The sequence below is a fragment of the Jaculus jaculus genome, chromosome 15 (assembly GCF_020740685.1).
Source record: "Jaculus jaculus isolate mJacJac1 chromosome 15, mJacJac1.mat.Y.cur, whole genome shotgun sequence".
Classification (NCBI taxonomy): domain Eukaryota; kingdom Metazoa; phylum Chordata; class Mammalia; order Rodentia; family Dipodidae; genus Jaculus; species Jaculus jaculus.
In genome coordinates this window covers 75760585-75899077 of record NC_059116.1, presented here as the reverse complement: position 1 = coordinate 75899077, position 138493 = coordinate 75760585, and the positions used below count along the sequence as shown (strand labels likewise).

The window sequence follows — 138493 nt, the reverse complement described above, 5'->3', positions numbered from 1 at the left end:
TTGATGATATCAACCATTTCTGGAGTAGGCAGAGTTCTCATTCCCTAGGGAACTAGCAGTAATCAGGTACTGATCAGCCAGTGTCTCCCCAGCACTTTAAGGAACAAGGTAGCACAGTGCATGGGGTTGAGCAGATGGACAGCATAGGAGGGTGACCAGGAGTCCCAAACCTTCTCTCAGCAGCTCAAGGATCAGACCAAAAGGTGCACCTCTTTCAATCACAACCCCATTACCATAGAGAAGTCTAACTGATGGGAGAGTAAGGTGTGGGAGAAGAGAAGTACTCTACATCCATTTGTTAATTATTAGTCTTCTAATGAGTATGGGCCTGGAGGCTGTGACCACACCATTTCACACTTTAGGCAAGGAGAACAATGGGGGCTTGTTGTTGTACCGTTCCTTTCCCTCCTGTGGGAAAGGTAGAGTAATCTGAGGCTGCTTTTTTCCCATCTGCTAGGTATGATAAACTCTGGAAATCCCAGTTTGCATTGGTTCTGGAAAGTTTTTCTTAAGGACAAGTCTTGGCTAGAAAGAACACAACACTCTGCCTGAAAGAGGAGCACCTGTCATTCTCTATTTAAGAGAATATTCTCCAAGTCAAAGCCAATAGGAGAAATAGACGAAAAAGAAGAAGAGGAGTTTTTAACCTCTTACATTTCCAGATGCAGTAACCAAACACACAGACTAACTCCTAGCAGGATACTTAGAACCACCATAAAGGAATGTTTGCTTCAGTTAACTTTATATAATTAATGTCTTGTTTCTACAAGTGTGACAAGGCAAAGTGAGAAAAAAGGGTCAAAAGCATCTGAAATAAATGCAGGTATGATAGAGGTGTTGAATTATGAGAATGAGAAATTGCCCTGAATAATTTGCTCTGTCCTGTGATGTTAAATGGACAGTGTGTGCACAAGCAGAAGCAAGGTAATTAGAAATGAATAAGCCTTAGTGGTGAATCAAGAGAACATTCAAAAATTAAAAAGCAAAAACCTTAACAGAATGAAAGAATCCCTTTGATACGCTTACAATAGAATGGACATATCTAAAAAGAGAAGATATGATCTGAATAAAGACAAATTCAAAGAAAGAAATTAAATCAACAATTGGCATTCCAAAACAGGATCAGCCTTCAATAATTCACAGATTAATTGTACCAGGCATCCTGGAGAAACATTATGCTAGTTCTGTACTATGGCTTTAAAATAATAGAAGCAAATTTCTTCTTAACTTACACTAAAACCAGACAAAGCCATTTGAAAAAAGAAATACTGTCACTTTTGAGCAAAAGTTCTCAAAATATTAGTAAAACAAATTCTTCAGTATAAATAAGAACTATTAGCAAGAGGGATTTATTGATTTATTCTTTTGTTTTGTTTTGTTTTTCAAGGTAGGGTCTCACTCTAGCCCAGGATGACCTGGAATTCACTATGTAATCTCAGGGTGGCCTTGAATTTATGGCCACCCTCCTACCTCTGCCTGCCTAGTGCTGGGATTAAAGGTGTGCACCACCACTCCCAGCATGAAGGATTTATTCTGAGTATTCAAATCTAGTTCAACACATTCCCAAACTGGTACATCCCATCAAATAACATTCAAAAGAAGAAAAATAAAGTAATAAACTAATAGATAGATAAAAGTGTTGTATATTTTTTGTTTTTATTAAAAGGGCAATTTGCCTCAGCTTGCTGATAAATATAAAATAACTATAGTCAACATTTTATTTAATCATGAAAAATTAGATGTAATCTAATTGTAATCAAAAAACAAGATGTTGCTTCCTCCTCTCCTATGTAACAATATACTGGAAGTCCAATAAAGTCAAGAAAATGGGAAATTGAAGCAAAATGCATACCAATTAAGAAGGAAAATAATTATGCCAAAGTAATTATAAATGACTAGCTATTATACTTTGTATTGTGAATGTAAAATATTATTCCTTTTTGTGTCTTCAGTTTTTCTAATGGAAAATTAGTTGAATATCTGTTAAGCTTTGTCAACTTGATCAGATCAGAAATCAAGTAAGAAACATCCTTTAGATGGATCTGTGAGGGTGTCTGTGGAAAGGGTTACCCCAGAGTGGGCAGCCCGCTCCAGCGGCCTGCACACACACAGGCTCCAGGAAAAGGCAGTGCTTCTGCTTTGCTCCTTTGCTATGTGCTGGATATGGCAGCTCCCTTCAGCTGTCTTCAAGGACATTGCATCCCAGATCTTCAGCTTGCCAACATGAGCTGGCAACAGACGGTGCTGCAGAAGTACTTCCTCCAGGACTCCACACCGGAATGTGATTGCTGAGTCAATCGATGGCGATGGACTGAGTAGCTACTGAGTTCTCAGACTCACCAACCTAAAGACAGCCATTGTTTGGCTCTCCAGCCATGCCAAGACAATGTAATACATTTTCAAGTTCCCTTTTATGCATTTATACCTGTATCTAACATATACCCTAGCCATGTACATATGTATGTATGTATATATCCATGTTATTTTTCCATTCTTTGAGTGAATATGGACTAATATAATACCTTCTTAACATGAAGCCACAAATTTACCAACATGGCTAGTTAAACTATATTTTCAATTTCTGTATATTGCTGATTTTACATCTACAAAAAATGCCACCAGCTTGTTTCCAAGTGAACTCTAGCTTACTCAAATCTCTTGGAGACTTTATGAACCTTAAGTCACTCAGGACAATAATCACAGTAAACATCAAGTTTGTGAGTATATCATAAACATACATACCAATCCTAAATATGTTTGCCCTGCCTTATGCATTCCTTCTCATGTAAAGCACAGAAAAGGTAGTTTCTTTTACAGAGTGAGTTTCTTTCTCAAACTGATGACACACTACAGTTCTTCCTTGAGCGTGCCCTGTCTGTGTCCTGTCCGGAGATCTCTGAGTATAAAGCTTACAAACTTCCCATCTTTCACTTTTGATCTGTACCTGATCTTGTACCTCATGGAAATGCTAAGGCACTATTGACACAGTGACTGAGTGGTTTGCAGTTAGTCAGGAGAGATGCTGATAGAGCACTGTTAGATTTCCACTTAGGCTTTCCAAATTGGGTGTGTGTGGTGGAGGTCCGGCGGCTGCCTGGCCTGTCAGTGCATTGCCGCCACGTGTGCTACCACTTTCAGATTCTGCCGTCACGTCCTGCACTACAGTGTGGGACTCACAACCTGAATCCAAATGAACCTTCAGCTGTGATCTCTGGACATCACAGATGCCGAAGCTCACAGGGGATAGGATTTACAATGGCTACCTTGTTCTCAAACAGCTCCTTAGAGGGGACAGAATAGGGCTAATTTCCTTGTGCATCGACTAAGACTATTCAGTTAGCCAGGAGAACATTTCAGTAAAATCCCTTCTTATTTCTCAGGCTTAGTGAAACAAGAGATAATCTACTAACAGCCAGGAATGTCAGCATGGTGTATGGAATTTACAGAAGACCACCCACTTCTTATGATTCCATATGTGGTCTTCTGTGTTTCCAGGATTTAGCAGGTGCTAAACAATCTCTGTCCCTAGACGTAGTAGGTTAACAGGACATACAACAGTGGAGACCAGTAGCTCCACAGCTAACAACACTAGAAAAGTAGGAAAGAACATTTAACATGTTCTTTCATCTAAGACTCCAGAGGTACTCTCCAAGATCCTAGGAGGATGTAAAACTCTAGGGCAGTGTGACCAAACCCTTCTTCCTGCTGAGGCCTATCAGTGCTCTATTGGCTTGAAGAAGGAGTTCAAGGCCTTGGGGCACACCTGGAGGCAAAGCCAGATTTCCTTAGTGTTCTTGTCCAAGGCTCCCAATCTAGACCACTTACAAGGGACAGACAAGTGTCTTGATGCTGGCAGACTAGAGGCCTAGGTGCTTTTCCTATAATGTGTGCACAGTTACACTTTTACAATTTTCCAGTTTTCCTTAGGGTTCTCGTCCAAAGCCCACAATCTAAACCACTTACAAAGGACCAACAAGTGTCTTGATATTGGCAGAGTAGAGACCTAGGTGCTTTTCCTATAATGTGCACAGTTACTCTTGTACAATTTTTGTGTTCACTCCCTGACATCCTTCCCCCCAAAACCAGATTTTTAATGTCCTTTTAGATGTTTCCTCAGTCATAACCACTGCAGGGGAAACTTTGATTGCTCAAATGTGGAGTTCCTTTTAAGTTAAAATCACAGGGCACAAGCCACAACTGGAGATTGAATACCCTTTTGTCACAGTAAGAAGACTTATGCTCAGCAAGCTCCCTTGCTGATGGTCCTTTGACATGCACCTTTGTCTGTGAAGATAAAGTGTCATAGTTGAATGTATTCTCAGGTGAAATAAAGTACAACTGTTGGCATGATTGATTGGTCATGAAACAATGAACCTGTGGACTTGTCTATGCTAGTAAATATTCTTAGTACAGTCAGAGACCTGATGATAAGACTATGACCCAATATTAAAGACTTCTTAAGTGAGGGTTCACAATTCAGTTTTTCTATTCAGTAAGCACCTGACTCAGTTGAGGCCACTTCTAAAGTTGAATAAAAGGAATCATGATGCACATTTAACTATTATAATTTAAAAGATCATTCTTCAACTAAAGAATACTGCCAAATGTTCTTGAGTTTGTTGGATTCTAGTGACTAGTATCACCTGACATATATCATACTCAAAACTTGCATGCAATTGTCCCAGATCAAGTAGGTCTTACCTTTGACAGTATTCCATATTCATCTATCTAGCTTCTGATTAGTAACCACTATAGTCTTATTGTGGTATACAATTTTTGCTCACAGCACTTAAATGCACTCTTTTTGAATAATACTAAATGTTCTTACTATGTAGTTACCATTTTTGTAGAGCCCAACTTTTCATATATTCTATGATTTTAATTTCCTTATATGTCATTTATTAAATAGGCCTAGGCCATAGTCTCTAGAGAAACTTATGAACCTATGAAGCCATTCAAATATTTTGTGCGCTGAGCTTCCCAACAACATTGGCATTCCCTAGGCTACTGAGAGGGAAATTACATCACACATTAGCCCTGATATCTGCAGCAACTGCCCCAGAGCTTGTATTGCACACATGCACATGGCGTCCAAGCCCAGCCCCTTCAGGACACTGCACCCATGTATGTTGGCTTCTTATTCAGCCCCAGACACATATTAAAAAGCCCCTTGGAGCCCACAAGGGACTTCTGTCTTCTCTCCTGCTCCTGTGCTCTGTGTCTCCCAGCACCTGAGGTTTTCACCACCAGTAAGGTTTTGTCTTTCCGGCTCCGGACTAGTGACTAGTGACGTAGAACATTTTTTTTACATGCTTATATGCCATCCGAATTTCTTCTCTTGAGAACTCTCTATTCAACTCCATAGCCCATTTTTTAATTGGCTTGTTTGATTTCTTATTATTTAACTTTTTGAGCTCTTTGTATATCCTAGATATTAATCCTCTATCAGATATATAGCTGGCAAAGATTTTTTCCCATTCTGTAGGTTACCTCTTTGCTTTATTCACAGTGTCCTTTGCAGGGCAAAATCTTTGTAATTTCATAAGGTCTCAGTGGTTAATCTGTGGTTTTATTGCCTGAGCAATTGGGGTTATATTCAGAAAGTCTCTGCCAAGACCAATATGTTGAAGGGTTTCCCCTACTTTTTCCTCTAGCAATTTCAGAGTATCAGGTCTGATGTTAAGGTCTTTAGTCCATTTGGATTTAATTTTTGTGTATGGAGAGAGAGAAGAATCTATTTTCATCCTTCTACAGATACATATCCAGTTTTCCCAGCACCATTTGCTGAAGAGGCTGTCTTTTCTCCAATGAGTATTTTTAGCATTTTTATCAAATATCACATGGCTTAGCTACCTGGATTTATATCTGGGTCCTCTATTCAGTTCCACTGATCTACATGTCTGCTTTTGTGCCAGTACCATGCTATTTATGTTACTATGGTTCTGTAGTATAGGTTAAATTCAGGTATGGTGATACCTCCCACCTTATTTTTGTTGCTCAGTATTATTTTACATATTCTAGGTTTTTTGTGATTCCAAATGAAGTTTTGGATTGTTTTTTGTATTTCTGTGAAAAATACCTTTGGAATGTTGATGGGGATTGCATTATATATGTAGATTGGTTTTGGTAAGATTGCCATTTTCACAATATTGATTCTTCCAATCCAGGAACAAAGGATGGTTTTCTATTTCCTAGGGTCTTCTGCCATTTCTCACTTGAGTGTTTTATAGTTTTCATTGTAGAGATCCTTTACTTCCTTGGTTAGGTTTATTCCAAGGTACTTTATTTATTTATTTTTTTTTGATCAATTGTGAATGGGAGTGATTCTCTGATTTCACACTCTGTATGTTTGTTGTTAGCATATAGGAATGCTACTGATTTCTGCCTATTTATTTTGTATCCTGCTACATGGCTGTAGGTGTTTATCAGCTCTGACAGTTTGCTGCTGGAGTCTTTAGGGTCCTTTATATGTAGAATCATGACATCTGCTAATAATGATAACTTGATTTCTTCCTTTCCAATTTGTATCCCTTTTATGTGTGTCACTTGCCTTATTGCCATGGCTAAAACTTCCAGGACTATATTAAATAAAAGTGGGGACAGTGGACAACCTAGTCTTGTTCCTGATTTTAGTGGAAAAGCTTCCAGTTTTTCCCCATTTAGTGATATGTTGGCTGTAGGCTTGTCATAAATAGCCTTTATTATACTGAGATATGTTCCTTCTATTCCCAGTCTCTCTAGGACTTTTATCATGAAGGGCTACTGGATTTTGTCAAATGCTTTCTCTGCGTCTAAAGAGATGATCATATGATTTTTGTCCTTCAGTCCACTTATATAATGTATTACATTTATCAATTTCTATATGTTGAACCATCCCTGCATCTCTGGGATAAAGCCTACTTGGTCAGGGTGAATGATCTTTCTGATATATTCTTATATTCTGTTTGCCAATATTTTGTTGAGAATTTTTGCATCTATGTTCATGAGGGAGATTGGTCTGTAATTTTCTTTTTTTGTTCTATCTTTGCTTGGTTTTGGTATCAGGGTGATGCTGGCTTCATAGAAGGAATTTTGTAGGATTACTTTTTTTTCTATTTTATGGAAAAGCTTAAGAAGCAATGGCATTAGTTCTTCCCTGAAGGCCTGGTAAAATTCAGCAGTGAATCCATCTGGGCCTGGGCTTTTATTAGTTGGGAGATTTTTGATAACTGTTTAGATCTCCATGCTTGTTAAAGGTCTATTTAAGTGATTAATATCATCTTGAATTAATTCAGGTAGGTCATATAAATCAAGGAAATCATCCATTTCTTATAGATTTTCATACTTTGTGGAGTATATGCTTTTATAGTATGTCCCTATAATTTTTTGAATTTCTCTGATATCAATTGTGATGTTACCTTTTTCATCTCTAATTTTATTAATTTGTGTCTCTTCTCTGTTTCTTTTGGTTAGATTTGCTAAGGGTTTATCAATCTTGTTTATCCCTTAAAAGAACAAACTCTTTGTTTCATTAATTCTTTGGATTGTTTTTTGTTTCCATTTCATTAATTTCTGCCCTAATCTTTATTATTTCTTCCCATCTACTGATTTTTCATTTGCCTTGTTCTTCTTTTTCTGAAGCTTTATGGTGAAGCAATAGGTCATTTACTTGCAGGTTTTGTAATTTCTTAATATAGGCAATTAAAGCTATACATTTACCTCTTAGGACTGCCTTCATTGTGTCCCGGAGATTTTGGTATGTTTTGTTCTCATTATCGCTTGATTCTATAAATTTTTTGATTTCCTTCTTCATTTCTTCTTTGGCCCATTCATCATTTAGTAGTGTGTTGTTTAATTTCCATGATTTTGTGTATGCTGTATAGCCTTTCTTGCTATTGATTTGTAGTTTGATTCCATTGTGGCCAGATAGAATGCAAGGAATTATTTCAATTTTCCAGTATTTGTTAAGATTTGCTTTGTGTCCTAATATATGGTCTAGTTTAGAGAATGTTCTATGTGCTGCTGAAAAGAATGTATATTCTGCAGTATTTGGATGAAATGACCTGTATATTTCTGTTAGGTCCATTTCTTCTAAGACCTCATTTAGTCCAGTTGCTTCTCTGTTTATTTTTTCCCATCATGACCTGTCAATTGATGGGAGTGGAGTTTTAAAGTCACCCACTACCACTGAGTTTGGTGTTATCTGTGACCTTAGTTCTAATAGCATCTGTTTGATGAATTTGGGGGCCCCCATGTTAGGTGCATATGTGTTTAGGATTGTAATGTCCCCTGTTGGTGGGTGCCTTTAATCAAAATAAAGTGACCTTCCTTATGTTTCTTAACTAATGTTGGACTTAAGCTTACCTTGTCAGATATTAGGATAGCAACTCCTGTTTGTTTCCTAGGTCCATTTGCTTGGAAGACCATTTTCCAACCTTTCACCCTAAGGTAATGTTCATCCTTTGTAGAACAATGGGTTTCTTGGAGGCAACAAATTGAAGGATCCTGATTTTTAACCCAGTCTGTGAACCTATGCCTATTGGTTGGGGCATTGAGGCTCTTGATATTAAGAGATAGTATTGAAAGATGTGTATTCATTTTTGCCATTTTTTGTAGTTCTTCCAGTCTTACCTTTGCTGTCTTGTGTTTACTACTATTTGAGTATTGTTTGTTTTTTCCCAGTTCCTTATATGCGTCCTTTTCTTTTTCTTCAGCATGGAGGATTCTATCAAATATTTTATGTAGAGCTGGTTTTATCTTCAAATACCCCTTTAGCTTGCTTTTGTCATGGAATGTCCTTATTTCTCTGTCTATTTGAATGGATAGTTTTGTAGGATATAGTAACCTTGGCTGACAGTTGTTATCTTTCAGGACTTGGAATACATCACTCCATGCCCTTCTGGCTTTTAAAATTTGTGTTGAGTAATCTGTTGTAATCCTGATAGGCTTGCCTTTGTAGATAACTTGATTTTTCTCTCTGACTGATTTCAATATTTTTTCTTTGGTTTCTGTGTTCGGTAGTTTGATTATAATATGGCGAGAAGAGGTTTTTTCCAGGTTTTATCTGGCTGGGGTTCTAAAGGATTCCTGTATCTGCATTGGCACCTCTTTCTTCTATGATTTCTTTTTCTTCTATGATTTTGTTGAAGATTCCTACTATGCCTTTCGAGTAAAATTCTTCTCCTTCTACTATGCCCTGAATTCTTATGTTTGATCTTTTCATAGTGTCCCAAATATCTTGAAATTCCCATTCATACTTTTCTATAAGTTTGTCTTTCTCTTTGTTGGACTGTATTAGATCTGCCACCTGGTCTTCTAGCTTAGATATTCTGTCCTCTCCTTCATCCATTCTACTGGTGAGATTTTCTACAGAGTTTTTTATTTCATTTACTGTGTTCTTCATTGCTATTAATTCTGACTGGTTTTTCTTTATTATTTCTATTTCCTTATTTATGTCTAGTATTGACCTCTTTGTTTCATTGAATTGGTGTCCTGTGTTTTCTTTGATTTCCTCTTTCATTCCTTTGATTTCTTCTTTGACTTCTTTGAACATATTTATAATCATTCTTTTGAAATCTTTCTCAGGCATTTCCTCTGACTTGTTTTCACTGGACGTCATTTCTGATTTATTAATACTTTATGGTGGATTTATATTGTCTCTATTTTTTGTGTTTCTTGTGTTATAATATTATCTAATGATTGGATTTTCTAGTTATCTGGGTATTATTAGATGTATCAGATAATCTGATGTTATATAACTTCAGGGCAGGAGTTTAAGGCATTAGGTGTGGCTCTCAATATTCTCAGAGTATCTACAAAAGTGACCCTAGGTGTTCGGTTTGCCTGCTATGAGAGTATTCAAGTAGGCTGAGTGGAACATAATACAGGCAGATTCTAAAATATAACTAAACAATGTAAACTTTCAAGGAAAAACAGCTCAGAGTATTTATCCAAGAATAGGTATTATCACAACCAGATCCTCTAACTGTCCCTTAGGGTGTGTGGCGCCCCACCCACACCCTTAATCCTGACAACAAGGAGGTTAAGATTTCTGATCTGTTGAGGGTTCCAAGTCAGCTTGTGACCAGGTGAGACCCTTCCCTGGTGTAATCCCAATTACCTCTGGTCCTGCTTGGGTCCTGCTGTTGGTTCAAGTTGGCATGGCCAGGTCCCTGGACCACTGCTCTGTTTGCTGGAGCTGGGCACTGGTCGGAGGGGGGGAGGGGAGGCTGCCAATGTTGCTCTAATTCTCTCGCTGTTCTTCTACCTTCTGATCTGCTCCTCCGTTGTTCACTGCCGCTCTCCCTTCACGTTTCTTGAGTTTGTGGAGAGCTCCAGTGTGAGTGGAAGCTCCCCTCACCTGGCTTTTCCTGCAGCTCAAGCAGAGTCTGGTGGCTTTCTGGTGCACTGCGGCCACCACTGTGGTTGGCAGACCTGCCTGAGCTGCTTCTGCCGGCCTGTGTGGGCTCTGGATGCTCTGGATCTCTCCTAATTCTCTTCTGCCATTTCAATTTCCTATACACCTCACTTTTTAGTAAAAGTGTGTATTTTGCTGAGATGTTTTTTGGTTTTTCTCCCCCCAGGCTACTTTGGCATGGTACCTATGCCACCATCTTAATCGGAAGTCCCACATTATATCTGTTAATGAACTCAGCAAGAAGTAGTTTTCAGTATGACTTATTCATAATGTCTTCCGTTTTATGTATGCTTTCCCTTCTCCTCTCCTCCCTCCCTTTACCAGCCGTCCTTAGACCTTTCTCCCACTGTACTGTCTCTGTACTTGCTCGTGTGTTGTGCGCTTTCACTCTCCTAGCCACGCTCCACTTCTCCTTCTAGGCATTACTTTAGCTTCCTGTCCTTGAGTACTGACTTCTTCCACAACTTCAAACAAATCCAAATATTGAAATCTAGGATTTGCCTATGAGAAAGGGCATGCATTTTCCTTTATGAGCCTGGGTTACCTCACTTAGTATGTTTTACCATATCCATCCACTTCCCACAAGTGCCGTAGTTTTATTCTTCATAACAGCTGACTAAAACTCCATCGTGTATATGCCCCACACCTTGATTATCCATTCCTCAGTTGATGAGTACAGAGGATGATTTCATTTCTTAGTCATTGTGAATACAGCAGCAACAAACAGGACTGCTAAGTATCTTTGTAAAAAAGTGTAGAGTCTCTAGGATGGTATGCTCAAGAGTGCTGTAGACCATATGGTGGATCTATTTTTAGGCAGTATATTGAGAATTGACATTAGAATTGAGATGGGAGCTATCATCACACTGGCTAGCTGCCATAGTGCTGGAAAGCACTATTCTGTCTATTAGGGGAGCGAAGTCTTCAACAGTCTTGACTGGCAGTGCATTCTTCATGGATAACCAGCCAGGGAAGATGGGCTCATGGGCCTGAGTGTCACATAAGCTATGTGGGTATACAACTACTCTCTGGGTAGTTGTATAGCATGTTCAATGGGTAGGAACTCACGCCTGGTACTGAAAACTGAATCAACAGTCTATGGCTTGGGAGGACATGGACACTAGAAGGAATATCACTGTTCTTTGGCTAAATGGAGACTTTATGCCTGTCACAAAGCCTTTTAAATGTATATGTTTATACCCATTATTTAATGCTTTTCTGGTTCTTGGTCAGAGGAAGGTGATTTAACAGATGATGATTAATGTTGGACTCAAAATTCATCAAGATGACAAGAAGAAAAATCCCAGTACTAAGCACTAGATGATTCATCTCTACCATACCTACCATGACATAGGGCCCGGGAACATTGCCTAGTTTCTTAATTACTTAATAAAATAAATCTTGCTTATGATAATCCTCTGTGGTAACTATGACTTTTTTATTTAAATTTAATTTTATCATTATTTATTGATTTTTTAAAATTCAAAGGTTGAACTCTCAGGCTCCTTTTCTCCCACCCCAACTCTGCTGAAGGTCTTCTTTGGTGGGGTTATTGGTATTCATTGTGGGGACCAAGAGGCCTCAGTCAGTATCTTCAGGTTGGGGGAGCCATGGTACCTCAGGCTATTCCCACCACCCTGGGGCTCTTACAATCTATCTACCTCCCTGCTTTGCAATGTTCCTTGGTGGGAAGATAGGGATCTGATTTAGTGTTGCTTTCTCTCTAGCCTCTGTATCTCTGTTTTGATGAAGTTCGAGTGATCAAGGTATCTGTCACCATTTCCTTGGAACTTGTTTTCAGTCTAGCTATGAAAGCAGTATTTGTGTCACTGCTCCTCTGTTATGACATATGGGCTCAGGCAGACGAGGTGGAGGTGACCCATCTCATAGTAGACAGTCGGCTCTCTCTCTTCTTATGTATTGATGTATTCTGATTCTCACCAGCATCCTCCTCCATCTGTAAGGTAGATCAGATTCTGCATCCAAAGGTGAGAACAGTTTGAATCAAAGAGGTTAAGCTTAGATATTAGGGAGACACACTGACGTGCATGTCCACTCTTCTTAAAGAGCATTAGAAGTTTTCTCTAGAACCTATTGGTTTCCTGTCTTAGGGAATCTGGCTTGGTTCCCCAAACAAGATATGAGTTTTTTCCCCACTGAGCAGGTTTCATGTCTAATCTGTGAGCAGCTGGTTACCTGCATAGGTGGTGTGCCACTTTTTCACAGGTGTGTACTTCCTGGGTGATTTTGTAACTGGCAGGATCTCCTGCTTATTTAGTCTGTTGGCAACAGTTGTTCTCCAGCCACACTCATAGCAATTTCCAGCACTATGAGTGCTCGCTGGGAGGGAACTGGATTCCCTCTCAGTTCCAGCATGGTCACTTGATGTTCTGTGGCCACAGGCTGTGGTATCTTTAGCAAAAGAGAGATTCCTTTTAGCACATGAAGGTAACCAAGTGTTTTGGCAATGGCAGTTTGCTCTGAATCAAATCAACAAGACCTTCAACCAGAAGATAGCCAATATCAAGGGAAGTCATATTGTCACCAAGCTTCTGTCACTGCTTGAGTGTGTTGCCTCTCAATCAGAGAGGATGGGGGGAGGGGAGAAGAAGGCCAAGCAAGAAGCAGTTTATTGAAAAGTGAAAGTAAAAATCAATAGTAGTGGGTGGGGGACCGTAACAGGTTTTTGTCCAATACACTGTATTAGGACGTCACATGCTCTGAGGACGACCAGATGGTGTGTGTGGTGTTACCATAAGCCTGACACATTGAGCTAACATGTGTTTTCGGAATGGAAATTAGATATGAAGCTGGGATGAGTCTGACAGGTTTTTAAGGAAACTAATATGTTTTTCTAAATTTTTGTTTGTTTGTTTCTGGCTGAAGTTTGTGTGCAAATGGTCCCCAGGACATTTTTGGATAAGAGTGTCTGGAAGCACAAAGTTAGTATGCGACGTGACAGTGGTTATTTGTTTAGCTTACAGCCATCCCCATTTAGGGCCTTGTTAAACGGAAGGGCCCATTACTATGGGAAATTCATCTCATGTGAGAGTTGTGAAGGGAGAAAGAGAAAACCAGGCTGGTGTATAGAATCCTTCTGTTATGAATCAGGAATTCTTCATTTTACTTTTCAAACTTGAGTCTTTCTGCGGTAATTTTATGCTTATTTGTCCGGTATCCCTAAATATATATATATATAAAACTACCTTGCTCCTAATCTCTGTCAAGATGAATGTCTAAAGATAAAGAGATTGAAAAACATAACATTCATAATCTAGACCAACCTTGGTCACAAGATTTTTTTATGCTAAATACCATTTTCCACCATGAAGAGACAATGTCAAATTCCAGATTAGGAAAGGGAATGCATGTTTGGATATTGAAGGATAACCTGAAGACAGGACTTGCTCAAGTACTCATGAGGTAAAATCTAAAGAACAAAATCATTTTATTAGAAAAAAAAACACTAATGGACTACAGGAGTCCACAAGTATATCTGAAGGGTATGGAGTACATAACTAGATTATAATATAAAGCAATGAAAATGCCATAACCCCATAGCAATGGACTGACAGTCAAAAATGGAGACAGGATATAAAAAAGAAAATAAAAAACATCTTATTGTTTATGATAATTATAGTATTCACATACAAAAGAAATTTTATTTCTTCTTTAGAAATACAGTAAATGAAAACATCAATAAATTCTCAAATATTGCACTAAAATTGGTTAACAAGCATGAAATCCTAAGATTAGCTTGTTATTAAGTAGGTTATTTTGTAACTCTGATGTAAGAATTTTTCCTTTGCAAATAAGAGGTCTGTCTAAGACTAAGTGCACATGCCAACAGATCTCAAGTGACCTTACCAAAGTGGCAGACCTTGTCATTACATGAAGCATAGTTGGGTACAATTTGAAGGTCATTGCATTCAAGGGACATTTTCTTAACAAAATTTATTAACATGAATCAATAAAGCATTCAGACCTAATTTACAATCTATATAAATAAAAATCTCATAAATTCAGAACACATGAAAAATGATTTCTGGTGAGTGCTCTATGTTCAAAGATTTTAAGAAACTTGAGCAAAAGTTATATGTAACCATTCCGGTTTAAAAAGAAATGCAGGGCTGGAGAGATGGCTTAGCGGTTAAGCGCTTGCCTGTGAAGCCTAAGGACCCCGGTTCGAGGCTCGGTTCCCCAGGTCCCACATTAGCCAGATGCACAAGGGGGCGCACGCGTCTGGAGTTCATTTGCAGAGGCTGGAAGCCCTGGCGTGACCATTCTCTCTCTCCCTCTATCTGTCTTTCTCTCTGTGTCTGTTGCTCTCAAATAAATAAATAAATAATTTAAAAAAATAAAAAATAAAAAGAAATGCATGTAATGTTGTTGAAAAACAGAAGAAAACTGCTTACCAACTGGATGTTAAATTATAGGAGGGAACAATTTTTATCTTCCCAGGATTTAGTTATGCAATCATGACTGTGGAGAATAATCTTCAGTAGTGGATTATCATGCCTAACTCTAATTTGGAAAAGTGTCTGTAAATTCTGTCATATGGCTATGTAGACATAATCATACACTATTCACATCTGGTGACAAGAATGCTTTGTATTCTTTCAGTGTTCTAAGTTCTTGAAAATGGTTTGATAAATGCCATAAATAAATACTTGGACCATACTATTTTAATATTCATGTTTCAAAATACATTGCAATGTCATTATACACTTAATGTGTAAGTTACTTAAACAACATTTTACAATACAGGACTCTTCAATCTTGAGTATAAGCTGTAAATTATTAATGTCTTAAGAAATGATGGAGCAAACAGATGTTATTAATCAGTTAATGTGATGTCAGACAATGGGAAGGAATAAAAGAGTAAGATATGGCCAGTTCTGTGTTTTAGTTAAGGTTTTTAAAAGATAATTAAGTCTCCACATATCATGTAAGTTCGTGAGTCCAATGTTACCATCAGCATCATCCTAGAGGTGACATCTTCCATCAAAACTGGATAATTTTCATAGACTTCAGTACCTCTCGACAAGAACTGTGAAACCAAAGCTAGCAAAAGTCAATTATTAAAACTCCAAACGAATCTTCAGAAGGATCTTCTCTCATTTTTACACTGTCTGTATTTACTGCTCTTTAAATGGTTTACACTATTTTGTCCAATACAGCTCTTCTTCCACAGTACCTTCCAATATCCAGTCATCATTTCTAGTTTACAGATAAGAGCATCTTCTCTTGGAGGTGTGATTGATGTCTATAGTGAACACTAATTGTTCTTCTTACCACAAATTCTAATAAGCTATGCAGTGTTATGGTATCCCTTGCTGTGGCTAGCCTGGCAGGGTCCAGGTCCTAGAAGGGAGACAACAAAGAAACTCCTAACACTCAGTTAGACATACAGAGGCTGTGGAACCAAGAAACACTCTGTCCCAACTGTGATCAGAGGTACCCAATCTTAACCTACTGTGGTTTTATTCTTAAGCTTACACATGTATCACAAATAATTACATATGCCTCACAGGTAATGGCTTTGAAAAAATACAGACTGTCTTGAGAGATTTTCCTTGATTGTATGGCCCGTGGTTTGAAGATAACAGGTTTGTTTGCTAGGAAGGTATCTGTCTATGGTAAACAGAGCAGGGGCCTGTGGTTAGGATTTCACTTATTTTATCTAATTTGAGGTAGGAGGAGCTGCATTCCTCAACTCTCATTGGCATACAGGTCTACATTTGTACAATTATGCTGTCAGTAACACTGAAATATTATAGTGGTCTCCAACATTACCCCCCCCCCCCGCCGCTTTATTTTCGGTTTTTCGGGGTAGAGTCTTGCTCTAGCCCAGGCTGACCTGGAATTCACTATGTAGTCTCAGGGTGGCCTCAAACTCACGGCGATCCTCCTACCTCTGCCTCCCGAGTGCTGGGATTAAAGGCATGCGCCACCATGCCTGGAACTTTTTTATTTTTATTTTTTTGCTTTCTCACATATAAAATTAAGATTACCCCATGTTATCTTGTACAAAGATTTCACTTTTACCACCTTTGGAGATGCAAAAGGAAGATGAACCGGTGTGCGGGGGCGGCATACGGGCACTCAGCAGTGCTATGGGAGGAAAGGACAAGCAGCAGAAGAGACGGGACCTCTCCTGGAGCTGTGTTCAGGATTGTCTCCAGTTGCCTGTGGTTAAAGTTGGACACCTCAGTGCACTTGCTTAGTCCTGCGTCCTTACACTTCTCCTGGAGAAGAAAGGAGTGGTAAAGAACAATTTATAGAGCTGCCTGAAGATCAAGATAAGTGTAATATAGTAGTGTTAATATGACTATCATGAAACAGTCAAAATGAAAATAACCAGTCAATCATGTTGGAAATAAAATTCCATAAAGGCAATAGTGGAAAAGGATAATGTCAGGAAGAAAAAGCATTCAAAATATGAATCTGTGATTGACATTCAAGCCATGAGAGCTTGTTTATGATTGTTCTGACTCTCTGTGGTGGGAGCACCTGAAATGGTATTTTTTAGTAACTAAGAATCAGAGTGGTTTTATTTTATTTCTCAGACAATGAAGAGAAAAGCAGACAAAGCCATAAAGGCAAAGGGGGCACTTTACAGGTCAGACTCAGGAGTGGAGAGTGCTCTGCTCAGAATCAGAGGCAAACTTTGGGGACTCAAAAGGAGTCTAAGCAGAAACAGGAAGTCTCCCTCCACAAAATAGGGGGGATTCTCAAATAAAACAAAGAGTGCGTATAGAAGCTGTGTGTCTAGACATTACAAAAGGCACCTTCTAGCAGACAGCCAGAGCCAGGAATCACAGATTTGAATGCATTTCAAACTAGACTGCACCTCTATGACCCTTCCTGCTGAAAGCCTCTGCTCCCTTTCATCTGTACAGCAGCCATAAGAGACCCCCTACCAACCACCCCAGCTCCTCTCCTTGCTCCTTCTTTCTTGATCACAGGATCACAGGATGCAGCCAAAGAATCAAGTTCTGAGTTCTTTCCTCTGACCCAGCCTTTCTGATGGCTCAATCTAGCTGCCTCTCTGCTGAGATCCAAATTCACAATCCAGAAGGAATATGCTCCCGAGGGCTCAACTACTATCCAGAAACTCTGCCTGATGCAGTTGCCTTGCCACCGCTGAGACAAAGCACCCAACCAAAAGCAGCTGAGAGGAGGAAAGTCTTTATTTTGGCTTAGGTCTCAAGGTGATGCTTCATGATGGCAGCAGACAGCATGGCGTGAGCACAGCCTGGACATCACCTCTGCCACAGCAAGTGGAAAATGATGCCAGAAAGTGAACTGAGTTCTGGCAAGGGCTGGGGAGCTATGTAAAACACCCCTAAGCCTGCCTCCAGCAGCACACCTCCTCCAGCAAGGCTCCCCTTCCAAAATTACCATCAGCTGGGGATAAGCATTCTGAAAACATGAGTTTATAGGGAACATCAGATTCAAACCACCCACTGTCCATTCATTCAGTCTGCTTTTGTCTCACCCAGGAGCTGAGAGCAGACCACATAAGCAGCTGAACTTTCTTAATGATCTCTGTGATGGTCCATCTTGCTGGTCAAATTGAGAAATGCCTAAGAGTTCAGTGAAGCACATCTTTGTGTGTATCTGTCTATGATGGCATCTCCAGATGTCACTAGATCAGTGGTGCTCTGGTGTAATGAATGTTTTGATGCTCTGATGGACACATGGCATTATGGCATTGGGAAGTGGTAGAGGCAGGAGGTGAAACTTGGTTGCAGGAACTGTCTCCGTAGATATAGACCTGGAGGCAACATTTTGCCCAAATCTCTTTCTATATTTCCTTCTCTGTTCTTCCTTTCAGTCATGATGTAAACTGCTGTGCTCTGCTCTGCCCTGCCTTCTCTGACGTGGTTGACTGCTATTTGTGAAACCAGAAGCTAAAATAAATATTTCTTCCCTCAGGTATGTTACTCACAGCTACGCACAAGCCACTAATTCCGTTTGTGTTGGGAGAGGAACTCTGTCCTTACCATGCTCAGCAGACCAGAGCTAGCACTCCTCAAGACAGAAACCGAGAGAGACAGATGCTGTGAAAGCATCAGACAATGTGTCCCATTTTCAGCATCCTTGCCTTCTAAGTTAACTGAGTTATGAAGGAGAGACCTGATGGAAACCTGTATCTGGCAAGTTATAAGAACCCAGACCCTGAGAAACAAAATTGAATTGAAATTTAATACTCCAGGTGACACTCTTATCTTCACTAATCAGAGAAATGTAATATACGCTTATATGAATAGCAGAGCCTTTCAGCCCTGATATACATTATATATGAGATATTTCACATAGGGTCTAAGGCCAGTCTTGCCCTGTTCAAGATCTACTGGACCAAGGCTTTGGGCTGTGAATGAAGCAGGCACTGTCCTGTGTCATGGGGCTGCAGAACCTGGGAACAGCCCGTGTCTATGGGTCTGCCCAGCCAGGCTCACGGAGAAGAAAGTGCTCAAAACCCGCTGGTGCTGAACCAAGCCAAGAGCTCGTGGCCGGGGGTGCGCGGCAAAGGAACCTCAGAGCTGGGCCCGGCTTTCTGAGGCACTTTGTTCTCAGCATTGACCTTGCTGGTCCTGGGGTGGGGGCAAGAGCAAGGGCAGGGTCAGCGTCGCCCCAGGCCAGGGTCTTTTGTGCTCTGCTTAGATGAAGACCCCTGTTAAACAAAGCTACAAATTGTCCACGGTGGGCGCGTGATAGTTACTACAGCAGGACGTTCAACCATGACTTGGTGGTCTGCGTAACGCTCCACGTTAACTCCGGGCACAGCGAGCGTGGGCACTAAAGCGCCACGGTGGACACAGGCCGCCCGGCCCTCCCCGGGACCGGGGCCTCGACGGACGGAGCAGACCCACGAGGACCGAGCGGTCACAGAGCCAGCCCGCCGTCCGCTCCGGCTCCTTCCCGGCCTGGGCGGCGGCCCCGCCAGGCGACCCGCACCTCGAGCGGCCCTGGCCCGGCCCCGCAGCACGGGCGCTCCGCTGCGCCTGGCCCGCGCCCCCGGCCCGCCGAGGCCCGGGGACCCTCCCTCAGCCGCACTTGCCCGTAGCAGTGCCCCGGCTACTTTAGGCGGTTGGGAGAGCTCTGCGTAAAGGCAGCCGCCTTCTGGGTTGTTCATGACGGCAAAGCCCATTTTCACCGCAGCGCTGCGGCCCGAGAGCCCCGGAAGCCTCGCCGCGCTCCCCGGCGCCGGTGGGTGCTCGCCGCAGCTGCCCGGCTTTCTCGCGCGTCCGTGGCCCGCGCGCCCTCTACTGGCGGATGGGGGCGTAGCAACTGGCGGTTTCATTTTGGTGTCTGGTGTCTTGATGGGGCGTTTGCGCTTACAGTCAGAAAGTTCACCCTATTCCACACACTAATTGGAAGATTCTGTGCCATACACAGTAAATTATGCAACCACTTAAAGGAAGAAGGGCAATGACTCAGCAGTAAGTTGGAAAGAGAGCAGATGAAGTCTAGGGTTTTGAACCAGATGAGATGTGAACAAAACAAAACAAAACAAAGTGTGAGAAGGCCCGGACGACACGGTGGGTGGAAGTAGGTTCGGGTTCAAAGCCCACAGATAGGGCCGTGGGCTCAGCCTCGTCTTTGCAGGTTCAAAGCCCCTCTAGATGATGCCTCTCAGGCATAGTTGCATCAATGTTCCACCCAAAGAAACGCGTTTGGAAAGCTGAGAAGCCACCACGACCATGGGCCACTCAGGACCACCCAGCGTTCTAGATTCCATGTTGGTTAGTTTTCAGTCCTTCAGTGAACACACGTAATCACACTAGTGCTGACCAAAAATGCCCTACAGTTATGGAAATGACCATGTCGGTGCTGTGCAGTAAGTGAGGCACTAGAAATATAGCTAGTATGAGAAAGTAAAGTTTTACTTTTTTATTTTTAAAATTTTTATTTATTTATGAGAGAGACAGAGAGGGGGAGGAAGGAAGAGAGAGAGAGAATGGGCACACCAGTGCCTCCAGCCACTGCAAACGAAGTCCAGATGCATGCACCACCTTGTGCATCTGACTTACATGGGTCCTGCGGAATCAAACCTGGGTCCTTTGGCTTTGCAGGCAAGTGCCTTTAGTGCTAAGGCATCTCTCCAGCCTTAAATCTTTATTTTTACGTTTATCCAGCACCATGCCATATCTTCACTGTGTAATATGGTCAACATTATCACTAAGCCAATCATATTGCTCAAGGTTGGGAAACATCTGTCCTACAGCCACTGCTTCAAGCTGAGGAGGAATGAATAATAGGTGGTTATCTAGAAACCTCTCTAGATTCTACTTCATGTTAGGTGATACAGAATGCACCTAGAGGTGAACTGGGAAGACCTCCAGAACCTAGAACCACAAAATTCCAAGTAGATTCTAGAATTAGGGACAGATGACATTGTGGCCTTGTGTTCATGATGCCTCATGTCTATGGTCTTCCGAACAAGTACTTGTGGGTGAGAGACTCAGCTGTGCTCGCTTATGCAAAATTAAAGGTCAGACTCCTGGAGCCCATGAATGCTGCCACGCTGTCCTCTCCACACTGTGTCTCACCTTGAGCCAGAGCAGCAGAAAACAGATGGGCAGAGCTCTGTGTCCTGGAGCCAGTGCTGGCCTCATCAGGTTGGCTCTGGCCCAGAGACAAAGACCATCTGTGCGCAGGGCTTGGGGGTCAGGCAGAGGCCTGGAGCAGCAGTCTGAGAGGCTCAAGCTGGGCTGTCAGCTTCCGAACAGCGGGTGCCCGTGCCCGGTGTCACGAGTGTGTCCTGGGATGCTATGATGAAATATAATGACAAGTTTTTACCCTGATGAAATAAATTTTTCCAGATTGTATCTTTTTTTTTTAGTTGTTGTTGTTTTTTGTTTTTTTTTTGGTTTTTTTTTTTGTTTTTTTTAGTTTTTATGGGCATGCCAGGGTCTCTGCAAACTCCTGACACATGTACTCCCTCGTGTATCTGGCTTACATGGGTTCCAGGGAATCAACCCTGGGCCCTTCGGCTTCCTCGGCAGGTATCTTAACCACGAAGTCATCTCTCTAGCCTATATCTGTTCTTTCTATTGTAGATGTCTTCTGTTTTTTTAAAAATATTTTACTTATTTGAAAGGGGGCCAGATAATGGGCACACTAGGGCCTCTGTTCACTGCAGACATACTCGAGACACATATGCCACTTTGTGCATCAGGTTTTACATGGGTTCTAGGGAATCGAACCTGGATCCTTTGGCTTTGCCTTAACCACTAATCCATCTCTATAGCCCCTGTCTTCTATACTGTTTAAGCTTTAAAAATAATTTTAAAATAATATGAAGCCATATCTGAAATATTCTGGTAATTACACTTCTTGGAATTGTTCTTTTAGTGTTTAAAGTTAGTTGTCAGGCATGTGGCCAAGTGAGAATACACAATCTACCCCATATCCTCACTGGTCTCCTTAGTTTCACATCTACATAGAGTATTTCTAAGTGCATTTTTGTCATTATTTATCTTGTAATTTTAGAAATTACTCTCATCAGATTTATTGATCCAGGTTTCTGTGCCTAATGTCACTTGCTGGAATAGCATCATGTGTCATCTTCTATCAATATGTACTTAGTCATTCATGAAGGCTTTATCTTGCTTTTGGAAATTTACATTATGTTAAAAGTTGATGATGAGGGGCTGGAGAGATGGCTTAGCAGTTAAGCGCTTGCCTGTGAAGCCTAAGGACCCCGGTTCGAGGCTCGGTTCCCCAGGTCCCACGTTAGCCAGATGCACAAGGGGGTGCACGCGTCTGGAGTTCGTTTGCAGAGGCTGGAAGCCCTGGCACACCCATTCTCTCTCTCTCCCTCTATCTGTCTTTCTCTCTGTGTCTGTCACTCTCAAATAAATAAATAAGAAATTTTTTTAAAAAGTTGATGATGAGAAGCTATCTTTATTATTGTTGTTAGAAAAATATCATCCATTTCACTCAATTCAAAGGAAATACATAATTTCAGAGTTTAAAAAATGCTGATGCTCTTGGTTTCCCACTAAAATTAGGTGGTAAGAATCTATCACTGAATGCATGGCATGTTTCGGTTGCAGAACACTGAGAAATCCATCTGCAATGGAGCTGGAAGCCTTCTTGCTGGCTGTGTCAGTGTGGGGAACCCTCTGCCACCTTCTAGGGGAGAAAAGTCATCAGTTAGGAATGGGTCCAATAAACTACAAAATTGGTCATCCAGGCAAGATGGATGTGCCCCAGTGCAATAGTGGCATGACTGTTATGCAGGGTAGCATAATATCTCATCAGATTTGAGGCCTGTCCATGGGACAGAATTTAGACCTTGTACTGAAAAGCTAGTTAAAAGCCTACCACTGTGAAGGACACATGCTGTGGGGTGGGTGGGGAGTGGGTACAGGGAGAAAGCCACTGTGGTTTGGATAAATGGATACACAGTACTCACCAAATTGTTCTTAACTGTTCATGTTTATGCCCTTAAATTAGTGCTGCTCATAATTTTGGTAAGAGAAGCTGCTCTTTTGCTGATGTTGACGTCTAGTGGGAAGACTCAAAACTCAAGAAAGTGCTGAGAGTAAGTGGCAGGCAAGTGTTCAGTACTAAGGGAGACATCTCTGTCGCATCCAACAAGGTCCAGGGAACACTGCAGAGCAGGCACTGGGAAGAAAGTAAGAGTCAAATAAAGGGACAGCGTGCTTTGGGATCCAGTCTTCCAGATGTGACATGTCTATTGAGCTCATGACTGCACATTGGCTGCCATTACCTGATGCATGAGTTACTTTGTTAGGACAAAATACCTGACCGGAAGCAGAATAGGGAGAGAAAGGGCTCACTTCACCTGAAATACTTGAGGAGGAAGTTTAATCACAGTAGAGAAAGCAGATATCAGGAAAGCAGGTGTCAGGAGCAGATGGCCACATCTTCCTGTCAGTTGTAAGGATGTGGCAGGAAATATCAAGTATGGGGGGCTACAGCACCTCTAGACCCACCCTGGTGATCAACTGCTGCAAACGAGGTTCCACCTCCCAAGGGCTCCATACCTTTCTGAAAAGTGTCTCCAGCTGGGGATAAAACATCTACACACTGAGGCTGGGGTTGGACGGTGGCATTTTACATTCAAGCCACAAGATTTTGCACCTGACCCCAAAGGTGCATGACCATTTCATGAAGTATAATGCATCCAGTCAAAATGTAAAAGACTCACAGTCTTTACTAAACCCAGCACTCTTCAAGAGTCCAAAGTCTAAAGTTTCATCTGAGACTCCACGTCGTCTCATGAGCCCTATAAAATCAAAACACAAGTAACATGTTTCCAACATATAGTGACATAGAATAAGGATTTCTATTTTAAAAGGGAGGAATGAGGAGACATAACAAGGAAAGATTTGATCAACTTAAAACCAAAACCAAGCAGGGCAACCACCAAATCTCTTTTTTCAAAATATTTCATTTATTTATGAGAGAGAGATGGATAGAGAGGATGAGCATGCCATGACATCTAGCCACTACATATTAACTCCAGACACATGTGCCCCCTTGTGTATCTGGCTTATGTGTATCCTGGGGAATCAAACCCAGGTCCTTAGGTTTTGCAGGCAATGCCATAACTGCTAAGCCATTTCCCCAGTCCAACCACCAAATCTTGATATTCCACATTTTATACTTGCAGTTTCTCAGGACATCATCTCCAAAAGGATTAGGTAGGCTTGCCAACTTAGCAAATTCAAGTAAGCCAATCACATTTTGATTTGAAGAATGGTAATTGATATGTCTATAAGGGGAACAAAGGTTTAAGATACGTGGTACAAGGGATTTTCAGTGGATCATGTTATAAGCCTGTAGCTAATATGCACATGGGTGAGAAGTGTGCACATTTGAAAGTTAAGTGTCCTGGAGACACTGAGACAGTAACTTTACAACAACCTAGTGCACTGCCCAAAGAAAAGGTGAAATGTTCTCAAAGGACAATCGCATTTTACAATGGTACACTGGTGATTGAGAAAAGGGCACTTGGGTATTATTAGAATGTGGAACACTTTCTGTCCCAGTGGCCCAATTTCTTAAACATAATGGAGTTACAATGCACATAAATTCATTCTGAGGCACATGCTTGTAAGCCTATGGAATCTGAAATGACTGGTAGATTATAATAATCACCACTGTCGTAAGGATACCGTAATACAGCTATGGGAGTCAGCACCAGCAGTCCGTGGGGGACAGGGAAGGAGCAACACCTCTGCGTACACCGTCCCGCCCTGGGACTCTTACATTCTCTCTGCTCCTTCTTTAGCAAGGTTCCCTGAGCCACGCAGGGCATATGATAAGTCACTGCTAGTGTTGAGCTCTCGGTGGCCTCTGATTTCGTGCTTTGACATGTGAGTCTCCTCAGTGTCCGCCATCATCACCCTAGAGGAAATCCTCAAGCTGTCCTTGGGAACACCGCTCATGCGATCCACCATGTGCTGTGTGGAAGTTCGTAGGCCCTGGTGGCCGGGATGGAGATGGTCATCTCATGTTGGGCAGTCAGCTTTCTTTACTGTCATTCCGACGGGTCTGGATTGGACTATATCAAATACAGAAGTTCAAAACTTTTATAATTTTAATACCAACATAAATAAGATAGTAATCTAAACAGGAATAGTAACTTTTCATTACAGAAGAGGGATCAAAGGATACTGGTAATATCTTCTCACTTTTTCTGATCTGTGGACATGTTTGGAGTCATTAATGGGTTAGAGTATGCACATGATGAGGCTCAAAGTGGAGGTGAGGGGTGGGACAAGACAACTGCAATGTTCTCCACAGCCTCAAGTCTTCTCCCTTGCGGCCACTGGCATTTTCATTAGGTGTCTTAACATTAATGGTAGAATGTCATCAGTCAGTTATAGCAAGGGCTTTGGAACTGTAGGAGACAGTGAGCTCAAGTGCTTGGCTACAGCAGGACTCTCCTCACAGTTATGAAGCTGTGCTGTGGGTAAGTGTAAGCTTTGAGGGTCTAAGCACTGACAGGCCTGTGGGTGGTCTCATAGAGCAAGTGTGTCCCCCCCCCATGACTGCACCCAATAACAATGAAGCAAACATCCAACAGCTGCAGTTCAAGTATGATATCATAACCAGCAACTAGTGAGGAGTCTCTGGATTTCCCAATTCTGCCCCACTGAGCTGGGCTAAATAGCAAGGGAAAACTTCCATCCCCAGCCCATAGTACTCCATGATAGCCCTTGAACAGTCCTGGTATATCCAAAATGTCTTTGGGTCTCCACGATAAACCACAGTCTACCTTCCGATGCCTTTGCTGGCCTATCAGGGCCATGATGCCCTGCCTCATGCCGCAGCTCAGCAGCAGCTCCTGGAACCATGTGCACCTCATGACTCGCTCCGCACATTGTTCATGCTTCCAAAACCAGTACCAGGTATGCAGGTTTTGCGGCTTTGGGTTTTGTGTATTTATAGTTGGCTATGTGTATCCTGTTTACATTACATCATTTGTATTATTTTGGTTACATAATTGGTCTTAACAAATATTAATTCCATACTCAAAAGGACTAAGAAAGACTCACAAGCAAAATGGACCCCGATAGTGTCTGAGAGATTTAGAGGTCCTGTAAATAAGGTTTGGGGAAAGTAAACATCCTTTAAATAAGAAAGGAATTGTCATTTGTAAATGAAAGGAGGAAATCCTGGTTCAAGTCTTTGTCAAGGGCCTTGAAAACACATGGTGTAGCGGGCAGGTTAAGCTACTGGGAATCAGGAAGGTGACCAGTCATCAAACATGGTCAAGAGTCCTTGGCTAGTCCACTCATGCTTGGATTGATGTTTATCTTTTATATCATATGTGTGTAGTTATTTCAGATACAAACTTGGTTGTAGAGATTTTTAATATAAAAAATTTCATGGCAGATACACTGTCTAGCTATTCACATTTTCCCCCATAGGAATGTAGGATTTTGCTACAGGATTTCTCGTAACTTTAAGGTTTCCAGTAACTTCATGGTCAAATATAGGTTGAACATTTTTTTAAGCAAGAAAGATCCTGTATTTATTTATTTATTCATTTATGAGAAAGAGAGACAGAGAGGGGGAGAAATAGGAAGAGAGAGAGAGAGAGAATGGGCACGCCAGGGCCTCCAGCCGCTGCAGACAAACTCCAGATGCATGCGCCACTTTGTGCATCTGGCTTACGTAAGTCTTGGGGAATTGAACCTGGGTCCTTTGGCTTTGCAGGCAAGTGCCTTAACTGCTAAGCCATCCCTCAAGCCCAAACATTACTTGTTTAAATAAAAAAATTAATGTTCCCAAACACAAAGTATTTGATGACGTGAATTTTGCATATTTGACCTCATGTGACACCAAAATGCAGGCATTCTACTGATACTGTATAAAATTACCTTCATAGCATTTTCAAATTAACTTAGAAAGAAGCCAGGCATGGTGACATGCTCTTGAAATCTCAGCTGGGGGAGGTGTCATCAGCGGATCCCTGCGGCCCTCTGTGAGCTCCAGACCTGTGAGCATCACTGTATCAGAAAAGGGTGTCCAACACCTGACAAAGCTACCTGCATGGCTATGCTGTGTCACCACCGCGCGGATGCACACACATGCCCATGCACCTGCACCAGGGGCACACACATTTTTACATGTACACACGTGAAAGAAAGCTTGCCAAATGGCATGTATGCTGTCTGCAAGGTTTATAAGGCAGGTGGAGCACATCACCGTGTCTAAGTCACCGGGCTGGAGACGTCAAATTCACAGTCACCCTGGCGGTTCTCACACATCTTGTTTGACGGTAGTGAGCGCCAAGTCTCCGTTGCAGGCACCCGCTATGCAAGGCGCACTGGGCAGCGTCCCTTGCCACCGCGGGTCCGGGCTGCTCTCCATCTCGGGCGGGCACAGTGACCTCGCACCAGGCCCCACCGAGGTGGTTCTGCGGAGGCTGGTGGTGGCTGACAACTCCAGCATCAGCCTCACCTGCTGCAGCTCCACCAACTCAGCTTCCCCCTTTCAGACTTCTTGCAGCGAAGCGCCAAGGGGAACCACGGCTTTTAACGGGCGAGGGTTTCCAACCTTCTATTTCCTGCTGCTGCAAGCTAGTACAAGTCTCAGCATGGCACGTAAGATTAGCTTTGGGATGTTGGGGAGACAGTGCTGAAAAATGTGGGGGAATCTCAAGTGATACCCACTGGGAGCTCGCTCAACCTTTATAGACCGTGAAAAGCTGAGGATCTGTAGACAGGCTGCTAGAGCTGCACTGGGCAGAGCTGGCCATGTCTTCCTTAGAAAGCTTTCAGTCGTCACAGTGCCGAACAAGAAATGTCTGACGTGAACCTGTGTATGAGCCAGGCTGAACACGTGAGGCGGGCCAGGCAGCAGGGAGGCCTAACGGGTCAGCAGGGCGGCACCATGCCCAGCAAGCTCACCAGCTGCAGGGAGGCCTAACGGGTCAGCAGGGCGGCACCATGCCCAGCAAGCTCACCAGCTGCAGGGAGGCCTAACGGGTCAGCAGGGCGGCACCATGCCCAGCAAGCTCACCAGCTGCAGGGAGGCCTAACGGGTCAGCGGGGCGGCACCATGCCCAGCAAGCTCACCAGCTGCAGGGAGGCCTAACGGGTCAGCGGGGCTGCACCATGCCCAGCAAGCTAGCTCACAGGCAGCAGGGAGGCCTAAGGAGTCAGCGGGGTGGCACCATGCCCACGAAGCTGCACTGGCGCCCCTGGCGCACCAGCTCGAGCTGAGCCCGTGGCGGCGGCTGTTGCAAGCGGCCCGCGGACAGTCGCAGGTGGCCACCAGAATGAAGTACCCCACTCAGCCCTGCGCCAGCCCCGTCTTCCAGAGGCCCTCACTTGCTCCCACATCTGTCGGCTTCTGGAAGCTTCGTGCGGGCTGCACTAGCGACATCCCTGCCCAGGAGGCAGAAGGGTAAGGCCGCCCCTCCCCTTCCAGGAGCCAGGACGTGATGGGGCGAGGAGGGCGCACTCCACTCCTCAGCTGCTGGGGCCCTCGTGTCTGCAGCCGTGGAGGGCAGAGAGGGACCCCAACCGGGTGGGCTAAGCTCGTGCCAGCATGCCCTGCTGCACGCAGGAGTTCCAAGTCCTCGCGGATCTGGCTCAGGTGGGGACCTGGCGCAGCACCTCAGAGACAAAGCGGCCATGGCGCACGACGCCCGTCCCAGGCCCCACTTCACCCAGGAGGGCCTCGGGCAGCAGAGAGGTGGCCGGAAGCTCTCTGGAGCCAGTGTGGCCCGGACCCCCAGCCCCAGGACTGCGCTGCCTTGCCGGCGTGCACTCTGGTGGCTGTATCCATGTATCCATGCACATGTCCTGTATGTTGCTCTTCAGAAAGCGCTTTGTTTTATGGTGCAGCCAGATTTTGCATGTTAGTGTGAACCCCCAGTCCCTTTCCCCGGGGCTCTACTTCACCCCACTTCCTTGACTAGCAGCATTACTATTCCCTGCAGAGAGGAGGGTAAGGGAAAACTCCAGGACTAGTTTACCCATCCCCCTGTGCCTGCCTACTAAGAACTGCACATGCCCCTCAGTGCCCAAGGGTACCCGATCCCCAGTTCCTTTTCTCCTTTAAAGGAAAGAAAAGAAAGTTACAAAATAAAATATAAAAATGATTTCACAGATTTCAGCCCGTGCCCTTGGCTCTGTTACTTAGAGCTGACAGTAGTATATGGCCGAAGAGAGTCCTCGAGGGCCTCAGTGCGGCCACGACAGGAAGAGGAAGGATGGAGTTTCAGAAACTGAGCAAGGGCATGCCCTCAATGACCGGACTTCCAACAGAAACTTAGTAACAGTCCTTCAATAATAATTACAATAATGAAAACCTCATCTGACCACTCATGTCTTGAAGGGTCTTGGTCTCCCGCATGAAATGCTATTGGGAGTGGAAAAGTGAGAGAAGGAGATTCAGAAAAGTCCCGCTATAGTAATTTTTCTCTTTAAAACCCTACATGCATTATTTAAGTTATTACTTTACTGATCACTTACTAATATTTTCTGGACTAGAAAACTTGGTCCTCGTTTTCTTATGTTTTGTCATGTTGGAGCACTTTTTCATTCATAAATTATTTGAATCAATGAGCTATCTTACACAAATCACATGAACACATATATAAACTTCAAAAATGACTAATAAGCATTTTTGAAATTTTGACGCACATTAAGTAATCCAAAATCAACACTGAAGAAAAGTTATTTTTTATTTTATTTATTTGACACAGAAAGAAGAATGAGTGGGAGAGAGAGAGAGAGAGAGACAGAGAGTGAGTGAGTGCACCAGGGCTTCTGGCCACCGCAAATAAGTACAGGAACATGTGCCACCTGGTGCGTCAGGCTTGAGAGGACACTGGGAAACCAAACCTGTGTCCTCAGGCTTCCTAGGCAAGAGCCTCACTTGCTAAGCCATCTCGCCAGCTCACAGCTAGAGTTTTTAGCTCTCCCATTGGTAAACATTCTCAATGTGTTTTCTCTGCATTCCATTCACCGTGGGGAGCAGGACATGACAAGTGCACAGTGAGAGGGCGGTGCGGCCCACTGCTTCCTGTAGGATAAATGGACTTCGGTTCCTGTAGATGTCAGAGCACAAAGTGTCCTCTATTGCTTCATGCTTGTTGCTCTTGTATGTAGTTTGTCCTAACAGCTGCTTCTTTTTTTTAAATTTTTTATTTATTTATTTGAGAGCAACAGACAGAAAGAGGCAGAGAGAGAGAGAGAGAGAGAGAGGGAGGGAGGGAGAGAGAGAGGGAAAGAATGGGTGCGCCAGGGCCTCCAGCCACTGCAAACGAACTCCAGATGCGTGCGCCCCCTTGTGCATCTGGCTAACGTGGGTCCTGGGAAATCAAGCCTCGAACCGGGGTCCTTAGGCTTCACAGGCAAGGGCTTAAACACTAAGCCATCTCTCCAGCCCTAACAGCTGCTTCTTAAGTAGGGACAGCAACAGGAAGCTCTTTCAGACACAGCTGTCATCTGTCACTTAGGACTCTGTTGATGTGGAACTGAAGCATGAGGAGGAGGAAGCGATCGACAGCCTCAGGTCAGCTGCTGAGCAATGTGACCTTCACCTCTACCTCTTAATAGCCTCCCACCCAAGTGCTCAGTTCAGGAGGCTAGTGGGGAGAAGGCTGGGGATAGAAAAGGCGGAGGGATTACAGGCTGCGACTTTCTCTGCCCTCTAGAGAGTCCAGCAGGCTCTGGAGATGACAGGGGGATCTGGTTGTTACAATAGCTTTTCTCCTTTGGAGTGCTGTTTGGATATAGAAAACAGAATACTCAGTGTACCCCGAGTGATGCTTTGTCCTGGAGCCTTAAGTTTCTGGTCTCAGGTCTGAGCTGTCAGCTGTTTTCTGAGGGAGCCAAAAAGAGTTGTATGTTTTCACTTTTTCACCTTCTTCCTAGCTGTAAGGTTCAAAACGACAACTTTTCATTTCTCACCCTGGTCAGACCTATAAGCATTATCAAGATTTTGGTCCTTTCTTGTGAATAGTTGGAATGAGAAAACATATTTTCAGATTTTTGAATGTTAGGCTTAATCTCTTACTGCCTCAGTCAGGCCTCTAGAGCTTGTGAGGCTGACTTTGATCCAGTAAACTGATTTGACATGGAGAAGATATTCTTTAAAATAGGTTTCAATATATTGACCAAAAAAAAATCTGAAAAGATGTTAGAAAATACTAAATAAATATACAAGCACAGTAAAAAGACCTACTACCTAAAACTCTGCTGTTGTTGCCAGGCATATCTTTGTGTTTTACGCCTGAAACACACTGCTAGGTGCAAAGTGTCCTTTTGTCAATGGAATATACTGTGTTTAAAAAAATATTGACTTATTTATTTATTTGAGAGCCAGACAGAATAGGTGTACCAGGGCCTTCAGACACTGTAAACACATTCCAGACTCATGCTCTGCTTTGTGCATTTGACTTATATGGGTGCTGGAGAATCGAACCTGAGTCTTAGGTTTTGCAGGCAAATGCCTTAACCATTAAACCATCTCTCCAGCCCCAGCTGAATATACTTTCAAAGGAATATTTATCAGTATTTTCCCAGGCAGAGACATGCTCGGCATGCCCATCCTCACACTCCCCATTTCTGAGCCCTCTTAACCCTTGCAAGCTGGTTTTCCCTCACACCCCTGGCTGAGCCTCCCACAGGGAGACCTCAGTGTCCCATTTCCTGAAGCTCTGACTCAACCTGCTGGAAGGGAGCCCTGGATCTCTTGATCACCCTTCCCATATATATGTCTCTTGGGCTGCGTGTTCTTGTTCCTTCTAAGTGCTACCTCCACATAGGATGAGAATCCTACCCATGCCAGAGATGTCTGCGGAATGACATTATTGTCTACCCTCCCCATGCAAACAGACCTGGAGGCAAATCATATTGAGTTCCTAATGAGTCAAGAGAAGACCAAATAGTCAGGTAATGCAGACTGCCCTTGACAAACATTTAGAGAAAGCATATTTATTTTTCTAGACTGAGGCAAATATTTGGTACTTTTGCTTCTCCACTTGTGGATGCAGCTTCAGCAGGTGTGGCTTGCAAACAGCATGGATTAAAGGTGAGTGAGTGTCTGCTCTTCAGCTCCAAGAACCCTCCGTTGCTCTGTCCACCTACAGAGTTCCCAGCAGACGGCATAGAACAGGCCTCCATGTTAGTATTCATCAGAGAATGGAAAATTAGGGTGACCATCAAAACTGAAACACAGAGCAAAGCAAAACGCATTTGATATTTCAGTTTGTACCATGAGTGGTTACTATAAAGTTGCTTTTAGGGTGAAGTTTAAATTTTTTTTTTTCTAGAAAGCCTATATCCTGCCTGTGTGACTTCTATAAACATTCTTTTATTGCAGATTAAACTAATAAGCAATAAATTATTCAAATTATATTCCCTTTCTTGATATGCAACACAGAGAAAATGAAGACAAATGTTCACACATATATCTATCAAAACACCAAATAGGCAATTAATTCTGTTTGTTATTTAAATGTGTTTGTGTGCATATTCATGTGTGTGTATGAGACTGTATGTGTGCAGGTGTGTGTGCCTGGATGTGCCTGGGTATGCCTGTGTGTGCAAGTGCACAGGGACCTCACAGGAAAACATCAAGTGTCATTCCTCATGGCTACAACCTACCTTTTTTTGTTTGTTTGTTTGTTTTATTTATTTATTTGAGAGCAACAGAGAGAGACAGAATGGGAGCGCAAGGGCCTCCAGCCACTGCAAACGTACTCCAGATGCATGCACCCCCTTGTGCATCTGGCTAACATGGGTCCTGGGGAATCAAGCCTGGAACAGGGGTCCTTAGGCTTCACAGGCAAGCACTTAACCGCTAAGCCATCTCTCCAGCCCACAAGCTACCTTTTAAGAGGCAGAGTCTCATTGGACTGGAGCTTGCATATCAGCCTAGTGAGGTTAGGGAGGCCACACTTCATGGAGCCACCTGTCTCTGCTTCACCCTCAGCAGTGGTCAAAGAGGTGCCACAATGCGTGGCATTTTTAGGTGGGCTCTGAAAATCAAGTTACATCCTTGTGCATGCAAAGCAGAGACTTTATTGGCTGAGTTACCGCTCAAGCCCCATAACCAATCCTTTCATATTACACATTTTCATTGAAAGCAGTAACTAGTGGCATTGTTTCAAAAGAACAAGCCCAAGCAAATATTCTGAAATAACAAATATTTCTGAGAAGTAGAGATTAATGAAAGCAACTTAATTTAAATTCTATTAATTAAACACTTCATAACTATTTACCATATACTGTATTTTATCCTGAAATATAATTTTATGTATAACATGAAACCCCTATCTGAGGAAATAACTATAGAAGATCTCTGTACAATAATATTCACTAACATGATTAAAGGATTAAAGTGTTTCTGTGAGTGCATAAGGCCAGATGTTCTCAACATAAATACAGTTTACACCCTGGACAACTGTGCAAGGGAAGGAAGGAAAGACTGGAGGAGTGTTGGTGGCCATGCATTAAACACGATCAGGAATCAAGAAGGTATTGAGGAAAAGAAACATAAAATTGATTTTTAGAATTGTTTCAATAGGCTCATTAAAATAGTGAAAGTATATATCCATAAGGCATTCGGATTCAGAAGCCTTCAGTGAGCATGAAGATTCAGCAATGATATAGACTGTTCCAGAACATTCCATGAAACAGGTGCAGAGGTGCAGGTGCAGCAGGTCACACTGGCCCTGGGTCCACTAACCTACTGCTGCTGTGACAAAGAGCAGAACTCTGAGGAGTCAGAAAGGCTTCCAGAAATCTCCTTTCTCATTCATGATTTAAAGTGATCTCTGTATTTCTTATGTTTATTGAAGTAACTTTTAACAAGCATGTTATATTTCAGAAGATAAGTTGAGTAAAACATGTTTACCAAAGTAACTTACATTTTAGCAGACAAATACCGAAGATTTTTGTCCAAGCCATCAATGACCTTCATGTCTTCTGTAGTCAACTGGAATTCAAAAACCTATCAAATAGGAAACCATTTATCATATTTAGATTGCATATTTGCCAATCCGTATATTTTAAATGAATCAGACTGGGTGGTATAGACAAAATATTTGAAACATCTGAGAAGGCTCAAAATTAAAGAGAGATTCAGGAAAAACACATGATGAAAACCAGGGGTAAAATATCTGGAAATCCGTCCCTATATTAAAACAGTTCAGCTTTGCAGATAAAACATATTAGACCAAGAGACTAATTAACAAATCCACCATGACTCAAACAAGATGACTCAATGTACTTATATTATACAAAACAAATCAAGCAGTTCTTTAAATGTGTAACATGATTCAGTAATTATCACTAATAGTTTTATTTCTGTGTTCCGAAAATAAGTAATTGGAATATGAAAATGTATTTTTATACCACAATTTAAAACAAGTATTCTATAAACAGGAGTGATATCTTATTCAAATGAACCAAGAGGAGGCTTTAAGATCATCTTGTATAAGTGTTTGCTAATTTAATGAATTAGATGATCTTTTTAAGATGTTGAAACAAATGGCCCAAGAATCTATAGTATTAGTAGTTCAAATAGCAATAAGGAAAAAAAGTGAAAGAGGTAAATGGTAGCACCCATATGACAACTAATGATTTTGAGTAACGGATATTTATTACAATATTATATACTCTTTTCTGGATATATGGAATTCATCAAAAAAGATGAAGAAAATATCACCAATTAAACAAATTTATCTGCTTTCATGAATAATCAAAGTAAGTATATTCAATTTTCTTAGTGTGAAAAAATCATTTAGTCTAGTTTAATTTGTAAAAGGCAAGCTAAATAATTGGAACTTTTTGTCATGACCATAAATTGAAAACCATAAAGAATAATCAAAATGTGCTTCGGTAAGACTGAGGGTTTGGAGAATGTTATTCAGGGTGGTAAAACACACTTTCAGATAAGAAAACAGACAAAAGCAAGATTAAATATACAAAATTAAATATATGTATTAATGATGGCAGAATATAGACGTTTTCTGAGTGATGGGAAAATTTGTTATTTATTTTGAAATTGTTTTTTGGTCCAAATTTGAAATTGTATTACCAACAATTCAGGTGGAACTTCAAGGCCAAACACTAAAGGAAAGACAATAATATTTTGGAAGGAAAATAGAGAATGATATTATGTTCATGTACAGCAGTGCAATCAGCTTCTCATGCTGCTTACAAAGCAGCTGACCAGAAGCAGCTGGTGGGAGGAACAGATTTTGCTTTGCCTTATGGGCTTACGGGGAAGCTTCATGGTGGCAGGTGGAAGCATGGCATGAGCAGATGCAGGACACCTCCTCTGCCAAAGCAAGCGGAAAACAGTAGTAGGTGAAAGGCCGAGTTCTGGTAAGGGTGAGCTAGCTGTAACACCCCTAAGTGCACCCCTAACAACACTCCTCCACCAGCAAGGTGCCACCTCCCAAATGCCCATCAGCAGTGGGCCAAGCATTCAGAACACGTGAGTTTATGGAGGTCATTTGATTCAAACCACTACAGGAAGCATGAGTTCCATCAGTCACAAAGGAGATCCATGAAGAAGAATTTTAATATATTAAGTGGAGGAATTCATTTTAGTAACAGTATTTAATATGTAAAGGGAGAACAAAAGGAGAATTTGAGAGAAAACACTTCAACAAACATTAAAACCCCAGAATACAAAATACAAAGATGAATACGAAATATGGATAGAATACAAAAACTGGAATAGAAAGACTGTAAGAATGTATTCTCTGCTTCACATACCCCATTGTACATGCTCCTTTGTGAATGTAGAGCTACTTGCATTAGCAGGTAGGAGAAGCTGTTTCCACGTGTCTTGAGACTTCCCTGGTCCCCAGTAAACACTCACCAATTTAATTTTACAGAAAAAAATCATGTGATGTGCTAATCTGAGATTGGACACGAAACCACTTTCCAAACAGTCAGAAATACACTGGGAATCTGATGAAGTGAAACCAGGGGTAGTTGGCTGGAGTATGAAGAGCTGTAGAAAAGGGGAGTCAGAACTCCCCCGACAACCACCCAGCCCATGTCTCTTTGAGGAGCTAATGGACTACACTGTCCTTCAAATGCATGAGACCCCACTGCAGATACAAAACAGAAGCCAGTCTAGAAAAAGAATAACATGACTGAGGTGAGCCATGGGAAATTCTAACCATAGGATTATGTGAGACATACATACTTGATTTGAATTTATACGTTGGGGTGGACTGGTTTTACCACAACTATTACTAATGGTCAAAATGACTTCCTGTTTAAGGTGTAAAGGCTATCAATCTTTAAATGATCAAGATTTGAAAGGATACTCAATATAACAAGAAATTCAAAGGGATTAAATTAAATTAATTAAAATAAATAAAATAAAATAAATTAATTTAATTAAAGGCTATTAAAATGTATGTGTATGCCAGAAAAATGTAAAATAAAACACAAGTAATTATAAGGCTAAATTTTACCCAGTTCCTCTCCCTCATTTCAGAAACTAGAGGAAAGACATGTCACCTGCTCAATTAGAGGTACATTGACAATGCAATGCTGAAACCAAAATTTCTTTTCAACCCAATCCAAATTCTACCCATCAATGCAAACAGCACAGTTGTTTTAGGAATGAGAAGTAGAAAGTAAACAACTAGGCTCATAGATGTTTGCCACCTGGCAAAAGACTTTTGTTGACTTAGTGTAGAAACCTCCCCTCCATAACCTTACCCAATACCTGCACATTCTCTTTGATCCGTTCCTCAGTGAAGCTCTTGGCCAGGACCACAGCCCCACGCTGCAGATGGTAACGGAGGGCAAGCAGGGCAGGACTGCGTTTGTATTTTTTTGCCAAGGAACCAAGAACTGGATCCGCCAACATAAATGGGGAGTTCTGGTCTACCCTGGAGGGAAAGACAGAAATGCTGAATGGAATGTTTCTTCCTACCTAATTGATGTCCAGTACCTATGATGGTGGCCACACAGACCAGGGCTTTCCAAATGTGCTCCCTTGACCTTCAAAACCATTATCACTTTTTATCCTTTCCAAAGCACCAAATTGTCCCTGCTTCTAGCTATTTCAGAACAAACTCCAGAAAACTTAGAATTGAAGGATAGAAATATTTAATCAACAATTGTCTTTAGTTTTGATTCCCATGACCACATTACCATAGTTTTTCTCGATGGCTTCCCAGTGCACTGTAGGCAACCAGAACAATGTCCTTTGACTTGCAGAAATTCAGGAGTTTGCTCTGGTTGAAATAGGGATGGCATTCTACCTATAGATGGATGAAATTGAAAGATATCAAATTACATGGGTTCTCATATTACATAAAAAATATTAAAAAGCAAGATAAACTAAATTAGGAAAATGTGTGCGGTGTGAAAATTGAATTAAATATGGAACATCAAGCCTGGGGTGGTCACTCATGACTATATCCCCAGCACTTATGAAAGCAAGGCAAAAGAATCATTAAGAATTCAAGGCCACCTTGGTTACATAATGAGTTCTAGACCAGTCTTGGCTACAAAGACTCTATTCAAAAATAAATATATAAATAAAAACCGAGGAGCCACGAAATTGGGGTTTTGTGAGTAAAGCTCTTTTGTTGAGGTGGACTATTGCTGTGCAAATGTGAATACACCTACATTTGGATACTAGACCCTCTGTAAAAGTTGGAAGCTAGGGCAGGCCTCTGTAATCCCAAAGTGCCTACAGGGAGATGAGAGGTGAAGACAGGAGAACGTCCCCAAACCTCAAAGGCCAACTAGCCCAGTCAGTGGAGGAATGAACTATGAGAGACCCTGCTTCAAATCATTTGGAGGGCCTGGACTGACAGGTGCATATTGTCCTCCTTGAGAGTTTGAATGTGTGTCTCCCAATAGACTCAGGTGTTTTTATTAAAAAGCTTATCTCCAGCTGTCTGGCTACAGGAGGTGTCACTGGGGGTGGATCCTGGGGTCCAGCACAGGTCTAAATTCAGCTTAAGGCATGCAAACTGAGTTCTGCCTGGGTCTCCAGGGTTTGTTCCCATCTTGTACTTGCTTGTTTGTGATGCTGGCTAGCTCGTGGTGGCTTTTTCTCTCTGTGTGGATCTGTGAAAGGAAGCCAGCATCTTCTGTCATTATGGAACTTCTCCTGAATCTGTAAGCTTCAGTAAATCCCTTCCTCCCATAAACTGTGTCTGGTTTGGAAGTTCGTCCCAGCAGCGTGGGGCTGACTACAACATCCACTAACCTCCACACTCATGCTAGGACAAATGTGCCTGCACTCCCACATATGAAAACACATACAATGCAAAAGATGCTCCCAAAGCAAGAAAAGCTAAAAAAGAAATATCAGGATTAAGTTATGATTTTATACATTTGATCAGTACATATGCATTATAGATAGTGATAGATTTCACAAAGATGTATTGTAATATATTTTGAGTATTTTGGCCATATCAAGTCCTATCTTCCCCTCCTTCACCCATGTTCCAATTCATTATCTCATATATGTGCGTGTATGTAGGCATGTGTGCATATGTTCAAGTATATGAGAGTTCACATATGGAGGATGCACGTGCATATGTGTGTGCATGCATACATGCATGTGGAATCCAGAGAGGACCGCCTCAAGGATCATTACTCAGGGACACAGTCCATCTCCTTTTTAGACAGAGCCTGTCATTAGCTTGGAGGTCACCTAGTAGGCTAGACTAGCTGGGTGTCTCTCCTCCTCAGCTCTAGATCACGTGCATATGTGTGTGTACGCCGCCACATCCAGAATTGTTACCTGGTGTTTGAGCTCATGTCCTCATGCCTACAAGGTAAGTACTTTGCTGACTGACATAGCCCCACCCTGATTTACATTTTTAAAAATAATATTTATTTAGCTGCAAACATTTGAGAAAACATTTCTGATATGAAAAACACTTAGTCTAAAATGAAAATAACTGTGTCCACTATGCAGAGCTGTGACTGACTGTAGATACAGAGCAGAAAATGAATTTTACAAGCTTTGACTAATAGAGTGCAATGAAACAATAGTTTGGTCAAATATTCATGAGAGAAAGCTGGAAGGAGTAAAGTAGCAGTTTGTAGAAATCTCAGTAGTAACCTTCAGGTAGATTTCAACATCAAAAAGAAAAGTTATTTGAATCAATCCTGTTACAATAAACAAAAATCAACGAAATCACATAAGAAAGAAAGAGAAGCCCAAAGAGAACTGTTGCGGTCAGGTTCACATTGCTGGTAGAAATCACCCAACTAAGAGCAGCTTGTAAGAAAAAGAGGTTTATTTTGGCTTACAAACTCGAGGGGAAGCTGCATGATGGCAAGGGAACATGAGCAGAGGGTGGATATCACCCCCTGGCCAACATAGGGTGGACCAGAGAAACAGGAGGATGTGCCAAACACTGGCAAGGGGAAACTGGCTATAATACCCATAAGCTCACCCCCAACTATACATCACCACCAGGAGGCTTTAATTTTCAATTGCCATCAGCTGGGGTGACTAACATTCAGAATACCTAAGTTTATGGGGACACCTGAATCAAACAACCACATTCTGCCCCTGGACCCCATAAACTAATAACCACATGTGATTAAAATGTAATACATTCATACAATTTAAAAAGTCCCCATAGTTTTTATTCAATTCCAATGATATTCATACATCCCCATGGTCCAAGGTATTTTAACTGAGACATAATACCAAAAAAACCTCAAAAAACCCATAATGACACAGAATAATCATTCATACTATTATAGATGACATGGGTCAGAGCAAAGAAATATTCAACCAATACAAGTTTTAAAATAATCAGGGGAAACATCAAACTCTGTAGCTTCAAGTCCAACAACTCTAGTCAGTGACAAATCCCCAAGTCTGGTAATTCTAACCAACAACAAGTCTCTGGTATTCCAATTCTGCCCCTCCAGCTAGGCTACACACAGTCCTGGAAAAAATCATCTGGGGCTGGAAGCTCTCCAGGGCAGCCATCTTGTGGTCCCAGCATCTCCACTGGGTCTCCACTGCAAGCCACAATTCATCCTCATGGCCCCATGGGGTCTCCATGCAGGCATTCGGCAAACGTGCTTAACGCTGTCCATGGCCATTTCCAAAACACAAGACCATGTTGAAAAGTCAATGACCCTCTCTTTCCTGTATTTCTTAAACTCCACAATACCAGGTAGGGTCCCTACTTGTTAATCCAGATGGAAATAAAGCAGACTTTGAAGAATAGGACACTCCTTGAGAACTCAGGCCCCTTCAAAAGAGTCTACATTTTTCCTCTTGCCCCAGTGCAGATCAGCTGCCCCAATCTCAAACGTTGTAATCTCTCAATTTCAGCTGAACTGGGAAGTTCACCCAAAGATTTTTTTTTCTATGCCATATCCCTCTGTTTACATGAGTTCATTTCTACACAAAGCAACCCTGAGCAACTTCTCAGGACACAGGCATAACAGCAAGCCTAACACAAACTACTAGCCCAGTCCAAGCAAAGTTCTTTCTCACCCTCATAAGCCAAACCTCACAGTCCATAGTTCTTATTGCATTCAGGCCTTTCACCTCTGAACAGAGTAGTCCATCAAGCTGTACTTACAGCACTGCAAGGCATCTTAAGCCAAGGTTTCAAATCCTCCCACATTCCTCTTGAAAATCAGCTCCACAAAAGGCCAAAGCCACACAGTCAGGTGTCCAGTAGCAACGCCACTCCTCAATACCACTTCACTGTTGCAATCAGGTTTGCATTGCTGACAGAAATCACCCAACTAAGAAAGCTTGTGGGAACAGGGGGTTTATGTTGGCTTATAGGCTCAAGGGGAAGCTCCATGACAGCAGTAAAAATGGTAGCATGAACAGAGGGTGGACATCACCCCCGGACAATATAAGGTGGACCATAGAAACAGGAGAGTATGCCAAATACTGGAAAGGGGAAACTGGCTATAACACCTATAAGCCTGCCTCCAACAATATACTACCTCCAGGAGGCTTTAATTTCTGATTGTCATCAGCTGGGGAACCTACCATCCAGCACACCTAAGTTTATGGGAGACACCTGAATCAAACCACCGCAAGAACAAAAGAGTGAGGGAGAGAACAAATCTATGTAACACTGTTGATAATAACTTCATTTCTTCAAACATTGGTAAAAAAATGTTATTAATGTATCCTATATCTTATATAAATAATTGAAGTTTACCTAAACTCTATAAATGGGTCTTTGCAGTAAACAATCAGGTAATAAAAGTAAACAGGATAGCTAAAAGTGAAAACCATTAATTTCAAACCACTCAAAAAAACTAATTGAGGCAAAATTATTAATGGTTTCTCAAATATTATGTGAAAATTGGCCAGAAAACGGATTCCTCTTTTAACAATTGACCATACATCACCATCCTAGTAAGTGCAGTAGAAGAAAGCAGGTGCTTACGGCAGATCTCTTCGCTGTAACATGTCATGTCATGGGACTTAGCTGGGTAAACTTGAGTATTACAATGTTCTAAAGACATATTCTTGACAAAATCTTTATCACTAACTCAGTGAATCATTCAGAACATTTAGCATCCACAACCTTGCAATGGTGAAGCAGCTGTGTTCCATTAAAGTAAGTGACTGCTGATCAGCCCACAGTGCTTGAAACATTCTTCCTAGATAGAAGGTACAACACAATGATAGTAAAGTCTAGATTAAAAGACCTAGAGAGACTTCTGGGTAAAATGGCTGCATAGGAGTCACACCAATCCAGCCTAGGGAGGGATTTAAGAAAAACCACAGCAAAATCCACTCTTCATCCAAAAAGAGAAGGTGTATATGTTTATAGCAGCTATAGCAGAGAAGCATGAGAGACTAAGATCTGTCAGAAAGGAGGAAACTATACAGAATCCCACTGAGGTGCTTGTGGACCCAGACACAATCTGGAAGAACCACACATATCCGCCTGCCCACTGGCACCCAGCTGCAGGAGCAGAGACCAAACAAGGGGATTCTCCACCCTCATCCACCTCCTTGCAAAGTCAAGAAGCCTGAGGGCGGGGAGGGCAGCAGAGATAGCAGAGGAGCTGCTGAAGGAGGCATGGGCAGGACCAGGTGAGCAGTTCCAGTACAACTCCAGGCTTCCTGCACTCTCCCATCCCCAACCAACAGCACCAAGACCCTCTAGAGAACATACTCAGCTCCAAGCAGCAAGGTATTGAGCACAGCTGATCAGAACACCAAGCCCAAATGGATTCACTGGAAAAACGCCACTGCTTTTCTAACTTTTCCATGAAATAGAAAAGGAAGGAATTCTACCAAACTCCTTCTATGAAGCCAGCATCACCTTGATACCAAAACCAGACAAAGACAGAACAAAAAACAACAAAAAAAGAAAATTACAGACCAATAGTAGTAAATGGAGAAAAACTTGAAGGTTTTCCACTAAATTCAGGAATAAGACAAGGGTGTCCACTGCTCCACTTTTATGTAATATAGTACTGGAAGTCCTAGCTATGGCAATAAGGCAAGAGACACTCATAAAAGGGATACAAATAGGAAAGGAAGAGATCAAATTATCATTATTTGCAAACGATATGATTCTATATATAAAGGACCCTAAAGACTCTACTAGGAAACTGTTAGAGCTGATAAACACTTTTAGGAACAAAACAGGACGCAAAACAAACATGCAGAAATCAGTTGCTTTCCTATATTCTAACAACAAACATATGGAGGTTGAATTCAGAGAATTGGTCCCATTCACAATTACCTCAAATAAATAAATAAATAAATAAATAAATAAATAAATAAAGTTCCTTGGAATAAGCCTACCCATGGAAGTGAAGGATCTCTACAATGAGAACTTTAAAACACTCAAGCAAGAAATTGCAGAAGACACTAGGAAATGGAAAGACATCCCTTGTTCTTAGATTGGAAGAATCAATATTGTGAAAATGTCAATGTTACCAAAACTATCTATATATGAAATGTGATCTCCATTAAAATTCCAATGGCATTTTTCACAGAAATAGAAAAAACAATATTAAAATTCATTTGGAAGCACAAAAAAATCCTTGAATAGCCAAAACAACTTGGAGCAACAAAATAATGTTAGTAGTATCCTCATACCTGATTTTAAGGTATATTATAAAGCCATAGTAACAAAAAGCAGCATGGGACTAGCAAAAAGCCAGACACATAGACAACAGAACAGAGGACCCAGATGTTAATCCAGGAAGCTATGGCCATCTGATTTTTGACAAAAATGCCAAAGGAAAAAAAAAAACATTAATTGGAGAAAAGACAGCCCCTTCAACAAGTGCTGCTGGGAAAATTAGATATCTATCTATATATAGAAGGATAAAACTATATCCTTGTCTTTCACCATGCAGAAGAATCAAGCCCAAATGTGTCTGGAACCTTAATATCAGAGCTGAAACTCTGCAAATGCTAGAGGAAAAAGCAGAGGAAATCCTTCAACATATTGACTTAGACAATGATATTCTGCATATAAACCAATTGCTCAGAAAATAAAACCATTAATCAACTACTGGGATCTCATAAAATTAAAATGCTTTTGTACATCAAAAGACACTGTGAATAGAACAAAAAGACAACCTACAGAAAGGGGGAAAATCTTTGCCAGCTGTACATCCGACAGAGGATTGATATCCAGAATATACAAAGAGCTCAAAAAACAAAACAATAAGAAATCAAACAACCCAATTAAAAAAGATAAGCTATGGAACTAAATAGAGAGTTTTCATCAGAAGAAATACAGATGGCATATAAACATCTAAAAGAGTGTTCTACATCTTTAGATATCAGGGAAATGCAAATTAAAACTACTTTGGGATTCCATCTCATTCCTGTCAGAATGGCTACCATCAAGAAAACAAATGACAATAAATGTTGGCAAGGATGCAGAAAAAGGGGAACCCTTTTTCACGTTGGTGGGAAGTAATCTGGTACAGCCATTGTGGAAATCAGTGTGAAGGTTCTTGAGACAGCTAAAAATAGATTTACCATATGATCCAGCTATACCATTCCTAGGCATATATCCTAATGACTCTTCTCACTACCTTAGAGATACTTGCACAAACATGTTTATTGCTGCTCTATTCACAACACCTAGGAAATGGAAGCAGCCTAGATGTCCCTCAGCAGATGAATGGATAATAAAGATGTGGTACATTTACAAAATGGAGTTCTATTTACTGGTAAAGAAAAATGAAATTTGTAGGGAAATAAATGGATCCTGAAAGGATTGTACTAAGTGAGGCAACCTTAGGAGGAGTACGTGAATCAAAGGGCCCTGGAGAGGGTGAGATTAAGGCTAACTTTAAATTTTGTCTGTTTCTCTTTCTTTTGTCTTTTTCTTTCTTTTACCTTGATGCTGGCCTGTAGTTCCCTGTACCAGGAAGTGGTTAACATCCACAACAATCTGTTGAGCTGTTGATTGGAGAAAACTACTAGCTCTCCCAAAACAAGCAAGCAGACTTCTGTCAGAGCACTTGATTACCCAACTGAGGTTAATGGTAAGACGTTACTGCTGAAGACACCATATGCTGTGGGCACAGACTATGGAGAGACCAGGCTGGAATCCATAAGACAGCCAGTCCCCAGTTAGCCCATCTAGTGCTGTAAGGGACTACATGAGCTACTAGGGGAAAAGTGGCCAACATCTGTCTGAGCAACTCAAAGTCTAAGCTACTCAGAAGCAAACAACCTGACATGATGCTCATATAAGTGCAATAGTGGCACACAGCCATGGTGGGCAACCAACTGCTCTTGGATTGGCTAACTGATCTACTCAATGGAAAGGAAACCATATCTGGAATTCAGAAACAAATCAGAATCATATCCAGATAATCATTTTGCTTTCCAATGTCAAGCTCCAACTAATCTTGGGCTATAAGAGAGTCTATGCCATTTGAATTTTCTCTAAATTAATAATGGTTATCCTATTTAACCCATGCTAACTTCACTCTCCATTGGAGATTCTGCTTCTCTTTTACAGATGGTGGCTGGACCTGAGGAGATAAATGACCCAGCACATTTCACCCAGCTCCAACTGAAGCCACACAGGAATTTGGGAAATGAGCAAGAATGCTGATTTCTAGGTGAACCTGATATCAGCATGAGGGTGAAGGAGATAGACACTGAGGACACCTACCAAAGCAGAGATCCAGAGGCTCTGAAGAGCCCATCACTGAAGTAGAATGAAAATGCACCCAACATGGCTCAGGGGATTTTTCAGAAGAGGGGGTAGAAAGATTGTTAAAGCCACAGTTGGGACATTATGCACAGAGACATTGCCTCTCTTCCATAACTGATGGCTGCCCCACAGTGCATGACCCACAATCCTCATGGGGTTGACATGCATCCCCAAGGAGGAGGGCCACTTCAGGAAAGAGGCAGGGAAGAAGGAAAGGATGGCACTAACATGTGTTGTTTACATACTAAGTATGTTCATATCTATTAAAAAATTTAGAAAATCTAATTTAGAAAAAGATATTCATATCAACAAATAACTGTGAATAATTCAGCAAAATACTACTTGCACATATGTATGTATGTATAATCACAAACACACACATAGATTTGACAACATGTAAGATGTCAACAACTTTGGAATGCTAGTTATACTTTCAGATATTATGAGTGCCTTAAATTTGTTATCTTGAAGTTCCAGTAGATGAATTATTAATACCACATTGTTTTTCAACTTTATGTTTCAAAAAATAGGGCTATGTTGTTATGTACTAAATACATGTATAATAAAATATGGTATATTTCCATGTTATTAACATTAATTCAGAGAATGGAGCTGTGGAAACAATTAGATGTTCTTTCATAATTTATTTGAGAGGGAAATTTGCGATGTGATCAGGAATAAGGTTAGGTGGAGGTTCTGCTCCAAGTTCCTAAGTGTTAATTTAGTCCCTATATATTATCACCGTCAACAGAAACCCCCACCCTCTCACTAGCATACCCTTCATAGTCTTCTATTATGTGTAATGTAGCTAAGCCCTGGCCAACAGGCCAGAAATGATAAAAGATGACCCAAAGAATAACTGAAGAATCTGAACACCCACTAACTCTGACCATCCATAGTCCACTATTTTCACAGCATCCTTGTTTGCTGTCAATTATACATTTTTTAGTCTTCATAACTTTGCATTTTTCCTCCCACAGTGGATTTGACCACCCAAACTCGGTTCATTCTTCATAGTTCACACATAAGAGCATTTTAAGACACTTTGAGGTATGACTGTAGTCCAATGATCATTCTTACCTTCCTAACTTCACACAACCTAAAAAGGGGTTTATAAACATTTTCCACTAAGACTTTGCCAAGAAAAATACAATTAAGAGTCCTATATGTTCCAAAAATAAACACTGCTATCAGCACCTCCAACTTCACAGACACAGATGTTACAAGGAGTACATATAGACATCCATCAGAAGAAGAATAAGAACAGGAGGCTGGGCATTCCCACCTGGTTGCACACAGGCTTGTGCTTAAGCCCTGGTTTGTTCAGGATCATCTCCAACTGCCGGCGATTAAAGTTGGACACCCCAATGGACTTGGCCAATCCTGCGTCCTTGCACTTCTCCATGGCCTTGGGAAGATAAAGACTGTGAGCAAGTAACTTACACAGTGGGTTACAAATTGATATAAATGAAAATTTGTGCTATTAGTGAGAATATTGTTATGGCCTAAAAATGAACCTAATTGGTGTTGGTTCTTCAGAAGAAAATATATTAAACAAAATAAACAAAATGGTAGGGTTACACAGGGGGTGGGAAAAGATGCTGTGCTCTCATATAGAAAATCATAATATTTTTGGTATCATCATTTTCCCCAAATCTTTTCCCTCACTTTTATTACGTTACTATCACATGTTTACCTCCAGCAGTTAAAGCAAAAGAGCCCTTACAAAGAAAGAGCCCACAGCTCACACTTCCTCTCGGGACTTCCTCTGTACCTATCATCAAGGTACTCACCTCCCAGGTGGCACAGATATCCACATAGTCAAATATTAATTTTCCATGTTCATCTGTTGGAAAATAATCCTCTCCTGCCTGGAATAGAAGTAAATATTGAACTAATCATGCAGCAAATACAGTTTTGAAACAATGTTGACAGACACAAGTATATAGAGAGCAGGGAACTAAATCTCTTTAAGATCAATCAGTCATATTTCATATAATTATACTTGCCAAGTGTGATAAGAGTTGTATGACTTTGGGTAACAGGGATACATTTTCTTATATCTATCATGTTTTAATAAGTTAGTCATTACTGGATTATTGTAGAGTGTATGAATGAATTGATTTATAGGTAAATGGCATTTTCTCAATTAGGAAGTTGGCAAAGACATGGCCAAGGTCTCCGGCAACCATTATACCCTTATAGACCCAAGTCAACAATCAACATCCGTATTGTCCCATTGCTTGAGAATGGCTTAGGCCAGGTAAGTAAGAGATGACCAAACAAAGTTGTTTTAAAGATTAAGTTTAACACTGTAAAACAAAGAGAGCTACCACATGTTAATGATTTAGAACTTGAACTACCTGAAGGCCAAATCCATGAAACAAAAACTAAATTACTCTATAATAATACCTAGCTAATAGATGGATAAACAGAGACAGTTCTCAAACTCCTCATTTATATAATACAATCAACTATTTGAATAAAATAGTTGTTGTATTTTCTCTAATTAAACTATGTTGTTATAAATTTATAGATGCTGAACTCATCTAATAAGAACAATAGATCACCATACTGACAGCAGAGATGAAATATATTTAATGATGCAAATTGTCTACCTTCAGGGACACTGGGAAATGAATGAGATAAAGGTCTACATAGTCAAATTGAAGTTTCTTCAGTGACCTTTCCAAACAAGTTTGGACCAGCTCTGGACGATGAAAAGTAGACCAAAGCTGCAGGGGTGAAAGAATGGCATACATGCTAATTAGTAAATTATTATAATTTACTAATTACTAATAGTATAGCTCTACTGATTGGAAATTAGTAATTGAAGGGAAAAATATTCCACTCATCCTGAATTTTCTTTAATTTGTCCATGTAAATTCTCACTACTTATTTATTACCAGTCACATTTTTGTGAGTTGATGTCAAGGAAATAGACATTCAATTCACAAATTTAAGGATAGTAAGTCAGATGTGGTGATACACACCTTTAATCCCAGCACTTGGGACGTGGAGGTAGGGGGATTGCTGTGAATTTGAGGCCAATTTGAAACTACATAGTGTATTACATGTCAGCCTGGGCTAGAGTGAGACCCCACCTCGAAAAATTAAGTAAAATTTTAAAAAGAAAGAGCAATGATGAAAAAACACATTGTCTATTTTTATGTTTAACACTGTAAGCGGTATTCATAAAAGAAAGATAGAACCATTTCGATTCATTAACAATTACTATCTAATCATATAAACATACCCCAAGACAACATTTTTCATAATTTGCACTCCATATGTTCAATACCTTTGAAGTATAGAATATATCTTCTCTTCTCACAGTGCCATCTGCAATCTTGCTTCGGATGGCCAGTCCTACTTCCTCTTCATTTTGATACATATATGCAGAATCAATATGGCGGAACCCAGCATCTATAGCTATTTTGGTAGCCTCCGTAGCCTTACTTTTGGGTACCTAGAAGAAACACAAGAAGTAGAGATTAACATGTTTAACAACTTGTTCATGAACAAGAATAAAGATACCTTCTTAAGTATCAATGTTTTCCATGTCATGGATGAGTTGTCCATTGCAGTAAAGAATGAATCACATTTGCAGTAAAGAATGCATCCACTTTTGCAGTAAAGAATGCATCCACATTTGCTAATTTCTTTCCTACTGAGGTCCAGGCAACCACAGGTTCGTCAGTGGAAATGAAGGTCTGTACTAACACCTCAGGATCAGTGATTTGATTCATACAGATATTAAAAGATAAAAATTACAGAAGAAAAGGTACATGAGGTGTCATAAAAAAGAAAGTGTATAATTTTCTGTCAGTCTTCTCTCAGGAGAGTCTGCAGAACATACTAATTTCTCCAAACACTAAATTTAAAGAAAATATTCTATTTTTTTTAACTGGAAGATGTTTACAGACTGCATTCTTAACACTTTATTTGCAGTTTGCTACACAAACCCCAAATCAGGATTTAATAGATTCCCAAATTCCAGGTTGCATCATGGAAACCAAGTACACATTGGCCTATCATTTGTCTATAGATTTCAGAGACACCTGTCATCCTTACATAACATGAAAGAGAAAAATCAATGTTTTCAAGTGTCATCTAAAGTTCAGTTTGCTAATAGGAGCTTCAGTAGAGAGACATGTGTGATGCTAACCCCTTTCACAACATCATTTTACTTGCATAACAGAAGTAAACAAAATACTAGCAATAAATAATTTACTGAAAGGATATAGAACTATGCACAGGAAATTATGCTATTATTAAAGAAAACATCAGCCTTTAAGTAAAAACATTTTATGAAGATTATAGTTAGAATAAAATTTATAATTATTGTTTAGTAAATATGGATAAAAATATGTACTGTTTTACTTAAAGAATAAAAAGGTAAATCAATCATTACATTCTATTTAGTTTAGGATTTATGTTTTTAAAAATAAATATTTTCATTTACCTATCTATAAGCAGAGAGAAGAGGGAAAGAGAGTGTGTGTGTGTGTGTGTGTGTGTGTGTGTGTGTGTGTGTGTGCAAGAGGCTGTGGGCATACCAGGGCCTTCAGCCACTGTAAACTCTAGACTTTGTGTATCTGGCTTTATGTGGGTACAGGAGAATCAAACCTGGGTCATTAGGCTTTGCAGGCAACCACTTCATCACTGAGCCATCTCTCCATCCTTATTTTAGGATTTCTTTTTTTAAATATTTTATTTTTATAAATATATTATTTTTAGTTATTTATTTGACAGAGAGGAAGAGGGAGAAAGAGAGAGAGAGAGAGAGAGAGAGAATGGGCATGTCAGGGCCCCAGCCACTGCAAATGAATTCCAGACACATGCACCCCCTTGTGCATCTGGCTTACGTGGGTCCTGGGGAATCAAACCAGGATTCTTTGGTTTTGCAGACCAACACCTTTACTGCTAAGCTATCCTTCCAGCCCCTAGGATTTCTGAATCATAGGTTGTTGTTCTGTGAAATTACAGCACACAAGATTTTGGATCCTACTGCTCTTTCCTGATATCAGCTTTCATTTTTCTAAGATGAAATGCATTCATTTACTAAAGGTAATTCTTCAGTGGTCTCTGATGTTTTTCTGCCCTCCACTCTACCAGCTTCTGTTATAGAACTTCACAATTGTTCTTTTGATACTTCTAAAATATATAGAAAAATAATTAGTCCAAAACCACATAGTTAAGTGGTCACAGTACAATACTAAAGTTCAAAATTCATTTCAGCAAGTGAATTTTACAATTCTCCACATTCATTTCAGAGGACCATTTGTACCATTGTACTTTAAATTAAACCAGCAATAACATATATGCCAATTCCATACACATACCATCCTTAGGGTCCCATTTTCTCTTAACTCAGGGTCATGTTGCCTTTCCAGTAATTTCCTTGGTTTTAGGAGTAGTACGTGGAGTCGTGTGGATGACAAAAGCTAGTAAAGCCAGCACCCAGAAGGCTGAAGCCAGAGGATGGCAAGTTCAAGGCCAGCTTGGGTCACATAGTCAGACATCATTCAAAACAGTAGAAACAACAAAAAATAATGCATTGGAAGGTCCACCACACTCACACACACTGTGTACTATGGAGATTAAAGACAAGCTAGATCAGAGTATTTATACTAATTGTTTCATAAATCTCATTCTAGAAACTTTCTCACAGTGATATCTCTACAAATTAGCTTGAATAAAAGAGAAAGTATCCTTAATTTTGGAAATAAAGAAACTACTCTAGTTGCTATCAACATCAAATCAAGGAAACTCACAGCCAATATAACATATATGTACATAGATAAATTGATGATACATAGATAGATTAATAATAAAAGTAAGGAAGAATAAACACATCAACATGTTTTATTTCCTTTAAAACTAGAATGTTTTCAAAATTCTGTTTTGATGAACATACATTGTGTACTAATGAGATTCAGTGGCATATTTTGACAGCAGGTATGACATGTCCACGAAACAAATCAAAGTAATTAGCATTCCTATCTCCTTATCATTTCTTTATATTTTGATTCCTATTCAGATGTTATGAAATATGATAGGTTATTGAGACCTATACTCTCCTTTGCCTTTGCCCAGTGTTGAGAATCACAAGAATTAATTCTTTCTAACTAGATAACTATCAGTTTCAGCTTCTGGTCATATCTATTCACTATTCAAGTCAACTTGATTTGACTTTCAATTCTGGGAGAGAACAGGTGGCTTCTGTTTTCTGATGTAAGACTCACTTCACAAAACACACCCAGGAGTGATATCCTTTTTTTTTTTTTTTTTACAGCAAATGCAAGGATTTCATTCTCCATTATGAATGAATAATGAGACATAGTGTATATATAACACATTTTCTTAATCTATTCATTGATTCATGGGTACCTAAACTGATTCCACAAATTACTGCTTATAATGCTACAGTAAACATAGGCATGCAGAAATCTCTTATTAGCTGATTTCATTCTTTTTAAATATGTACATAAAGTGAGATAATTGTCAACTCTACTTTCAGTTTTTTAACAACTTAAGGGTTTTAAATCACAGTCCTAACAAAAATGGACAGGCATTCCCTTTTCCTACAACCCAACTAGCATTAATGATTTATGAATGTTGATAACTGATATCTCATTTCACTTCTGATTTTCATTGCATAACACAGGGCTAAAAGAAACAAGTCAGGTGTTTTCACTCCAGCCTGAGCTAGAGTGGAACCATACCTCGAAAAAAAAAAAATCCAAAAAAAAAAAAAAAAATCACAGTGCTGATATAAAACCACAGAGACCATTAGAACAAAAGAGTTATAACAGAAATGAACCTATATATCTACAGTCAGCTGATCTTCTGCAGTGTCCCCAAAACCATCCATTTAAAAATGACATCACCTTCAATAAACAATGCATGGAAATTTGGATACGCATATGAAGACACTCAGGCTTAATCCTAAACTCTTTGCTTGCATAAACATTAACACAAAATAGAAGAATTTTAAAATGGGCAAATACTTAAGTAAGCACATCTGAAGAGAAAAAGACACAAATGGACAACAAATATGTTTTTATAACATGCTCAGTAGCATTACATTCCCAGCAGTGATGTTCACTGCTAACTCCCACCTTTTCTTACTGACTGGAAAACACACAGAAACAGAAGTGAAAATAGTGCCCAAAATATCCGTGGCTGAGCTCATGATCATGATCAGCCCTGAAATTGAATACAGTCTGCCTCTTTCCTGCACCTGGACTGGCTATAGTCGGCTAAAACAAGGAACCAGATTTGCATCAGAGTTACACAAGAACTCAAGAGATGCCACATCCTAGGTAAACTCCACTCATCCTCGGTCTATGTGCTTTTTAAGATCTTTCAACCCCAACACCACTAACATTACCTCTTGAGGTGCATAGGTGCCAAAGCCCAGGACAGGGATGAAGTGTCCATCACTTAGTTGCACACACCGATCCTTAGAATTCATGACTTGTCCCTCTTCTAATGAAGTATCTTCTTTCTGCCTCTTCCCTCACAGTGAAGGATGAAGTGATTGTCCGAGCCCCAGCTGTCTCTGTAATGATTAACCAGGGCAGTAGGAGGAGAGAGATTAAGGCAATGTTGCACAAGCGAGCAAACACTTCAATCTATTTATTTTACATGAATGATAATTCTAAGAAAATCAAAGGGCTTGGGGTGTAGAACAAAAACAGAGCTTCTGGTTTCAGCACAAGGGTGATGGAGATCAATACAGAAAACAATCAACTCCTACCAAGTCAGATATCTAGAGAAACAGAGGATCCAAAGACCTCATCACTGAAGCAGACCTAAAATAAACCCAACATGGCTCAGGGAAATTTGCAGAAGAAGAGGCGGAAAGAATGTCAAAACCGCACATTGGGTCATGATACACAGAGACATTTCCTCCTGCCCATAACTGATGGCTGACCCCACAATGCATGACCCATATATCACAATAAGGAGGGTCCAGGTGGAGGGGGGAGGACAGGGAGGAGACTAACAATGGTTCCAACTTGACTGTATTCACTAGGTACAAAACTAATTTTTAAAAAAAGTATAGTAGGAGAAAAAATAGAAAAGTAGGAGAAATAAATAAGTTAAATATCATTTGCAGAATAAAATAATTGGTATACTCCTGCATAGGATTATTTTCAATGAATAAAATGGTCTAAGATATAAAAAATTAGAGAGTTTGACTGATGTGTGTATGACCCTATGTTTATTCCCAGTACAACACAGGAAAGGGGAAAAAATGGGAAAGGGGTTGATGAAGGAAAAAGAAGGAGAAAATGCAAAGGGTAGGGGAAGAGAAGGGAAGGGAGTGGTCCTTCTAGGAGAGAGTAAGAGAGGGAAGGGGTAGGGAAGAGAAGGAACAAAAAAGGCTACATAATGTTTAAGACACAACTAGCTTTTATTAAACTTTCTTTTCAGAATCTTCTATATACCATTTCATAGTGTTACAGGAGATTAAACTATTATTGACCTTTTCTAGGCTATGCATCTACAGATACCTATTTTCTCATTATTTTTGTTGTCATTGTGATGAAGGTCCTGTGTCAATACATTACTTCAAACAAGAGCTATCTTATGCAAAACATTTGAGTATATACATACAATTTAAAAGTAACTATTAATCAGTTTTAAAATTTTGATCCTAATTAAAGTTTTAAAAGTTAAAATTGAAGAAAAATTAGAGTATTTAACTATCTAATTTGTAATGAAGTCTCTATTTTCTTCTATGTTAATTAAAATACCCATTGCTAACTCTGGTACAGTCCTGACAAATGTACACTTAACAATCTCAGATTAACAAAACACATTTTTTGTCCAAAATACCAGTATTTACCAGAATAATCCTATTTATGTTTCACCAAGAGCAATTCATTATGTCCATGGAAAGATCCCTATGCTGGGATGGAGAGATGGCTCAGCATTTAAAGGTGCTTGCAAAGTCTGCCCATCCATGTTTATTTCCCCAGTACCCACATAAAGCCAGATACACAAAGTAGCACGTAAGTTTTCAGTTTTGCAGTGGCAAGAGGCTCTTGTAATCCTATTTCTCTCTTTCTCTTTCTCTCATTTCTCTCCTTGCATATAAACCAATAAAAGTATTTTTAAAAAAGAAATACCCCTAAGGTATTAAATCTGAGTGACAAAGAATTCATCCTTATATTAAGCAAATTCCAACCATATATTCACAAGGATCAAATGTGAGCGCATTCTAGTCCTTACTGACTCAAAAGCCATATACTTGTTAATTTTGGAAATTATTAGGATAGAAACCTATTTCTCACCATTTATACGTAAGGCTTTGGGTGGCCCTTCTCTTCTCCAATGAGTTTTGATTGTGACACCCATGGACACAAATTGTTTGGTCCATGCAGATCCACTTGCTCAGCCTACATAGGATGGTCAGTCCTTTACATGGGCAAGTGTTATGGCCCTTGCTTGGAAATCTCAATATCTAAATGCCGGTAGATGGTGAAATAAATTGAAAAGGACTTGTCTTAACTGGCTAAAACATGAAGAATGGATGGACTGTGCATTGTAATTGTCCTGGGGAAAATGTCCCTACCATAAAAATACCCCTTTTTTAGTCTCCAGATGGAAAATTTTTCTCTCAGCATCTTGAAGTTATCCTAACACAAACACAAATATTGGCATTACTGAAACAAGTATGGAAGAAAAAATACCTAACTGTCCTGAAGCTTCAGAGTTATTTATCTTGCCTTATATCATCACAAACTTTTGAAGTTATTCTAGAAAGTCTGGTCATCTGAATAGAGCTATGACAAGACAAGTGACAAAGTCCAGAATCAAACACTTCCCAATGTGGAACATCGAGAACCAGAAATTCACAGGCCAAACAGCCTTTTTGTTTTGCTGTTGCTGTTTTGAGACAAGCCAACCTAAAATCTTTTGGCAATCATATTGCCTTGGCCTCCCCAGTACTGGGATTATAGCCATGTGTAACTGCACCCATCTTTTTTTAGTAAACTCTAACAAACATTTAAAGAATTTGGATCAATGCTTGCCAATGTCTTGCAGAATATCAAAGAGCAAGTGATCCTACCATTCTACAAAGTGAAGGTTATCCTGATTAACAGAACCAGATATACAGTCTGTAAAAGCAGACAAAACTTACATTATAATATACTTATGAATACTGATGTGAAATCCTGAACAAAATATGAGAGAAGAGAATTAGAGATTCTATAAGTAGCAATTCTCAGATTTTAAATATAACTCAGAATTCAAAGTCCAATCATTGTACCATATCATATTAATAGGCTGAGGGGAAAATAACATGATGCATTCTGATTAAATACAGAAAAAAGAATTATACTTAAAGGCTTGACTAATAAACATAAATGTTTGGTTTATAAACTTTCTAAGGGGTAGAGAAAACTACAAAGGAGTTTGGTGCAACTGAGCTACTGGCATAACAGCTGGCTGTATTCTGCACAGGCCCAGAGAGTTTGATCAAGGTTGAATTTGGAATGGACTGGTATGCTTGGTTAAAGTTGTTGGACTGAGAGATTTAAAAAAAAAAAAATTAGAAAAACTCAAGCAAGTTAAAATTATAGGCATTAAGACTGGGTTTAGGTTACTGCAGCTACTATTGTCAAACACATTAGCAATCTTGAGGAAAATGGCCCAACTACTTACATTAAAATAACAGAAAAGACACCTGAGAAAAGACTATGAAGGAAATGCAAATTATTTTGGAAAGAGTTATTTGGAGAAGACATCTGGTTTTCAAAGTTACAATTTATTTTGTCCCTAAATTAAGAATATGACTGTGTCCTGAACACCTGGTATTGGTTGTGAAAGCATGAAAATGCATCATGAACTACACATGGTTTTAGGAGCCTCTGCTGAGACAGGACACATAGGCAGGGCATGATAACACTGAGGTAGGCAAAGCCTTTGAAGACATACCATGGTTTACAAGGGGACCTGGAGATTTATTTACCAGGACTATATAAGGGCTACTATGGAGGCTGTTGGCTAGGGATGAAAGTTTTTTCTGGCTAGTTAGCCCAGTTAGAGGGTCAAAATTGCAAATCTGGAGATTGTAAGTCACTGGTTATATCAGATTTAAATTATGAAAGTTTGATAGTTGCTTGATGTTTGTTGAGTTTGTATTATTCCAGTTTTTCCCTGTTATGCCTTATAGCAATTGGAAAGGTTTATGTTGTGACTTTAGATGTTAAAAGGATACAGCTTGGGCTAGGAGAGATGGCTTAGCGGTTAAGTGCTTGCCTGTGAAGCCTAAGGACCCCGGTTCGAGGCTCGGCTCCCCAGGTCCCACGTTAGCCAGATGCACAAGGGGGTGCACGTGTCTGGAGTTCGTTTGCAGAGGCTGGAAGCCCTGGCGCGCCCATTCTCTCTCTCTCCCTCTATCTGTCTTTCTCTCTGTGTCTGTCGCTCTCAAATAAATAAATAAATAAATAATGACCAAAAAAAAAATTTAAAAAAGAAAGGACACAGCTTGCTTGATTTTACAGGTCTAACTACTTAGAGATAATCTTAAATTTCAGATGAGATTTAGGCAAAGATAGGAAAAAAATAGAAAATTGCAGACCAATCTCCCTCATGAATATAAACGCAAAAATTCTAAACAACATATTGGCAAACAGAATACAAGAATATATCAGAAAGATAATTCACCCTGACCAAGTAGGCTTTATCCCAGAGATGCAGGGATGGTTCAACATATGGAAATCAATAAATGTACATTATATAAATAGACTGAAGGATAAAAGTTACATGATCATCTCATTAGATGCAGAGAAAATTCAACACCCCTTCATGATAAAAGTCCTACGAAGACTTGGAATAGAAGGAACACATCTCAATATAATAAAGGCTATTTATGACAAACCTACAGCCAACATCTTACTAAATGGGGAAAAACTGGAAGCTTTTTCACTAAAATCAGGAACAAGACAAAGGTGTCCACTGTTCCCACTTTTATTTGATATAGTACTGGAAGTCTTAGCCATATCAATAAGGCAAGAGACACACATAAAAGGGACACAAATAGGAAAGGAAGAAATCAAATTATCATTATTTTCAAATGACATGATTCTATATATAAAGGACACTAAAGACTCTACCAGCAAACTGTTAGAGCTGATAAACACCTACAGTCAAGTAGAAGGATACAAAATAAATACACAGAAATCAGTAGCTTTCCTATATGCTAACAACAAACACACAGAGGATGAAATCAGAGAATCACTCCCATTCACAATTGCATCAAAGAGAATAAATAAATAAATAAAGTACCTTGGAATAAACCTAACCAAGGAAGTAAAGGATCTCTACAATGAAAACTATAAAACACTCAAGCGAGAAATTGCAGAAGACACTAGGAAATAGAAAAACATCCCTTGTTCCTGGACCAGAAGAATCAATATTGTGAAAATGGCAATTTAACCTAAAGCAATCTACAAATTTAATGCAATCCCCATCAAAATTGCAATGGCATTCCTCACGGAACTAGAAAAATAACCCAAAAATTCATTAGGAATCACAAAACACCTTGAATATCTAAAATAATACTGAGCAACAAAAATAAGGCTGCTGGTATCACCATACCTGATTTTAACCTATACTACAGAGCCATAGTAACAAAAACAGTATGGTACTGGCACAAAAGCAGACATGTAGATCAATGGAACAAAATAGAGGACTCAGATCTAAGTCCAGGTAGCTATAGCCACCTGATATTCAATAAAAATGCCAAAAATACTCATTGGAGAAAAGACAGCCTCTTTGGCAAATGGTACTGGGAAAACTGGATATGCATCTTTGCAATGGCCTATAATGTTTTGGGGGCATTGGGGACCTCCCTAGCCAACAACTCACTGGAAGGTATCCCATCCCTAAAACTGAAAATTATCTAGCAATGATCTACGGCTCCTGAGTATCCCATCTTCCCAAATCAGAGGATTCAATATGATTTACTTGCATCCTTTTAGATTTTGATTAGCCCTCCCTCCACCTTTCCTTTACTCAAACTCTTCAGCAGACCTTACTTTAATGAAAATAGATTCTTCTCTCTCTCCATGCACAAGAATTAAGTCCAAATGGGTTAAAGACATTAACATCAGACCGGAAAGTCTAAAACTGGTAGAGGAAAAAGTAGGGGAAACCCTTCAACATATTGGCCTTAGCAAAGACTTTGTGAATATAACCCCACTTGCTCAGGCAATAAAACCACAGATTAACCACTGGGGCCTCATAAAATTACAAAGATTTTGCCCTGAAAAGGACACCGTGAATAAAGCAAAGAGGCAACCTACAGAATGGGAAAAAAATCTTTGCCAGCTATATATCTGATAGAGGATTAATATCTAGGATATACAAAGAACTCAAAAATTTAAATAATAAGAAATCAAACAATCCAATTAAAACATGGGCTATGGAGCTAAATAGAGAGTTCTCAAAAGAAGAAATAAGGATAGTGTATAAGCATCTAAAAAAATGTTCTACATCCCTAGTCATCAGGGAAATGCAGATTAAAACTACATTGAGATTCCATCTCACTCCTGTCAGATTGGCTACCATCATGAAAACATATGATCATAAATGCTGGCATGGATGTGGAAAAAGAGGAACCCTTGTACACTGTTGGTGGGAATGCAATCTGGTCCAGCCATTGTTGAAATAAGTGTGGAGGTTCCTAAGACAGGTAAAATTGATCTACCATATGACCCAGCTATAGCACTCCTAGGCATATATCCTAAGGACTCATCTCATTTCCTTAGAAGTATGTGCTCAACCATGTTTATTGCTGCTCAATTTATAATAGCTGGGAAATGGAACCAGCCTAGATGTCCCTCAGCTGATGAGTGGATAATGAAGATATGGCACATTTATACTATGGAGTTCTACTCAGTGGTAAAGAAAAATAAAGTTATGAAATTTGCAGAAAAATGGATGGACCTGGAAAGGATTATGCTAAGTGAGGTAACCCAGGCCCAGAAAGCCAAGCACCGCATGTTCTCTCTCATATGTGGATGCTAGCTACAGATGACTGGGCTTCTGTGTGAGAAGGGAAAAACTCAGTAGCAGAGGCCAGTAAGTTAAAAAAGATATAAAGGGAAGAGAAAGGAAGGGAGGAAGGTACTTAATACATTGGTATTGTATATATGTAAGTGGAAGAATAGATTAATGGGGGTGAAAAGGCCCAAAGTGAGGTCTGCTGAAGAGTTTGAGTAAAGGAAAGGTAGAGGGAGGGCTAATCAAAATCTAAAAGGATGCAAATAAATCATATGGAATCCTCTGATTTGGGAAAATGGAATGCTCAGGAGAAGTAGATCATTGCTAGAATATTTTCAGTGCCAGGGATGGGATACCTTCCAGTGAGTTGTTGGCCAGGAAAGTCCCTGATGCCCCCAAAACATTATAGGCCATTGCAAAGGCCCTTGGTTTCCCACAAGGAATAGATGGTAAGACCCTATTGCTGAAGACTCCACATACTTGGGCTGCAAGGCCCCTGAGAAATCCTGCTAGAACTGAGCTGATAACCTCCTCCATGTAGACCAGCTGACAGAAAGCTGAAAGAAGCCATTCTACATGCAGTTCAATGGGAGAAAGAGATACCACCAGTGAAGATACTCAACAAAGGACAGTACAAGCCTTATAATTGGCCAGCCAGGCCAAATGAGCCAGTGGGTGCTATAGTGGCACATCTGTCATGGTGGAAACCAACTGCCCTCTAATTGGACTGGGGGCCCTCTCCATGGGAGGGAATACATCCCTGATACTGAAAACTTAAAACAGGGTCAGTCTGAGCCCTAGGGGTGTAACATCTGCTGATGTTTGGCTAAATGTATATACTATGCTTATCAAACTACCCAGTAAGCACTTTTCTTAATATTCTTACCCTTATATTAATGCTACTCTTACTTTGGGTAGAGAATCTTCTCTTTGCAGATGGCAGTGACCTTGGGACGACTCAGAAGGTATCATAGAAAGGAGTGACTGGAGTACTGAGTAACATCTCGATCACACCTTCCAAGGCTCAGGATCTAATGTGGAAGAGATGGCAGAAAGAATGTAAGAGCCACTTTCTTTTCTTGCAAGTACATAAAAATACTCTTTTTAAAAGTTGCATAGAAAAAAAAAAAAGAATGTAAGAGCCAAAGGAAGGGTAGGACTCCTTACAACATGCTCCCTCCAGACATAAAATGGTCTGGATATCCATGACCTCACAGTGCCTGACACTACCTACACAAGACCATAATAAAAGGAGGAAAATATCATGACATCAAAATAAAAGAGAGACTGATTGAGATGGGGAGAGGATATGTTGGAGAATGGAATTTCAAAGGGGAAAGTGCGGGGGGGATGGTATTACCATGGGATATTTTTTTATAATCATGGAAAATGTTAATAAAAATTGAGAGAAAAAAAGAAGAACCAGTAAACAACAACAACAACAGCAAAAAAAAAAACTTCATTGTTTTGAGATGGGGAGGGGATATGATGGAGAATGGAGTTTCAAAGGGAAAGTGGGGGGAGGAAGGGTGTTATCATGGGGTATTTTTTATAATGATGGAAGTTGTTAATAAATATTTGGAAGGAGAAAAGAACATATAAAAACTTCCATCAATGTAATAAGTGAATCACTCCAGTTTGATCACTAATAGCAGAGCTACTGGCAGGGTTTTGAAGAGTGAGCCAAATTCACAGACACAAGAAAAAAATGCCCCACTTCCCTGCACTGGCAAATGGAAACCAAAACACACTAAGATGCCACTTAGCATTGTTTGTATAACGACGATGCAAAAATAAATCATAGGAAAAGAAAAGGGATCTCAATAAGCATGTGAACACAATCCAACCCTTGTGAAATGACAGTGAATCTACCTATGAAATGAGGGCAATGCAACACACACGGTGGCCCATCCTTTGCAGTTTGCGGTCTACAGTTTCAATTACATAAGGTCACCAAGTGGCTCCGGAAGTAGCTCAGTGGTACAGTACTTACCGCCTATGCATAAAGCCCTGAGTTCAAACGCCGGCACCAAAATAACAAACAACAATGGTGAAAATATTAATTATTAAATGCCAGGGAAAGCATTTATGTCACTCTATTATTGCTGTCAGCAGAGCGATGATGTCTTGCGCCTTCTCACTCCGCTGTACGCTGCCCGCACTCGGCAACAATGCACGACAGCCTTTCTTCCAGCCTGTGCCCCGGTGCCGACGCCGCGCGCTGTACTTCCCCTGCTAACAGAGCCTTTGTATCAACTCACACCAGTGGCCTGGGAAAACTCTAGTTGCAGTTACTTAAGACTCCTTTGGTGTTGGAGAGATGGCTTAGCGGTTAAGCACTTGCCTGTGAAGCCAAAGAACCCCAGTTTGAGGCTCTATTCCCCAGGACCCACATAAGCCAGATGCACCAGATGATGTATGCATCTGGAGTTCATGTGCAGCGGCTGGAGGCCCGGGTGTGCTCATTTTTTTTTCTCTCTCTCTCTCTGTCTTTTACTCTCCTTCTGTATTTGACTCTCAAATAAGGAAAAAATTTTAAAAAATTTAAAACTCCTTTTATTTAAAACTGTTTACTTGCTGTCTAAACAAGAATTCCTGGGTTAGATCCTCAGCACCAGAAATAAATAAATAAAGTGAATAGAGAAAAACAAAGTAAACATAACTTATTGCAGCATATAGTTTTATCATTCCATTTTAATAAAATATTTCTCTTGAAAACAAAGGTCGTCTTGAACCCTCAAGCAGTGAGATTGTGCACTATGTGCACGTAGTGTCCCAACGGTCTCAAGCTACAAGATGCCTAACTGAGCCTGGCTGCTTGGTGTATGGGGAAAGTGCCACATACACGTCTGGTGCCAGTGCTGATTGTGACGTGAGGATAGAAGAAGAGTATTACTTTGTCCCATACAGACAACTGCCAAATGTCAAAATTCACCTATAACTCTAGGGACATTTCATTGTTCCTGCAGACAACTTAGCTTTTTCTGAATTTGTTCTGCTTTTTTGTGACATCTTCAATTTCTTGGTTAATATTCATACCTGGAACAAACTCAGCTATTTATCCATGTTTTGATCTCCAGTTTTTCTCCTTACTACTAAGAAATCTTATTTTTACTAAACAGTTTTCTTGCTCTCTGGTTTCTACTATACCCCCATTCATCAACATCATCATTTCTGACCTTTGTGGTCAAGGGGTCTCTCTCTCTGTAAGTCAAGTCGTTCCCACACAAGTTTAAGTATTCAAATGAGGTGAAATAATAAACTAAGTGCAAGTTGTTCAAATTCCATCCATTCTCTATAATTCACTCTTAAAAACATGTGCTTCCTGTAAAAGGCTTGTATTTTCAATTGCTGCTCTGGCCTTCTATAAATGTCATATAAGAAGTATGTCTATAATGAGAACAGTTCTGAGGCTATTAATGAACCCTTTTATTACTGCTGTTTGCTTGAATCTCATTCATTTACCTTGTAGAAAAGTCGATATTAGGAGGCTTCTTGAGTTTTCCAAGCAACTCATTGTCTAGGCAAGATTGGAGACCTCTTAGCTCAAGAAAATCATCATTTTCTAATTCAGTATATGGTAACACTCCTTTTATCTCCAAATTATTTACTTCAGTCACTGGTATTAATTTTGCACATGTTAGCACATGTTCCATGGAAAAAGGACCACAATTCAGACCTCGACAAGACCCTCTGAGATGGAACTCTGCTGGGGCGTAGCCCACTTTGTAAGAGGGCGTTTGTAGGGGGCGCTCTTCTTCCACTGCACATTCTGCACTGATGCTGGAAGGTCTCCATCGTCCAGGCAGCATTTGCCTCAACTAGACATGAGATCAGCACACTACTGAGAAAGGGCAAGGGAAGGTGGAAGAAATCAGACTTGGTAGAAAGCGTCCAGAGACTATTCTTTCTCTGGTTTTCTTTTATTTTTATTTACTGATTGACTTGAAAGAAAGAGAGAAATGAGCAGAGAAAGAGGAAGAATGGGCATGCCAGGGCCTCCTGCTGTTACAAACCATCTCCAAATGAATGAACCACTATGTGCATCTGGCTTTACGTGGGTACTGTGTAATCAAACACAAGCCATTAGGCTTTGCAAGCAAGAGCCTTTAACCAATGAGCAATCTCTCCAATCCTATGATTTTCTTGTTATGAGAGTTCATAAAAACAGTATCATATTCTAAAGACTGCTACCAAATTTCAACTACTGCCTATGAAAGCAGGGTACATCCCAGGCCAGTTGGACAAATCCAACTATTTTAGAGAAATAACTTGTTAGGATGCTACTTCAAAAATTTGGGACCAATAAGATAAGTTGTAGCTTTTGGATAATCATTCTGTTTTAGAAAAGAAATTCCTAACAGACTAAGATCACACTATGCTAGGCAACATTTGGAATGGGTGGGTTAAAATGCAGTAAAATTGCCTACCACTTTAAATTCTGTTTATCTAATCTGTTTGTCTTATTGCTGGACACACTGGGTTGCATATGAGTGCCTGTACAACGTTAAATAACCAGTGTCAAGTAGAGTCTTGATGTTTCCGTTAGAGAACTTGGAGTTTGCTTATGCATCAGGCTGATATTACTCTGTATGCTACGTTTTCAGTGGATGCATGAAATATCACTCAATTCATGCATCAATAATTGCCCTGAGACTTTTCAAACATATTTTGATTAAAACTAATTCCAAGTTTTTAATAATTTTATAAATTATACTAGCTGCACTCTCAGCTCTGCTCACTGGGGAAGCTCTTTTTCAGCTACAGTGTATACTTATTAAAAGGACACTTGACAACATTTCTCAAGCAAAGATGTGCTTGAGTTGACTCCCTCACCCTGCTCTTTCCATGCCTCACTCTCAACAATTCTTCCAGAATAGTCCCCTGTTGTTTCCTGGTAAACTTTCCAGAACTCTGATGTTGATCTTCTGGAAGGGAACCCTGGCTCTGTTAACCATCCTTATAGTATATGACTCACCTTCCAGGTTGAGAACCAGGGACCACGTGCAGTGTGTTTTCTTACCGACTGAAGTGCATCAGGAATACTGACTCATAAGTACCTGCTCATTGCCATATCCAGGAGCCCAAGAACCCCACTCACTCTCATGCCTGAAACGTCTATAAAAATGAGAATCATGCCCACCAAAATCTTGCCCATAGATTTCCACTCAAACCAGCTTTGGGCCACAATGAATCTAAAAATAAATTCAACATACAAGTAACAGAGACAATAGGAAGGAAAAATCTTTAGGGACAATAACATATTTATTCCAAAACATGATGAAAATTTAATGCCATCTTTTCCTGACTGGTAGATGTACTTCCAACTGAGAGTAGGTGCTAAGCAGCTTGGTACTGAACAGAGCGGCCTGACCCAACCAGTAGCAGCTGAGACATCCCTCACATGGCAGTCCACATACGGGAACTTCTGGTCAGAGTTAAGACGAAGATCCCATCTTAATATGCTTCAGAAAATGGATAATCAGGATGGTCAGCAGCACTAAAATAGGAAAGAAAATACCCAACATTATCTCTTTGATCCATTTCTGAGCTAGTCAGGAATCTATGTAGGTACCATGAGGGGATATTAATCACTTTATTCCTTGAGTAGTTGCAGAATCCACTAACTATCCTTACTTACATGAACTTGACTTAAAGAGAAATGTCTTTAAAATATTACAAATAAGTGTTACAAACTACCATTGCATAGAACATAACACACAGAAAACAGACATCCATACATAGTCACTTCCCTCAGCTTCATCTGTCAGTTTAAAGAAGCAACCATATGCCATGTTTATTATCAACACAAAAATAATTTTGACTGCATAGTTTAAAGACACAAATTGCACTTTCATGTAACTATTTTTTAATTATGTACTCAGTGCTCCTCACATATAACATGTTTCATAAAATTGAGATAGGGAAAGAATGTCATTATTCTTTTTTAAAAAAATTTTTTTTGTTCATTTTTTATTTATTTATTTGAGAGCGACAGACACAGGGAGAAAGACAGATAGAGGGAGAGAGATAGAATGGGCGCGCCAGGGCTTCCAGCCTCTGCAAACGAACTCCAGACGCGTGCGCCCCCTTGTGCATCTGGCTAACGTGGGACCTGGGGAACCGAGCCTTGAACCGGGGTCCTTAGGCTTCAGAGGCAAGCGCTTAACTGCTAAGCCATCTCTACAGCCCATCATTATTCTTTTTATTTTAACATCAGCACAAGATATAAAGTGGAAAAATCACTCATTAACATATTTTAGCAGTAGTAATAATTACTAAATTCTTGGCCCTCTCCAACTTGTATTATGCCCCTTCTGTATTACTATGTTTACGTATTTACAAGCAGAGCGAGAAGACAAACAGAGAATGGGCAAGCCAGGTTAAACAAACCAGATGCATGCACCACTTTGTGCATCTGGCTTTACATGAATACTGGGTGATCAAACCTGGCTTGTTAGGCTTTGCAGGCCAATGTCTTAACAAGTGAGCAATATTTCCAGCCCCAATAGTCCCTCTTTATCCTTTAATTCTCTATTAATAAAAATACTAGCAAGGGTAATACATGTGGCAATTTGTGGCATAGTATTGGGGACTGTCTTCTATCTTCTTTCAAATACTGTCACGCTTATTTCTACGACCACTTCAAAATGGACTATGTATGTTTTGTGCCTTCATTTGTGACATAGGTTACAGTGTGAACCTCTACAACCTCAGAACATGAGGGAAGACTATAGATCTTTGAATGTCTGTAAGTTCCTTCAATAAAGCAGCATTTCCCTGAATATACCTTCCTTGATTTTGAACTCTTTCCACATAAAATTTATCTTCAGCATTGAGATATCTACAATGCACAAACTCAAAACATGTTATATTAATGATTTTAATGACAGCTTTCAAAAGACTAAGGTTATGTTTTGTTTCCGAACATTCTCTGAAAAAAAAGTTACTTGAAACTAACAAAAACCAGGCAAAAGGGTTACAAAAGTTACTTACAAGTCAAGAGAAGCATATCTGAAATTTCTGTTCAGGCCATCCAGGACATCCATGTCTTCTGAAGGCAACTGGAATTCAAACACCTATCAGGCAACCAGAAAGGTTTCAGCATATTTAAACTGTATATTTGCAAATCTTTCTGAAAATATTTTATTTATTCATGAGACAGAGAATGGGTATGGTAGGACCTCTAGCCCTACAACAGATGCATATGCTACCTTGTGCATCTAGCTTTAGGTGGGTACTGGGGAACTGAACCAGGGTCCTCAGGCTTTGCAGGCAAGTTCCTTGACCACTACATAATCTCTCCAGCCCCGTATCTGCAAATCTTAAAACAACTAAATGAATTGGATGTAATGGTGTAAGGCATTTCTTTTTTTAAATATGAAAAGTTTCTGGAAAACATTTAAGACATCCAGCAGAATACTGAAGCGGTCTGTGGATGACGAAAACAATAATAGGAAGTTAAAGGGTGCCATTCTGGAGAAGCCAGAGGCAGCACAGTACAGAGCAGGTCTCAACAGAAGCTTCGGAGAGACAACGCCCGCGCTATCCGTGGGGGAACAGGTGGCACCGCGTGCACCAAGGTTCCAAAAGTGCCCTGGAGCACAGTTCTAAACGTGCAGCTTTGAAAAAGTTACTGAAACATGGTAAAGGACCAGGAACTGATAATTCCCATTAACATTGTAGATTGGAATCCTTCATATTTTAACCTTGGTAGACACTAATAAGTGATCAAACTTTTATGTATCAGAAATTCTGCCAAGAACAGACACAATATTTTTAAATAGCAAAAGCAGGAATGGAAATAATTATAATATTGAACACCAAGACTAGCATAACTCAAGGAGTGGGGCAGAGTAAATAAGAAAATGGAAAAGAGAAATCACGAACATAATTACCTAACTGGAAACCCTGCAAAGTTATTTATGAAATTATCTTAGGTGTATTTGTATTTTTATGTGTCATGATGGCAAAAATTGCTCTTCAGTGAAAGTTCAGTTGGAAAAGAGCACTGTAAAGCTTTTATAAAATGAGGCACATGTATTGCTCTGTTCTCAACAGGAGAAAAGGCATTACAGGCCACCACAAGCAAATGCATGAAAACAACATTGCGAGACCTTTGACACAAAAGTAAAACAAAGATGAAATGAAAATGGAAAATCTGGGAAAAGAGAGACAAATAAATACACCTCAATTTTCAAAATAATTAACATGGAGAATTGTGTACATGTGACAAACTGATTATAATCCACATTTCCCAGTCTCTTCAAGTTTTAGGTAATGTGTCTCCTTCTTGGATGGTTGTTAACTTGCATTAACCACAGAGATTCTGAAGAGTCTAGAATTTACCAGAAAAGAAATGGTGTTCCAATTATTTACCTAGGCTTAAAGGATTTCTGAATGCCTCTAGAGTGCCATGGTGTGAGGTTATGTGAGGAGGTGAAGCCTGGGGCAGTTGGCTGGTGGATGGAAGATATTTGAAAGTAAGGAACTTTGGGCTTAATATCCTGATGCAAAGAGGCCTCATTTTTCTAAAACATACATAATAGTTCTATATATATACTTGAATGAATTCAGCATGGATGGATGACTCAGAATAGTTCAGGCTAAGCTGTGGAAAAATTTCAAATCAAAAAAATCATAAGCTAACTGAATACTTTTTACACTAAACCTCTACAGTGGAGCTGGTTTATTTTGTAAGTACTATATATAGGGATATGATAAATGTCTCCTAGCTGAAAATGAAAGATTATCAGTTGTGGAAATAGGCAAAATTGGAATATGCAAATAACCAGTGAAGAATCTCATATGGACAAGTATAGTGATACTAAAATGTGACTGGGCTGGAGAAATGGTTTAGTGGTTAAGGCACTTGCCCCTGAAGCCAAAGGACCCAGGTTGCACGAGGTGCCATATGTATTTGGAGTCCATTTTCAGTGGCTGAAGACCTTGGTGCACTCATATCGTCTCTCTCCCTCTCTCTCTTTCCAAATAAATAAACAGATAAACACAAATTTTAATGTGACTATGCAAACAAAATGTAAAATGAAATGAAAATAACTTTTACATTAAAAATGACAATATCCCAAACTGTCACGTTAGAAAATAAAGAAGAGGTTTTTTTCAAAGTAATACGTAATCCATGGCTGACTCTAACCTCTGTGCTCTCTCGAAATCTCATTCTTCAAATTATGCTGCTCCTTAGGCTACAGAGGAGGACGGTCATTCCTGAAGTACAGGAACGCTCATATGCAAGGGAAACGCTGGAGGTACTGACTTGACTCAAAAATACCCTAAGAAGTTTCAAAGCAGCAGGTGAGGGACAGCCCCTAACATCACCTGCGTGTTCTCCTTGATCTCCTTCTCCTTGTAACTCTGCGCCAGGACCACAACGCCACGCTGGAGCTGGTAGCGAAGGGCGATCTGGGCAGGACTTCGCTTGTGCATTTTGGCCATAGCACCCAGAACTGGATCTTCCAAGAGGACCGGGGAGCTTGGATCCACCCTGCAGAGAAACGCAGAAAGACTCAAGTGCAAAGACTGATTCTGGTTTGTGAGGAGGCTTCCCAACCAATGAGATCAGGGATCCTCAGAAGTTGTCCCTGGACCAGAAACTTCTGCATCTCAGGGATCTCAGACAAGAAAATTCTTTCCTTTCACCGGTCAGTTCACAGGGAATTTCTGAGACTGACTTTACAGTGCTGAAAGCATGTCATCAACATTGGGGCTTGAGGTAAAACCCCTCCAGAGGAGATTACCATCGCTTAGGTCGCTGAGATCCCAGTGCAGAGTAGGCAACCAGAACAATGTCTCTGGACTTGCAGTAATCCAGCAGTTTGCTCTGGTTCAGGTAGAGATGACATTCTACCTGTAGATGGACAACACAGAGACAGATAGGAGAAAAATTGTAGTTAACATTAAGCAAAATGTTTAAAGTAGGAACCACAAAGATAAATATGGATATTATACCTAAATTGACAAGATTCATGTAATGTAATTTTGTCTTAAAAATAATTTCACATCTTTGTAACAAGTATTGGCTAAAAGATAATTTTTTTCTGAGATAAACCAATTCTAGGAGCCCAATCCCAATGGCAAATTCTAACTTGCAGTACAAATAGAGATGACCAATCCTAGTTTTGGAGTAAAACTATAGTCATAGTTTGTTGTTAGTAAATTTTCTCTTAAGCTGGGTGTGGTGATACATGCCTTTACTTGGGAGACAGAGGTAGGAGGATCCCTATGAGTTCAAGGCCACCCTGAGACTACATAGAGAATTCCAGGTCATCCTGGGCTACAGCCAGAACCTACCTCAAAAAGCAAACAAACAAACATGTAAATTTTCTCTTTACAGCCTCTCCAATGATTATTGTAAAATATTATGAGAGGGTAATTGATCAAATGCTGCTCATATATTAGATTGAAAGGTTTAGATACCTATTCTCAAATCTCCTCTGGTCTCAACTTCAACAATAGTCTCAGTTCTTGTTCTCCTTAAAGAGAAAAATACAAGAGTCACAGGTCTAGAGCAGCAATCAAGAGCTTAACTTTAGCCCGCTGTGAAACAAGAGCGCACTTCCAAGACCAGCAGGCCATGCTGAAGAGCAGACCTGCAGCCTTATATTGGCTGTTGTGTTTCTACTAGCGTGCTCCTTTCCCATGATGACCATTTCCAAGAAAGGAGGGCCCATTTCTCCAAAGCCCATTTTATCCAGACTTCAGTGTCGGTCAGTGCATAAGATGTCAACGGTCTCAGCACCCCTAAAGTTGGAAAAGTTCTCCAGGAGGAAGGGAAAGAGCACTGTGCTCATTTGATCTGACCCAATAAGATGAGAAATTACGACCACCTCATTCTTTAAGTCTCATTCTCAGGACTCCGAGTAGGCCCAGCTAAAGCCAACTACCACCAACTCTCTTTATGTCATGTATTCTTTTTCAGAGCCAAGGGTTTGCCCAGTTGTAGGAACCATCACCTGTTGTTTCTTTTGTTGTTGAGGGCCTATTAGTCAGTCCTTCCCAGAATTAGCCTACTGCCTAACATTCACCTATCTATGAAGTAGAGCCCAGGAATTTTCAGGCAATCAGGGCAAAGACTCCTCCGGATACCTCCTGCTGAGTGACAGTGTTGACCCCATATCTGGGCCCACAGGTTTCTTCAGGGAAGGCTAAGCCAGGGGTCCACTACAGAAGGACATGGTCACAGTGGTCAAGGATTGGCATTCTTTGGTTCGTATCATTTGAAGCTTTGGAGCCTGGAGTCTGGAAGTCACCAGGAAATTAAGTGAGCAAAGTCCAAAAACACAAGGCACAATTAAAGCAGGGGGCTCTGGGGGCCCTGAGAGCTTTTTTTTGAAAATATGAAGCAGCCAATTTTGTTGGCTGGAAAGCCGCATAGAACATCTGTCTTGGTTGATCCAATGTGGGTCACGCTTCCTCAGGATCAGGTTTAGGAGCAATTACTTGCCTTCAATCCTCCACTTTTGTTTTAACACCATTAACGTCAGTAGAGTGCCCTCATTTGTTACTGCAAAAGCTTTGGGGGATAAACTTGACTCTTAATCTTTCTCTACTAGACTCAGGGAATGGGTCAGCATCTTCCTGACCATGTGACTTTCCTTGAGAATACAAGGAACACGTCCCTCTCCGTTGACTGCCCTCTCCCCAAGTGGTTAGCTATTAAAGTGCAGCGTCTGGAGACTGTGTGGCCTCTGAGTGCTGGCTAATTGTGGAAGGCAGGGAGCTGAGCACTAGCTGTCCTGTTTAGCCTTGCCAACCTCCTTGGCTTAGGCCTCTAAGCTCTAGTTGCTTTCAACACCTAGAATTAAAGTTTCATTAGTCGTATAGAGCAATTAATAGATTTTAGTATTAACTTTTGTGCAACATTAAAACAAACTTGGAACAAAAACGGCTTTTAAAAAAGTTAGCAGAAAATATAAGTGATTTTCTTGAGTAAATGTAAATTTTTCCTTAGGCTGGTTCGTGTAAATGTTACCAAGAGCAAATCTACATTTTCAAGGGATCCTTATTAACTTAAACAAAGGTTTCTATTGTTGTAAGAAATGTTGATTTGAGGTTTTGTAATCTTTAATCATTATACATATGCCACCTATCAGTTAAATCACCCACACACTTTTGTGATGTTTTTGTTTTACTAATTTGTTCCTTTTGTGTCTCATTTCCTTCCTTAATATCATGAAACACAACAACAAAAAAATTAAGAACCCATGAAAGAGAATCCTGTGGCACAGTGTAGACTGATGTCACCCATGATGCACTGTTAGTAACAAGGATCTTCATTGCAAGTCCTTGCAGGCTTCACTGCTGCTGAGATTTTTAAGACTGACATATTTTTTCTTCATTGTACATGAGTCTGAGAGTTATAGAATGCTTCACTTCAGAAAATCCAGGCCAAGAGAACAGAGTTGCCAAGAACCTTGGACAGTGAATTATTTGACAGGCAATAAAAGGCAGGGGAGAAAATACAAAGAAAGCCAAAAATGATTATGAGTTAACATTGGGCTTAAAGTTCAAGACACAAAAGATATCTGTTTCCCTAAGTAGCTGGGAGAGATAGTAAATGTTACTTTCACCTGGAAGACCAAGTAGGAAATCAAAGAAAGCCTGTGGCTCTTGCTGGAGAGGGGACAAACTGTGCAGTCTCGTGATGCACGCCTGAACTCAGAACACTGCTCCTCCTGTAACGTGCAAGGACTACCCAGATTAGATGTGATTAAATGCAGTGGCGATAGGGTTTAAAAAAAACAAACAGAAAACAGCCATTGCTCCCCTCACCCTTGCATCATAAGTAAAGAGAGTGAACGATTGGTTTGAAGGGTTGCTCTCAGACATTTTTAAACATCAAATTGTCTAATACTGTCCATGTTATGATAAAAACCACAGAAGTTTGAGTCAAGGCAAGTATGTAAGTGCTAAAGCAGACTATTACATTTGAATAAGTTCACAGAACTGATGTCCAATGTGCAACTTTTACAGAAGTTGGGAATGTCCTGAAGGAGAAGAAAATTGAACAAAGAAAACTTACTCCCAAATAGTAGATTGGTCTGGGGCATGGAACGTTAGCATAGAAGTCTTGAACACATAGTATCTCTTTTCATTACATTTTTTAAAAATTCCTGACAAAACAGGTTTACTTGTAGTATTGTGTTCAGACTTAGCTACATCAAGAGGCCAAGTTTCTCCATACCCAGCTCATGGTAGGGCCATGCTACCTTGCAAAATAATATAAATCTTCTTTATTGATAATGCCTGGGTCAACTTAACCCAAATTCTTTATGATGCAGTACAAGATGGGGCCTGAGGAGATGGAAGCAGACCTGATTTCCAAGTGGCATAAGTAGGAAATGACTCAGGTAGGCAGCACCTTAGCTAAGGCATCTCTTGACCCTCTCAACCTAACCCTTGACATTGGTAGGGCAAGCATACAACCTGAGAATCTCTGCAAAGAGGAGAATATAAATGGGAACTAGTGACCAAACAGCCCTCCTAGTATCTCTTCTGATTTGTGATACTTGTGAACCAACAGAAGTTGGTCTCTTTGAGTCACCCTTGCTGAATGCATGCCATTTCCTCATGCTGGAACACTCACCAGCGCAATTTCAAGACAAGGTTTGAGAGCCAGGGAATTTCCCCTGGCATTTATGGTCCCTTTTCCAGATGATATGAACCAGATGCTGGAGAGTGCTGGAGACCTGATGATCTGGGCCCCACCCAGTCATACAACAACAGGTAAAGTGCTAGACAGGAGACAGCATTTATAAGGTAATGAATATTGTGCCTGGAATTCACATAGATTCTTTAAACAATTCATATCCATTTGGCTGTGAGGGAGAAAGTCTATTAAGGGCTGTTACCTATCAGTGATATGCAAGATCAACCCTTGAGACATGTTTGAGTTTCATAATATAGAGGAGGATCCCAGATTAAGGGGGACAGTTCCCATTTTGCAGACTACAGGAGAGGGGTAATCAAAATCTCATCCTGTGAGGTCTTCAGACCTTCCCAGGCAGCCAAGGCCATCGGCAGAATACTTAGCTCAGAGCATTCAGACTGCCTTTTCAGACATGAGTGAGGAAGCGCCCGGGTTCCATCTGGGGGTAAGCCATAGGAAACAGAAGAGAACAAGGCCTTTGGTGGTTCTAGGTTCTCAGTGAAGGGTCACACAGGCACAAGGAGACAGCTGTCCTTAACCTCTCTGGTCACAGGAAGAAATGAACCAAACATGCTAGGCAGCAGTGCAGATTAAACCAGGGGCTGCAGGCAGAGGCAGCGAAGGATGCCAGAGAGACAGGTGCACTCACGCCAGAGGAGAGGTTAGCAAACATCCCACAGTAGACAAAGCAGCCAAAAGAAAAACCCTCGGGGCACTTACATGACAGGTAGTGAGAAGATGCAGGAGGCAGGTGGAGTCCTTGCCCAGGACAGCTGGCGGAGGGAAGCAGAGGCGTGATGGACTCAAGCAAAGGGGCAGTCCTCCTCACTTTACCTTGTCTTTACAGAAGAGTGATCCAAAACTGGGCCCAGAGGCTATGAGGAGGTCCTCACATCTCAGCTCCAGCTGCAGTGTCAATTGTGCTCCCCAAAGAGGAGAGGACAACTGGGACCCAATAACCAAACAGGCAATGAACAGTTTAATTTTAACAAACAAGGAAGCAAGAATATACTTCAAAATAAGAGCAGACGTGCTGAGCTGGATGCTGGCAGGCAGGCTCTGACACTTTCCTATCTCACCTCCTCTCCTGTGCCTCCCACAGGCTGTGGACTTCCAGAAAAGGAGTGAGCTTTCTGCAAAAGCCCGTTGTCTCCAGAATTCTGTCTAAGTCAATGGATGAGATGTGAGAATATTTACAGGGGTTTGAGGCCCCTGAAGTTGACAAGCTCACTAGGAGCGAGGGTCACCACGCTTTGCTCACGCTCTGAGAAACAAAGGGGCTGAAACTAGTTTGAGCTGACCCAGACACCACTACCTTTATTCTTATGTTATTTGGGGGATTATTGGTCAGTTCCCCCAAAATTACAATCTTGCCTAACATTGTGTGGGGGGAGGTGTTCACTTTTTAAACTATTTCCCGGGTAAGCAAGCCCTACCTGATCCCATGAGGCAATGAGCCACCATGTAACATAAGAAGATGCGCAATGCTCCATGACACAGGCTCGTGAACACTGCCTTCGTTCTCCTACATTCCACAAGCAGTCAGAAAATAGAAACTGGGGAAAAGAAATGGATTAAAGTCATGGCCAAACTGGGAGAAATAAAAAGTTTTCCGCTTCTCTTCAGCCCTGTTGCCGTAGTTATCCCTCACGATACAAAGAAGGCGAAACAAAAGGTAAGAACTATGTGAAGGCTGACGAAGCTATGAGTCAGTTTATCAGAACTGTGAGACTCTTCTGCTAAAAGGAAGGCCTGTTCTTGAAGCCAACACGTCAGGATCTGAGCCTAAGAAATCCTGGAGTAACCCCAATTCCTCTTTCCCTGGGGCTCAGTTACACTATTACAATAACTCCTCTTCCTTCTTGTTTCTACCTCCTTGAGTCATTTGGCATGTTTTGTATATGTTGTTGGACTGACGTGCAGATTCTTGAGGTGTGCCTGTGTCTGAAAGAAATGCCATGGGAAGAGCACCAGTAGGAGCCCAAGTTAGAAGACATTTAGTTACCTTGAGGGAACCACGCGTGAAAACCATTTGTGACGGCCTCTCTGTGTTGGTTATATCGAGAGCAGCTAGCCTAAGTAACTTTATTTATTTATCTTTGTGTTCTGTCACACAAGTTCAACTGACTTCTGTACATTCATGACAATTTCTTCCATGTCTCTGGAAAAACAATTAAAACATCACTGCTCCACTATCCCTTGCTTCTGGGATGATGAATTTTTTTCTCTCTCAAATTTTATCTGATATGAGCCACCTCCACCTCAGGGAAGAAGTGTCAATGGGAATAATGCCCAAAGCACCCATTTTAGGGAGGCAGATGTTAGCAAAGGGAAGTTTTGTTTTATTTTCAGTAAGGAAAACTCTTAAACTGAGATTGCCTATGAAATATTAATTAAGATTTTTAGACTATTGAATCTTTGTGGTCAAAAATCACATTTCCTTCATTTCTATATTTCTTTGTCTTCCAGATCAGTAAACATTTTGGCATGTTTTAGGGCACAAGTTACTCCTTATCTTTGTCTTTGAAGGTTACCTTTATGTTGTGGAGTCGGAGCACAGAAGCTTTGTTCTTATTTGTCTTCTTGAAGGTCAGCTTTACGTTTGTCTCCTGTAGCTTCTGGTAAACACACAAACAGTATTTGAAAGAGGAGAACTTTCTGTTTTTGTGACAAAATGATGTTCTATGAGGAAGCCACAAAACAAAAGCAAGGTTTACCAATTAATAAAATTCAGGATACAAAGGATTTTTAAAAAGGCAAAATTATGGGTGTATGGGAACAAAAAATGTCCCTACTGTCAGAATCTGTTGAGTACAATCAACAGATTAATTAATAGGTGAAGATTGCTAACACCGAGACAATATTTCTTTCAAGAGTGTTAAAATAATAATAAGCAAGGCTTAAATATATACCAACTATGGTAGGGCCTCACTTTTCTTCCAATATTTTCTGGGTATGTTAAAAGCAATTATCAATTTTGTTTACAGTGAAGCTATCCTCACTTTCTGTATCCCTGTAATTTATTGGATTTTTTCCTTGTCATTTATCATTCTGCCAAGTATGGTTTAGGACTCACTCTGCGATCTTATTTAAATGCCTTATTAACCCTTTAAAGACAATAACTTCAGAATTCCCCCAAATCCTACAAGTAGCTTTTATAAAGGCAGCCAATTGAGACTGTCTTTGGCAAGCTCACATCTGTACTTGGGTATTTTCACTATTTCCCTGATAGCCCATCGGGCTGTTCTGAAATCATTTTAAAGTGTCTTTTAGTAAACTCTGTTTCATACTGGCTAGTCTTGAACTTCTGTTCTGTGTTGGAACTAAAGATATGAGTCAATTTAGGATTAAAAGTTTCCCAAAAGTGGCTGGAGGTGAAAAATGTCCTTGAGCATGTAGGGGGATCTTGGCTTTTTCTCATCTTTTTCCTAATGGAGTTCCTTCCCTATATCTTTTTGTTTTGTTTTCTTAAAAGTTTTTCTTTCTTAGATCTCTTCCTTCCTAACTGAATTCCTCTTCCTATCTAAAAAAAAAATAAAAAAATAAAAACTGGATTAGAGTCAGCAGACAAATTTCCTGCTCAGGACCCCTCCTGTTTTGCAGGAGCTCTGCCTGCTTTCCTTCTCTTAAGCACAATAAATAATTTTTGCTACACTGGAGAGATGGCTTAGTGGTTAAGCACTTGCCTGTGAAGCCTAAGGACCCTGGCTCAAGGCTCGATTCCCCAGTACCCACGTAAGCCAGATGCACAAGGTGGCGCATGCATCTGGAGTTTATTTGCAGAGGCTGGAAGCCCTGGTGCACCCATCCTCTCTGTCTCTCTGCCTTTTTCTCTCTGTCTGTTGCTCTTAAAATAAACAAAAATATTTTAAAAAATAATAATCTTTGTCTTCTATTGACTTTCAAACTCTTGCTTTTTAATGTTTTAATTCGAGGTGAAAATTAATCCAACCCTTAAATGGTAACAAATCTGGTATTGCATTTAGTGTGATAGATGACAACAGTTTAAACAATTGAGAGCAGACTCTACTGCAAGGAAAGATTGGGAAAACATTAGAAAGTAACAAAAATGGGGTATAGAACCATAAGGAGGTGTCACAAGCAGCAGCTGATGCTGACAAGAGAAGCGGGCGGAGCATGGCTCCAGGCACAGGCACTGCCCCAGTGGGGGTGGGAAACGGAAGTCTGATCCTAGAGGTAAGTCTGGCTACCTGATGGTCCTGTCACCCATGAAATTGATATAAGTAAGTAAGCACAAATTCAAGCCCCAGATTAATGAGTACTCGCGTCTCTTCACAATGGATTATATAGCAGAGACACAGGGCTAGTGACAGGAAAGGAAGTGGTTTACTGAATGGGAGAACCAAACTCAGAACCACACACAAGGTGTGCTTCCGCCCAGATCAAAGAGAGAGGCAGGTTCCCTGTCGCGGCACAGTGTGCATGCTTTCTGTCCATGCCAAGGTACAGGACATACAGCCAGCCCCTGGGGAGATCTCCAGTCTTCAGTTCCTACCACCAGCTTCCACATGCGGCTGTCTGGAGAGCTTGCTTCATCACTATTCCCTGTGCTCTACCAAAGCCCATGTAAAAAGCTGGACATGGCCACCATCAAACACTTAACTGTAACCCCAGGACATGTGGGCTAGAGACTGGAGAGTCACTAGAGGTCCTGAATACAGCAGCTTTGTATTGAAGGAGACCCCATCCCAAGGAAATACAGACAGGGAGAAAAACAGAAGGACACCCAAACTTCTCCTCTGAATGCTGCATACATGCATATGGGACATGTGCTTCTGCACACACATGTGCTTGTTGCTTTATTGCAGTACTATTCACATGAGGTGCCAGCCAACAGATGATAGATACCGACAACATGGTATATATTTACACAGTGTTTTCTTTATCCATAAAGAAGAATGAGACGATGTGCTTGGCAGGAAAATAGATGAAACTGGAGATCATCATGTACAGCAAAAGAAGCCAGATTTAGAGAAGGAAATGCAACCTGCTTCTCTCCAATGCAGATATAGATTGTAATAAATAAAGGATGTGTCATATAACTATACTTCATAAACATAGAAGGACAAACATACACATCAGAAAGAGTTCTAAAGGGAAAGGGATTTGTCAAGGTAGTGCGAAAGGAAGACACAGTATCACATGCTTTTACTCACATGATAATCTAAATCTAAGAAAGTATTAACTCAAAGTTCAGTAAAATACTCAGATGATATTCATATTCATATGATAAATTAGACTGAGGACAATATCAAAATGCAAATTTCCTTCCAGTCTGGTACACTTTTCTCTTTAGTCATATCATTTGGCAGGGGCGTCTCTACCACATTAGAGATCGTCGAGAGACACGTGTTTGTATCGGCCTCTCTGAGGTCTGAATTCTCCCCTCTCATGATGCTGTCCTTCAGCTTCAGGTCCACTCCCCACAGTCAAGCGTCGTCCTTGGGGAGTTCTACAGCCCAGATGCAACATCTACTGTGAATGCAGGGTCTCCTCCACTGCGGAGCAACAGTGCTGCCATCAGAGATGTTGTGAACCTGATCGTCAATCCTTTTACAGATTTATTTACCCGGACTTTCACTTACTGGAAGGAAGAAACATGTCCTGAAATATATAAATCAACATAGGCTCCACCCCCACTGCAATCAACATCATATCAAAAAGTTAACAGGGAGTGCTGTTGACAAGTAATTTTCATCTTTTCTACCAGGCTGGGAAATAAACTGAAAAAAGGAAGTGCACTGTCTGGAATAATCAGTAGGTGATGAGAGAATTGGAACCTGGTGCAGAGCAAGCTCAAACCTTCTTGCTTATGGAACAGCTCCAACTGAAGAGGCTGAGAACCAGAAGAGGGTGACTGGGCAAACCAGGTTTCCCTACTCATCCTGCATCAATTTTCCATTGATCCTTTAACCCCAGTGCCCTGTGTGTCAGTATGAAACTCACTACGGAATGAAGTGACCAACCTTTAGTTACACAAACTTGTATGTGAAAGTCACGGCCTTACTAGACAGAAGTTTGGCCCACAAGATATGAGCCCCAGGAAAGCCGCACCCGCAACCCTTGCCCAGTGTCCATGTCCGGAGCAGCATGGGGAGAGGGAGGAGTGCACTTTAAACAGTACTTGACACGTAGCACAGAATTGGAACAGGCTCACCTTTTTTAACAAATTTTTTTGTTCATTTTTATTTATTTGAGAGCAACAGACAGAGAGAGAAAGAGGCACAGAGAGACAGAGAATGGGCATGCCAGGGCCTCCAGCCACTGCAAATGAACTCCAGACACATGCACCCCCTTGTGCATCTGGCTAACGTGGGTCCTGGGGAGTTGAACCTCAAACTGGGGTCCTGAGGCTTCACAGGCAAGCGCTTAACTGCTAAACCATCTCTCCAGCCCAGGTTCACCTTTTTATATGAATGATAACTCTTAAGTATATTATTATATCATGATGCATAAAGTTAGTTTTTACTAAATTTCACATTTAGAATCTTCCTGATATTATCAAAAATTATTACAATGGATTCATTGGTAAATAACCAATTATATTTTAGACTAGGAAGCTTCAGCCTTCTACTTCCTTGTTCGTTTGTTGTTGTTGTCATTTGCTCCCTTTTGTTCTGTTAGGCTGTTGTTACTACTGTTTGGGTCATGATGGGGCCCCTTAAGCACACATTGTTTGAAATGGTCAAGTATCTTACACCACACACTTCAACACACAGGCAGCATTAAAAAAAAAATGACAATTGGGCATTTATTAAATTTGGATCCTCCAGAATCACAACTAAAATTTGAAAACAAGCATTTCCAACTTTCTCCTTGACAAAATATGTCCTTCATTTTTTCTTTGTAGGGAGAATGCTTTGTCATGATGACTGTGCAGGCAGAGCACGCACACACACACACACACACACACATACACGCGCGCGCGCGCGCACACACACGCACACACGCAGTCAAAGGCAATGTGGCAAGATAATGATAAATAGCAAATGATTAACTGCTGCTAGAAATCATGTGCCAAGATGCAAACAGAGTCTTGTCATTTATAATACCTTTCTCTGTCAATAAGAAAGCAGGAAAAGTAAGGCTCAAGCTAGGTGTGGCGACACACGGCTTTAGTCCAAGCATGTGGAAAGCAGAAGTAGGAGGGTCATTGTGAGTGTGAGGCCAATTTGATGCTACATAGTGAAATCCAGGTCTACAGACCTTACCTCTCAATACCAAACAAAAATAATAAGGCTAAAAATTTAACATTATGTATTTAAACATCCTTAAATTTGAAAGGTTGACTAGGAGAAATGGTAATAGAATTCTGCCTATTGACCCTGGTAAGGAAGTTCCCAAAGCTAATTTGAGCTGACCCAAGCAGAGTCAACCAGTACCAACTCTTTTTAAGTCTTTTTTGTGAGATCCTCAAGTTAGCTCAGTGAGAGTCAACTACCACCAACTATCTGCACATCTTATTTCATTGACCGCCAATAAATATCTTGACATATTGGTTGGCCCTGTCATCGTGACCATTACCTGTTCTTTCTGCCCTGCTTTAGGGGTTCTATTAGTCCTTCCTAGAATTAACTTCCTGCCTAACATTCACCCCTCTATGAATTGACCCCCTGAAATATTTAGGCAATCACAGTGACACTCCTCTGGTCACTTGCTGCTGAGCAAATCTGTTGCCAACAGGGGCCCTCAGATTAGGTCCACAAATTCCTCCATGGAGGTGGATTCTGGGTCCCTCGACCAAAGGAGGTAGTCACAGTGGTGATGTGTGGACATTGTTGGATCAGCATCATTTGAAAATTTGGAGCCTGGAGTCTAGAATACACCAAAAAGTTAAATAGACAAAAAAAAAAAAAAAAAAGACACAAGGCACAGTCAAAACAGCAAGAAAGGGGCTCTAGAAGTCTGTTGGTATAAATAACAGCTAATTTTATTGACTAAAGGCTCATAGAAGATTTTTACATTTAATCTAGCATATATTATAATTTCTCAGAATCTAGTCTAAAAATTTGTAATCAATCCGTTTGAAGCTTCATCTGTTGGACTTTGGAATCTGGTAAGCCACTGAAGGATGCAGGGACTGAAAGGAAGAACGGATTGAACAACAAGAGGACACTTGAGCTTCTCCTCTGAACCCTGAGCACACGCTCGTGGCCAGTGGAGCTACACCCACCCAGGCACACACCACGCACCACACAAACATATACACGGATATATTTAAAATCAGAGAACAAAGAAAAGAAACATGTCTGCTGAGGATCTGGGAAGATAAAGAAAACATTTCCCCTATTGTTGGAGATGTTGAGATTGTAATCTAGCATTTCTACTATGGAAATCAGCATGGGGCATCCCCTCAAACTAAAAACATCTCATGACCCGTCTATCCCATTCCTGTTTATATACCCAAAGGAATCTTAAGGTGTAAAAGGTCCTTGTACATCCATGTTTATTACAATACTATTCACAAGAGCCATGATATGGAGCTAAACTAGCTGCCCATCAATAAAAATAATGTGCTATATATTTACACAATGTGTTCATTATTTTATGCTATTTTTGGTTTTTCAAGGTAAGGTCTCACTCTAGCCAAGATCCACCTGGAACTCCCTCTGTAGCCTCAGATTATCTTGAAATCATAGCAATTGTTCTACCTGAGCCTCCTGAATCCTAGGATTAGAGACAGACAGGAGCCACCACAACCAGCTTACTCAGTGTGTTACTTAACCATAAAGAATAATGAAATTATGTCATTAGCAGAAAAAATGGGGCAGAACTGGAGATCATCATGTAGAGCAAAATAAGGCAGACTCAGAAAGACAACCATCACCTGCCTTCTCTCCGATGAAGAATCTCAATTGTAATCAATAAATTATATTGCATCTTTTAAGATAAGGTAATGGGTGGAAGGAAGACAAATATCATGTTTTCACTCATCTGTGAAACCTCTATCTAAGAAAAAGCATAGATTCAAAGATCAGGGAACTACTACTTTTTCATACAATTTATTGGACTGAGGACAATATTGGAATGCAAATTTCCTCCCATGCTGGTAAAGTATTCACTTTAGTCATCTCATTTCACAGGACCAATGTCACCACACTTGAAATCACACATGTATCACTGACACATGAAGTTTTTACAAACCTCTATAAGGTTCAAATGATGCTGTCGTTCTGATTTGTGTCCATTCCCCACAGCCAAGTATAGCCCATGGGAAGTTCTGTAGCCCAGGTCTAACATCTACTATGAGAAGCAGTGGCTCTGCCATAGCCCATCACTTACGGTATCCATCTTATCTTCTGGATCATGTCTTCTTGGAAGGAAAAAACCCCAGCGTTTAGAAGGGTGTAAAGTATCTTGTTTATGTAATAGCTCCTGCCTGAGAAATCTAAGAAGAATAAGAGCGTGACTGGGCAACCCAGTTGTCCCCCACTCATCCCACATCTATTTTCCATTATTTTCCAACCCCACTACCATACATGTAAATATAAAACCCACTATAGGAATGAAATGGCCATCATTCAGTTACACAAACTTATTTGTGGTTTTCATGTTTTTGTACGTCTCTTATTAAATAGAGGCTGTTTTTTAAACTCCCCTTAGTATATAAGATTATCAGAAAATCCATATCCATAATACTTATCCAATGTATAACTATGTAATAACATAATGGAAGAGAAAAGTTCGAACAGTACTCTCATGTGGCAGAGAATAGTTTCACTTTATATCACTGAGAATTCTTAAATATATGAATATATTATGATAAAAAGCTTAGATTTTGTAAATATCATTTTAGAATCTTCCAAATATTCTAATAAATTATTACAATGGTTTCATTAGATAACAACAAAATACTTTTTGACTATAAATCTTTACCTAGTTTCTGTTTTCTTTAGATTCTCCTCATTTGTTTCTTTTGTTATAGCCATTATTCTTGTATTCATTCATATTATTTTAATCACAATGAAGCCACTTCTTACTATGACATTAGTTGAAATAATCAAGTATCTTACACCACACATTTCAACAGTACACACACAGCCTTAAACACATGATTACTGAGCACTTATCAAACTCTCAAACAAGAATCAAAATTGAAAATTGAGAAACAAGTAAGCTTTTTCAACTGACTCTTTGGAAAAATAATGTCTTCATTTTTTTACAATGAGAATTCTCTGGTGTGGCGGCTGTGCAGGCAGAACGCATGGGTAATACAAAGGCAATATGCAAGGAGCTGATTTGTATCAAATAATTAGCTGCTGTTATAAATTATGTGCCATGATGCAAACAGAGTCTTGGGGCATATCATACCTTTCTCCTATTATACAGCTGTTAGAATCTATCAGTAAGTAATTAGTCAAAAAGCAGAAAAATATCGTGAGAAACAGAGAGAGAATAGGTGCACCAGGCCCTCAGCCCCTGCAAATGAACCCAGTGCATATTGCTTTTATTTTAGGGAATTGAACCTGGGTCCTTTGCATGATAGTGCCTTAAACATGAAGCCATCTAGCTGGTCTCTAGTGCAAATTTTGGGTTATTAGGGGACATACAAAAATAAAATACCAAACATGGTATATAACATTTGTCCAAAAGGAAAATGATGGATTTGTCATTCAAATTACAGCCATCAGAAGACTCCCTCCTTATTCTCCCACAGCTTCTCAAAACTGTCAGAACACAAGCTCTAGGGTGCATAACACTGGCCAGTTGCTCTACCATACTGAAGATTTGGTGTAACTCCTGTTATCTTTAGCTGCAAGCTTTGGGAGTTGCTTCAGGGATACTGTTGGTCTGAATAGAGCCTGAACAAGGAAGGAGGCAGTCAGTGACCAAGAATGTCACACAAAGCAAAGCTCTGCGCCAGATAGCTAAGATGGTGAACACTACAAAACATTCTAAGAATTACCTCCAGTCCCACTGAACTCTCCCAGTAAAAGGAAAAAGGATAAAGAATCCCTACTTCATTATGAGCCCAAGATTAGCCCAAATCAAACCCACACTTATTACTGATAAATTAGAACTATAAGGCAGATATCCTTCATGAATATTAACATAAAAATCTTCATTAAGCCAGGCATGGTGGCACACACCTTTAATCCCAGCACTCATGAGGCAGAGGTAGGAGGATCACCGTGAGTTTGAGGCCATCCTGAGACTACACAGTGAATTCCAGGTCAGCCTGGACTAGAGTGAGACCCTACCTTGAAAAACCAAAAAAATTAAAAAGTCCTCATTAAAGCATCAGTTGTCCAATTATTGATTTGGATTTATTCAAACATGGTTCTGTCACTGAAGATATACCATATTCAGAAAATAAGGTTCATGTTGTGGACATCTCAATGGATGCAGAAAATCATTTGAGAAAACTGAAAACTTTGTCATGACAAAAGCACTGAACAAAATAAGAATAAAATGAATCTATTCAATGTTGTCATCTCTATAAGTACAAAAACCGACAACCTTACATGCAAAAACTTAATGTTTGCTATTGCTAGTTCTATTTAACATATATGAGAAACTCTCGACAGAGAATTTGGGTAAGAAATGTAAGAAGAAAACATGCAAATTAGAGATAAAAAAAAATAGCATCATCTCTGATCACAGAAAGCATGATCCCATAGGGAGACAACACTATAGATTCCACAGTCAAGACCTAATATTGAAAAAGAAGCTCAGAAAACTTGGGGTATAGTAAGCTTGGGGCTTTGCCCTGAAACTTACTGTAGGGATCAGGAAGATAAAATCAGGCACATCTGAACATAGTCTCTCTAGCCCCGCCGGCAGTTGTAGACTTTGTAATAGCCTCAGTTCCAGAGAATGGAAGGCAGGGCCTGTCCAAGGGATTACAACTTTGGCAAACATCTCCTTGGCTGATTGTAGCAACTTGGGGCTACAAGTCAATCTCAGCAAGATGCAACCTATTACAGCATTAGCCATGGTCCTACACCATTGGTGTGATTGATGCCTTTGACCATAGGCCTTTAAGAGAAGACTGGGTTCATTAAAGGTGGACAGGATCCCACATTCTTTATCCACAGTGTAGATGGTCTATCTTTCTAATACTACAGTGGTTTTCCCTATGTGACAGATCAGCTGTAGACTTGGGATAAACATGGGCTTTAAAAGTCCTTTATTCCCAAAACAATCCAACATGTCAATACCTGTCAGTACACTTGGGCTTAGGTCTCTGGTGGTCTGAATGCGATGTCCCCATAGACAGGTGTGTCACATCAATGCCTGTCTCTACACCTGGTACTTAGGTCTGGGTGGTGGTCTGAATGACGTGTCTCCATAGACCGTGTGTCACATCAACATCTGTCAGTACACCTGGACTTAGGTCTGGGTAGTCTGAATGACATGTCCCCATAGACAGGTGTGTCATGTCAACACCTGTCAATACACCTGGACTTGGGTCTCTGTGGTCTGAATGATGTGTTTCCATAGACATTTGTGTCACATCAACACCTTTCTCTACTCCTGGGCATAGGTCTCTGTGGTGGTCTCAGTGAGATGATCCCATAGACACGTGTGTCATGTCAACACCTGTCAGTACTCCTGGACTTGGGTCTCTGTGGTCTGAATGACATGTCCCTATAGATGCCTATGTCGCATCAACGCCTGTCTCTACAACTGGACTTAGGTCTTTGTAGTGGTCTGAATGAGCTGTCCCCATAGATGAGTGTGTCATGTCAACACCTGTCCATACACATGGACTTAGGTCTTTGGTGGTCTGAATGAGCTGTCCCCATAGATGCCTGTGTCTTGAATGTTTGGTCCTCAGCTTGTGGGTACTGGGAGGTGGGGCTTGATGCAGGAGGTGTGTTGATTGTCCACCTTGCCAGTGCCGGAGAGCTTACGGTCTCACTTCTTTTGCCATGAGTCTTCACCAAGATGAAGCTTCTCTTTGAGGTTGTAAATCACAACAAATCATATCCTTCCATATGCTGCTTTGGTCAGGTGCTTTGTCCCAGTCACAAGAAGCTTCTCTGCAACAGTATGATTCAGTACTACAACAGGGAAAGTGGCAGGTTTAGAGAAAATCTGCAATCATCTGAACATTTCTGTAGTGACATAAGAATGCCTGGATTAGGAGGGCTGGAAGGCATCAAATTCTTCACTGCTGAGATAACAGTGCAGACGAAGAGCTTTAAGAACTGTCAGGAAACATGACCTCATCTTACACACAAATGAAGTGCCACAAACTGATTGTATGGTAAGCAATACAGGAGAGCTTTCAGTTAAAATTTAGCACAGTCTTTCAAAAAAGATACACAAAAAATTTTGAATGCACTAAAAGAAAATGAACAAAAAATGAGTCATTTTAACTTATCAAACAAAACTCTTTGAAATGAAAAGTACATCAAGCAAAACTCAAAACCCAATAGAAGAAGTCTATATCACAATAAATGAAAGAATAAAAATTAGTAAGCTCAATGACAGGACATTTGAAAGTATACAATGATAGAGAAAAAGAATGGAAGATGCACAGGAAATCTTAGTATAAGAGAGCAACAAATACTCAGCTTACTGGTGCTTAAACACTACTTGAGATTTCCAAAGAGAAGCAAGTTTATTGGAAGGGAAAATCTGGTAGGCATAGAAAATACAAGCAATCAGGTATAAGAATGTCAAAGACAACCAGTAAGATTCATCCCAAGCCGGGCGTGGTGGCGCATGCCTTTAATCCTAGCACTCAGGAGGCAGAGGTAGGAGGATCGCCATGAGTTCAAGGCCACCCTGAGACTACAGAGTTAATTCCAGGTCAGCCTGGACCAGAGTGAGACCCTACCTCGAAAAACCAAAAAAAAAAATAAAAAGATTCATCCCAAGACTACCTCAAGACCTATTTTAATGATCAGAATGTCAGAGATGAATGATAAAAATAATATTCCCAAGAAAGAAAAAGAAAAAAAAAAAAGGTAAACCTACCTCAAACGACTTAACAGCATACCTCTTAATGAAAGTTACAGGCCAGTATGGCTTGAATTTGCATTTCTCTTATGACTAGGGATGTTGAACACTTTTAAAAAGAGTCATTGACACTTATGTCTCTTCTTTTGTTTTCTAGTCTTTCCACTACTATTCAATATAGTACTTGAAGTTTAAGCCAAAGTAATTAGACAAGAAGATTAAAAAAAATTTTTAAAGGAAGAAGTAAATCTACTCCAATTTGCAGATGGCATGATTCTATACTTAAAAGATCCTATAAAATCTACCAGAAATTTCATAGATTTAATAAAGACTTAGAGTTAAGCTACAGGATTCAAAATCAACATGAAAAACTCAGTAAATGGAGAGACTAAAATCATATCAGGGATGGAGAGATAGCTTAACAGTTAAGTCACCTGCCTTCAAACCCAAAGGACCCAGGTTTGATTCCCCAGGACTTAAGTAAGCCATATGAACTAGGTGGCACATGCATCTGGAGTTCACTTGCAACAGCTGGAGTCCAAGACATGCCCATTCTCTTTCTTACCCTGCCTCTTTCTCTCTCCCTCTCACTCAAATAAATAAATAAAGTTAAAAATTAAAACAAAACTTGTCTCTATACTTAAAATTAAAATAAAACTTGACTCTATACTTAAGTGACTGTTAAGTGCTGGGCATTAAGTGAGACATTTATGTAACACTAACAGTTTACTAAACATTGAGGGAAACAATGTAAGAGTCAGAGGATGTGAAGAGCTGCTTTGAAGTGCTGTCTTCTGGGTATGAAGCGGCCATTACATTTATGATCTCATAATGACTGTTGTTACTACAGAAAATCCATATTCCATAATATCATGGATGTTGAAGAAGGGCAGAAACATTCATTTGTATGAATAATGAACTTTCAAACAATGAAGAAAAAAATATCCCATTCACAATAGTTAGAAAAGACTAAGTAGCTACAAATTAATGACAGGACCCCTCCCCGTCACCTGAGGCTGGTGTGAGGCTCCTGGCACCCTGTGCTATGAGGCATGGAAGAGAGCCCAGGGGAGAACCAGAGCACATCGATCCACCAGTGCACCGAGTGCCGACAGTCTACCAGGAGGTGGGTCACCTCCACCTATCTGCCCAGACCCAGAAGTCATCACAGGGCATGCGGTGATACAAATGCTGCTCTCACAGCAAACCTGAAAATCACTTTCAGGAAAATGACTACAAACACTGTGGTTACTCAAACCTCATCAAAACAGAGATCCAGAGTCTACAGGAAAAGCAACACTAAATCAGATCTTTATCTTGCCTACCAAGGCTAAGGGAACATTGCTGAAGAGAGGGCAGAAAGATTATAAGAGCCTCAGGGTGGGTGGGAATAGCTAAGACACTGTGTTTACCCCATCCCTGCAGAGACTAACTGAGGTTTCTTGGTCTCCACAATGAGTATCAATCACCCACCAAAGACCCTCATCAGAATCGGGGTATGGGAGAGGAGGTCTATGTGTGCAACCTTTATATATAAAAAATCAAACTTAAAACAGGAAAAAAATAAACAACAATAGCAGCAGCTTATCACCAAATGGGTAAACAAAATTCTCTCTAAGTCTCTAAGAGGCTTGCTCCTAAGTTATTTGGGGCAGGATTACATGTTGTCTATTTTTTTTTCTCCCTTTCTGCCTTGTGATCCTCTTTTATCTTATACCTTTAAGAGACTGATCATGAAAATAAGTTTGATGTAGATTTGTTGAGATAAACCTGACAGGTGGTCTTTAACATACCTATATCTAGATGCTTATATTCTCCATGTCTGCAAATTTTCCCTTATTTTTCCTTCAAATAAACATTCCTCTCCCTTGGACTTTTCACATTGTTTGAACACCAGTAACCTGAGTATTTACTCTCTTCATATTGTTCCAATTTCACTGTTATTTGGGAGTGAAAACTAGTGTATCTACTACATAAATGAGTATAGAGTTTTCTCAAAATATCAGAAACGAAACTACCATACAAGGCCCATCTGTAACACTTCTGGGCATGCCTGATAAGTATCAAATACTCAACTATACAGATTATTAAACACTCATGCTTAGAACTGCTGTGTTTCCAATATCTAAGAAGCAGATACACACACACACACACACACATATGTATGTATGTATGTATGTCTGTATGTATGTATATATGTATGTATGTATAGATATAGATAAGTAAAAATAGCAAAGTTGTGCCCATACATACACATAATGGAATTTTACTTAGAAATAAAGGAAAATAAAATTATAACATTTCCAGGAAAATGAGTAGATCTGGCAAGAATTATATTAAGTGAGGAAACCCAAACTCTGAAAACCCCAAACCAGATATTCTTTCTCACTTGGTACTTCAGGTTTGTAATATGTATGTACATAAATAGAGAAGAGTATGAGTAAAACTTAAAAAGCTAGAATGGTGACAAAGAGCAGATAAAAAATATCAAAATGAATTTGGCATTATCATAATGATATCTAAAACATTGTATGCTAACTAAAATATAAACAAAATTTTAGAGCATAAAAAATTTGGCCACAAAGAATCCTGTACACAGCAAAGAAATCCTTTAAAAAAAATAGAGAAATAAAGACAAAAAAAGCCTAAAGAAAATATTTCTTCATCAAAAAATACTAGAGTCATCTTAAGACACAAATGAGTGAATATTAAACATTGTAAGAGATAAAATTGATTAATAAGAGTAATTATATAAACAAATAGAGAATGCTGCAATATTTAAAACATGTTACCAAAACCATTTTTAACTTTAGCATAAAGGCCAGAAAATACCAAAATAAAAAAAGTCATTATATCAGAGGTAGCATAATTTTAAATGGGACATCAAACATTAAGTGTGGGTGTTATGATGTTTGTTCTTTCCTTTTGTTAGGACAGCAAATATATTTCCTATACTTTTTAATGGTACACAGACTATGTGGCAAGTAATTTCTGTTTTAAATTTAATTTAGGGCTGGAGATCTGGCTTAGGTGTTAAGGAGTTTCCTTGAAAAGCAAAAGGACCCAGGTTCAATTCCCCAGGGTCCACATAAGCCAGATGCACAAGGTGGAGCATATGTCTGGAGTTTGTTTGCAGTGGCTGGAGGCCCTGCCTTGCCCATTCTCTCTCTCAATAAATAAATAATGTATAGATACTTTTAGCACATGTACAGAATGCTTGCTGATAATCTCCCATTATCTTCTCTCCTACTCCTCCTCCCACTGCACCCGATTTTCTTCCCAGATAGTCCTACTTCAACATTGGTTGTGTGTCGTGTGTGTCCCACTATATTTAATTAGGGCTATTTTCATAAGTATGGATGAGGGTTTATTCACCATAAAACATGTGAATTACTGGTGGCTATAGCACTGAAGAAAATATCTCTGACAAGTAATTTATAATATGAAATTAGGCATGACAAGTACCATAAGCAGAGACTTATTAATTACCTTCAGCTGATCTTTATAAGGTAAGTTTATATCCAGGGGTGGGAGGCTCCGGCACATTGTTTTGAAAAGATAAGCACATAACTTGGTATGATGTCATTTCCAAAGATTGAGACCAATAAGAGAAGTTGTTATACCTTTCAAAACACTTCATCTGCTTTGAGGGGGGAAATGGTAACTACAGACCAAGACCACACTGTGCCAGGCAGCTTTTGCAATGGTGAGTGAAAACACAGTGAAACTGGAATCCTAGTATTTTTGTTGGGTCTTTACTTTGTTGCTGTAGGCAGATGACTGCTCATCAGATCCTGCATGATGTCAGCCTGTGTTATATAGTTTCATGATTTCCCATAGGAAAAGTTTGAATTTCCTATGCTAATATTTTGTTGATATTACTCTATATGCTAAATTTTCAAAGGATGCATTGTATCAATGACTCATAATTGCCATAAGTATTATTAAACAATGTAACCAAAGTCAAATACAGTTTTCCTTTTTAAAAATAATACTATGAATGGCTCTCAGCTCTGCCATTAAATGAAAAAGTGAGAAGCGCTCCTGTTTTTCTGTAAGACATAATTATCAATAGAACCCATGACTTTCTCAAGCAGAGGTGTACAAGTCTCTCTTCTTAAACTTCTTCCATCTCACACCTAATAATCCTTTCAGGATGGATCCCATAACCTCACTGGTCAGCCCTGTCCCAGGAGCAACTTACTGTCCACTTCCCAGGATACTGAGCCTCTAGAAGGAAGCCCTGGCACTGTTGGTCACCCCGTAGAGTGCACATCATCTTCCAGATTTAGAATGCTGGATGAAGAACAGGGTGATTTCTTAATGACCCATGAGAGGGAGGAACACTGGCTCATGACCACCTGCTAACTGCCACCTCCCTGGAATCCAGGGGCTTCCTACTTGCACCACTGAAATCTTTATAAAATTGGAATTATTATTTTCCAAGCTCTACCCACAGACTTCCATCCCAATCAGATTTGTGTCATAATGACTCATGAAGAAAAAAATAACATGCAATAAAAGACACAATATGATTAAAGTAGAAAAACAATGTCATATTTATTCCAAAGCGTCATGAAAATAAATGTCTTTTCTTCAAGACAGATGCCTGGAGCTCCAGTTCAACGCAAGTGGCTATGATGCATTAATTGACTTGAAGTCAAATATCCGAGGTCTCTCCCACATGTCTATCCACTCCAGGGACTTCAGGTAGAAGTCATGACAGAGGACTCCATGTTAATATTCATCAGAAAAGGGATATTCAGGGTGGCCAGCCAAACTATAATGGAAAACACAGGTGAATTACAATCTATAATCTGTTTCTGTAGTGGTAAAGTTGTTATAGCTAGGAAGCCACCATCAACATGAAAATCACTTCATTCCCTGACTGGTGGTAGAATTAGATATTCTTGCTAACATTGAAAATCTTTATAGTGGGTATTGTAAAGTACAGCTATAGTTCTTAAACTACATTTTTAAAAAATTTATTTGAGAGAGACAGACACAGAGAGAAAGACAGATAGAGGGAGAGAGAGAGAATGGGCACGCCAGGGCTTCCAGCCTCTGCAAACGAACTCCAGACGCATGCACCCCCTTGTGCATCTGGCTAACGTGGGACCTGGGGAACCGAGCCTCGAACCGGGGTCCTTAGGCTTCACAGGCAAGCGCTTAACCGCTAAGCCATCTCTCCAGCCCTTAAACTACATTTTTTTGAACCAGAAGTGCTAATTGCACCTTCCATAGCAGGATAAATTATGTGTTAAATCTGATGGATGGTCAGATTTGCCATTCTTAAATAAGCTATATTTTGGGGTTGTTATTTGTTGCTTCTTGATTTATAGTGGCTTTGTTTCCTCTTCTGTTATATATTAGGAAAGGGTCTCACCTGGTCACAAGCTGACTTGGAGCCCTCAACAGACCAGAAATTGAGAAGACCAGGTGACTGATCTAATACAGTCCAACAAAGCAAAAGACAAACTAATAGAAAAGTATGAATGGGGATTTCAAGATATTCAGGACACTATTAGAAGAGTAAACATAAGAATTCAGGGCATAGTAGAAGAAGAAGAATTTCACTCCAAAGGCAAAGTAGGCATCTTCAAGAAAATCATAGAAGACAACTTCAGCCAAATTGGGAAAGAGGTGCTAATGCAGATACAGGAATCCTTTAGAACACCAGCCAGACAAAACCTGAAAAATCCTCTCCTCGCCTTATTATAATCAAACTACCAAACACACAAACCAAAGAAAAAATATTAGCCGGGTATGGTGGCACATGCTTTTAATCCCAGCACTCGGGAGGCAGAGGTAGGAGGATCTCCATGAGTTCAAGGCCACCCTGACACTACAGAGTTAATTCCAGGTCAGCCTGGACCAGAGTGAGACCCTACCTCAAAACAAAGACAAAAAAGAAAAAATATTGAAAGCAGTCAGAGAGAAAAATCAAGTTACCTACAAAGGCAAGTCTATCAATTACAGCAGATTACTCAACACAAAATTTAACATCAAGAAGGGAGTGGAGTGATGTATTCTAAGTCCTGAAAGATAACAACTGTCAATCAAGGTTACTTTATCCTGCAAAGCTATCCATTCAAATAGATGGAGAAATAGGGACATTCCATGACAAAAGCAGGCAAAAGGAATATTTGAAGACAAAACCAGCACTAAGGAAATACTAGAAAGAACTCTCCATGCTGAAGAGAAAGAAAAGCACATATATAAAGAACATGGAAAAAAACAAACAATACTCAAATAGTAGACAACACAAGAGAGCAAAGGTAAAGCCAGAAAAACTACAAAAAATGGCAAAAATAAATACATACCATTCAATAATATCTCTTAATATCAATGGCCTCAATTCCCCAACCAAAAGACATAGGTTTGCAGACTGGGTTAAAAAGCAGGATCGTCAATTTATTGCCTCTAAGAAGCCCACCTTCCTACAAAGGATGGACACTCTCTTAGGGTGAAAGGTTGGAAAACGATGTTTCAAGCAAATTGATGTAGAAAACAAGCAGGGGTTGCTATCCTAATATCTGACAAGGTAGACTTCAGTCCAACATTAGTTAAGAAAGATAAGGAAGGTCACTTTATATTGATTAAAGACACACTCCAACAGGAAGACATTACAATCCTAAACATATATGCACGAAACATGGGGGCCCCCAAATTCATCAAACAAATGCTATTAGAACTAAGGTTACAGATACCACCAAACACAGTGGGGGTGGGTGACTTCAAAACCCCACTCTCATCAATTGACAGGTCATCCCAGGAAAAAATAAACAGAGAGGCATCTGCACTAAATGAGGTCACAGAAGGAATGGACCTAACAGACATATACATTTCATTTCATCCAAATGCTGCAGAATATACATTCTTTTCAGCAGCACATGGAACATTCTCTAAAATAGACCATATATTAGGACACAAAGCAAATCTTAACAAGTACAGGAAAACTGAAATAATTCCTTGCATTCTATCTGACCACAATGGAATCAAACTACAAATCAATAGCAAGAAAGGCTGTAGAGCATACACAAAATCAAGGAAATTAAATAACACACTACTAAATAATGAATGGGTCAATGAAGAAATCAAGAAGTAAATCAAAAAATTTATAGAATCAATTGATAATGAGAACACAACATACCAAAATCTCTGGGACATAATGAAGGCAGTTCTAAGAGGTAAATTTATAGCTTTAAGTGCCAATATTAAAAAATTAGAAGGGTTGTAAGTAAACGACCTAATACTTCACCTTAAAGCCTTGGGGAAAAAAAAGGCAAACCAAAAATCAGTAGGTGGGAAGAAATAATAAATATTAGGGCAGAAATTAATGACATAGAAACCAAAAAAATTATCCAAAGAATCAATGATACAAATAGTTGGTTCTTTGAAAAGATAAACAAGATTGATAACTCTTTAGCAAATCTAACGCAAAGAAAGAGAGAAGAGACACAAGTTAATAAAATTAGAGGTGAAAAGGTAACATCACAAGAGATACCAGAGAAATTCATAAAATCATAGGGACATACTATAAAAGCATATACTCCACAAAGTATGAAAATCTGAAAGAAATGGATGATTTCCTTGATTTATATGACCTACCTGAATTAATTCAAGATGATATTAATCACTTAAATAGACCTTTAGCAGGCATGGAGATCCAAACAGTTATCAAAATTCTCCCAACTAAAAAAAGTCCAAGCCCAGATGGATTCACTGCTAAATTTTATCAGACCTTCAGAGACGAACTAACACCATTACTTCTTAAGCTTTTCCATAAAACAGAAAAAGAAGGAATCCTACCAAATTAGTTCTACAAAGCCAGCATCACCCTGATAACAAAACCAGGCAAAGATAGAAAAAAAATATTATAGACCAATCTCCCTTATGAACAAAGATGCAAAAATTCTCAACAAAATATTGGCAAATAGAATACAAGGCTATATTAGAAAGATCATTCACTCTGACCAAGTAAGCTTTATCCCAGAGATGCAGAGATGTTTCAACATACACAAGTTGATAAACGTAATATATTATATAAATAGACTGAAGAACAAAAAACACATGATCATCTCAGTAGATGCAGAGAAAGCATTTGGCAAAATCCAACATCCCTTCATGATAAAAGTCCTACAGAGACTGGGAATAGAAGGAACATACCTCAATATAATAAAGGCTATTTATGAAAAGCCTAGAGCCAACATATTACTAAATGGGAAAAAACTGGAAGCTTTTCCACTAAAATCAGGATCAATGCAAGGGTTTCCACTGTCCCCAATTTTATTTAATATACTACTGGAAGTCTTTGCCATAACAATAAGGCAAGAGACACACATAAAGGGATACAAATTGGAAAGGAAGAGATCAAGTTATCATTATTTGCAGATGACATGATTCTATATATAAAGGACCATAAAGGCTCTACCAGAAAACTGTTAGAGCTGATAAACACCTACAGCCATGTAGCAGGATACAAAATAAATACAAAAAATCAGTAGCCTTCCTATATGCTAACAACAAACACACAAAGGATGAAATCAGAGAATCACTCCCATTCACAACTGCATCAAAGAAAATAAAGTACCTTGGAATAAACCTAACCAAGGAAGTAAAGGATCTCTACAATGAAAACTATAAAACACTCAAGTGAGAAATTGCAGAAGACACTAAGTGGAAAAGCATCCCTTGTTACTGGATCAGAAGAATCAATATTGTAAAACTGACAATCTTACCAAAACCAGTCTACATATATAATGCAATCCCCATCAAAAATCCAATGGCATTCTTCACAGAAATAGAAAAAACAATCCAAAAATTAATTTGGAATCACAAAAAACCTCGCATATCTAATACAATACTGAGTAACAAAAATGAGGCTGGTGGTATCACCATACCTGATTTTTTTATACTACAGAGCCATAGTCACAAAAACAGCATGGTACTGGCACAAAAGCAGACATGTAGATCAATGGAAAAGAATAGAGGACCCAGATGCAAGTCCAGGGTGCTCTAGCCACCTGATATTCGATAAAAATGCCAAAAATACTCATTTTGGAGAAAAGACATCCTCTTCAGCAAATGGTGTTGGGAAAACTGGATATGTATCTCTAGAAGGATGAAAATAGATTCTTCTCTCTCTCCATGCACAAGAATTAAATCCAAATGAACTAAAGACCTAAACATTAGACCTGAAACTCTGAAATTGCTAGAGGAAAAAGTAAGGTAAACCTTTCAACATATTGGTCTTGGCAAAGACTTTCTGAATATAACTCCAATTGCTCAGGCAACAAAACCACACATTAACCACTGGGACCTCATAAAATTAACAAAGATTTTGTACTGCATACAGAATGGGAAAATATCTTTGCCAGCTATATATCTGATAGAGGATTAATATCTAGGCTGTACAAAGAACTCAAAAAATTAAATAATAAAACAAACAAGCCAACTAAAATTTGGGCTATGGAGCTAAGTAGAGTTCTCAAAAGAAAAAATATGGATGGCATATAAGCATCTAAAAAATGTTCTATATCCTTAGTCATCAGGGAAATGCAGATTAAAACTAGATTGAGATTCCATCTCTCTCCTGTCAGATTGGCTACCATCATGAAAACAAATGATCATAAATAGTGGCAGAGATGTGGAAAAAGAGGAACCCTTGTACACTGTTGGTGGGAATGCAATCTGGTCCAGCCATTGTGGAAATCAGTGTGGAGGTTCCTAAGACAGCTAAAAATGGCCTACCATATGACCTAGCTATAGCACTCCTAGGCACATATCCTAAGGACTCATCCCATTCCTTAGAAATACATGCTCAACCATGTTTACTGCTGCTCAATTCACAATAGCTGGGAAATGGAACCAGCCTAGATGTCCCTCAACTGATGAGTGGATAATGAAGATATGGCACATTTATACTATGGAGTTCTACTCATCAGTAAAGAAAAATGAAGTTATGAAATTTGCAGCAAAATGGATGGACCTGAAAGGATTATACTAAGTGAGGTAACCCAAGCGCCACATGTTCTCTCTCATATGTGGATGCTAGCTACAGATGATTGGGCTTCTGCGTGAGACGGAAAAACTATGTAGCAGAGGCCAGTAAGCTCAAAAATCGATACAAAGGGAAGAGAAAGAAGGGAGGAGGGTACTTAAAAGTTGATATTGTATATATGTAAGTAGAAGAATAGATAAATGGGGGTGAAAAAGCCCAAAATGAGGTCGGGGGAGGAGACTGAGTAGAGGAAAGGTAGAGGGAGGGCTGATCAAATTCTAAGAGGATATAAATAAAGCAAATGGAATCCTTCGGTTTTGGACAATGGAACACTCAGGAGCCATAGATTGTTGCTAGAAATTTTTCAGTGCCAGGGATGGGATACCTTCCCATGAGGTGTTGTCCAGGGAGGTCCCTGATGTCCCCAAAACATTATAGGCCATTGCTGAGGCCCTTGGTTTCCCACCAGGAAAAGATGGTAAGACCCTATTGCTGAAGACTCCACATACTTGGGCTGCAAGGCCACTGAGAAATCCTGCTAGAACTGAGCTGATAACCTCCCCCATGTAGACCAGCTGACAGAAAGCTGGAAGAAGCCATTCTACAAACAGTTCAATGGGAGAAAGATATATCACCAGTGAAGATACTCAACAGTGGTGCTGGAAAGAAGTGACTGGAGTACTGAGTAATATCTCTATCACACCTTCCAAGACTCAGGGTCTAATGAGGAAGAGGCGGCAGAAAGAATGTAAGAGCCAAAGGAAGGGTAGGACTCCTTACAACGTGCTCCCTCAGACATAAAATGGCCTGGATATCCATGACCTCATGGTGCCTGACACTACCTACACAAGACCATCATAAGAGGAGGAAAAGATCATGACATCAAAATTAAAGAGAGAATGATTGAGATGGGGAGGGGATATGATGGAGAATGGAATTTCAAATGGGGAAGAGGGAGGGTATTACCATGGGATATTTTTTATAATCATGGAAGATGTTAATAAAAATTGAAAAAAAAGAAAGATAAAAGTTTCTTTCCCATTTCAAGCTCACAATGAAAGGAGAAAGTTATGTCATGTTTAATATAAGAGCATTTTAGCATGTTATGTGTACCCTCATATTTTTCCTTCCTATAATTGAACTTCTATTCTATTATCCATTGCATAAATTATTCACTCACAGTCCATCATACAAAATAGATTTTATTCCATTCAGCTAGGAAAGAATTTCATTAATAAGATAGACTTCTGTGTTGAAAAGTATATTGCACAATTAGGTATCTTTTGAGATTTAAATAAGAATATAGGGCTGGAGAGATGTCTTAGTGGTTAAGGTGCTTGCCTGCAAAGCCTAAGGACCTTTGTTGACTCTACAGATTCCATGTAAGCCTGGTACACAAGGTGAGGCCAGTACAAGTTTGCACATGCCCACTAGGTGGTGCAAGCATTGGGTGTTCGATTTCAGAGGCTGAGGCCCTGGCATGCCAATTCTCTTTATCTGTCTCTCTATCGTCATATATACATATATATATATATGTATATATATGTATATACACACACACACACACACACACACACACACACACATATACATATATATGTAAAAAATCATTATTTGTTAACATATTTAATCAATAATAAGAATTACTACTTGCCACTCTATTATACCCCTACCTTGTTCTTCATTTTGCTCTAAACTAACAAAAATAGTATAATGGTAATATATGTACACCAACTTTATATGCATAGTATAGTTAATTGTCTAATTGTCCTTCAAATATCATCAGATTTGTTTCTATTGCAATTAAAATCCCCATGGTAAAATGAAAAATATACATATTATAAACACCTTCCATTATTAGCCTCCTAATGTCAGGTTCTGTGGCCATAGAGTAAAAAGTGGGGTAAAGATCTTTGAGTACATAGAAACACTACTCTCTCTTGAATGCTCTTCCCTCAGTTTTGTGACTAACTTTTCAGAAACCTATTTATTTTTTGCACTAATGTGTCCATAATTTAGAAACTCAGAAACAAATGCTACATTAATTAACTGCCTCAATGAAACCTTTATAGAGTCAAACATGGGACCTGGCTCCTGAACAAACACACTGAAAAGGAGAGACATGAACCTAAGTTACATTGACACATTTACCAAGGTTACTTACAACTCTGCTGGAAGGTATCTGAAATTTCTGTTCATGCCATCTAAGACTTTCATGTCCTCAGCAGACAACTGGAATTCAAAAACCTATCACAGAATACAGTGGTTTTAGTCTTCAAGTGAGTCATATTCAATGATGTAAATGCAATATTGTAATACATGAGAAGTCCCTAGAAATTATTAAGGATGTTCCCAAAATGTGCATGGTTAAAGGAAGTTAGATCACAAAGGAAGACAATCACTTTTAAGATATGATGAAGTTGGCAGGCAGAAATCTCAAAGGAATCCAGAGCAGAAACAGCTGATGTCATGGAAAGGTCACAGCATCATGAGACTAGCTCCCATGGAATCCAGAGCAACCAGCAATGAAGAATTCATGTGAGCAATGCTCTCATCAGTAGTGAAGTCAGGACTTGTGCATGTTCAAAATATGTCACGTTCAGGGGTGGAGAAATGGCTTAGCTGCTAAAAGAGTTTGCTTGCAATGCCTGCTGGCCTGTGTTTGATTCTCTAGGACTCATGTAAAGCCAGATGTACACAATGGCATGTGCATCTGGAATTTGTTTGCAGTGGCAGGAGGACCTGGCATTCCCATACTATCTTGCTCTCCCTAATCAATAAACAAAATATTTTTAAAAATATATGTCATAGGCAGAGGAGCTGGCATAAAGAGGATCTCTTTACCTGAATTTGAACCACTCTTAACAGGAAAATGATTTTCATAACACATGTGTCTGTGTTTATTGCAATAGTGGACATAGACTTAATGATAGTTACAAAACTAAATCTGTTTTGATAACCCAGAACTCATTGTTCAAGATGAGTTTTGATACACATAGGAATCAATATAATACTCAAAATAGCTCAAAGTGGTAGTGGTATTTCTAAGTTTGGTTCTAAGAATAAAGAGTTGCTAATTTAAAAATGTAAGTAATGAGAAATCTCAGATATACTTAATTAGCACTAAAATGAGTTTTATCTCATGATAATATGATAACAAATACATTGATAATGGTAGAGGTTAGGATCAAGGTAGTTTTCTTTTGCAGGTAGTCAGCTGGGCACACAGGCCCAACAGAACACGGACGTGCCTGCCTGGGCCAGACTCCAGTCTCATTCAAGATGGTGAGAAGGAACAGCTTCCTGATTCTGTCTCCTTCACTTTCTGGTCTCCCTGCTCTCCATGAGAGAATCCTTTGTGAGAATACCTTTCTGAGTGTTCTCTTGCTGTGTTCCTAACCAATCAAGGTCCTTCACATACATTTGAACTTGGCAATGAGTCTCATTCTGATTGGGTGCCCAATTTATAAAAAGAACTAATCCAAGTTGCCATATGGATTTACCTAGATTTTCCCTCTAGGGACTCTTCCCAGCTAAGGCTGGGTAGCTCAGCTTGGGAGTTTTCCTGTTTTACTTCTATTCTCTCTTAAAATAAACCTCTCATCAACCTTCTTTGTTTTCATGTTTCTTAATTGTTTGCTAATCATAGGCATGAACTTGAAAATCATGGGCTTGGGGAGTTCTAAGGCCATCCAGGGTACAGAGAGGCTTCATTTTCTCTCAACCCTGGAGCAGTAAGTCCTTGGAAGTTCCTTAAAAATAATGAGATAGAGAAGAAAAGGGGGGGATAGAGAAAGAGATAAGGAGAGGAAGAAAAGAAAGAAAGAGGAAGGCAGGAAGGGATGGAGAAGGAAATTTGCTAATAAGTTTAGCAACTAATAACTTCTAGTAAAGGGTATTCATTGAATGTTTTTATAAATTTGGAAACTATCAAAAGAGTATAAGTTATCATATTAAAAGTATCACTTTCCTAAAAAGAAATCCTACAGGATATATCAAAAGCCTTAGTGAAAAAGTTAGGAATATTATTATAATACGTTAAAAGGGGCTAAAGAGATGGCTTAGCAGTTAAGCACTTGCCTGTGAAGCCTAAGGACCCCAGTTCAAGGCTCGATTCCCCAGAACCCACGTTAGCCAGATGCACAAGGGGGCTCATGCGTCTGGAGTTCATTTGCAGTGGCTGGAAGCCCTGACGTGTCCATTCTCTCTCTCTCTCTCTCTCTCTTTCTCTCTCTCTCTCTCTCTCTCTCTCTCTCTCTCTCTCTCTCTGTGTGTGTGTGTGTGTGTGTATCTATCTGCCTCTTTCTCTGTCTATCACTTTTAGATAAAAGACCATCTAAAATAGAAAATGCATATCACAATCATACATTAGAATTCTTGATATATTAAAAAGTCAATGCAACTTAAGTTAACAAGTTTAATGAACTATGTAAAAAAAAAATGTTATGAAAATACTGAGAAATCCCCGTGGGAATAGTGACACACACATTTAATCCAAGCACTCCAGAGGCAGATGTATGGGAATTGCTGTGAGTTCAAAGCCAGCCTGGAACTAGATTGAGACCCTACCTCAAATAAATAAATAAATACTGAGAAATGTCATGTGTTCCAGGCTCCCCATAAGAGAGCTAAAGCTGACCTCCCACTTCTGAGCCTGCTCCCACCTCCTGTGAGCGGGGACTGGCGGTATGCACCGCCCTGCCTCCTGCGAGCCTGATCAGAGATTCTTAAGTTTATAGAACATAACAATCCAGCAGGAAGAGCAAAAACATCTTCAAATTAGACAAACAAGAAGAAAACCTTTACCATTCTTGATGACTTCCTTTCTCTATCCTAGAGTACTGAGGAATGTAGTTTCTATCGTATAGTAGTGGGGATGTAAGTCTTCTCCCTAAGACTAGTGGGGATGTAACTCTTTCTCATAGGATGGTGGGGATATAAGTTGGGTAACTGAACACGGAAGATAGCAGACCATGTAATTATTCTTAATAGTATTTAAAAATTATGCATGTGTCTTTGGAAATTCATTCCACACACTTCTGAAAATTCCATTGAACTTGGAAAGCAGTTGGGAAGAAGTTTGTATAAACTTTGCTGCGATAACGAAGTCGAAGCCCGTGTGTCGCTTCATCGCTGCAGTGCTTGCACCAGGCCCGGCCCAGATCCCAGCACCCACGTCTAGCAGGCACGGCCCAGATCCCAGCACCCACGTCTAGCGGGCCGGCCCGGCCCAGGTCCCAGCACCCACGTCTAGCGGGCCCGGCCCAGGTCCCAGCACCCACGTCTAGCGGGCCCGGCCCCGATCCCAGCACCCACGTCTAGCGGGCCCGGCCCCGATCCCAGCACCCACGTCTAGCGGGCACGGCCCAGGTCCCAGCACCCACGTCTAGCGGGCACGGCCCAGGTCCCAGCACCCACGTCTAGCGGGCACGGCCCAGATCCCAGCACCCACGTCTAGCGGGCCCGGCCCCGATCCCAGCACCCACGTCTAGCGGGCACGGCCCAGGTCCCAGCACCCACGTCTAGCGGGCCCGGCCCAGGTCCCAGCACCCACGTCTAGCGGGCCCGGCCCAGATCCCAGCACCCACGTCTAGCGGGCCCGGCCCCGATCCCAGCACCCACGTCTAGCGGGCCCGGCCCAGGTCCCAGCACCCACGTCTAGCGGGCCCGGCCCCGGTCCCAGCACCCACGTCTAGCGGGCCCGGCCCAGGTCCCAGCACCCACGTCTAGCGGGCCCGGCCCAGGTCCCAGCACCCACGTCTAGCGGGCCCGGCCCAGGTCCCAGCACCCACGTCTAGCGGGCCCGGCCCCGGTCCCAGCACCCACGTCTAGCGGGCCCGGCCCCGGTCCCAGCACCCACGTCTAGCGGGCCCGGCCCCGGTCCCAGCACCCACGTCTAGCGGGCCCGGCCCAGGTCCCAGCACCCACGTCTAGCGGGCCCGGCCCAGGTCCCAGCACCCACGTCTAGCGGGCCCGGCCCAGGTCCCAGCACCCACGTCTAGCGGGCCCGGCCCAGGTCCCAGCACCCACGTCTAGCGGGCCCGGCCCAGGTCCCAGCACCCACGTCTAGCGGGCCCGGCCCAGGTCCCAGCACCCACGTCTAGCGGGCCCGGCCCAGGTCCCAGCACCCACGTCTAGCGGGCCCGGCCCAGGTCCCAGCACCCACGTCTAGCGGGCCCGGCCCAGGTCCCAGCACCCACGTCTAGCGGGCCCGGCCCAGGTCCCAGCACCCACGTCTAGCGGGCCCGGCCCAGGTCCCAGCACCCACGTCTAGCGGGCCCGGCCCAGGTCCCAGCACCCACGTCTAGCGGGCCCGGCCCAGGTCCCAGCACCCACGTCTAGCGGGCCCGGCCCCGATCCCAGCACCCACGTCTAGCGGGCCCGGCCCAGGTCCCAGCACCCACGTCTAGCGGGCCCGGCCCAGATCCCAGCACCCACGTCTAGCGGGCACGGCCCAGGTCCCAGCACCCACGTCTAGCGGGCCCGGCCCAGATCCCAGCACCCACGTCTAGCGGGCCCGGCCCAGGTCCCAGCACCCACGTCTAGCGGGCACGGCCCAGGTCCCAGCACCCACGTCTAGCGGGCCCGGCCCAGGTCCCAGCACCCACGTCTAGCGGGCACGGCCCAGGTCCCAGCACCCACGTCTAGCGGGCCCGGCCCAGGTCCCAGCACCCACGTCTAGCGGGCACGGCCCCGATCCCAGCACCCACGTCTAGCGGGCCCGGCCCAGGTCCCAGCACCCACGTCTAGCGGGCCCGGCCCAGGTCCCAGCACCCACGTCTAGCGGGCACGGCCCAGGTCCCAGCACCCACGTCTAGCGGGCACGGCCCAGATCCCAGCACCCACGTCTAGCGGGCCCGGCCCAGGTCCCAGCACCCACGTCTAGCGGGCACGGCCCAGATCCCAGCACCCACGTCTAGCGGGCCCGGCCCAGGTCCCAGCACCCACGTCTAGCGGGCCGGCCCGGCCCAGGTCCCAGCACCCACGTCTAGCGGGCCCGGCCCAGGTCCCAGCACCCACGTCTAGCAGGCACGCAGTGCCCGCCACGCCATCCCAGCACCCAGAAGCTGAAGACATCCTTGGCTAGTAAGTTTGAGACCTACCTAGAGTGCAAGGAATCTCTTCTCACAAACAAATAAAAAAATGAAGTAGAATCTTGTGTTCCAAACCACAAGGTAAAAGGTATAACACATAATCACAAAGTAAAAGCATCATGACAATAATAATGATATCTTTTGTTTATAAAAATATAAATGATGGGGCTGGAGAGATTGCTTGGCTTACAGGTTAAAGACACTTGCTTGTAAAGCCTGATGGCCTGGGCTCAATTCCTCAGTCACCAAGTAAAGCCAGTTATAGAAACTGGCACATGGGTCTGGAATTCATGTGAAGGAGTCCCTGGTGAGTGTGTGTGTGTGTCTTTCTCTTTCTATCTCTCTCCTCACATCATCAATGAAATATAATAAGGAGGAAGTTAAAACACAAATAGATTTTGGCAGAAGATATTTCAGCAAAGTCATCTGAATCTGTAAAACAATTTACAACAATTTATAAATGTGAAAAATTGGTTATAATCCATATTTCTTAGTCTCCACTCTCTTCAAGAGAATGTGCACCTTTTTCCACTTAGTTGGACTCTATTTCCTCATCCCGGGTGTATTGGCTGGTGTGTAATTTCTAGACCTTTCAGAAGCAATGCTGTACCAGCTCTGGGCCTGGCATAGGAGGCAAACATGAGGGCACCGCCGTGTTGTAGGGCTATGTGAGAGGGGGAAGGGTGGCGAGGCTGGCTGCTGTGTGACGACTACCTGGAGATGAGGGAACGCACCATCTGCATTCTGAGGCAGAAAGGCCCCATTGTCCAGAAAAAGTATTCAATAACGCCTTGAAGCGCCATGAGTACTAAGCTTAGACACATGATTTTCACTAAATTATGGGAATTTTCCAAACCCCAAAATAATAAGCTAAATAAATGTTGTTATTACTGAACTTCTACTTTGTGGATTTTTATGTTGTAGCTGTCATAAATAAAAATATAATAAAGGTCTCCTATTTGAAAAGAAAAAGACCACTAAATAGGTAAACAGATGTGACAGGAAAATGCAATTAATCAGTGAAGAAATTCAAAATAAATAAACACATGAGTGTGCAAACATCTAAGCAAGGAAGAAATGCAAAATAAGGCTTAATAATTAATAGAATCAAAATTATCCAGTCCAGATCCCACATTGCAGGGGCAAAAATAAGTTCCTTTGGGAAAGGTTACACAGTGCATGTTCACATAATGCTGACACCTGGATCTCTGTGTTCTCTCCACCTCTGCTTCCTCAGGCTCTGCTGATATGGTGTTGCAGAGTATGACAAAATGTTTCCCAATACACCTGAACACTCCTACATATAGGAAATGCTAAGATTGTTGATTCAGTCAACAAAGTCCTGAGAGGTTTCAAAGAAGCATAGGAGAGCCTCAATCCTGCATTCCCACACATCACCTGCAAGTTCTCTGTTATCTCATTCTCTTTAAAACTCTGGGCCAAGGGCAGGACCCCACGCTGGAGCTGGTAGCGAAGGGCAATCAAGGCAGGACTTCGCTTGTGCTTTTTAGCCATGGCACCAAGAACTGGATCATCCAAGAGAACTGGAGAGCTTGGATCCACCCTGAAAGGAAGCAGAAACTCTCAGCTCCTGGCATTGTATTTTAAGGGGTTTCTAACCACAGTAGGGTGCCCACTTTAGATTCAAAAGTCGACCAGAGCCAGCAACATGTGTATTATCAGGAATTTTTTAAAGAAATGTAAGCTCTCCTCTCTCCTGAGATCGTGCAGAGTGAACTCCTGCGCACTGCAGTAGTGACCACCAACACTGTCCTACGTTGACCCCATCCTGTCTTATTACCATTTGTATCGTTGAGTTCCCAGAGCACCATAGGCAACCAGAATAATGTCTTTGGACTTGCAGTACTCCAGCAATTTGCTCTGGTTCAGATAAGGATGACATTCAACCTAGGCATGACAGAAAAATACCAAATTTGATAAAGGAGAAATGTTAAAGCAAATGAAGCTAAGAAAATTACATGTAATATCACATTTATGTTTAATTATGAAAATTATATTTAATTATGAAATATTTTCTTTAAAACTCAATTTTATATCTGTTACCACTATGGGTCAAAACAATAAAAATTAAAAAAAAAATACCTGGTTCTCCATGAACTAGAATGTTGATTGATAAATAGCGCTTTTCAATAAAAGTATTACAGAAAATTTCACATTATTGGATGGAAAGATACCTCTAAAGCTCTAGCAGAAAATTGAACCAGAATCAAAAATTGAGTCCAAGCCCTTATGAAGGCAACTTTAAAGGACAAAGCACCATTTTGGTAGAATTCCACTGGTTTAACCTGGGCAAATTTTTGTTATCAAACTAATAATACTTTCAAACTGATAAGTAAAAATAAATTTGGGGAGCTTATAGAAACAGACCTATAGATAGATAACAAAAATAATTTCTGTGTTTCAGGTCAGCCTTGCTAGAGTAAGACCCTGATTCAAAAATAAACAGAATAAAAATAAATAATAATTTTTGAAGTTAATGTAAATTATTACTCTTAAGCTCTTTCTTAGAACACTTACTTTTTTTTTTTTTTTGAGGTAGGGTCTCACTCTAGCTCAGGTTGACTTGGAATTCACTATGTAGTCTCAGGGTGCCCTCAAACTCATGGCGATCCACCTACCTCTGCCTCCCAAGTGCTGGGATTAAAGTTGTGCGCCACCACACCCAGCTAGATCACTTGCTTTTAAGAGAGAAAAATCAAGGCCCATGTCTTATAGGAATAATTGCAATTTATCCTAATATGATGAATAAACTTTTTATACTAAAAATATACAAAACAAAAGTAAAGTGAAAATATTTACAAATTCTAATGTGTACTTAAGGCCTACAGAAATCACTGATGAATACTCAACCATTGTATGAATATTGTCTTAAACGGGACTGCCCTTTTAAACAATTAGCCAACAGGCTCCATGTATTGTCGAAGGAAAAACATCCATTCACAGACTAGAGGTTAGCTCATGCCAGTTTGCCAGGTGATCGGAATTGGTGTCATTAATAGGGGCTTTACCTATTCTGACACTCTCACTACTGGGGCATAATTTGAGGTGCATAAAATACTTAAAAAAATTTTTCTACAAAAATGTTCAAGCTTAATATCATAAAGAATTCAAGTCTAGCCAGGCATGGTGGCATACAACAATTTTCTAAAAAAAAAAAACAGAATATTTATTAAAAATCCTGGCTTTATGTCAAGATGATTGGGTGACCATTCTGGGTTAAAGAATGTAATGACCTAAACCAATGTATGAAACACAGTTGGAACTTAGAGAAACAGAGGAACTGTGAAAAATATTTTTTTAAATCATTGGAAATTTTGAATATAGATTGAATTTAGATTCTATAAGAGAAATATCATTACTGATGTTGGATATTGCCATGGAAATATAACAATGTGAGAGAATATTTGCATTTGTAGATGTTTCCTGAGACCTTCAAGATAAATGGTCAAGACTATAATTTGCTTTGAAAAAATTCACAGATATGGGTATATGTTTATACATAGATGTATGCCTGGAAAGTGTCAACATGTCAACAAATTTGGGTATAGGTTAGAAAATGTAAATATTCCTTATCAGAATCTTAGTTTTTGTGATTGACAACTGCCTTGAATTTTTATGGTAACATTAGTATCAGACCTACATTAGCATTAGATTTATAAATATAGTTTATGTTTACATATTTATATTACATGTTATATCATATTATACTTATGTTATAAATATAGTTCTATATTATCATTATATGAAAACTTAAGGACGACTACAAACTACATAAGGATCAACTATCATTACTACATAATGGAAGGTGTTCAAAAGTAAATTAGAGCTCCAAAACAAGCACAGAATACATGTGCTTAAACTGCTGTTATGAGGTAAGAAAGCAAATAGAAACTGACAATGAAGATGTCAGACATCCATTCATATGTATATTAGGTTATATAATCCCAGAGTGTGTGTGATTCATCTACCATTAGTCTCAGTACAAGCAGGTACCTTGGTCATTCTAATCTGGACGACTTTTAGTCCCAGTCTACTGTCCTCTAGCTGTCACTGGTTGAGAATCTTGAGACCAGAAACAGCAAGATGGACAGAAACCCGCAAATCCTTTCCACTAATCCATCTCCTTTTCCTTCTACTTTTATTTATTACCCACTCGATGTTTTCAGACTTCCTAACCAAAGAGAGTTCCTTCCACGGGCCCCTTCACCATCCGATATGCTTTTTTGTTATTCTTAGCTTATAAATAAGTCTCTTTTGCCCCTGTCTTCCATTGCTGAGTCTTGTCACCTACAAATCTCCAAATAGTGGAGTTGGAACTAGGGCATACCCAAGTTTAAGCAAGGCTTTGAAGATGAAGGGTATAATTTAGAATCCTTAATGTCTTTTGAGATAGTGGCACTGTTCTTAGAATTGTCTCTTCCATAAAAGCAAGATGAATAATCAAGAAGGCAAGTGGACACATGGCTCTAGTGCAGAATCAAGAATATGCATGAGAGATGGAGGGATGTGAGGGCTCTACCTGGTTGTGTGAGAGATGGAGGGATGTGAGGCCTCTCACCTGGTTGTGTGAGAGATGGAGGGATGTGAGGGCTCTCACCTGGTTGTGTGAGAGATGGAGGGATGTGAACGCTCTCACCTGGTTGTGTGAGAGATGGAGGGATGTGAGGGCTCTCACCTGGTTGTGTGAGAGATGGAGGGATGTGAGGGCTCTCACCTGGTTGTGTGAGAGATGGAGGGATGTGAGGGCTCTCACCTGGTTGTGTAAGAGATGGATGGATGTGAACGCTCTCACCTGGTTGTGTGAGAGATGGAGGGATGCGAGGCCTCTCACCTGGTTGTGTGAGAGATGGAGGGATGTGAGGGCTCTACCTGGTTGTGTGAGGGATGGAGGGATGTGAGGGCTCTACCTGGTTGTGTGAGGGATGGAGGGATGTGAGGGCTCTCACCTGGTAGTGTGAGGGAGGAAGGGATGTGAGCACTCTCACCTGGTTGTGTGAGAGATGGAGGGATGTGAGGGCTTTCACCTGGTTGTGTGAGAGATGGAGGGATGTGAGGGCTCTCACCTGGTTGTGTGAGAGATGGAGGGATGTGAGGGCTCTCACCCGGTTGTGTGAGAGATGGAGGGATGTGAACGCTCTCACCTGGTTGTGTGAGAGATGGAGGGATGTGAGGGCTCTCACCTGGTTGTGTGAGAGATGGAGGGATGTGAACGCTCTCACCTGGTTGTGTGAGAGATGGAGGGATGCGAGGCCTCTCACCTGGTTGTGTGAGAGATGGAGGGATGCGAGGCCTCTCACCTGGTTGTGTGAGAGATGGAGGGATGTGAGGGCTCTCACCTGGTTACACACAGGCTTATGCTTGAGTCCAGGCTTATTCAAGATTCTCTCCAGCTGTCTGTGATTAAAGTTGGACACCCCGATGGACTTGACCAGCCCTGCATCCTTACACTTCTCCATGACCTGGGGAGGCAGATGTTTTGAAGTCATATTTATAATTGCCTACATCATTATTAAAGATTAAAAATAGCTTAAGAAACACTGTCCTACTCTGCACTAGACATGTGACCCAATGGTAGAGCACTTGCCTAGTATGTTCAACATTCTTTAATTGACCACTACCACAGAAGAAGAAAGGAAAAAGAGGCATTCACAGCCAATTATTAGGGCTAAATATAAAAAGAGCAAAAATAGTGAAAATGATAGGAAGAAAAAGTGACAAATAAGGAGGAATTCCTGTGTCTCCCTAGACCATCAGGGACACTGCTGCACATGGAGGTAAGCTATGCACAGCCCTATTGTCCTGAGCACTTCCCCTGCACGTCCCTATATGACACTTTAGTAAGTATTCTTCCCTTCCGCCCTAACAGCACTCCTCTGTAAATGTAATGATTCCGAGATCCAAGGGCGCACAGCCCATTTTCTCAAGCTTGACCAGTTTCTCCCCCTCCGAGTGCTCTGCTATCCCTCTTTCAAGTACTCACCTCCCATGTCTCGCAGAAATCCACTGTGTCCAGTGAAGATTTTCCATGTTCATCTACTGGAAAGAGCTCTTCGCTTGGCTGGAATAGATGCAGTCATTGCAGCAATCTTGCTAAAACATGTATTTTATATATAATAACACTTGTAGTTTCATCCATAGAGAGAAACCATACACCCATGAAAGAATGGGAATATCCACTCCTCGTACTTGTCTTTACAAAGCAGTTTCCAGAAGAACTAGTAATTAATATACTTTGAATGCTTTATTTTCTCATATCAATTATAAATATACCTAACTAATATTTTCACACATCTAAATGTGGTCTTCTAGTTGACTTATGCTCCTTTATCTACTCCTACTTTTTCATTTTGAAAAATGTCTCTTTCTCAATGGGAAATCCAGTGGTTTACTGGTCTTGACCTCCAGTACTACTTTATTTCAATCTTGACCAGACTAGTCATCTAACTGAACACACAGGAATCCAAGTGTGTGTATATGAATCAAAGATGGCCAATAAACATTGTTTGTAATGTTGACTTTGATGATATAGAGAAGTTATCAATGAATAATCATCATGAAGCTCCAACTTGTCTTGTTACTAAAAGCAGAAAAATCTGGGACAAAACCCAACCAAATGTCCAGTGATACAGATTAAATGACCTACAAATAGAGATATTTCTGAAGATAACATCTAATATGTGATTCTAGCCCCTAACTACATACCCCATTTTATAATACTGAATTCATTTGTCTGATCTACTTTGAGATTTTTGTTGTTGTTGTTTTTAACTTACACAAATGTTTAATTAGCTTTATTTACATAGCAGGGATTTTTTTTCAGACTCCAATGCTACCTAGACAACATCATTAGGCAAAAATACCAGTTTAAAAGAAATACGTGCAGAATCCTAAAATAGCAGATTTCAGCTCCAAAGAAGAGTCCTCTTGACTATGAGCAGCGTTGCATGCCTCAGTTACTGAAGAAGCAGTTCCGTTGCAGTCTGTATGCCCCAGGATTTGAAGACAAGGCCACTATCACTACATTCATATCAAAACCCATAGCACATGTAGAATATAAGTTAAACTCATATTGTTCATCCCCACACCCAGTTATTCAGATTTGATTATGTAGATTACCTACCTTCATTGGCACTGGGTAATGTAAAAGATAGAGGTCCACATAATCCATTTGAAGTTTTTTCAGTGATTTCTCCAAGTAAGGCCGGACCAGCTCCGGTCGAAAGCAAGTACACCAAAGCTGTAGACATGGGAGAATGGAATTTGTGCCAGAAGAAGGGTTCTCCACAAAAGCGGCTTGTGTATGACCACAGGAGAAGAAACACTCCCTTCAGACGAGAATTTCTTTGGCCTGCTCATCCTCTTGAACTCAATTATATATGGGATTGCTTTCAGCTCATCTCTTAAACAATTAAAGGAAGTTACTTGAGTAATAAAAAATGCCAACTAATAATAATGTCCAATATCAGAATTATTAAAGCTATTACTACTCTATTTCATCCTCTTATATAAATGATGAGAATATGATGAGAAATATTAACATTATTTATGTAATTAAGCATTTTAATGTACAGCAGAAATAGATTAGCACATGTCATTTATATCTTGTTTGGTAATTGACACTCTATTTACTCTGATATTTATAAAGACTTTTGATATTCTGAATACTAATAAATTTTAGCAAATAATCCTGAAGGTAAAAAAAGCTATAGCTGGATAACAATACTGCCTGATTTCACAGTTCACACCGTACCACTTTAAATTGAAGCTCATAATACTAAAGAGATGTTGAAGCTATACATTTGTGGACTGATAAGTAAGAACTATAAAATATATTGACTTGTTTTGACACTAAATCTATTATATGAATTTATAATAATAATGGTACCAATAGGCACATTAAACAACTACTGCTACTATAATATAATTTTTTTAATTTTTTTAATTTTTATTTATTTATTTGAGAGCGACAGACACAGAGAGAAAGACAGATAGAGGGAGAGAGAGAATGGGCGCGCCAGGGCTTCCAGCCTCTGCAAACGATCTCCAGACGCGTGCGCCCCCTTGTGCATCTGGCTAACGTGGGACCTGGGGAACCGAGCCTCGAACCAGGGTCCTTAGGCTTCACAGGCAAGTGCTTAACCGCTAAGCCATCTCTCCAGCCCCTATAATATAATTTTTACTTCTTTTTGTCTTATTTAATGGGTATGCATACCTGCTGCATACTATACACATTACCTTGGTAGTGAGGAATACGTCTTCCCTCTTCACGGTGCCATCTGCAATCTTGCTTCTAATGGCCTGTCCTACCTCCTCTTCTACTTCATATGAGAAAGCAGTATCAATGTGGCGGAAGCCAGCCTTAATAGCAAACGCTGTGGCCTCTACTGATTTACTCTTAGGAACCTAAGGGAATGAGCAAAGAAATGCTTAGAAATGTATGTTATGAGAGGTTCCTATGACTGAGCTTATAGGATTGTTCACTGTACTGAAGAGAATTTGTTTTTCCCGCAGTCGTCCTCAAGCCACTTGTTAGGCAAAATACTAGTCCTTGAATCCTTTAATTCACACTTTTTCTCTTTTATAAGCCATAAGAGAATCTCCAAAAAGATATTGTGATGAAAACTTGCCAAAGTATGCACCCTCATACACTCCCTTCATACAATCAACTTTTGCCTCAGTTTTGGTTTACATTTCCACACTAACAAAAGTTTCACAGCCTAAACCCTCTTTATACACATTCTATCCTGGTTAATTACTGAAATTGAGAATGTCAAGAGTATCATGACCAGTACCAGCATAGGGCTATCACCCACAATGAGCTTTTGATCAGAGAGACCTACAAGGTTTCCTAAAAGACAGACAGATTTCTGTCAGAGTACTTGATGACCCACCAAAGGTCAGTGGAAAGACCCTACTGCTGAAGACACCATATGTGATTGACACATAAAATGGAATGTCATGGCTGGAAACTAGAAGAGAGTCAGTCCCCAGTCAGTCAGCGTGTCTAGTGCCAGAAGGTGCTACATGGGTGACTGGGGGAAAATGACCAATATCTGTCCAAGCAACTCATGGTCTAACCTACTTAGCAGCAAGTAACCTGTTGTGATGCCCACACAAGTGCAATAGTGGTGCACAGCCATGGTGGGGAACCAACTGCTCTTGATTTGCTAACTGATCCCCTCAGTGACACAAGACCCATAGCTGGAACTGGGAAACAAGTCAGAACCATATCCAAACATTAGCCCACTCTCCAATATCAAGCTACCACCAATGGTGGGCTACAAGAAGGCCTACACCTATTAAATTCTCTATTAAAAAAGTAAGGGTTATCTCATTTGTCCTGGTGCTAACTTACTCTCCGTTGGAGAATCTGCTTCTCTTTTTCAGATACATGTAGATCCTAAGGAGAGAGCCACCCCATCATACTTCAAAAGGGCCCTGGCTGAAACTAAGGAAAATTGGCAAAACAAGCAAGGGTGCTGTTTTCCTGATGAACCGGATACCAGCACAAGGGAGAAGGAGACCAACACAGAGAAAAATCAACTCCTACCAAATCAGAGAGCCAGAGCCTCAGAGGCCCCCAATACCTCATCACTGAAGCAGACCAAAAATGAACCCAACATGGCTCAGGGAAATTTTGCGGAAGAGGGGGTGGAAAGAATGTCAGAGTCACATGTTGGGTCATGATATGCAGAGACATTTATCTTACCTATAACTGTGGGCTAACTCCACAATGCATGACCCATATACCTCAACAAGGAGGGGCTAATGGGGAGGGGTTAGGTCACAAATGAGCCTAATAATGGTACCAAACTGACTGTATTTGCTGAGTACAAAACTAATTAAAAAAAAATAAATAAAAAGAGTATCATGAGTTTAGTAGTTTGATCAACTCCTAAGATTCTTGTAAGAATCTGAAGATAAGAATAGTCATGTTATTATGAATATAGTTGGACCTTTATTTAAAAGAAACATGTGGAGAGTGTGCTTGACTCAAGTATAAATAAATATGGTGCAAGGTTTCCATAAGACTTTTATGTGTGTCTTCTCCCAAGGAAGACACATGTAATGCATGACATTTCCTCTAGACTGAATGGTGACAGCAGATGGAAAATGTGATCAACAAGGAACGATGTTAAATCCATTCCTAAGATTTCCATAAGGGATATTTCATAGCCCCTTACCTCCAGCTAAGGGCCAGGTTGCTAAGAGGGACTTGGTCAGAAAGCGGGCACTCTGTAACTCTTTCTACATATGTAGTTTCTGTTTGACAGACTTAAATGCTGGCAGAAAAAAACTGTATACCTTAAGGGTACGTGTTTATAAATAACAAATTTATAAAGATCATATAAGAAATTATTCATTTGGGGAGTCACTTATTAAAACCAAAGTTCTTTGTTTAGAGACAATATGACTAGAATGAAATTTAAAATCATTGCCTTATCAGCCAGATATAAGTTTTATTAAAGATGCTCTTTAATTTTTATTGGAAACTGGAGTGTTTCAGTCCCCACCAGTCTCTCATGCGCCTTCTCCCCTGGCCCTGCTCTCCTCGGGCCCTCTTCGGTGGGGCGTGGGCATGTGTAGTCGAGGTGAGGTCACGAATGCACCCGTGGGCTCTTCGGTGGGGCATGGGCATGTGTAGTCGAGGTGGAGTCACGAATGCACCCCTGGGCTCTTCGGTGGGGCATGGGCATGTGCAGTCGAGGTGGAGTCACGAATGCACCCCTGGGCTCTTCGGTGGGGCATGGGCATGTGCAGTCGAGGTGCATTCACGAATGCACCCGTGGGCTCTTCGGTGGGGCATGGGCATGTGCAGTCGAGGTGGAGTCACGAATGCACCCGTGGGCTCTTCTGGTGAGGACAATACCACATATTATGCCTTCCACCCTGTCACTCTTAACATCCTTTCTGTCCCCTCTTCTGCAATGGTCCTTGAGCCTTGGCAGGAGGGAGGGTATACTGCATGTCTGCTTGGTTGAGTTCTCTGCAGCCTCTTATTTTTCTGCTTTGGTGAGCTTTGGGGCTCCTCATTGTCTTCCACCGTCTCACTGTAGAAGGTTTTGCAAGCTTTTCATATTAACAAAGCAGAGCACTGAAGTGGTCTGTGACATTTTCTTTTCAAAATGAAGTGCAGTTGATTAGAAATTGGCTCCTTCCACCACCTCAAAGCCAGCGCACACTTATCGAGGTATAGAGCTGCTCAGACTGAGTGGTAGTGGTGGCCTTGAACCCCCAAACCCTGATTTTTGTGCCACTTTTCCCTGCTCAGTATCCAAGTCCTTCCACATATCTTCAAATTTCTCCTTGCATATTTCAATAAATCTAACAGGAAGGAATGGATAAATCCAGAGTTTGGGGAAGTAGCCCCTTGTCACGCAACTAAGTCACCTCAGGATGATTATTAAACATCCCCCCAAGCTTGATCAACTCACTTTTGAGACATCTGTTCCATTTCCACTGTGTTTTTTTGTTGTTTTGTTATTTGTTTGTTTGTTTGTTTTTAAGGCAAGCCCAACAGACTGCCCTTTTTTAATGCAAGACAGCAGTAGCGAGAGACAGAGAGAAATGGACCTCAGCCACTGCAGTCAAACTCCAGACGCATGCACCCCCTTGTGCACATGTGAGACCTTGAAGCCTGTTTGCATCACTGTGTGTCTGGCTTACATGGGATCTGGAGAGTCAAACATGGGTCCTTGGGCTCTTAGGCTAGGGCCTTAACTGCTAAGCCACCTCTCCAGTCCCAACTGTGCTTTTAATACCAATATTGACAAAACCAATAAAGCTCATCTACTCTTAATAGTTCTCACTTTCCACTGTTATGATGCTTGTTTACCCACTTAGCTAACTTTCTCACAGTGAGAGTAGGGCACAGCAATTCCACTCAGCCCAGGTGCAACACTGACTGCAAGACACTGAAGGTCACTAGAAAGCAGCCCTGCACAGCGCTCCCCTGACGTATCTTACACATCTCATCTACAATAGCTTCTATCACATTGATTTCCATGGATCCTGCCTTCTTGAAAGGAAGAAAATGCTCTGACTTACAGAAATAAACAGAAAACCCTCATTGCAATTCAACATCAACTCAAAGAAGCTGACAAGAAACATTCTTAACTGGTGACTTATATTTCCTATCAACCTAAGAAACATTGAAATTGGGAGGAAATGAGTGCTCAGAATAATCAACAGATGCTGGTTTATGCAAAGTGTCTTGTTCTTGTACATGCAGCAGGTCTATCCTAAGGAAACTGAGACCCACGTGCAACCCCCAGAACCACCCAGGAAGTGAACAATCTGACAACCTTGGTCTTCGTTAACCCTAGGCCTACTTTATTTTGAAAGCTCCATCATGACACCTGCTCGAGGTGCCAAGCCCAGCGCAGGAATGGAGTGGCCACCAGTAACTTCACACACTGGTTTGGAAGCCATTGCTCGTCGCTTCTCTGCCTCAGCAGGTTCTGACTCTCCTGCTGCCTTCCAGCGACAGTGGGTACGAGAAAGCCGTGCTCCAGCTTCCCGCTGCTGCTTCACCAGTGCTCCTGTGCTGCTTACGCGGCGCTGCCACCAGCAGACTGATGAACCAGCAGAGCAGCAGAAGTGGTGAGGCTAAAAGTGTTCCACACGTGGAAGAGAATTCGCTTGTTTCACTTGAAAGATAACTTTTAAGTAAGTTATTATCAAATGATAAGGTATTTGTTTCCAATGAACTTTATAATCTCATACATATAAGTATAATGTATTATAAGTAATTGATTAAGTAACTACTTCTTAAATAAAAAAATACCTTCAGACACATATTATCTTCTTGATTTTAAATTTTGGTCCTCATTAAGGCTCTATTTTCCATATGTTACTGTAAACGAACTATCATGCACCATACAAATATAGTAACAAGAACTAAAAACAACTATTAAGCATTGTTTTTTATTTTAACCTTCAAAAACAGATCAAATTTAAAATTGATAGGCTAGAAGGGGAGAAGAGGCTGGTCTTTTTCAACTTGCTCATTGCTAGGTATTTTCCGTGTTTCTCTTTTGCCACTGGCACTGACAAGACTGTGGTCTTGACAGGAGGGCAGTGCCGCTGGTGACACAGGCTGTTGTTCGGTGGCTTATAAATGACTAGCAGCTACTGGATATCCTGGGTACCATTCTGCAGTATAAGAACAGGCTTAGGTCTTATTATAGGTTTCACTTGATTGGTAACGTTTAGACAACTGCTAATAAATAATTAATTAATAGTTTATAGTTTATACCGCATTCAACATTTTTATAAAAAACTGATCATCAATGTACTGTAAATTTTAGGATGGGTGGGTAAATGTAACACATCTGTCAAACAAAAGTTTTGGTACAATTAAAAATAGAAAATAAGGGCTGGAGAGATGGCTTAGCGGTTAAGCGCTTGCCTGTGAAGCCTAAGGACCCCGGTTCGAGGCTCAGTTCCCCAAGTCCCACATTAGCCAGATGCACAAGGGTGCGTACGCGTCTGGAGTTCGTTTGCAGAGGCTGGAAGCCCTGGCGCGCCCATTCTCTCTCTCTCCCTCTATCTGTCTTTCTGTGTCTGTCGCTCTCAAATAAATAAATAAATAAAAATTTAAAAAAAAATAGAAAATAAGAATTTTCATTGACAAATAATTATTAAATATAGGGCTAAGTGTTTTAAAGTTATTAACTTAAAAAAACTGGAATACATTATAATTAACAATGAAACATGGCCATACCATAGGCATTATAAATATGGCAAGTGTGAAAGTTTTGTAAAAATTCATTTTTTGAAGATAAGATTATAAGTTATCACTACATTTCCTATATGCTTTTCAATTATCTAGAATTCATATGCATCATTTTGAAATCTGAGAAATGTGTTTACTAAGAAATATAAAAGAGACCATTAGCTATAATTCTTTTATGTCAAAATTTTGTTGCTTAGTATACCTGTGAGATTCACTGATGTGGTTGGAAATACCGTTGATTGGTTACTTTATAACATTTTATTTATTTATTTATTCATTCATGTATTTTGTTTGAAGCAATGTCTCATTCTAGCCAAGGCCAGCCTCAAAGTCAGTGTAATCCTCCTTCTTCAGCATCCCTTGTGCTGTGAAATAAAGCATGTGCCACCATGTCCAACTTTGGTAATATTTGCATGTATTCTTACATGGTGATGAGAATTTGAGGTTTGTTCCCTTGCAGTAATTGTGAGCATCTACCCATATTCATGAACACTTTTTTTTTTAATTTTTTTTATTTATTTATTTGAGAGCGACAGACACAGAGAGAAAGACAGGTAGAGGGAGAGAGAGAGAGAATGGGCGCGCCAGGGCTTCCAGCCACTACAAACGAACTCCAGACGCGTGCGCCCCCTTGTGCATCTGGCTAACGTGGGACCTGGGGAACCGAGCCTCAAACCACGGTCCTTAGCTTCACAGGCAAGCGCTTAACCGCTAAGCCATCTCTCCAGCCCATCATGAACACTTTTAACCATACTGTATTGTATCTTTCAATTGTCTGAGGCTGTGTGGGAGGAGGGGTAGTGTGCAAGTGGAGAGTCCACATGTCCTGAAAAAGCTAAGCTTGAATGTCACTGTCAAGAAACACAGTCACTCTGGCTAGATGATTCTGTATTGCCTACTGCAATGAGGCAGATACCTCGTGGCCAGGGCCTCCCATACAACAGAATTAAATAAAACTGTCAGGGAATAGCTGAAATTTCTTTCATGGAGACGTGCACCGAGTCTCAGTCATACCCCTGTCTTTGTTTCTTTATAAGCTACCATTGGGGGTTCACAGAGTAAAATGAACACAGGGGAAGAGTGCGTGGGACAAAATACAGTAGAAATATAGTACAGAAATATGAGTCTTCTCCCACTGAAGACACACAAAAGATAACAAATTCTTGGGAACCTAATGTTGATAATACATGAGAGATCTTGCCCATAGGGAAATGGTTTTTTGTTCTTCATTGCATAAGGGATTACATATTTGTGATGTCATCATTTTAACCCAAAGCCACTTTGTAAAAGAAGGTATTAGTAGAATAGTATTTAAAGATGTTGTTTGGTCTGCCAGATCTAGATAATGGTATAAAAGTACATTTTAAAGGATAAAGAATAAAATGAATTCATTCTTTTACTTTTACTTTTACTTTTAAGAATTTCAAGCCTTTCTCTTCACAGTGAACTTACAGTGAATCAGATAGTAACTATGACCACCATGCTGCCATGAGTCCTGACTTTCCTAACTGTAAGGCCACTCACGGTCTCCGCAGCTAAAGCTTTAGCAGTGACCTGACACTTTGCCCTTACCTTCATGTCCCTTTACCCAACCAAGGTAAGTCCCATCAAGTCTTCACTGTCATTCCCTGGTTACTTGTGTAAACTCCACAAAGGAACAGTGTGGACCCAAGTTAAAGGAATCAGCCACTTTAATGCATTTAAGTGGTCTGAGGAAGATTTGAAAATATGAAATTCCTTCCAAACTAGATCTAGTCATTTCAGGGACATTTCTATACCACTGTGCTCTGACATGTATACATGTATTAACAAGAACCAATGGTTACATTTCCTGTTTGAGTTTTCTTTTTTCTTTCTTTCTTTTATTTTATTATTATTATTATTATTATTATTATTATTATTATTGATGTAGAGTCTTGCTCTGTATAGTCTCAGGCTGACCTAGAATTCACAGCTTTCCTCCTATCTCAGCCTCCCAAGTGCTGGGATTAAAATCTTGTACCACCACTCCCAGCAGGGAGAGACAGAGACACAGAAAGAATGGGCACAGCAGAGCCTCCAGCCACTGCAAACAAACTCCAGGGGCATGTGCCTCTTTGTGCATCTGGATGTACGTTGCTACTGGGGAAAGGAACTCTGGTCATTAGGCTTTGCAGGCAAAGCCTTTAACCACTAAGCCATTTCTCCAGCCCACATTTCCTTTTAATAAGCCCCACTTTCTACAATCATGATGGATGTGATTTGAAACTAACATGTCCCTCGTAGTCACCTGTGCTTGCACACTTGCTCCCCCAGCTGATGGCACTGTTTTGAATGGTTGTGGAACAGTTAGGAACTGCACTTTTGCTGGAAGAAGTAATGCAATTTTCACAGCCTGGTCTCACTTCCTGTTGGTCTCTCTACTTCCTGGCTATGGGTATAAGCTGATGAGCCAGACTCCTGCTGCCACGCTTCCCCACAGCTGTGGAACAAAGCTGTAAGCCAAAGTAAGACTATTTCCTTCCTTAAGTTGCTTCTGGCCAGGTATTTGGTCACAAAAAATGAGCATAGTACTCTAATACCATGATGTCACATTATCAATTCAGGTAATTTCCCACAGGTGAAAGCGGAACATAAGCAACTCCCAGGTGCAACATCCACTGTGAGATGTGAGGAGCAGCACAAAAAAGAACTGTAACATTCCTCCAACATTTCTCTTATTCGTCTCATCTACTTTTATCATCCTGATTTCACTGAATCTTGCCTTCTTTGAAGAAAATATGCCCTTATTTGTAAAAATGAGAACCCCATTGAAATCAACAACAGTCTTCACTGTAGCTTTCACCTTTTCTACTAAGCTAAGAAATATTGAAATAGGAGAAACTTAGCTCCCAGAATAACAAATAGGTTATAGTCCTACCCTGATACACAGCAAAGTTTAATCTACCTCTTTCTTTACTTGAAATAGCTCTTGTCTAGAAAAACTGAGGACCAGGTAAACTTCCAAAGGTCAAAAAGGAAGTGGAAGAATTTCCAGCCCATGTCTCCTCCACTGGACCCCCCAACACAACACACTGCTCTCACCTCTTCAGATTTATAGGTGCCATATCCCAGTGCGGGGATGGAGTGGCCATCATTCAGCTTCATGCTCTGGTGTTTGGAAGCCATTTCCTGTCACACCTCTGAGTAAGCAGGTTCTGACTCTTGTGCTGCCTTCAATGACCTGTGAATAAATAGAAGCCAACTTTCTGTGTAATGGTTAACCAGCAGCACTGCCTATCCCAGGGTACACAAAGGCACTGCCTAGTCATAGGTTGGGATGTCACACCCAGAGGCACTGCTTCCCCCCAGTAACTGACTGCCGCTCACAACTCCACGGGGTAAACCAGCAACCCCACTGAGGAGGGTCCCCTGCAGAATGGGGACAGGGAGAAGGGAAAAGATGGTACCATAACATGAAGCATCCATACAAAATAAATAAAATAAAAGGCGAATTAAATGGAAAAAAGATTGTTATGGTAGCCAATCTAAAATTGACTCTTGTGGTCACTTTTGAAGACAAAGTGTTAAACATGAAACTGTAGGATTTGATGTTTTCCCTGCTGTTTTTAACTTTGAAGTGATCTGATCTTTCCTTGATATGTCTCCATTTCTTTCTTTTGAACAGGATTGTTTGTTCTGTGTCATTATGCATTAGAAGGATATAACTTGCATTTTGATTGTACAGGGTTCAAAGCTAAGAGCTTGTCTTGAGCTTCAGAATGGACTCTGGAATTTAGACTTTTGTACAGTGTTGGGACTGCTTTAAAGAATCTATGGAGACCTTTGAAATTGGACTGAATGCATTTTGCATTAGAAGATGGGTATTAGCCTGTGGGGTCCAGGGAAAGCATGTTGATGGTTGAATGAAATGTCCCCGCAGGCTCCTGGGTCCTCAGCAGGTGGCACTAAAGAATTGTGGAGCCTTTATCTGGTGGGAAGGCTTTCTGGAAACATGCAACAGTGAAGGCCGAATATGAGGTAAAATAGTCAGTTCCAAGCCTAATCTACAGACCACTTCCTTCTGCCGACTGTGGAGAAGTGACACCCACGGTGAGAGCCAGAATTTTTGGACTCTCACTGCGATTTCACTGTAACTCTGATTCCCAGGAGTGACCCAGACTACCCATCCCAATTATCACTGTCCTGGAATGACCCCAACCATCTGTCTGATTACCACTCCACTGAAGTGGCCCATGTCCTGAGCAAAGTGAGCCACCCGCCCTCCAACCACAGAATCCCAGTGACACTCCACTGGCAGCTACACATTCGCTAATCTGTAAGGGAGGGGCTTCAGACCTGTCTGGCCAGAGCCCTTCTCAGACTGTCCCAGAATAAAGCCATCTCTGCTTTTTCTACAATTTCTAAAATTGGTGCCTGGGACAGATACTCAGAGCAAAGGGTCAGGGGGAGGAAGGTCCTGCAACCCAGGGAGCAGTGGGCAGTGGGAGCTCAGCCCTGGATAACCCCTGGATCCTGGGGTATCCTCAGTCTCCAACCTGCCCTCTGTCTCCCTCATTTTCACCATGGTGAATTATGTAAGAATTATACTCCCCCAGGCAGGCCTGCAAGGCCAAGGCTGAGGCCACTCTTCTGTGGGTTCTCAAAACTCTCAGGTGGAAGGAGCAAATCTCTGACAAGCCAATAGGGGTGATTCATCTTCCATAAAGATTTTCCCTCCCCTCTCTTCTTGGCTGCAGCCAGAGAGAGGCCATTTGCCAAATCCACTGCATCATCCAACACCAGACCACCTTCAGCCAAAGGAGGTACTGAGTCGGCCTCCATCTGTCTTCCTACAGTACCTGAGAGCGACAGACCCAACTCCCTTGTCTTATCCTTTGGAGACTGCCCTGTCAGAAAAATCACCCTGGGATGCCTGCTTTCCTTCTGAAGCCCCTGTCCTTCCAGGAAGTTTTCAGCCTCCATCCTCAGATCAGGAATGACTGATCCTCAGATAGGTGTCCTGACACTTCTCACCTTCCATGGGTTCCCAAGTTTTCAAAACTCCACTGGCCTCCCTACTGGGCTTCCTCCTGGCCAATCTTATAACCCTTGGCCTAAAAGGAGACATGAAGTCCAAGAGCCTCATTTTTATTGCAATACAGCTTGGCCACAATATAAATTGGACAATGGTTCCTGCTGGTTTAAAATGGCACATTTGACTTTGAAATTCTTTAAGATCTTGATAACTTCATAAACCAGAATGGCTAATGGCAAGAACTCCCTTCTATTTAGACATTCTTCTACCTCTGCTCCCTCTCTGTCAGCTCTGATCACCTACCCAGATCCTCCTCCTGGGGAACAACCTTCTCCTCACCCCATTAAACAGTTCCTATTAGCAACCCACCTTGCCCCAGCCCAAGCAGACGACCCCTCCCTCCTTCACTGTGCCACCGCAGATGACAACATGTATCGCCCTCTCTAAATGCAGTTTAACTTTGCTTAACCTGTTTGTGTTCAAAGTGTGGCTATAACCCTGGTCCTGGATGATGGCCGCCAACCCACTCTCCAGACTCCCCTGGTCTCCTTTTCTGTGTTCTGCCCTTAAGATTTCTAAACTAACAGCCAGGAATCCTTGTTTCCTTGCTGTTGTAGTCAGGTCAGCATTGCTGGTAGAAATCAGCCAACTAAGAGCAGCTTGTGGGAAAAAGAGATTGATTTTGGTTTACAGGCTCGAGGGGAAGCTCCACAATGGCAGGGGGAAATGATGGCATGAGCAGAGGGTGGACATCACCCCCTGGCCAACATAAGGTAGACCACAGCAACAGGAGAGTGTGCCAAACACTGGCAAAGGGACACTAGCTAAAACACCTATAGCCTACCCTTGACACTGCACCACATCCAAATGCATACAGACGAATCATGGCCAAGTCATAATGACCATAGATTTAATATGATCTAGGAATCTCTGATGAGTGCCACTCACCGGAGAAGCTGCCTCTGGCCTCCTCAGCATCATGTGTAACAGACGCTAAGAGAAAGCCTCTTAGCCGTGTGGGACAAGAGCCTGTCATATGAGCAAAGTGCAAAGTGACGTTTGGCAAGAGAAGAAGCAAAATCTGAGGCTCCCAGAAGCCATGCCTGTGTGACCAGAAACTCAGCAGTGGACTGCAGCGGTTGTGAAGAGCTGAAAGTTACCAGTCCAGAGCCAGTATGGCTTGGGGCTACCTTAGCCTTTTTAAACAGCTGCTGTCGTATCTTTTCTCTGTATGACTTGACATGCCTGTGACCAACTGAGGCACCCGCTGTTCTGGGTTACAGTTCCTATAGACACATTCCCATTAAACTAGACCTATACAGACCTTTCTTGTTTCCAATATCATGAGGTAATTTTTTTTTTTTTTGAGGCAAGCCAAACAGAGTGCCCTTCTGTAATGAGAGGGAGCAAGAGAGAGACAAGAGAGAAGGGAAGAAGATTGGTGTGCCAGGGCCTCCAGCCACTGTAATTGAGCTCCAGATACATGCGCCACCTTGTGCATCTGGCTTATGTGGGCCCTGGAGAGTCAGACATAGGTCCTCAGACTTCACAGACAAGTACCTTAACTGCTAAGCCATCTCTCCATCCTGTGAGTCAACCATCCATTTGCCTACTTATACACCTTGTTTCAGCAGCTCCAGTTTAAAGTGGTTTCAGAAGCGCTTGTTGTGACTTGGGTTCTGAGAGACTTCCTCCAAGAATGTTCCTTTGCTTCCAGAGCCACCTCCTGAGGGGGAGCAACACCATGCCCCTGCTGCAGTCCCACCAAGCTATGCAAGCACTCCCACGCCCACGATCGGGTCAGAACCAGGTGGCTGGACCTTGCTCCTGCAACCCTCCTGCCCTGGCTCTCTATATGACAGAGCTGGGAATATTAGGACAAGAATGTCTCCATTTTTGGACTCTGACTGCAATCTTATTGTAGCTCTCTGCTTCTCAAGGGTGACACAGACTGCCCATCCCAATTTTCACTTCCTGGAATGGCCCAAACCAGCTGACTGTCACTTCCCTGAAGTGGTCCAAGTCCTTAGGCAAAGTGGACTGCCCTGCAGCCAAAGAATTCCAGTGACCCCCACTGCCTCATAAGTATTCCTAGTCTGAGAGGGAAGGAGCTTCTCACCTGCCTGACCAGAGCCCCTCTCAGGCTGTCCGGGAATAAAGCCTGTCTCTGCGGGTGAGCCAACTCTTCTCTCTCACTTCTCTCCCATGTTTTCTAACACGCACACGCCTGCTTTCTGCCATCACACTTTATCCACCTTCATAAAGCTGAGCAGTGGCTTTGTGAGCCACAATCAACCTGTGCTACCATAAGCTGATTCTGGTCAGATTTTGGGTCCCACCAACGAGAAGGCAACTGCTATGCTGTCTGTGTATATCTGTAAGAGCACCAGGTTCCCTGACTGAATCAGGTCAGAACAGGAAGACCAGCTGAGACTGGTAGATTTTTTTTTTCACTAAACTCTCTCTTAGCACATTTAAAATCATGTAAGTGGCCAAATATTAACTCCCCTTTCCAGTGTTAAAGTCAATCAAGTCTCTTTATGTGTCACTCTAAGATATTTTAGTTATTCCCTGTGGCTTTCTCGATTTTCCTGTACTGGAATTTTGGAATGGGTCAGCCCCTTGCTGGCCGGTGACTTTCCCCTGGTGTTGTAGACAGCTATGCTGCTGGAGTTGACCTCCAACCAAACACTGTTTGTGGGAGGAGGGAATTCATTCGAAGCTACAGATCCAGGAAAAGTTCCATAATGGCAGAAGAGAGAGCAATCACCACCGGCCAGCACACAGCAAAGCAAGCACAAAACCAGCAGCCAAGCAGCAGGGAAGCCGGCAGCCAGCAATGGGCCCAGCAGAGCTCGGACTCTTTCTGACACCTTTATGCTGAGGTTCATACCTACCCCCAGTGACACCTCCCCACCCCTGTAGCAGGAGTCTATCTGCTAGGGATAAAGCTGCAAAAAATAGTAATAATAAAACACCTGAGTCTTTGGGGGACATGCGTTCAAACTACTGCACTTGGGAAAACAGGGAACACGCCCTTCTCCATTGACAGTCCTCTCCCCACAAGGTTAGCTAGTTAAAGTCCAGTCTCGGGAGACTCCAAGGCTTTTCTGATCTCTCTCCTCCTAACCTGTTCTTTTTGTATCTCATTTTCTTTCTTAGTATTGTGAGAGCCACTAAAGCAAATTTACCAGCTTATTAAAAGAGAATCCTATGGCATAATGTTACCTATATGCATACTGTTAAAATATAAGTATTTATGTAGTATGTCCTTGGCAGATTTTGCAGGGCTAATTTAGTTTCTTCAAAGACTCACATATTTTTTCTTTGTCCAGAGTTATGAAGTGTTTCATGCTAGCAAGTCCTTTCCAAGGCTCTTGAGCAGTTAAATATCTTATAAGAAATAAAAGGCAGGACAGAAAATACACAGTGGGCCAAAAATGTTTGTGTGTTAGCCTTGTACAGCAGTTTGACATAAAACCTATGTGTTTCCCTGAAGAACTGGGAAAGATAACAACTGTTACTTTTTTCTGGAAGTTCTAGGGAGTAGAGACAAAGAATCAAGTGTTACAAGCTAGACAGGGGACTCATTGCTGAGTTCAAGGATGGTAGATGACTCAAAACACTTTTTCTCTCATAACATGTATGGATTTGCCCAGATGAGCTAATGCATTACACAATGGAAATGGGATTGACAAGAGACAGAACACAATCATTTCTCCATGCCAAGTCACATCTTTCATCTACAAAAAAATAAACAAACAAATTAAATTTAAAACAAAATTAAAACTATCAGAGTGAACGCTTCCTTTTCAAGAACTGCTCTCTGACATTTTCCAAAAGCAAGTTGCCTAATAGTCTCCATACTATGATCAAATCAGGGTGTACTTAATGAATGTATGGTATTTCAATCCATTTTTTCATGCTAGCAAAATAGATCTAATTATATTATGGGGTTAAAATTTAGGCTGCCACCCAGAGGCAAGTTTTTCCATCCACAGCGCATAGTGGGTCCTTTCACCTTGCAAAAGAATATAAACCTCCTTTTTCAACAGTGACTAGGTCAACTTATCCCAATTCATTTCAAAACATATATTTATTTTATTTTTATTTGTACTTATTTTTGAGAAAGAAAGAGAGAATTAGCATGCCAGGGCTTCAGGCACTGCAATAGAACTCCAGACACTTGTGCCACCTTGTGGGCATGTGTGACCTTGAGCTTGCCTTACCTTTGTGTGTTGGGCTAATGTGAGATCTGGAGAGTCAAACCTGGGTCCTTGGGCCTTGCAGGCAAGTGCCTTAACTGCTAAGCCATCTCTCCATCCCTTTTTATTTATTTATGAGAGAAAGAGAATGGGTGCTCCAGGGTCTCCAGCCACTACAAACTCCAGACACATGTACCACCTTGTACATCTGGCTTATGTGTGTCCTGGGGAATCGAAACTGGGGCCTTTGGCTTTTCAGGCAAACGGCTTAACCACTAAGCCATCTCTCCAGCCCAATTTATCACAATTCTTTACGATCTAGCCCATGGATGTGTCTGAGGAGATAGAGGCAGTCTGACTTCACATCTACAAGGAGAAGAAAAATGACTCAGCAAAGTAGGCAGTATCTGAAAGGAGGCATCTCTTGGTCCTCTATCCTTTGATCTCGATTGGGCTTGCATGCACCCTATTCGTGTCCTGGTTCCTAGTGGGAGGATGTGTAGCCCTGTTAATTTCCAAACTAAGTCCATTTTTGCGAACCAACAGAGACTGGTTTCTGAATCACCCATGCTGAATGCATATCTTTGACAGTTATCGTTCCTTTTGTCTGAACATTCACCAGTCCTACTTCAAGATGAGCTCTAAGAGTTAAGGAATTTCCCAGTAGAAATTGTCGTTATATGAACCTGACGTAGTATTGAGGGTATTAGGGTCCTGGTGATCCAGGCTCCACCCAGTCATACAACAACATGCAAGGAAAAAAACACCAGACCGACAGGAAACACCATTCATAAGGTAGCATATATACCTAACTTGCTTATGTGTCTGGAATTTTATAGCTATTTCAAAGAACCCAAACAATAAGGGGGAGAATCATAATGTCCTGTTCCTTTGCACAGCAAGAACTCCATTAAGGATTGGCAGTGATCAATGATATTCAAGTTTAACAGGGGTCATGGTGAGGATTTATCATGTAGAGAAGTTTCTGTGATTAGAAGGGAGAATTATCACTCTACAGACCAGAGAAAGATAACAAAAATCTCATCCTGCGAGGTCTTCAGACTTTTCCAGGCAGCCAAGGCCATCAGTAGAACAGTTAGCTCAAAGCATTCAGACTGCCTTTTCAGACATGAGTGAGGAAGCGCCCGGGTTCCATCTGGGGGTAAACCATAGGAAACAGAAGAGGACAAGGCCTTTGGTGGTTCTAGGTTCTCAGTGAAGGGTCACCAGGCACAAGGAGACAGCTGTCCTTAACCCCTCTGGTCACAGGAAGAAATGAACCAAACATGCTAGGCAGCAGTGCAGATTAAACCAGGGGCTGCAGGCAGAGGCAGGGAAGGATGCCAGAGAGACAGGAGCACTCACGCCAGAGGAGAGGTTAGCAAACATCCCACCTGAGAGAAGACAGCCAAAAGAAAACACTCTGTACACAAGACAGGGCATAATGGAAGATGCAGGCACAGTGGAGTCCTTGTCCAGCGCTGCGGGAACAGAGCAGCAGAGGCATGGCGCACTCAAAGGGTGAGTCCCTTCATCTTACCCTCCTTTTCCAGAAAAGTGCTTAGTTATGGATCCAAAGTTGTTTAGGGGTCCTGAGTTTCCTCCAGTTTGAACTCCCGCTGCAGATGTTATACTTCCCAAAGAGGAGAAAACAAAAGGAACCAGTTACCTAGCGGGAAGTTGAAATACACTTCAAAATAAGAGCCCACGGAGTACAGCAGTGGACTGGATTCTGGCAGGCAGGATGTGATATTATCCTCTCTATCTTATTCCTTCACCTGTGCCTCCTGCAGGCTGTGTACTTTCAGAAAAGGAGCTACCTTTCTGGAAAATCCCTTGTTACCCAAATCAGTCTAGTCAATGTACAAGATGTAAGAGTATTTGCAGGGGGCTGAGGACCCTAAAATTGACAAGTTCAGTAGAAGCAAGGGTGACCACACTTTGCACATGCTCCCTAGCAAGAAAGGCGCTGAAGCTAGTTTGAGCTGACCCATCCACCACTACCTTTATTCTTTTACCTTATTTGGGGGATTATTGGAGTTTCCCCAAGAATTAAATTCTTGCTTAATGTGTGTGTGTGTGTGTGTGTGTGTGTGTGTAATTTTAAAAATATTTTTGCCCTGATGCCCCCCCAAAATTACAATCCACTGGCAAGGCCCCTGGTTTCCCACCAGGAATAGATGGTAAGACCCTATTGCTATAGACTCCACATACTTGGGCTGCAAGGTCACTGAGAAATCCTGATGGAGGGCTGGATGGATTGCTAAGCGGTTAAGGCACTTGCTTGCAAAGCCAAAGGTCCTCAGTTCAATTCCCCAGGACCCACGAAAGCCAGATGCACAAGGGGGTGTATGTATTTGGAGTTTGTTTGCAGCAGCTGGAAGCCCTGGCATGCCCATTTTCTCTCTCCCTCCCTCTCTCTCCCTCTCTCCCTCTCTCAAATAAATAAATAAAAATAAATATTAAAGAAAATAATTTATCTAAAAAAAAAGAAATCCTGATGTTGCTGAGCTGAAAATCTCCTCCATGTAGACCAGCTGACAGAGAGCTCGAAAAAGCCATGCTGCATGCAGTTCAATGGGAAAGAAAGAAATCACCAGTGAAGATACTCAACAGTGCACACTGGAAGCCTTAAATTTGGTCAGGCAGGCCAAATGAGCCAACAGGTGCAATAGTGGCACATCTGTCATGGTGGAAACCAACCACCCTCTAATTGGACTGGAGGCCTGCTCCATGGGAGGGAATATATCCCTGATACTGAAAACCTACAACAGGGGTAGTCATGAGCCCTAGGGCTGTAATGTCTGCTGCTATCTGGCTAAATGTATATACTATGCTCACCAAACTGCCCAGTAAGCACTTCTCTTAATGCTCATATCCACATATTATCGCTACTCTCGCTTTTGGTTAGAGAACCTTCTCTTTTCAGATGGTGGTGACCATGGGATGACTCAGAAGGCACCATGGTGCTAAGAGGAAGTGACAGAGGAGTGCTTAGCACTGCAATATCTCTATCACACCTTCCATGGCTTGGGGTCCATTGCAAAAGAGGTGGGGGAAAGAATGTAAGAGCCAAGGGAAGGGTAGGACTCCTTACAGTGTTCTCCTCCAGACACAAAATGGCCTGGATATCCATGACCTCACAGTGCCTGACGCTACCTACACAAGACCATTATAATAGGAGGAAAAGATGGTGACATCAAAATAAAAGAGAGACTGATTGAGAGGGGGAGGGGATATGATGGAGTTTCAAAGGGGAAAGTCATGGGAGGGAGGGAGTTACCATGGGATATTGTTTACAATCACGGAAATTGTCAATAAAAAAAATTTGGCCATAACGCAGTTCCAACCTAATCATACATTATTAGAATAAATTAGAATAAACTGCCACAAATGTTTCATGACACAGATTTAAAAATACTTCCTCAGCTCTCCTACATTCCACAAGTCAACCAAGAAATAGAAATTGGTGAAGAGAAACAGATGTCATTAAAGTCATGGCAAAACTGGGAAAAATAAAAGGTTTTCAGCTTCTCCTCAGCCTTTCTGTGCTGTTCCTTGTCACGTAATGAAGATAAAATGAACAGTAAGAAGCATATGAATGTTGATCTAGCTGTGAGGTAATGGTCAGAGCTGAGTCTCTTTTTCTAAAGAGAAGGCCCTTTCCTGAAGCCAAGACTTCAGGCCATCAGCGAGAAATCCTGGAGGAATTCCCATCTCTGTCTCCCTGGGCTCAGGAGCACCGCCTGCTGGAGCACCGCCTCTAATTGTGTGTGTCTTCATTCTTGAGGCATTTTTCCTGGTGAGTTTTATGCTGTGGGACTAATGCGCACATTCTCAAAACCCATCTGTCTGGAAAGGGTGGCCTGGCTGGAGCGCTGCTTAGCAGGAAGCACAGCAGGAAGGCAGTCAGTCACTGTGAGGCCCCCACGCAGAAGAGCGCATCCTCGGGACCTCTCGGTGCTGGTTACTTTGGGACAGTCGCCACCAGCCACTTCAGTTTTCACTGGTTCAGGTCAGCTCTCAACTAGCTTTGTGCCACCATGACAGCTTCTTCCCTCTCGAGAGGAAGTTTCAGCGTCACTGCCCCACTGCCACCTGTTGCATAGGATAATATTGCTTCTCGAGTTTTACGCATGTGATATAAATGACCTCATGGAAGAAGCGGCAGATAGGAGTCTCAAAAGACCTTTCGAATGAGCCAGATTTTAGTAATGGAAGGCTCACTGACCGATGCTTACGCAGGGATTCCTTGGATCACAGTCTTAATTTTTTTTTTTTTTTCCAACACTGAGTCTTAGGTGTCCAAATCCCAATTCCTTCATTTCTATATTTGGCCGAGTTCTTTTGTCTTTCAGGCCCGTTTTAATCTTCTCTTTGGCATGTTTTAGGTCAGAAGTTTCTCCTAATCTTTGTCTTTGAAGGTTAACTTTCTTCAGGTTGAAGAGCAGAAGTTTTTGTGTTGTTGTTTTTTTTTTTTAATCTGCCTCCTTGAAGGTCAGCTTTTTTAACTTTGGACCCCAACAGTTAGTAAACACAGCAACTACAATTAAAAGAGGTGAATGTTCTGTTTGGTTTTGGTAGCAAAATGGAGTTCTGTAAGAAAGCTACAAAAAAGAAGCAAGAAAAATTTATCACTTCAAGAGTCTAATCATTTTTGAAGTGAAAAAATAGAGAATCAGAGAAAATCATGGGTACTTTTGAAGATAAAGAGCCCTTAGTCTGAGTCTGGTTAAACTTTCTTATCAGCGCAGTTAACATTTGCTGTGAAGGTCCTCACATGGGTGAGGGAGTCAGGTAGCTTGGTCTGCCAGTTTAGGGAAGGGCTTACAACAGAGTTATCGCACGCTCCCCCCTGCCCCAGCCAGGGGAACTGGAATTCAGTATTTTCCCCAGTCTCACCCAATCAGCTTTCTCTATTGCACCTTTCCCAGGTGTGTGGGCCTCTTCCTGAGACCAGGCCAGCCAGCTTTCACACTTCCTCAGGGGTGCCAACCTCTGCTGGAGACAACCCCTTGACCCCAGTAAGCCTTACGGGGAAGGGGTGGGGGGATGGGGGGGTTTACACAGGTTAATCTTTTCTTGCTCCTAGCTGCTCATGTCTCTGCATCTGTGTGTGTCCTGGGGGATCCAAACACCAGTGAGACCACATTCTTCCCACTGTGGCAGCCAGGGTGGGAAAGGTCAATCCCTCTTTATTATTTTCATGGCCTTTTAAAATTTTAAAGTGCAAGCCTTTTTAGAAAATCTCTTTCCAAGTTTTCTTCCAGGCCCATGCTCAACCTGGGCTCTGCTCAGACCCCGTGCACGTTGACTTCCCCTTGTTTCTCTTCCTTCCCTGAATAAATGTGGTAGTTTAGGAACTATCCTTCTCAGTCTGTTTTATTCCAATTCTTTGTTTAAAACAGATACAAATTCATGGTTTGGAGTTTAAGAACTTTTCCTGAACCCCAAACACACTTTACACAGCTACAATATTTCTTAGAAGAATATTTTTTTTTTTAAATAAACTAGGCATAAGGCCTAAATGTATGAAACCCATGTTAGGGGCTTATAATTCTTCCTTAACTTTCTGGTAATATTCAAAACAAGATTATCAACTTCATTTACAATGAAGATATCCTAAACTTCTGTACTTTGTGATGTAGGGTTTTACTTTGTCAATTATAATTCTGCAAGCTATAACTTGGAAGCCCCCCTGTGATCTCATTTAAATTTCTTAGCAACCCATCAAAGAAAATCACTTCAGAATCCCCCAAATCCTACAAACAGGTACCATAAAGACAGTGAAATGGGACTTTCTTAGTGGAGCTCACGCTCATGCAGGGGTGCATCTCACTCTCACTGAGGGTCTTTCTAGACCCTGTTCTGGAATTGTTTAAAGATGTTTTTTAGTAAACTACAACTCTGCTTCATGCTGGCTAGTCCTGAAATTCATCAATGTGCTGAAACCAAGGATCTGGCCTTTCAGGTGATATGGTGAATGAGAAGAGTCTGAACAACTAGAGACTGTGTTCTGAGGTGCACTAGTTCTCAAACTGTGCTCCCTTATGGGCTCAGGTGTCATTAAAATTGAGTTTTCAGCTTCTTCCCCTAGAAGGCAGACTGTGTGTGTGTGTGTGTGTGTGTGTGTGTGTGTGTGTGACTCCCTCTCATCTTCAGTGGACACACATGAGTGACTTCACCTCTCACCCAGCCTGGGTGGTATGGGAGGATGACCGAATATTGTTTCTTGGTCTGGATGGTGTTTCTGCTTGCTTCTGCTTTATAGTTTGGGGTAATTTCCACTTTAATTACATGTATGATTTTCCTCTGGTCTCAAAATCTACTATGTGCATATTCTCCTTACACTCTAAGATCTGCCATGCGGGTGCTGTCTCTAACTCTAGGCCTTGTTACCTGTGTAATTGCTCTACACTTGGGGTAACCATGAGTGTAACTCTCCTTATTATCTTTTCTTTCTACACTTCTTCCTCATTCACCACCATTTGCTCTCTCAGCTTCCTTCCATGAGGAAACTCAGGGTGGGTGCGATGGGTCCTTCTGCGTCTCCCTGCAGGATCTCCTAGCTTCTACCTCCCACGTGCTTGCACTGCTCCAGTCTTTTCTAGAGACCTCGGTTTCTTGTAAATGCACTTCATAAACTAGAGTGTTTCCACATGACAGCGTCCTTCCTTCTCCCCATGTGTTTAGCCTCCCTTTCTAGACACCAATCTCTCTTAAAGAATCCCCACAATTTGTGATTTCCTCCTAAATAAGTCCATCTTAATTCTTTATTAAAGATAGGACAGACCCAAAACTTGGGGTTTATTAATTCCGGTGGACTCCTCCTGAACCCCCAAATCCTGCATCATTTTGAAACACCCCTGGAGCTGCAAAAGTTTCAGTAAATCTTGTTCCTCCCATAGTCTGCTCCTGGTTTGGAAGTTTGTCACAGCAGCCCAAAGCTGACGATGACACAAGGAGAGAGTGATTGGAAGAACATCAGAAAGTCACAAGAGAAGGGCGCAGGACGGGTGGAAAGCGTAGCACACAGCAGGGCGAGGCAGACCAAGGGGTAAGCAGGGCATGGCTCCGGCCCAGTCACAGCCCCCAGGTAAGCCTGGTGGCCATGGTGAAAAGAGACTGATGGTCCTGCACCAGATGAGTTGGTGAAAATAAGTAAGCACAAATCCGCGCCCCCAGGTTTCTAAGTGCTTGTGTCTCTTAATAATGAATTGTACAGAGATACAAAGGTAGTTACGGGAAAGGAGGTACTCTAGGGAAGGGGAGAAACAAACCTAGCTTCAGCCCAGTTCGAAGAGAAAGAGAGCGAGGCAGAGTTCCTGTCATCGTTTAAGGACAGTCATGTAGTATGAACACTTTCTGTACATGCTATGTTGTGCTATGTGCAGCCAGGACCTAGAAAGATTCCCAGTCTTCAGTTCCCATTATGTTCTTTCATATGCTAATGTCTGGAGAGCCCTCATCCACTCTCTTCCCCATTATACTGCCTCTATCTTCCAAGTGCTAGCATTAAAAGCCTGGGCTACCAAGCCAACCTAGGTATAAATTTTTGATCATAACTAACATTTCTTGGATACCACATTTATTCTTACGTATTTTTTCCTAAGAAGAAATGAAACAGAAAATAGAAAGGACAGGAAGCACTGGATAAAACAAGGGAAAAAGTGAAAAGATTGTAGAAGAATGTCATAAAGAGGAAAAGAAACGAAGAGATATATTTATTTGATTAACCAGTAAATTAAAAAAAATATGTAGCCGGGCATGGTCAAAATAACTACTAATGGTACAATAATGATAAAGAAAAGTGAAAGGACACAAGAGGAAGTAAGAAAAGATGGAGCTGGAGTTCCCTCTTTGTGGGTCGTCTAGTCGTCTGTCAGGTGGAGGGGTGGGCAGCAGGTGAAGTTGGAGACTTGTCTTTCCTACCACTGAGGTTTTGCTAAAGCCAGACCAATTAATTGGCACACCAGAAAGAACTCTTTTCCTTTTATAAACTTCCTTTCCTTGTGTGCCAGGAGCCTGGCCATCCTTAGTATTGCAGGCAGAGCAGGCTCTGACATTTCAGAGACCTCCAAGAGTCTACATTCTGGAATGTCTAGTGCTCTAGCTGAGAGGGTGATCAAACAAGCAAGTCAGCTTGTCTTCCTACTTTAAAAGCACACTCAGTCTTAATCAGCATTCTGGAGGGATGAGGCTGAAGAGGTCAAGTTTCCGGCTGGAGCTTCAGAGAACTCACTCCCACTCTCAGTGAATCTCCTATCTGATCAGTGGTTACAGAGGTTGGGCACCTGGGGAATCTCATCCTGAGATCGCTAAGACTGCCATCATTCTCAAATGAGTAATGAGGTCAGCTCCTAAACACAAGGGTAGGGCTATCACACACTGAACCTTTCACTGCCTGAGTCAACCTCCTACAGCTTGAATTTTGTGCCTGTTGCCATGTGATCCTCTCCATATCCATATGACTGATTCCTGTGGCTGTCCCCCACCTGATGTTCTGAGTTAAGAGTGCTCTTTGTTACCAGGCATCTGGGATATTCAGTTTTTAACAACAAGTTCCCTGTCATGATAGTACTTTGCCACAGCCGGCTGAAACATTGGGAGTTTCAACATGCGTCTCCTTTTCAATGCTTATCCATAACAACAGAAGTGTTACTTTCTTAACAGAACCCTCAGCTGGGTTTAAGCCTTACAAGAATGTGAGTTTACCCCTTGGCTGGACTGAGGTAAGGGGATTGCCTGGAGTTTGAGGCCATCATAAGACTGCATAATAAATTCCAGGTCAGGCTGGGCTAGAGCAAGACCCTACCTGAAAGAAAAAAAAAAAAAGAATTCATTTTTAAGAATTCACATGATAGAAAAATGAACAGAGATTAAAAATAAATAAATAGCTGGGCGTGGTGGCGCATGCCTTTAATCCCAGCACTTGGGAGGCAGAGGTAGGAGGATTGCCATGAGTTCGAGGCCACCCTGAGACTCCATAGTGAATTCCAGGTCAGCCTGAGCTACAGTGAGACCCTATCTCAAAAAAATCAAAATAAATAAATAAATAAATAAATAAATAAGTAAGTAAGTAAATAAATGCATAGATGTCTATTCAATGAAATCCTTGCAGAAAATTTCCACATCTAGGGATATGGGCACCCAAGCCCAGAAGACCGTTAGAACCATAAGCAGGCATGCTCAGAGAAGAACCTTGTTATGGCACATTTTAGTCAAGAGGGCAAAACAACACTAAGAAAAAGCAACATTACTAGAAGATTTAAGAGGGCTGGGGAGAGGACTCAGCAGTTAAAGACAGTTTTCCAAAGTCTTATGGTTCAGGTTCAGTTACTCAGTACCCACATAAAGCCACAGCACACCATGATGCATGCTTCTAGAATTATTTTGCTGCTGCAAGAGGCACTGACACCTATGTTCTCTCTCTCACTCATTTGTTCTAGCTCTTGCTTTTGCTTTCTCTTTCCAATTTTTAAAGCTATGAGAGAAAAATCTCAACTGCCCTGGGAGTACTAAGGAGAGCCTAACACATAAATCTCACTGTTGCACAGAGAGACAAGACAAGATCTCCCTGGGGTTTATGCTGCCCAGGGGAATCCCTAGTGGCTCTTTCTTAGCTTCCCTGCCATGCAAAGCCAGAGGGCTATCAGCACTGGGAATCTCAAGATCTTGATCCCAGCATGATAATAGGTGAGTACCAAGTCGCTGTGAACAGATGAGGACTTTTATAAGAAATCTGTAACTGTTATTATGTTTACTTTATCTTTCTACACTTCTATGGAACTACTAACAGACAACAGCCTCAAGATTTATGTTTAAATTTAGAAATACTCAATACTGAGTTTGTAAGAAAATTTCTAAAATTTCTAATAATGTTTGAATCTGCTTTTATATTTTTTAAAAAATGTGTTTCAGAGAAGTTATTAGAAACAAAATTAAAAATCAATAAATGTTAAAATCTATGTTTATTCTGGGCAAATAGCATAAGTCAATTCTAGTCTACTCTTATAAAAAGAATATAATGTATATATTCTTTATGAGGAGATTCAATATATATATATATTGAATAAAGGTATCCCATTTCTGATGAGCTTTAAAAATTATAAAATGTCTTCATATTTAAGCCAAAAATGTTACTACATAACATAGATTTCTTGTTTATTTTGAATTCTGTTAGCAGATCTTTTGTTTATAGTTTACTCTCTGTAGCCTCATGAACCTTAAATAGATGAACTCTACTTTTTGTTAATATCAGACTTTTCTAGATATCAGAATATTGTAATTTGGCTTATACAAAGCCCATGATGTTTTACTATCAATAAACATGCATCACTGTGCCTGGATAAAACTCTGTAATTTTAAGATGGTTCTTGTCTTGTTCACAATGGTTTTGCTAAGTGATTATCACTGAGGTTATAATCTAAGTCTTATGAAAAGTAACTTATTGTGATTTTGTTTTTAGGAAAACTGAAGAAGCTCCCCATGTCTTAGGGAAATCCACTGTATGCAAACAATGTTAATATAGCTTGTCTAAGCTTCATATAATAGTCATAAATTATTTCTTTAATTAAGCCTTAAAATTGTTCAATGGTAAAAGGCACTTATTTAAGAAATTATTTTGTATATATCATATTGTCTCTAATGCATGTTAAAATCAGGCTTGCTTAACTCAATAATGACCAGGTTTTATTTTATTCTTAAGCTGTGTATGATCTGTCTCAGTCAAGGTTTCACTTAATTGTCTCATTTTTGGTCTCTTAGGTTCATTACTGATAGAGATATTGTTACTTAAGACATGTTTCCTGACCTAGAAAAATAATCTTAAGTTGCTGCTCTGCTTCTAGTTTAGGGGATAATTGGTACTTGCATTTGTATACAGATAGGCAAAAGTTGTTTTCAAACACAGATGCCACATTTTTATACTGTATTGTCTTTTCCTAGCATTCAGTTTCTATATTAAATCAATTGGCTTAAAGTTATTGATAAAATAATTGGTAAAATATTGTTTCCAGGGGTAATAAAATGTTCTGTCTATACTTGTAACTGACAGATACTTAAAAGATAGAATGTGTATGCTTTCTATGTCCCAGATATAGCTTGCAGGGTCACCTGACAGCTAAACTTAAATATTAATCAGAATGATTTTAAACTATTGTGTCATTCTCTAGCCAGATCTGCTTTGCTAACCAGATATGTTCTGCACCTTTTAAACTAATCAGTTTTGCTAATCAGATATGAATAGTCTCTCTGATGGTGAATAACCATATGTCGAAGCCAAAATCAATTGGAAACACTGGAGTTAAAAGAATAACCAATATTGTAGTTCCTACTCCCAGGTTAGAAGGCCAAAGGAGATGATAGGACACTTGCTAACTTCAAGCCTCTGGTAAGTTATCTGTCTTCTTGATCAGAGGATATGGAGACCCAGAGATGAATTCCAAGTCAGTGTATCTGCAACAGGAGAGTCACATCAGAGGAAAACCAGTCCTCCAATCTTTCCAAAAGTGGAGGGCCACATGGTCAGCAGTCATAGAACTCTTCACAGGTCCCTAAAAGTCTCTCCTACAGTGCCATTATTGACTCCAAAAGCATACAGTTAATTCTGGTAGCCTACCTAGTTGTAATCACTCAATAAGAAAAATATAACTACAAAATATAACTACAGTATAAACAAAGGCTCAGACTAATAGGCTCCCCTGTCTGATGCTGGCTTACAATACTACACTCTAACATTAACTCATGCCTTCT

At 41.0% G+C, this 138493-nt stretch overlaps 2 protein-coding genes and 1 non-coding gene across 4 annotated transcripts; 1 reads left to right on the top strand and 2 right to left on the bottom strand.

Moving 5' to 3' along the window:
* Window positions 1–31916: 31916 nt before the first annotated feature.
* LOC101613930 (estradiol 17 beta-dehydrogenase 5-like) lies at window positions 31917–52570 on the bottom strand. The gene is made up of 9 exons (XM_004662410.2): window positions 52450–52570; window positions 48355–48522; window positions 47672–47788; window positions 46847–46924; window positions 46339–46461; window positions 37039–37148; window positions 36608–36773; window positions 33780–33862; window positions 31917–32075 (listed from the first exon to the last, which is right to left on the bottom strand). Exons 1-9 carry the CDS (start codon window positions 52531–52533, stop codon window positions 32033–32035), a joined length of 972 nt encoding a protein of 323 aa, XP_004662467.1. The 5' UTR covers window positions 52534–52570; the 3' UTR covers window positions 31917–32032.
* An 11827-nt stretch (window positions 52571–64397) lies between these two features.
* On the bottom strand, window positions 64398–128377 carry LOC101613638 (aldo-keto reductase family 1 member C13-like). Of its 2 annotated transcripts, none has more exons than XM_045134872.1 (10): window positions 128280–128377; window positions 120602–120740; window positions 112036–112203; window positions 110921–111037; window positions 109781–109858; window positions 109137–109259; window positions 68840–68949; window positions 68421–68586; window positions 66078–66160; window positions 64398–64581 (listed from the first exon to the last, which is right to left on the bottom strand). In XM_045134872.1, exons 2-10 carry the CDS (start codon window positions 120683–120685, stop codon window positions 64539–64541), a joined length of 972 nt encoding a protein of 323 aa, XP_044990807.1. In that variant the 5' UTR covers window positions 120686–120740; window positions 128280–128377; the 3' UTR covers window positions 64398–64538. The 2 variants fall into 2 exon arrangements, with proteins under 2 accessions (XP_044990807.1, XP_004662466.1); XM_004662409.2 differs by lacking the exons at window positions 64398–64581; window positions 66078–66160; window positions 68421–68586; window positions 68840–68949 and adding exons at window positions 91218–91462; window positions 98850–98932; window positions 105178–105343; window positions 105581–105687.
* On the top strand, window positions 99569–99695 carry LOC123455215. The gene has a single exon (XR_006633760.1). It is a non-coding gene; the product is annotated as a small nucleolar RNA SNORA40 (small nucleolar RNA).
* Window positions 128378–138493: the final 10116 nt, after the last annotated feature.

Coding starts and splice junctions, on each gene's coding strand:
- LOC101613930 (XM_004662410.2), bottom strand. CDS start 52,533: ATGAATTCTAAGGATCGGTGTGTGCAACTAAGTGATGGACACTTCATC. Junction 37,149..46,338: donor ACAAGCCTGTGTGCAACCAG/GTGGGAATGCCC, acceptor ATCCATCTATAG/GTAGAATGCCATCCCTATTT. Junction 33,863..36,607: donor GGATCAAAGAGAATGTGCAG/GTATTGGGTAAG, acceptor CCTATTTGATAG/GTTTTTGAATTCCAGTTGAC.
- LOC101613638 (XM_045134872.1), bottom strand. CDS start 120,685: ATGGCTTCCAAACACCAGAGCATGAAGCTGAATGATGGCCACTCCATC. Junction 111,038..112,035: donor ACGTATTCCTCACTACCAAG/GTAATGTGTATA, acceptor CCATGTCTACAG/CTTTGGTGTACTTGCTTTCG. Junction 109,260..109,780: donor ATTTCTGCGAGACATGGGAG/GTGAGTACTTGA, acceptor CTGCCTCCCCAG/GTCATGGAGAAGTGTAAGGA.